The sequence below is a fragment of the Myodes glareolus genome, chromosome 4, assembly GCF_982192425.1.
Source record: "Myodes glareolus chromosome 4, mMyoGla1.1, whole genome shotgun sequence".
Lineage (NCBI taxonomy): Eukaryota > Metazoa > Chordata > Mammalia > Rodentia > Cricetidae > Myodes > Myodes glareolus.
Window position 1 is genome coordinate 116,839,736 of NC_142029.1, and position 144,179 is coordinate 116,983,914.

The following is a 144,179-nucleotide window of genomic DNA, read 5'->3' on the forward strand; positions in this document are numbered from 1 at the left end:
GCATGGTGATAGATATGGATCTATTTTCATTCTTCTACATGTTTATATCGTTATGCCAGCACTACTTGTTAAATGCGCTTTCTTTTTCCATTTGATATTTTTTTTGTTTCTTTGTCAAAAATCAGGGGTTCAAAGATGTATGGATTGATATCTGGGTCTTCTGTTCAGTTTCATTGGTCCTCCTCTCTGTTTTTATACCAGTACCAGGCTGTTTTCAGTACTGTAGCTCTGTAGTAGAGTTTGAAGTCAGTAATTGTGATGCCTCCAGAAGTTCTTTTATTGTACAGGATTGTTTTGGATATCCTGAATTTTTTGCTTTTCCATATAAAGTTGAGTATTGTTCTTTTGAGGTCTTGAAGAATTTTGCTGGGATTTTGATGGGCATTGCATTGAATGCTTTTGGTAAGATTGCCATTTTTACTATGTTAATTCTACCTACCAAAGAGCACGGGAGATCTTTCCACTTTCTGGTTTCTTCTTCAATTTCTTTCTTCAAAGATTTAAAGTTCTTGTCATACAAGTCTTCCACTTGTTTGGTTAGAGTTACTCCAAGATATTTTAAGCTTTTGTGGCTATTGTGAAGGGTGTTGATTCTCTGATCTTTTTTCCCCAGCCCTTTCATCATATGTGTACAGGAGAACTACTGATTTTTTTTGAGTTAATCTTGTGTCCTGCTACCTAACTGAAAGTGTTGAGTTGTAGAAGTTCCTTGGTAGAATTTTTTAGATCGCTTATATAAACTATCATATCATCAGCAAACAGTGAGAGTTTGACTTCCTCTTTTCCAATTTGTACCCCCCTTGATCTCCTTTTTGTGTCTTATTACTCTAGCTAGGACCTCAAGAACTACATTGAATAGATATGGAGAGAGTGGACAACCTTATCTTGTTCCTGATTTCAGTGGAATTGCTGGGAGTTTCGCTCTGTTTAGTTTGATGTTGGCTGTTGGCTTGCTATATATTGCCTTTATTATGTTTAGGAATGTTCCTTGTATCCCTGCTCTCTCCAAGACCTTTATCATGAAGGGATGTTGTATTTTGTCAAATGCTTTTTCAGCATCTAATGAGATGATCATGTGGTTTTTATTTTTCAGCTTGTTTATATGGGTGTTTACATTGACAGATTTTCGTATGTTGAACCATCCCTGCATCTCTGGGATGAAGCCGACTTGATCAGAGTGGATGAAGGTTCTGATGTGTTCTTGGATTCGATTTGCCAGTAACTTATTTAGTATTTTTGCATCAATATTCATGAGTGAGACTGATCTGTAATTCTCTTTTTTAGTAATGTCTTTCTGTGGTTTGGGGATAGGGTAATTTTGAAGCCTCATAAAAAAAAGTTTGGCAATGTTCCCTCTGTTTCTATTGTGTGGAGTAATTTGAGGAGTATTGGTATTAGTTCTTCCTTGAAAGTCTTGTAGAATTCTGAGCTGAAACCATCTGGTCCTGGGATTTTTTTTTTGGTTGGGAGACTTTTGATGACTGTTTCTATTTCTTCAGCAGCTATAGGTCTATTTAATTTGTTTATCTGGTCTTGATTTAATTTTGGTACGTAATATTTATCCAGAAAGTTGTCCATTTCCTTTAAGTTTTCCAATTTTGTGCAGTACAGGTTTTTTAAATACGACCTAATGATTTTCTGTATTTCTTTCATGTCTGTTCTTATGTCCCCCTTTTCATTTCTGATTTTGTTAATTTGGATATTCTTTCTACCTTTTGGTTAGTGTGGATAAAGGTTTGTCTATTTTGCTGATTTTCTCGAAGAACCAACTCTTTGTCTCATTGATTCTTTGTATTGTTTTCTTTGTTTCTATTTTGTTGATTTCAGTTCTCAATTTGATTATTTCCTGCTGTCTAATTCTCTTAAGTGAGTTTGCTTCTTTTTGTTCTAAAGTTTTCAAATATTCTGTTAATTCACTAGTGTGGGATTTTTCCAGCTTCTTTAAGTAGGCATTTAGTGCTATGAACTTGCCTCTTAACACTGCTTTCACTGTGTCCCTTAAATTTGGGTATGTTGTGTGGTCATTTTCATTAAATTTTAGGAAGTCTTTAATTTCTTCCTTTATTTCTTCCTTGACCCATTGATAATTCAGGTGAGCACTGTTTAATTTCCATGTGTTTGTGGGTTTTCTGGAATTAGTATTGCTATTGACTTCTAGTTTTAAACCGTGATGATCTGATAAAGTACATCGGGTTATTCCAATTTTTTTGTACTTGTTGAGGTTTGTTTTGTTACCTAATATGTGGTCAATTTTTGAGAAGGTTCCACGAGGTGCTGAGAAGAAGGTATATTCTTTTCTGTTTGGATGGAATATTCTATAGATGTCTGTTAAGTCCATTTGAGTCATAACATCTGTTAGTTCCCTTATTTCTCTGCTCATTTTTTTTTTGTCTGACTGACCTGTCCAGTGATGAGAGGGGAGTGTTGAAGTCTCCCACTATTAGTGTGTGGGGTTTAATGTATGATTTAAGCTTTAAAGTGTTTCTTTTACATATGAGGGTGCCCTTGTATTTGGAGCATAGATGTTCAGTATTGAAATTTCCTCTTGATGGATTTTTCCTGTGACTAATATGAAATGTCCTTCTTTGTCTCTTTTGATTGATTTTAGCATGAAGTCTATTTCGTTAGATATTAGGATAGCTATACCCACTTGTTTCTTAGGTCCATTTGATTGTTATATTTTTTCCCAACCCTTTAATCTGAGACAATGTCTGTCTTTGAGGTTGAGATGAGTTTCTTGTATGCAGAGAAGGGTGGATTCTGTTTTTGTATCCAATCTGTTAGCCTGTGCCTTTTTGTAGGTGAGTTGAGTCCATTTACATTAAGGGATATTAATGACCAGTGATTGCTCTCTCCTGTTAATTTAGTTTTCATTGTTGGTGATGTTAATTTGTGCATTTTTCCCTTTTTTGGGATTTGTAGCTATGAGACCATCAATTGTCTGTGTTTTTGTTGGTGTAGACAACTTCTTTGGGTTGGAGTTTTCCTTCTAGTATTTTGTGTAGGGCTGAGTTTGTGGCTAGGTATTGGTGAAATCTAGATTTGTTATATAATATCTTGTTTTGTCCTTGTATGGTGATTGATAGTTTTGCTGGATATAGTAGTCTGGGCTGGCATCCATGTGGTCTTTTAATGTCTGCATAACGCTTGACTGTGGAGGACATTTCCACCGCACCCGAGGTCTGCATCACCACCCACCTGGTATGGACCGTGACTCCATACCTTCCACAAGCTAGGTAAGGTCCTAGGGGTTAAACACAAGACGCATAACACAGATAGAGAGTTTTAGTCATTCTCAAGAGGAGAATGCCCATTTATTCAGCTTAATCCAGGGTTAAATACTTTGGCCCCAGAAGAGGAGAACCCTCTCCCAGCCAGAGGGGGATGGGGAAGCTGGGGCCAAGTGAGCTTCTCCTCAGGCAGGTGGGTGAGGGGTGCAGGACAGTGTCAGACAGGGTAGAGGGACCTTGGTGCCTGGGCTCTCCCAGGCAGGTTGAGAAATTACCATTTTAAAGTAATATAAAGCCCTAGGCTATTTTACCAGGCTAGAGCAGAACAAGCACAGAACTTAGCTGGTTGCCAAAACAGTCCTTGATTTGCATCCCAGGGAGCAAGGGAAGGCCCGGGCCTTATACTTGACCATGACCTTCTGGCTTTCATTGTCTCCACTGAGAAGTCAGGTGTAATTCTGATAGGTCTACCTTTATATGTTACTTGGCCTTTTTCCTTTGCAGCTCTTAATATTCTTCCTTTACTCTGTATGTTTACTGTTTTGATTATTATTTGGCGAGAGGACTTTTTTTGGATCTAGTCTATTTGGTGTTGTGTAAGTTTCTTGTATCTTCATAGGTATATTTTTCCTTGGGTTGGGAAAGTTTTCTTCTATGATTTTGTTAAATATGTTTTCTGTGCTTTTGCATTCAACTTCTTTTTTTCTATTCCTATTATTCTTAGATTTGGCCTTTTCATGGTGTCCTATATTTCCTGGATATTCTGGGTTAAGCTTTGGTTAGATTTAATGTTTTCTTTAACTGATGAGTCTATTTCCTCTATTGTATCTTCAGCTCCTGAGATTCTCTCTTCCATTTCTTATATTCTGCTGTTCATGCTTGCGTTTCTGGTTCCTGATCATTTTCTCATGATTTCTGTTTCTATAATTCCTTCGGCTTGTGCTTTCTTTATTGCCTCTATTTCAGTTTTCCAGTCATGAATAGTTTCTTTCATATGTTTGATTTCTTTTTCTTGGTTTTCTTTAAGGTATTTGCTGATGTCTTCCAATTTTTTGTTTCTCTTTCTCTCCATTTCTTTAACGAAATTTCTCATTTTCTCTTTTAGAGTTTCAAACATTCTCTTGAAGTTATATTTTAGATAATTTTCTTCTGCTTTATCCATATTTGGTTATTTAGATATTTCTGTTGTAGGGTCTTTAGTTTTACTGGTGTTGTGTTGCTCTTTGTGGTGTAGCATGTGATCTTACCTTTTTTACTCATCTTTTCCTCTAAGAGGTGTAGTTAGAATTGTCTGAGATTCTGTTGAATAATCTTCCAGATGACAGTGAATCCGAAGCTCAGATAGTTGTTCCTCATGGTACAGTCAGTGTCACAGTTCTAGTTACCCTATTGATTACTCCTGTTCCTGGAGATAGCTCAGTGATCCTGTGCTTTGCTCTGCTCCTTTAGAATTTGTTGTCTCAGGCCTACTTTGGCCTAGGTTGCCAGCTTTGTCCTGTTTCTGTAAATCTTGGTCTGCAATCTCTCCTGCAGAAGTCCCTGGGTTGGAGTTAGACCTGGAAAGGTTTCTAGCTCTGGTCTACTGCCTCAGAGGTTCCAGGCTTGGGTGCGCCCAGAATCACAGACCTGTTTACTCCCTCAGAGGTTCCAGACTCACACTCAGACATGCAGAGGTTCCAGGTTCCTGCCTTTTCCCTTTGATGTCCCAGACCAATGCCCAGGCCCACAGAGGTCCTGGCTCAGGCCTAGTTCCTGGGAGGTCCTAGACTCATACCCAGACCCACAGGAGTCTTGGCTTAGGTCTACTCACTTGATGGTCCCAGATTCACATCCAGACCCTCAGCGGTCTCTGGCTCTGGCTCACTCACTCAGCAGTTAATCCGCTGTACCTGTTCCGGTGGAGATAGCTAACTCTGGATCTGGTCACTGGCTCGCACCGATCCACCAGTGTCCTGGGACCTGGGTTGGCCTCTGGGACTGGATTTGCTCCTGGTTTGTGCTCCTGGTGGAGCTTGTTCGCTCTGTCCTAGGTAGCTGGTTCAGTCTCACTCTGGTTCTGGTGGAGATCGCTGAGTCTGAGTCAGGTCGCTGGCTCAATTCTGAGTCCCGGGGACTGGGTTGGCTGGATTTGCTTCTGACTTCTGCTCCCAGTGAAGCTTTTGTAGCTACATTTAACCTCCATCAGATGTGTAAATCTCTGGTGGGTCACCTTCCAAATGTCAGCTGTCATTACTGAATTTCTTTCCAGACTACAAAAAAAAATAATTTTTTTGTTTGTTTGTTTTTTGTTTTTTGTTTTTCAAGACAGGGTTTCTCTGTAGCTTTGGAGTCTCCTGGAACTAGCTCTTGTAGCCCAGGCTGGTCTAAAGCTCACAGAGATCCGCCTGCCTCTGCCTCCCAAGTGCTAGGATTAAAGGCATGGGCCACCACTGTCCGGCTTCAAAATAATTTCTAACTCTGACTCTCAACACTAAAAAACAAATCCTGTTTGTACAATTTGTTATGTGCCAACTATTTTACACATACACTCAATCAGCAAACAGTTACTCAGTACCTGCTTACACCAGATATCCATATATCCAAAGCTTTGTGAAATGTTCAAACTACTTTGCAATTACAGGTAAAGTTTCCACAATGTTCTCTGTAATCTCTGGGTATTTTAGCCACTTGACACATCTGTCTGAAGTGTCTATACACATAATAGATTGGAGATAAATTTTACTGGTTGCAATTTATGCAATGATCAACATCATGCTTATCATTTAGAGATATTGTTTGTTTTATAGAATAACTCTACAAAGTCCCTGTTTAGTGATATACTCAAGTCTGTTTTGTGAATGTTTTCAAGGACATTTCTAATTTATGGTATAAAATTATTCTGTAATGAAAACGAGTACAAACAGGAATGTAAGTATTCAAATAATATGTATTTTGAAATATTAAGTTCTGTATCACAAAAGTGAAAGACACTGGATCCTCTGGGAGGATTCCTAGGAGAGAGGCAAGGAAAGGACTCACTAGATGTTTTCTGGAAAGAAAAAGACAGAAAAAACAAACAGATTATGATACAGTTATGAAACATGAAAAACACAAAAAGGGAGAAGCGCTGTGTAGGAAAAGCTGCGGGCAGAAAGTCTCACACTGCCCGCTAGCTGTACACAAAGACTCCTGGGGAGAAACTATTGCACTGGGCTGACCTGCCATGTGTCCTACTTTGCTTCTCTGTTGCTATATAAACACTGTGACCAAAAACAACTTAAAGAGGGAAATGTTTAATTCATTTAGAGTCTATCATGAAAGAAGCCAAGGCAGGAATTCCAGGGAAATACCTGGAGGCAGGAATTGAAGCAGAGACCATGGAGAAGTACATCTTGCTGGCTTGCTACCCTTGCTTTCGTACACACCCCAGGGTCACCTTTGCAGGGGCAGCACCACCTATATTGGACTGGGCTTTTCCACTTTAGTCATTAGTCAAGAGATGCCCTACTGACATGCCCACAGGCTAATCTGATCTAGACAGTTCCTTAACTGAGCTTCCCTCTCCCTAGGTGACTCTAGTTTGTGTCAAAACACATCAGCATGCCATGAGTTATTATGATCTAGAAGGCACTACAGCTAGATACTCTCAGCTAATTAAAGTCACAAATAATTAGCAGTCGTGTATCTTAGACATCTGAACAGTAGCTCTTCGTGACTGTCACCATCTGTGCTGCAGCTCTGAATTATCACTTTTACATATATGCTCATGGAAATTAGTAAGTGTCATGGTACCGATTCTACTTGCAGCCTTTATCATTATGGGGCTTCCATTCCAGCTCAAGATGACTAACACTGAGGCTGGGTACTGCTAATGGACCAATCCTTCCAATCTACCTGTCATTTCCTTCCATGGTAAATCCTGACTTTCGGGTGAGTATTACTTATAATTCGAAATCATTCACACTCCATATTCATTCCCAGTTCTCTATGCATTCTCCCATCACAAGTCTTTAGTTCTTTTCCTTTGATAAAACTACCAGATTACCAGCCACTTTCCAAAGACGTGTACTCGTGTATCCACGAAGACTATAAAACACTTTACCTCAAAGACTAAGTTTTAACACATGTTCCAGAAGGTACAAACTAAATTCAAGGCATAGCAATTATTGTTATTACTATTATTCTATTGTAAGATTTTGGAGTTAAGTGGTCTTGAGTAGAGGTTCCAATATTCATGGATGTCTTTTGACCTCTATGAGCCTAGATTTTGTTATCTGTAAAACACAAGAAATATCCGTGTAACCTATGTACCTAACATCTGAGTGCATCAAAGGTACTCAATAAAATGATGGTAACCTATATTATATCTCTAACATATAATCTATTTGTTACTCTCATGATGTCCTCCTAACAGAAGACATCCTGTCTCTTTCCTCTGTAGCCCACTATTTCTACTGTTATCAAAGCTCCCAAAATTGAGAATAATATAAAATGAACCTCACCATTTTTCTATCAACAAAATCAATAATAGTACTTTTAAGAAAGATTCTCAAATTTTTATCAAATGCCTGTAGGACTTGACTTTTATTTCTTTCCCATCTGCTCCTGCAACATTTCAAATATTGCCAGTGGCAACCTTTGAAAATATGCAGGTACAGTGACTGTGGTCACAAGCCATAAACATCATCCAGAATCCTGGAGCGTGTGGATGCAGCCAGCACATGTCACCTCTTCCTGGAGAAGATGGAGACTTGCCCATTTATCAAGACACAAATGCTTATGCCATCAAGTACCAAATATGGGTCACCATGGAGATGAAGAGAAACATAAAAGGTAAATCTAACCAAGAGAGCTTTCCAAGTAAGAAAGAAAAACAGAAACATGATGAAAACAGTTTCTGGATTTAATCTTGACATTGGACAAGGAGAAAGGTGCGCAGGTGGACAGCAGGAGAGCCAGATGCCCATGGGAGGTGATTATCAGAGAGCCCCGACAAGTCCTTGTTTGCTCAGGGCTAGGAAGGTGGACAGGAATTCTACAACCAGAAGGAAAAGTGTCAAACCTGGCTGATCAGCTTGTGGCCAAGTGCAGTCACTACAGAGAAACAAATACCTCAATTGTAATCTTGTTAAACTGTAGAGGTTCTGGGTGCCTTAATCAGCTATGATATATACCCGATGAACAAATAACTCACTAAAGTATAGTAGGATAACTAATTATTCCAGGTAACAGATGCACAACTTATTTCAGTTGAATTTTCTTTTATATTGAAAATCGATTTTTTTCATGCAATATAACCTAAATACAGTTTCCCCTCTCTACACTCCTCCAAATGCCTTCTCACCTCGCCTCCCATTTGGATCCACCCACTTCAGCCTCTCATTAGAAAACAAAGAAGCATCTTGGGAATAATAATAGTAATAACAACACCAACAGAAGAAAAAAGTCCAAGAAAGGCACAAGAAGCAGATACAGATGCAGAGACCCACAACTTCACAAACTCAGAAATTCCATTAAAACACAAAACCAGAAGCCTATAATATAAATATAAACTTCAAGTTGAAGGGTCCTCCCAGCACCTCTAGGTTCCAAGCTGAAGGAGGCAAGGAACTGGCTGATGTGGGAGGCCTGTTTCCCATCCAGGGCCATGGCAATGTCAGGTCAAGGGTTGTTTCTGAGAGCTGTGTCTGGGCCCATGGCCCTACCACAGCCAGAGCCTATATTGGTTTCCAAGGTACCTGCTACCATCAAAGATCAGGTGGGTGCCCACCCACCTGGAGCGGTGTTGGTGGCTGGGGTGATACTGATCTGAGTGGCCTGCACTTCCACCCAGGGTCATGGTAACATCTGGACCTGGGCTGATGCTGAGGACCTACCCCAGCCAGGGTCCATGTTGATGTCTATGGACATCACAGAGATGTCCAACTTCTAGGTTGCAATCCATGACCATGATGGAATCTGAGGGACATGTAGCTGCTGGGGTCATGGCCTACACTGACACCCATCACCACGGAATCATCCATGCCTAGGCTGCTGCCAAGAGCCCATGACTAGGCCCCTAGCTCCACTACAGCCAGGGTCCATATTGACATCAGTGGGGTCTAGGCCTACACCTGAGGCCATACTGTTGTCCGAGAATCATGCTATCATCGGGATCATACAGATCAGGGTGGTCCTTGCTGCCACCTGGAACCATGGCGACATCTGGGCCCAAGCTGTTCCTCATGACCATGCCTAGATCCATGGTACTGCTGCAGTTGGGGGTCTATGCTGATGCCCATTGCCTGTGTTACCACAGGAGCCGACAAAAACCATGTGTTGAACCGTGAGTTGAAGTACAAGGGCCTCCCTTGGCTGGCCCCACCCCTCACTGGCCTGGGGAGAACCGCCCCCAGTCACCAGAGAGCCAACCCCATCCCTAACCAGTCCTGGTAATACCCATAACTCTGGCAGAAAAGTTGGCCCTCCCCTAATGGGAGAGCTGCCCACATATACACACTGATGAAATATAGTCCCACTCCTAACCTCAGGTATGGGAGAGCGGGCCCTTTCCCTCCATCTGAGGAGGATCGTCCCAGTGACCCAGATTGGCCAACTTAGCAGTCACCCAGGTACACATCCAGGGCTTTGAGCTAGCGCACCCCAACAACCACCCTATCTATGATATGCTGGAATGCAAGAACCGACTGGTCCTTAAGAGCCATGGCTGCATGGTCTGCATGACTCAGGGCAACAGTGAGATTTCCTGGGAGTTTAAATGAAGGTCCAGGATTGATGGTAGACCAGAAGCCGGAGGCCTTGAATCTGACCACGTTACACCATGCTCATTCCCAAGGGAAGCGACTTAGACAAAGAATAGACTGCATAATACACAGCAGTTCCCAGTGCCGCTAGGACCGAGGAAGAGGCCATGGAGAGGCAAGGATGCAGAAGTGAAAAAATTTCAGGGGGAGGGGTTGTTTTGTTTTGTTTTGTTGGTTTGCTTGTTTTTTGTTGGTTTGCTTGTTCTTTAATTGAAATTGGTATTCTTATTTGTAGTATTTATTTCTTTTTTATCTTTATCATTTCTTCATTATTTCCTTTTTGCTTTCTTGTTTAGGAAACACTATAAGAGTAGGGACAGATGCAAAGGGACTGGGAGATGAGTAGGGTTGGAGTGCATGATGTGAAATTCCCAAGGAAACAATTTTAAAAAGTTAAAAAATAAATAAGCAAAATACAAAAAATACTTCAAGGCATTGATGAAAAACTGAAGAAGATATCAGAAGATGGAAAGATCTTACATGCTCATAGATTGGTATGATTTGATTAGTATAGTAAAAATGGTCATCCTACCTAAAGCAATCTACAAATTTAGTGAAATCCCCATCAAAATTTCAACACAATTCTTCATAGATCTTGAAAATACAGTTTCAGTTTCATATGAAAAAAAAACCACAATAGCATAACTAAAGCAATCCTGAATAATAAAAGAACTGCAGGAGATATCACTAGCCCAGATGTCCAAGTCATACTACAGAACTGTAGTGATAAAAACCATATGGCATTGGCACAAAATCAGAGACCTTGATCAGTGAATCAAATTGAAGACTCAAACATAAATCCACACACCAATGATACCTGATTTTTAATAAAGAAGAAAGAAATACAAAATGGAAAAAAGTATCTTCCACAAATGGTGCTAGTCAAGTGGATGGCTGCATATAGAAGATTCCAAACTGATCCATACTTATCACCCTGTACAAAACTCAAATCCAAATAGATCAAAGACCTCAATATAAAACCAGAAACACAGTACTGCAAACTTATTTGCACATGAAAAGACTTTCTTAACAGAACACTGCTAGCACAGGAAATAAACAAAGAACTCAAAAACTAAATATCAAGAAAATAACCCAATTAAAAAATGTATAGATCTAAACAGAGAATTCTCAACAGAGGAATCTCAAATGGCTGAGAACCACTTAAAGAAATCTCCAAACATCCTTAGTCATCAGGGAAATTCAAATCAAAACTATTTTGAGATTTTATCTCATACCTTACAATATCAATAAAACAAATGACCATTCATGCTGGCAAGAATGTAGAATATAGGGAATACTCATCCATTGCTGGTGGGGGAGCAAACTCATATAGCCACTATGGAAAATGGTGTGGTGGTTCCTCAGGAAGATGGGAATTAATCTACCCACTAGATCCAGCTATACCATTCTTAGTCGTATATACAAAAGTGGCTTTATCCACAGAGGCACTAGCTCAACCGTGTTCATTGCTGCTCCATTAATAATAGCCAGAAATTGGAAACAATGTGGATGACCCTCAACAAATGAATGGAGAAAGAAAATGTGGTACGTTTGCATAATAGAATATTACTTAGCTGTTAGAAAAGAATGACATTCATAGGTACATGAATAGTACTAGGGAAAAAAAGAGTCATGCTGAGTGAGGTATCCCAGACCCAGAAAGACAAATATATGTATTCTCTTATATGTGGATATTAACTGTTAAATCAATGATGACCAAACTACAATCCATAGATCCACAGAGGCTAGGTTTAAAGTAAGGAATTTGGGGTGGGGAAGACAGATATCCCTAGGAAAAAGAAATAAAATAGATACCTATGGGTGGATGAGGGGACTGGAATGGGAGGGTCAAGAGAGGACAGGGAAGGGGAAGGAGGCAAAGGGGAAGGAACACAGGAAGAGACAGAAAAATTAAGGACCATTTGAGGGATAGTATAGAAATCTAATAACAGGGCTGGAGAGATAACTCAGCGGTTAAGAGCACTAGCTGCTCTTCCAGAGGTCCTGAGTTCAATTCCCAGCAACCACATGATGGCTCACAACCGTCTGTAATAGGATCTGATGCTCTCTGCTCGCATCCAGATATACAAGTAGAGCACTCATATGTAAAATACAAATAAATTTTTTAAAAATTTTAAAGAAACCTAATAATAGTAGAAGCTTCCTAAACATATACATATGTGAAGGTGACCTATCTAATAAAACTGCCAAATACTGGGGGATACAGAGCCCTAACTGGACATCTCTTGTCACCAATGGAACTCTCCAGTACTGGGATGGGGTTCCATCTCATTGAGTTGTTGGCCAGTGGGTTCCCATGGGAACCCTCAAATATCCCTGCTGCTACCAAGACAACAAGCTGCTCTCCACAAACTTACAGCAAAGCTCCGTTGTCAAAGACAACACCGGCACAATTTATTGGTCATGGAGAAGTAAAGTTGGTGCCTACATAGAGCCTTCACCCCTAAATTCTAGCATCCTTGGTTTAGGACTGTATTCTACAGGCTATCAACGGAGAAACACAAACACCAGGGCAGCCACAAACCCTTAGGAGCATGCTGGAAGCTGTGCAAACACTGGTGCTGGGAAGGAATGTCGTGGGAAGAGTTTCTGAGGTGGTCCTACTGACTCTAAGAGACAGGATGAATCGGTACCCTCTAAGAAATGTCTGGGTCCTGGTCCTTGTTCTGTAATAGAAGATAAGTTCTCCGATGGTTTGTGCTTAGACCTGTAGAGTTAACGCAAACCTGGCTGAAGAAATTTGAAAAGCATATTTGAAGAAGTTGTTTCACTAATTTTACTTTGTATTTACGCACTCACACTTTGTCTATAAGTGTAGCTTATAGGAGGAGGCAATGTAATATAAATAATTTAAAGTATTATCATAGATGGAAGCTCTTCTAGTTAGACAACTGTCCAGTTCTAAAAACAGCTACTTGCCCAAATCCCTTGGAAAGTTTTAACTGACTGAACAGGCACTGTTTTAAGATTTCACTAGTAAGTGATGCCCTGAACCAAAAATAAAGAAAAAAAAGAGTATATGAAGTATGCAAAAAAGTAATACTTATAGATTGACTACATCCAAATTGTCACAAATTTAGAATATGCGTATATAGTTTAGTTCAATTTTATTTCAAAGTTGTATTCTAGTAATACAATGTATTTTTAAGTTATAACTATAATTATAGTACTAAAAAGTCATATTTGTAAAACTGAATTTAATCTATGGAGCTAAGTATTTTCACATTGCATATTATTTCATTTCTTAATACCAGAAATATTTAAGACTATGTTGCCATCTGCTGGTAGATCTTTTAAGAATCTCATATAGTGTAATGTTTATTTTATTTTAAATTAAACTTTTTGTCACTAAGTTTAGTGATACATGTTTCACTTTTTGTTTGTTTGTTTGGTTGGTTGTTTGGTTGGTTGTTTGGTTGGTTGATTAGTTCTTTCGTTGATTGGTTGTTTGATTATTTGTTTGATTGGTTGGTTAGTTTTTTTAAAGCAGAGTCTCACACAGCAGGCCTTTGGGTCACTAAGTAGCTGAAGATGTTCTTGAATTCATGATTTTCCTGCCTCCATCTCCCCCCTGTTGAGATTAGAGGACTGCCCCACCATAGTGAGCAAAGACATACTGACAAGTTGACATATAGGTTAGTTGATTCTTCCAGGACTGGGGTGGAGTCAGGAGCCTCCCCACTTACTAGACAAGTACTCTACTACCAAGTACTGCATAGTTTGTTCTATCTCAGTTTAAAAATTCCAAACTTATAAAACAAAAGCATCTAGCCACTGTATAATTCTTCAGCACAGTGAAAGCATGTGACAAAATGGGTTTTGAAAAAATGCCTGTCCTGGAATTCTATAAGGAAGCTCGCAAAGGGAGAGAGATTAATCTTTCATGAAGGCACTGGAGACCTGGAGACTAGGGCAGGCAAACTCAGCTTTGGAGAATCTCACAATTACAGCACTCACATAAAAACAACTGGTTTAAACTAGAAAAAAGAGGCAGACACAAAAAATTATTTTAATATCTGCACATAAATAAATGTACATCTTTATAGATACATATGTACACAGAAGAAATATTAGGAAGAATGTTAGCAACTTGTATTTATAAAAACATGATACTCCACCACTCTGGGGTGGTTGGGATCCCATGCCTAAGAAACAAGCAAACAGAACTCAACACATGTCCCACTTCCAAACATGTGAAAGTTCTCCAAGATGTCTGACAAGATGCTTCTAGAACCCAGCTGTACTTAGACTAGACTGCATGACCTGCTGTGGCTCCAGTGCACCGCAGTAAACCACCTGCTAACCTCAGCCCCGAAGCGTGGTAACTCCAGTGCACCGCTGTAAACCACCTGCTAACCTCAGACCCAAAGCACGGCAACATGCTGGTGACTGTGGCCAGTTTGTAGATACGATACATGTTCAAAAAACAAATTCATAAATGTTAGTTGATACAAAATTTGCAGGTAATTAACATAAATTTAATAAAGATAAAACCTCAGTAGGCAATAAGCTAAGAAATGTTTTCATAAACTATGTTTTTCGTTTTTAATGTTTTTATTTAATATTGTTGTGGATTGTGTGTGTGATGTGTGTGTACTTGCATGTACACATGCACAGCTCACAGGATGCATGTGAAGGTCAGAGGACAACTTCCAGGGATCAATTCTCTTCTACCTTGTTTCTGAGTCAAGGACTCTCTTATTTCTTCTGGGCTGTCTGTGTACCCCAGGCTAGCTGGTCTGTCTGTGGACCCTAGGCTAACTGGGCTGTCTGTGTACCCCAGGCTAGCTGGTCTGTCTGTGGACCCTAGGCTAACTGGGCTGTCTGTGGACCCCAGGCTAGCTGGTCTGTCTGTGGACCCTAGGCTAACTGGGCTGTCTGTGGACCCCAGGCTAGCTGGTCTGTCTGTGGACCCTAGGCTAACTGGGCTGTCTGTGGACCCCAGGCTAGCTGGTCTGTCTGTGGACCCTAGGCTAACTGGGCTGTTTGTGTACCCCAGGCGAGCTGTCTTGTGACTTTGCCTCCCATCTTGTCTTAGGAGTGTGGAACAACAAAGTCAATCTAATTTCACCTTATAAAATATCTGCTTGGCTGGGTGATGTCTCGGTTAGTAACATCTTTGCTGTCCAAACAGAAGAACCTGAGCTTAGTCTCCAGAATGAATGTAAAAAGCTCAGTGTGGGGCAAACACTTGCGACCCTAGTGCTGGGAAGGCAGAAACTGGTCAGTACCAGATCCCTGGTGCTGAGAAACCCTGTCTCAAAGAAACAAGATGACAACCAACAACCTGCTCAAGACACCATCTTTCCTCCACACACACATGCATACATGTGCACACATAACTACACGTATAAACATTCAGACCACAGAAACAAATACACACAAACAAATAAAAATTTAAAAATAAGAAAGCGAAGGTACCCTGAATCTTAACGTAATTGTTTATAATGTAAAAAAAAAACACACAAAATTGAAACATGACACATTTATAGATCCACCACAGAGTGGCAGTGGAGGAAAATCTGGGCTTAGGTTAAAAGTGAAAATTTGTCCAACAAAACAACAGGAGGAAACTTAAATCGCTAGTTTAAATAAGTGGTGAGTGTGAAAAATTAGAGCAAAAAGCATCAGGCTATGAGCCCAAGCATGTAACAAATCTTGGTGCAAGCTCTTCTTGATTATAGGTATAATTACATTATGGATTCAACAGTAGAAGCCCAAACATCTAGGGTCGCTTTCATGCATTGTGAAGAACCTTGGACTCAAAGGCAGCCTGAGTTAGCTTCTGCCTTCTATATTGGAAACAAAAAATTTCCTTGTTAACCATGGATCTTACAAGATAGAAATTATTCTATTGGAAGCTTCATCCAGCCCCTGGCATCCATATACCCAAAAAGTCTGGGATGTTCTGATGGAAGTTACACCCCAAGCTCCCCCATTCTCTCCAAACCCTACCACATCTCAGAAAGTCTGCCAAGTGATTATCCCCTCCCCCAGAGATACTCAAGAAAACTCCCATGAGGTATTTAAATTGTCCCCAGGAAACAAACCTGTGGTTTTCTAGTCTTCCTTTACCATCTCCTCTCTGGGGTTGGATGATTATCCAGAAGCGTTTTTTTTCCATTAAACCTGGGCTTTTTCTAATTTAGTTTGATTTGGTCTGATTTGGATTGCTGCACCAACAGAGAGGCTTCTCCGGGTACAGACACTTTTCATCTGGAGGTCCCACCAAGGAGCTGTTTCTCTGGGCCCAGGGCCAACTGGTGGGGAAACACCCTTCTCCCCAGTACCTGCTCTCTGCCAGGCTAAGATCAGCTTCTCGCTGGGTAAGTTCTCCTTTCCACGTCATTGCCTTAGAGGCCCAGGGCCTCCGGCCAAAGACATGGCCATGCCAGGTCCCTGACCTGTCCCCAGAACAAGGACTTGCCTTGTACCTTGGGGAACTTTTCACAGAAAAAAAATGTTCTGTTCAAGGAAATATCACACACCCCCATTTTTTTTTTTTACTCAAAGTCTACCACAGTGGACGCATTGCGCTAGGCTTCAGACCCAGCATAGACTTGAGAAATGGGTACCTGCGATTCAAAGACAGATCCCCAAACACCCTTGGGTCACCTTTTACAAGATCTTTTTAAATTGGGGCTCTCTGACACCATATGTCTAATTTCTCTGTGCACTAAGGCCTGGCCTCAACATATCCTTGACAGTGGGACATGATGGTCACTGGAAGGAAATTTTTGAATTTTCCATCCTCCGTGACCTTGAAAATGTTTGCCAGCATGGGGACAAGCGATCAGAACCACATGATATCCACGTTTCTGGGCATTGTGCTCTCACCCTTCCCTCAGCAGCCAATCTCACAGCACCCATCCTACTGACAAGGGTCACAGAGCCTCTAGATTTCACTTGTTCCATTCAGTGACTGACATCCTTCACATTCCTTCCCCTCCCCATCCTCCCACCCCCTTCACTCCCCCACCTCATCCCCCAACCCCTACCCCACCCCCCCACTACCCCACCCCTTACTCTACCCCCACCACAAAGCAACTTCCTCCTCCTTACCCACCCTCCTCTCCTCCCCATCCTCCTACTGTCCCTCCCTACCCTTCCAAGCCACATCCCATGCCCTGGTTCCCCCCTCTACACATTGGCCTAACCCCTCCCAATCCTCCCTGCTCTCTTCTCATACCCTGTCTCACCAACCCCTGCCCTCCTCTGCCCTCTCCAAGAGGTAGCCGGAAACGATGGGATTGTTGGCGTCCACATTCCCTTCTCTCTTCAGGACCTCTCACAAATACAAAAGCAGTTGGGTTCCTTCTCTGCTAATTCTTCTGTTTATATCAAGAGTTTCGCTATCTGTCCCAGGTCTACAATTTGGCATGATCCCTAAATCATCCAGGCCTCCACTCTCACTCCAAAAGAGTGAAGTCAAATTCAGGCAGCAGCTAGGCGGAACACAGACCAGAGCCATCTAGTGGACAATACGGTCCCTTGGGGACACGATGGTGCCAGCTACAGAAACATACTGGGATTATCAACCAGGCCAAAACGGCTAACACAGGCGGGCCATCATGGTCTGCCTGCTGCCTCCTTCAAGGTATGGAGGTGGTCTCAGAAAAAGTTGTTAATTTTGATAAACTCTGAGAGATTACACAGTTAGCTGATGAAAACTCAGCCATTTTTCTAATTGATTACAAAAGACAATGATTCAATATACTCAACTTGACCCAGGCTCCCCAGCAGGAGCCATGGTCCTGGCCACCCATTTCATTTCTCAGTCAGCACCAGATAATAGAAAGAAATTTTTAAAAGGCTGAGGAGGTCCCCAAACTCCCATACAAAAATTGGTGAAAATGGCCTTTAAAGCTTTTAATGCCCGAGAAAAGACAAGACCTTCTGACAGACAAGGTTGCAACAGAAGGCCATGCTCCAAGCCCAAGCCTCAGCAGCTGCCCTGAGACCAGCAGAACCCAGACAAGGGAGAAAGGGAAGTGATCATGAGGCTTCAGCCCACCAGAGTTCAGGCCAAGTCAGCTCCTCCAGGAGTCTGCTACAAATGTGGTCAAGACAGTCATCTGACCTGATATTACCCTGACCCTCAGCTACCAGTGAGGCTATTCCCTGTATGCCGACAGCCTAGACACTGGAAATCAGAATGCCCCCTCTATGCCATGCCACGGAGGTCCAGCCTCACCAACACTGGCAGCTAAAACTGTGCCAGCATTTGAACTACTCAGCCTGGCAGAGGATTGGTGTGGCCCCTACTTAGTGAGGCCCATTTGCCCTCTCCAAGCCTAGGGTAAGTCTATTGCTTTTCTTTTGGACACAGGAGGTACCTACTCTGTTTTGACACCTCACTCGGGTCCTATAGTTTCCCCCCAATTCCTGTCATGGGGTGAATGGGACTCCCTCCTTCGCATTTCAGAGAAACCTGGGACTCCCTGGGTAGCTGGAAAAGCCATCTCCATCTGCTCATTCACGTATCCCTCTCAGATCTACATGATGGCATTTGATGACTAGGGTACTGGTAGCTCATTAGTTCATTAGTTAAGTTTCCTACTAAAAGTACAGACAGGTGTGCCTCTTTCACGGGCTTCATCGTCCAAGATTAACAGGCTTCAGATGTAACTTCAGAGATTCAAAAGTTTAAAATTTCCTCTAACTGTCTTCTAAAATGTTCATGCCTTTGAATCTAAAGCCATAGCCTTTTGCTATGACATCAAGGTATAAACCTGTTCCAGCTGTTTTACAGACACCTACATGCTCTTACACAGGTCCACCCTCCTTCCAGACTCGTGCCAAGGCCAACCTGCAGAGGGTTCTCCAGGTAACGCCAGCCCCTGCATCAGCTCCTGGGACTTCACCATTGGTACCACCTCTCCAGGCTCAAACGGACACCTATTCAGGATACTTGGTCAGTCCAGCAGCTGAAGCCCTCCACCCTCTGGTTTGCCAAGATGTCTCAATGAAGGCCCTACCTGCTTTTCTTCCTGGCACGTTCACCCTTATCAGTACATCTAGGACAGGTGTCAATAATCTATTTTTTCGCCTAGCAACTTGTCTTTTCTACTTCCTGCAGTCTCCAGGATGGCAGTTAGCCAGATGCTTCTCCACCGACACCTTCTGCTGAGTGAGCCTACCAACTCCCAACTCCCCCTCCCCATATGCAGTAAGCAGCCAGACATGAACCAGCATCCATATACCCAACGAGTCTGGGATATTCTGCTGGAAGTTCTGCCCCAGCCCCTGGTATCCATTCACCCAAAGACTCTGGAATGTTCTGATGGAAGTTCCACCCCAAGCCCCCTTCCCTATCTCTCTCCAAACCCTGCCCACATCTCAGAAAACCTGCCAAATGATGACCCCTCCCCCAGAGATGTTCAAGAACGCTCCTATAGGGTATTTAAACTGCCCCCCAGAAAACAGATGTGTGATCTTCCAGTCTTCCTTTCCTGTCTCCTCTCTGGGAGCTGGAAAATCCTCCAGGAGTATTTTTGTCCACTAAACCTGGGCTTTTTCTAATCATGTTTGATATAGTCTGATTCGAATTGCTGAATCAGCAGAAAGGCTTATTGGGGTTCAAAAACTTTTCAGAAATAATGGGCGTGGTTCATCCCACTAGAATCAGATTGTGATATCAGGTGACTTCTGCCTTCAGATACACACTATCAGAAGATAGAGAATGCCTGCGTTCTTTGTCCTGACAGAAGAGACACGCATCTGTGAAGCACAACAGGAGAGGTTCTCAGAAGATCAAAATGCTGTAGAAAGCACGGAAATTAAATGAACTCTCTCTCGTAAGACGTTGACTGCCTATGACTCAAACGATTCTGTACTCTGCTCTACTTTATAGGATTATGGCCCTTTGTCTCTGCTAGTTGTTATTGGAACATGAGCTATCTGGGACCACAGAATTTGAACAATCTAACAATGTATGACTTGTTCCTGTAACGAACATCCTGTATGCGGAGGATCTGACCTAAGACCCCAGGCGCTCCACAAGCCTTTCCTGACCAGGCTCCTAGGACTATTCTGCTCACGGTCCAAAGCACTCTAAAACTTTCCCAGCTCAGAGTCTTTTCACTGCCTCCATTTATTCACGTGAGCTGGAGGCACACGTGCCACAGTGTTTAGAGTCGGGGTTAATTTATGGGAGGTGCTGTTCCCTTCAGTCGTCATGTGCACAGGCAAGATCAAATTTAAGTCTTTAGGATCTTACCAGCCCAGAGGTTTGTTTATTTTTTCTAAAATAGGGCCTACCTTGTAGCTCAGGTTGACTTCAAACTCACCTTTTAGTACAAACTATCTCAAACTCATAATCCTCTCAGTGCAGCCTCCTGAGAGCTATGGTTACAGCCTCAGTGGGTGTCCCTTGCCACCATGCTGCACTTCCAACACAAAACAACAAGTGCCTGGAGGACAACTGGGGGCGGTGTTTGTTTGTTTGGTTGGTTGGTTGGTTGATTGATTGGTTGGTTGGTTTTGAGACAAGGTTTCTCTGCGTAACTTCGGTACCTGTCCTGGAACTAGCTCTTGTAGACAAGGCTGGCCTCAAACTCACAGAGATCTGCTTGCCTCTGCCTCCTACGTGCTGGAATTAAAGGCATGTGCCACCACCACCCAGTAGTTTTATAATCTGTTCTGAAGTCCACATGAGTCCATGGAGAACATAGCCTTAGTATTTCAAGTGGAATCTGTCCCCTGTTGTGAAATAGAATATTTGTTTAACTATGTAAAGATGTCTTGCTTTTGTTTATGCTGCATTTGTTTAACTACATACATAAAAAACATGTTGTTTTATCTTGTCTGCCTAAGGCACCTGATTGGTCTAATAAAAACCTGAACAGCCCATAGCTAGACAGGGAAAGGACAGGTGGGGCTGTCAGGCAGAGAGAAGAGAGGTCAGCCAGCCAGCCAAGAGGTCAACCCACCAGGGGCCAGTAGACGGACATAGAGGAAGCAGGAAAGCAGTTGACAGTACACAGATGATATAAATGAGCCTCGACAGCATATAGATTAATAAAAATGGGTTAATTTAAGTTTCAAAAAAAGCTAGCTAAAAACAAGTCAAAGCTAAGACCGAGCATTCATAGTTAAGAAGTCTCTGTGTCACGATTTGGGGGCTGGCAGTCCAAGAAAGACTGCTACAATCCTTTGGCATTCCATAGTGGAAAAATACTGAAATGTTCAAGGCCAAATGGGCTTTGGGGAAAGAGAGATGCCCAGTCCTTCAGGGACTGTTAGACAGTGAGGGGATGAGGCTCCTTAGCAGTTCCTCTGTGTTTCAGTGGAGTAGCCCTAAGCAATTGACAGAATCTGCACAGTGGGACCTACAGAGTAAGGGCTAATGTAGAAGCAAAATGAATAAATATGCTATTAGCTTTCCAACTCTGTTAAAAACAAATCTCTAAAACCTCAGAGGAATTTCATTTAAGGATTCATAGCACAGTCGAGTTACTTCTCTCATTTAGCCACAGGATGAGAAGACAAAGCCTCCTTTTTGTTTTGTATAGGAAAGCCTGACAGCAAGTCAGTCTTTGTCTGAGGGCTCCCTCTGGGTACCAGGCTCACTTGGACAAGAACAGAACCCACTACAATGAGGAGAGATTTACTACACTATGGAACAGACACCAGTCAAAATCATGTGGAAGCCTTTGCTTGGGATAACACTAGGGTGGTCACTTAACTCACATGCAGTTTCCCAGAGGAAAAGAGACACAGCTGCCCACAGAGCAGCTTAATAGTGTGCTCCTGTTGACAGAGGCATCTATCCTGCCCATTCCCACCACTGTTCAGTCCCAAAGAGACACAGAGGTCTGCATTAGCTATAAACTGATTGGCCTATTAACTCAGGCTTCTTATTAACTCTTACATCTTAAATTAACCCAAAATTCTTGTCTATGTTAGCCATGTGGCTTGGGACCTTTTATCTGTGAGGCAGTCTCATCTTGCTTCCTCTGTGTCTGGGTGACAACTGCAGACTGAGCCTTTCCTTTTCCCTGAATTCTCCTGTTCTGGTCTCCCTGCCTATACTTCCTGCCTGGCTACTGGCCAATGGATGTTTATTAAACAAATACAAGTGACAAATCTTTACAGGGTACAAGACCATTGTCCCACAGCACTTCCCCTCTTTGTTATCAAAGCAAGAACTCTGAATCTAATCTCCCTTGTTTAGCTTTTTTCCAGATCGTTATTGGTAGTAAGAAGGCCGCTTGTTTGTTCCTGGACACCCAGACTCCCAAAGTAATCACACAGAAACCACATTATTTAAATCACTGATTGGCCCATTAGCTCTAGCTTCTTATTTTCTAACTCTTACATCTTAATTTAACCCATCTCCATTAATCTGTGCATCACCACAAGGTTATGGCCTACCAGCAAAGTTTCAACGTATCTGTCTCCGGCTGGGCTACATGGCTTCTCCCTCACTTCCCCTTCCTTTTCCCAGCATTGAGTTTAGTTTTCCTCTCCTACCTCTGTTCTATCCTATCAGATTTAGCCAGTTTCTATATTAACCAATGGTATTCACAGCATATAGAGGAGAATTCCACATCAATTATCCATAACAACTTGTAACCAACACTCTAAACAAAGACAAACATCCATAATCCATTTTGTGGGAATATGGGCATGGTTTTCTAGGCTACTTCCTGCTGATTGGGGGCACTGATAATCTTATGGGGACCCAAAGAAAATTTAGGATTATGGTCAAGTCCTGACTGGAAGATTCTGTGAGGCTTGATCATCTCAGCCAGCAATCTTGAGACTGTTCTGGGTGTAGAACTCAAAGGAAACTCCAAAAGAGGTCCTCTGAAATGTTGCATCATCTTGGCCATCCACTCCTATCAGAGATTTTTGATAGGGGTCTTCCTTGATCAAACCTGATTTTTCTTAACCCAGAATGTTAAGCCTCTCATTTCCTATAGAAACAAAAGAAAAACCTCCTCTCCAAAGTAACATATCTTTTGACTTAAATTTTGAAGTCAGGGCATTTTCAAAATACATGTTGGATTAATTCAGCACTATTTATAATCAAATATCTTTTAACAGCTGTTGCTCCCTCCTCAACAGTCCTACAATTCAAGGACAACACAATAACATATTTTCCATCTTTACGTGGCTTTATTTTAAACTCTATTTCTTTTATTTTTAATTTTTGGTTTTTTTTTTTGAGATATAGTTTCTCTGTGTATCTTTGACTGTCCTGGAACTAGCTCTTAAAGACCAGGCTGTCCTTAAACTCACAGAGATCTGCCTGTCTCTGACTCCAAAGTGCTGGGATTAAAGGTGTGTGCCACCACACCCAACTACTTTTTTCTTTTTTTTAAGGACTTTATCCTTTTTCTTTTCTCTCCTAAGCCTACATATATTTTTAAACACACTATAAACTGTTTAGAGGGGTTTTTGTCCGTCTGAATCTATCTTTACTGTATATCTCTCTTTTTCTCACCATGAGGCTTTAATTTGTTAAGCAATATGGCTAGGATTAAAGCTGTGACTTTGACAGCAGGATCCTCTCCATTCCTTAGTTTTCTGAGAGTCTAGCTTCATGGCACAGTCACTGGTGAAAGCCTTGTTTATTGCCACAGCTCTATGGAGTTTCAAGGTCCCTTCTAAAATCAAGAAGCATGCTGTCGGCTGTTCATCAACACCATTTAAGTGCTTTATGGCAGAGCCTCTTAAAAGGGCTGCAAGGTTTTTGCAGCTAATGGTGAATCAGAAAGCTTCTCTTAAATGAGATGTTCTTGCCTCTAGCAAACAGAGCACACCTGAGAAAATGTTGCTACCATGAAGCTGTGTGTAACTCTGTTCTTTTGTGTCTAGAATTACTTCCCAAGCTCTCTCAGGTTTTATGTGAATGTAGTTGTTCACATTGGCACCATTTGTTGACAGAAAGAAGAGTTATGGATATCATCAAAATTAATAAAGATTTGACTTGAAGAGGAGAAACCTTTTGAGACAGAAGTGACAGCTCATCCACAGAGGTGACAATTATATAGCTGGTAAGGAAACCTCATAAGGGTTGGGGCAGGGCTCTGTTCTTGTCTTTGCAGGAAAATACTCATCTTCAGAAAGTCAAGAGACCCTGGACATTTGGATGCCTAAAGAGGAGAAGATAACTATCCAGAAAAGATCACCGAACAAAGAGGAATATGACTTATGAGGACAGGTCATCTGCAGGGTAAAATTTCATATGTACATTCTCCGTACCTATATATAAATATCTAATACTAAGTAGTAATACAAACTCACTTAAAAATCAAAGCTGGTTTTGGAGTTGGACAATCCTTCTCTAAATTCTAACATGTTGTTAAAAGAAAAATTCAGAGTTTCTCTCTCATGTAAGGAACCATCTGATATGGATGAAGAAAGAAGAAAGAATTTAGGAAAAATTTTTACTTTTCTCCATACCTATTTTGTCTATATTATATCTTTCATTGAATATATATCTATATGAATAATGTTTAAAGTTTTCCACAATGAACAATAGATTTTCCTGCAGTAATCTTTGAAGTTTACAGGAGGAAGATGGGGCCCCACAACAATGACTCTACCTGGTTGATATGACATCATGATGCTGATAGTGCTTCTTTAAGACCAGTTTTGGGTATCAGCTGCTCAAGATGGGTCCAACTTGGTTAGCTGAAATGGTGCACCTTCTTACAATGTTCTGGCAAGAACTCCAAATATGAATATGGTATGTACTCACTCATTAGTGGACTCTAGCCATAAACAAAGGACATTGAGCCTACAGTTCTCAGTCCAATAGAAGCTAAGTAATACGGTGAACCCAAAGAAAAACATATATAGATCCTCCTGGAAATTGGAAGCAGACAAGATCGCCAGGCAAAAGTTGGGAGCATGGGGGTGAGGGTAGGGTGAGGGGAAGGGGACGGGGGGGGGGAGAAAGAAGGGAGAAGGGAAGGGTTGGGGAGAGCTTGGAAGAATGGGATGGTTGAGATGGAGGAAAGATGGATATGGGAGCAGGGAAGGAAATAATTGAGGGAGCCATGTTGGGGTTGGCAAGAGGCTTGGCTCTGGAGGGGTTCCCAGGAGTCCACGGGAATGATTCCAGCTAGGACCCTGGGCAGTGGAAGATAGGGTGCCTGAACTGGTCTTGTCTCATAGTCAGACTGATGACTATCTTGAATATCACCATAGAACCTTCATCCGGCGACAGATGGAGACAGACACAGAGACCCACATCGGAACACTGGACTGAGCTCCCAAGGTCCAGTTGAAGAGCGGAAGGAGGGAGAATATGAGCAAGGAAGTAAGAACCATGAGGGATTGGTCCACCCACTGAGGCAGTGTGCCTGAGCTAATGGGAGCTCACCAAATCCAGCTGGACTGGGACTGAATGAGCATGGGATCAAACTGGACCCTGTGAATTGTCAGTCTGACAATTGGGGCAGACTGAGAAATCAATGATACTGGCACTGGGATTTGTCTCTACTGCATATACTGACTTTTTAGGATCTTATTCTATTTGGATACCTTCCTAAGCCTGGATGGAGGTGGGGGAGGAGGGGGCTTGGACTTTCCACAGGGCAGGACACCCTGACTCTAAGATGTTGTAGAGGCTACCTGTCAAGAAGAGTTGCTAATAGCGGTTGGAACCAGCCCAAGAGAGAGAAGTGTGTTGCAGTCAGCTAGGCTGAGAGGAGCTGGAGATCTGAAGAGACCTTTGGCACTAGTCACAAATACAATCCAGCTTCATCTTCACAGCCACACACAATGACCTCTCTAAACCTCCATGACGCACGCCTTCCCTCAGTGGCTTTCCTTAGTCATGGAGGAAGGTTCCACAGCCCCTGCCTTGTATCCTTGACTCTAAAGACAGAACCACATTGCCAAAGCTGCCTAGTTCTGTTACTTGCTGGGGCTGGAACTTGGCTCCCTCCTTTAATTATACTTGCATCACCTTTCTGTTGTTGATGGCTTCCCTCACTGCTTAAGCTTTCTTTTAATTCTTTTTTCTAAGTTGGAAGTTTAACTGGGTGGGGTCTTGCGCTGCCTCACAACTACCTTTATCCCATTTAGAACCAGGCTTTTCTTTAAACTCTTTATCTGGAATCTGGACTGCAGCAACTCCCAAGGGAGGGGAATTGGGATGGAACTTCCACCCAAACATTCCAGACTATTTGGATATATGGGTGCCAGGGACTGGGGTGATACTTTCAACCAAACATTCCAGACTCTTTTGGTATAGGAACACAGGGTCAAGTCTGGATACTTCCTTCAGGCATGGGGTAATGTAGGAGAGGGAAGAATCAGAATTTGGAGTTGGTGGGCTCACACTCAGCAGGAGGTGTGGCTGGAGAGGCATCCAGTTAACTGCCATCATGGAGACCTCAGGCATCTATTCCTTGAGGGAAATGGGAAGGCAGGTTGCTAGGGGAAAAAAATAGATTGTTATTATGGGCCTTATGAATGGGGCTAGCCATGGAAAGGGTCATTAACTGCCAGAAAGAATGGAACAGAGAAGTGCCCTGGTTACAGGAGAGACAAGGGTGAATGAATGAGATGAGACAGGTATGTCCTTTAAAACCAGGTTTCAGTTGCTGGGTAGGTCCCATTTGAGCCTGGAGAGGTTCAGGTGCAGGTATTATCTGGAGAGCCCTCTGCAGGTCAGTCTTGACCCAGACAGGAGTGACCTACAAGATATGCTTGAAAATAGGTGGGGTCAAATAGGCTCTGGAGACTGGTTTTACCAGACCAGATTTCTTGACAGCAGCAGAACTTTTCCCAGGAACTTGCAGAACAGATTTACATCTTGGTATCATAGCAAAAGGCTATGGCTCTGGGTTAAAATGCATGACCATTTTAGAAGACAACTAAGGGAAACTGGAAACTCTGATCCTCTGAAGAAACATCTGAAACCTGTTAATTTTGGACTATGTAAAAGGCACACCTGTCTGTATTTTTAGCAGGAAACTTAACAAATGAAGTAATGAGCTACCAGTACCCTAGTCATCAAATGCCATCAGACAGATCTGGGAGGGATAAGCAAATGAGCAGAAGTGAGACAGCTTTTTTAGCTACACAGGCAATCCCAAGTCTCTCCATGGTCTTTGGCAAACACCAGTCTTAGAAGCAGTACTTGTCTTTAGATGCTGAGCCCAGGAGACCTGACAGATTTTCTTGTATGGATAGCGCTCACTCTGCCTGTCTTGGCAGGATGAGATGATCAATCCCCCAATGTAGTGTCCAGGAAGCTGATGAGGTGGAAGGTAGTTTTTTGCTGTGTGGGTGGCTTTGCCATACCCAAAGGCAAGCCTCCAAGCAGAAGGTCTTCTATAACCATACATCTTCTTGGAGGAGCTATAGGATGCTGCAGGAACTGGCATATCTCTGTCCTAAGAAGCTCTTTTGTTAAATGCCATACTATAAGATCTGTAAAGGCACTTGAAAATTAGGGTACCATTACTTGTCAGGTGTATCTAAATTAGATATGCAAGTTAAATTTAGGCATATAGTTTACCCAATCAGTTACAGCTTACAAGTGTCAGTAGAGGCAAAATTAGAAGGAATATTTTAGTAAGCCAATGTATATTGGATGTAGAATATCTCCTTGGTAGGTCTAGCAAACATCGGTACTCTTACCAAAGATGGCACTGAGGTTTCTGTTTTGACCGCAACCAAAAATAATGGCTGTCTACATGCTTGTAGAGCTGTTGTAATCTGGAGTTATAAGTTTTACAGATCTTAAAACAAACACACATACACACAGAGACATAAAACAAGCATGCTGTGGCCATATTATTTACATATATATTAAAGGACAAACAAGCAAAAGTTTTCCAGGAATCTGTGTCAGCTGACCAACTTAAAACTCCTAGAGTTGGCTGCAGAAACCAGGTGAGCATGTAGGTGAGTCCACTGAGGGTCAGATCAGCAGGTGCTATAGGGGAGAACAGAAACATAAGCATGTAACACCTATGCAGTTTAGAGTGGGAGGATGGGGGATTGGATCCATTGCAGAGAGAATCCCAGCGTGACAAGATCACATGCCAGGATTGCAGACAAATAGCCAACAGTGAGATAACCAGGGAATGGGAGCAGGAAGAGGGAGCCAGAGTACAGCATCCAGAAACCATTGGCATATGGGAGTTTGTTTACTTGTCCCCACACTGGCAAAAAGTTTAGGCATCAAGGATATAGAGTTAGATAGTCCCCAATTTAAAAAGATTTTGTAAAAGACAACCCAAGGGCATTTGGGAATCAGGCCTCAAATTGTAGATATCCATTTTGCAAGTCTATGCTGGGACGCATAGCCTATCACAATGCATACATTGTGGTAGACTGTGGGTCAAAAAAAAAAAACAGAAGGGTACAAGAAATACCTTGAACATCTGTCTCCTGAGAAAGGAATCTCACGGGACAAGGCAGGTCCTTGTGCTGGTAACAGGTCAGGAGCCTGGCGTGGTCGTGTCTTTCATAGGACAGAATGAAAATCACATGAGGCCCTGAGCATCTAAGGCAATGACTTGGAACTCAAAACTTATCCAGACGAAGCCAATCTTAGCCTGGCAGAGAGCAGGTCCAAGGGAGGGGTTTTCTTACCATGTGGCCCTGGAGCAGTAAGAAAATCAGCCTCTTGGTGGAACCTCCAAATGAAAAATTTTTGCACCTCGATAAACCTCTCTGCCAATGCAACAATCTGAATCAGGCCAAATCAAACAAAATTAGAAAAAGCCCAGTTTCAATGAATACTAATGTTTCCAAATGGCTTTCCAGCCCCACAGAGAGGAGACTGGAAAGAAAGGTCAGAAAACCACCTGTTTGTTCCTGGGTTGCTGTTTAAATACTCTGTGGGAGTGGTCTTGAGCATCTCTTGGGAGGGGTCATCATTTGGTGGGCTTTCTCTGGAGTAGAGTCTAGACTGAGGCAACTCCCAGGGGAGGGGGCTTGGGATGGAACTTCTACCTGAACATTCCAGACCCTTTGACTATGTGGATACTAGGAACTGGGATAACACTTCCACCAATAAATACTAGGATGTCTCAAAACCTCCTCTGCCAGGACCATTAATCTAAAATGCTTCAATTTAGCCTCAGTCAGATTCTTCAGACAATGGCAGAAAACAACCACATTCTTTGCCAAAATATCACAAGAATGATCTCTATTAATATTCTTCCCCTCTGAAACCTCTTGAACCAAGCTTCAATAATCTACACTGCTTTCAGTACCACCGTCTTCCATGTCCCTACTAGTATGGCCCATTAAATACTGCTTAAAGCATTCAACTTCTTTCTTAACCCAAAGCCTCAACCAACAAGCAGCATGGTTAGGCTTGTTCCAACAGTACACTGCTGTCTGGTACCAACTCATGTCTTAATCAATGTTCTATGGCTGTGAAGAGACACCATCACCAAGACAGCTCTTATTAGAGAGAGAGAGAGAGAGAGAGAGAGAGAGAGAGAGAGAGAGAGAGAGAGAGAGATCGTTTAATTGGGAGCTTGCTTGTAGTTTCAGAAGTTCAGTCTTTAATCCCAGCACTCGGGAGGAAGAGGCAGGTGAATCTCTATGATTTTGTGGCCAGCCTGGTCTACAAGAGCTAGTTCCAGGAAAGGCTCCAAAGCTACAGAGAAACCCTGTCTCAAAAAACCAAAACAAAAAACAAAAAAACGCACATGTGTGGTTCCATCCACATATGATTCAGCTAAACCCTTGTGGACATGTGTAAATCGCCTGTCATCTGCATCATCGATGTGATGTAGTCACACCAACCCCCTGTGCTCATGTGCTAGGCAGCTTTTAAAAGCTGAACGCGCCATCTCTTGCTTTCTCTCTGCACACCAATCCCCAGGCCTGTATACACCCCCCTCTAATAAACTCCTAAGCAGGTGTGTTGGTGTTCCATGCCTCCTTCTCACTCATGCCAGGCAATTTTACATATATCCTGATCCACAGACTGAGGACAAGAGACTGGGCCTAGCTTGGGCTTTGCCACTCAAAGCCTACCCTCAGTGATACTCTTTCTCCAGCTTTGACAAAGCCGCATCTCCTAACTCTTCTAACCCTTTCAAAGAGTTCCAGTCCTGGTGACTAAGCATTCAAATAGATGAGCCTATGGGGAGCACTCTCATTCAAATCCCACATCTGGTAACTGAAGTGAAAATTTCACTATAGTAGCTCATGAGCAGATTTAGGCAGACAAAGGAAGATTCAGCAAACTAAGACTGGTTGACTAAAGCTATCCAGTATGGGTACAGAAAGAAAGAAAATGAGTAGCACCTCAGGGACCTGTAGGACATGATCAAAGCATCATCGTAACATCTTAGTTACAGTGTCTGTCGCTGTGATCAAACATCATGGCCAAAAGCCACTTAGGCAGGAAAGGATTTAGTTCACCTTACGGCTCCATATACAGTTGGAAATCATTGAGAGAAACCAGAGTAGGAAATCAAGGCATGAACATAGAGGGCATGGAGGAGTGCTGCTTACTGGCTTGTTCCCTGTGGTTTGCTCAGTTTGTTTTCTTAAACACCCCAAGAACACCTACTCAGGGGAGGTGTACACACACACATACACACAGAGGATGTACCCACTTACTTCAATCCATGATCAAGAAAATGCGCTACAGACTTGCCTACAGGCAATCAGATAGAGCAGTCTCTCAACTGAGGTTACTCATCCCGAAGACAGCAATTTGTGATAAACTGATCAAAAAGAAAAGAAAAAAATGAACCACGACATCACATATAATGGAAATCCAAAGAAGAGAAGAAAGAAGAATCATAGAAATTATTCAAAGACATAATGACCAAAAACTTTCCAAACCTGATATCAATCGTTATCTTATAAATCCAAGAAACCCAAAAAGGAAATAACTTCCCTAGAATTAATTATAGTGGTATTATATTATTTTACAACCATACCAAAGAGCCACTGACTTGTCATGGCTACATGAGCATATTGTATGGTAAGTAAATTACATCTCAATAAGGTTAGTTTTAATTCATTTTACAGGGGAAATAAAGTACTGATTTATACTGCAGTGCTACAACATGAATGTTGCTTCAAAACATTCTGCTAGGCAAGGACAACAATTGTAACACCAGACAGGGAAGCAAGTAGGCTCACTGCAAATCTTCACCTCTCCATACTCTTTTAAAAATCCAAAGCCCCAGTTTGGCCCACCTCTGTAGTAGACCACATGCTGAGACCTCCATTCCTTCCTTATCCCATTTCCAGTAGACCACAGAAATCATAAACCTTTATTCCCCACACTCTTCGCTGCCCTGGTCCCAACTCCAGCAGGCATTCGCTGGGAACTCGCAGGACACTGTGGCCAGGAAAGATCTTCAGAGCCTCTTCAAAATCTCTTCAAAATTCAAGCCCCATTTTCCTGGTCATCTCTGTAGCAAAACAGCTATTATAGCCACTCCTCACAATCTGTCCTTGTACCCAGGAGACTAGGCAGATATTGTGAAACACCCTGCTTCCCCACCTCCAGCACACCCCCTGAGACACTGACTCTTCTAGCCCAGCCCCACTCTTAGGTGTCAGCTCCCAGAACTCCCAGTGGACACACCTAGCAGCATCCCAGAAGAATTCCCTCCCAGGCAACACAAAGCTGCCACACTCTCCTAAGCACCAGAGAGGGCAAGTGAAACCAAGGAATAAAACTCATACCCAACAAAGACAAGATCAGATATCAACACCTAGAACGGGACTCTTTCTGAACCCAGAAGTCTAGCCACCACTGTAAAAACACAGTCAATTACAGCCAGGACAGTATGTCTCCACTAGAGGCCAGCAACCCACCACAGTAGAATCTGAGTACATAACTGAAATACAAGACAAAGACCTTAAAACAGCCTTTATGAATATGTCAGATGTCCTTTAAAAGGCTATGATTGAATCCTATAAAGAAATCCATGAAAACAGAATCAAACAGGGGAAGGAAATGAATAAAAACCTGAAAGTAGAAAAAGAATCCATAAAGAAAGTTCAAACTGAGGGAAATCTGGAGATGAAAATTTAGAAGCTAAAACAAAAATCTCAGAGTCAAGCCTCACCAACAAAATACAAGAGATGGGAGAAATATAGAAGATACAAAAGAAGGAATGGATGTCTTGGTCAAAGAAAATGTTAACTCTAAAACATTCCTGACATAAAACATGCAGGAGATCTGGAACAGATCCCCTCACATACCTCATACACTCAAAACATTAAATGTACAGAACAACAACAACAAAGAATGTTAAAAGCTGAAAGAGAAAAAGACAAAGTAAATATAAAGGTAGACCTATTAGAATTATACCCTACTTCTCAGTGGAGACTTTAAAGGCCAGAAAGCCCTGGACAGATGTGCTACAGATTGTAAGAGACCACAGATGCCAACCCAGACTACTAGACCCAGCAAAACTTTCAATAACAATAGATGGGGAAAATAAGATTTTCTATAATTAAACTAAATTTAAGCAGTATCTACCAATCCAGCTGTATAGAAGGTACAGACGGAAAATGCCAACCTAAATAGGAAAACACAGGGGAAAAAATTCCAGACCAACAAATCAAGAGGCAAAACATACACACATTTCAATAGCAACAACAGCAAAGTAACAGGAATCAACAAACACAGTTCACTGCTACCTCTCTAAATCAACTGTCTCAATCCCCCAATAAAAAGACATAAACTAACAGAATGGATAGGAAAACAGGATCCATCCTTCTGCTGCATCAAAGAAAAACAACTTAACATTGAGAACAGACATCACCTCAAGGTAAAATGATGGAAAACGATATCCCAAGCAAATGGACCTACAAAGTCAAACTATGTATACATTTTAATATCCAACAAAATAAGACTTCAAACCAAAAATAATAAGGAACTACATACACATCAAAGAAAATAGCTACCAAAATGATGGTGCAATTCTTAACATCTATGCCCCATACACAAAGGCACCCAAGTTAGTAAAAAAAAAAAAAAAAAAAACCACTACAGCTTAAAGCACATATTGAACTGCAAACATTTATAGTAGTAGACTTTTAAAACCCTACTCACACCAATAGACAGGTCATCCAGACTAAAAACTGAACAGAAAATAATGTGGGAGCTAGCCGTGATAAGCTAAGTAAGGAAGTTCTTTATTTCCAACCATTATCACCTGCCAGAGTAGAACTCGGCCATCAATAAATTTAATAAGAGGCCTGAGTCTGAGTAGTTTACCCTGAAGTGATACCTGGTAGCAGGAAAAACCATAAACTGAGATTACCTGAGCACCACCCAAGAACAGACCATCCAAAGGAAATGCCTAACATTCCAACCACTGTAGATAGGATCACCTGCCAGAACACACTCACCAGCACACCCTGAAGCAAATGTCAGCAAATCATGGGTCCTAAACTTCAGAAACCCCTCACCTCCACCTTTGCTACTATAAGAACCCAATTCTAACTGAGATCGGGGCTCTCTGTTTATTCAAATACGTTGGACATGGGGAGAGACCAAGTTTGCAAACTTGATTAAAATAAAGGCTCTTGGCTTTTACATTCGAGTCTCAGTTTCCTTGTTGGCTTTTGAGGGGACTTCACGGATTTGGGCATAACAGAGCTAACATGTTATAAACAAAAGATACTTGCAGAACATTTCATTCAAACACGAAAGAATATACCTTTTTCTCAGCACCTCATGAAACTTTCTCCAAAACAGACCACATGTTTGGACAGAACGCAAGTCTCAACAGATACAAAAAAATTTAAATAACACCCTGTGCCCTATTTGATCACCAAGGATTAAGATATTAATAACAGATATTAAGAACAGAAACAACAGAAAACTTACAAACTCATGGGAACTGAACAACTTACTACTGAATGAAAAATAGGTCATGACAGAAATTAAAGACTGGCTAGAACTGAATAAAAAATACATAACATACACAAATTTACAGAACACAATAAAGTTGGCCCAAAGAGGCAAGTTCATAGCACTAAGTGCTTATTTTAAAAACTGGAAAGATTTTTTTTACTAGTAACTTAAAAGCACAACTAAGAGCATTAGAACAAAAGAAATCAGACCCAAAAGTAGTAGACTGTAAAAAATAACCAGACTTGGTGCTGAAATCAATAAAATAGAAACAAACAAATAGAAATACAAAGAATCATTGAAGTAAAGGGTTGGTTCTTTGAGAAAATCAATAAGATTGACGAATCCTTATCCAAATTAATTAAAAGGCAAAGAGATAAGATCCAAATTTTAAAAATTAAAATGAAAAGGGGGACATAACAAAAGACACTGAGAAAATCAAATGAATCACAAGGACATACTTTAAAAACCTGTACTCCACCAAACTGGAAAATCAAAAAAGTAATATTTTTTTCAATATACACAATTTATCAAAGTTAAATCAAGATCAGATGAACAGCTTAAACTGACCTATAACCCCTAGTGAAATGGAAACAATAATTAAAAGTCTCCTAACCAAATAAGGCCAGGGCCAGATGGTTTGAGTGCAGCTCTCCACTAGACTTTCAAAAAAGAGTTAATCCAGTACTCTTCAAATTATTCAACAAAATAGAAAGAGAAGGAACATTCCAAAATTCATTTCATGAGGTCACCATTACCCTGATACGCAAACCACATAAAAGCCCAACCGAGGAGGAAAGTTACAGACCAATTATTAACATAGGTGCAAAAATTCTTAATCAAATACTCTCAAACTGAACCCAAGAAGACATCAAAAAGATCATCTACTATGATCAAGTGAACTTCATCCCAGATACATTCAGTATAAGAAAATCAGTAAATGTATTCCAACATATGATTAAAGAAAGACAAAATAAACACATGTTCATCTCATTTGATGCAGAAAAGGCCTTTGACAAAAATCCAACATTCCTTCATGATAAAAATCCTAAAGAGATTAGGGATGCAAGGGACATACCTTAAAACAATAATGACAACTTCCAGCTAGCCCATAATCAACATTAACTAAAATGGAGAGAAAATCAAAGCAAATGCACTAAAATTAGGAATAAAACAAGGTTGTTCACTGTCTCAATACTTATTCAACATAGTACTTGAAGTTTTAGTTAGAGTAATATGACAACTGAAGATGAGGGGCTATAAATAAGAAGGGAAGAAAAGTATCATGATTTGCAGATATGTTAACATATAAAAGTGACCCTAAAAATTCCTCCAGTTAATTCCAACAGCTGATAAATACTTCAATGAAGTGCTGGATACAAAATACTAAAAAAAAAAAAAATCAGTAGCCTTCCTATATAAAAGTGACAGACAGACAGAAACAAATAGGGAGAACATCTCTCACAATAACCTGAAATGACATCAAGTATCTGGAGTATCTCTAACCAAGCGCCTGTACCAGAAGACAGAAAGCTCTTATGTGCTCATAGAAAGGTAGGATTAATATAGTAAAAATGGCCAGCCTATCAAAAGCAATCTATAGGTTCACTGCAATTCCCACCAAAACTTCAATACAATTGTTCACAGACTGAAAACACAATTTTCAGCTTCATGAGGAAAAACCCCAGGATAGCTAAAGCAACCATGAATAATAAAGGAACCACAGGAGGCATCACCAACCCAGATATCAAGGTGAAGTGCAGAGCTGAATAAAACCACAGGGCACCGGCACAAAGACAGACTCATTGACCAGTGGAATCAAACTGAAGGCCCAGACTTAGATCCTCACACCTGTGATAGATGGTTTAATAAACAAGAAAGAAATATACACTAGAAGTAGAAAAAAAGATTCTTCAACAAATGGTCCTGGTCAAGCTAGAAGTCTGCATGTGGACTAAATATATTCTTATTTATCACCCTGAACGAAACTTCACTCCAGATGAATCAAAGACCTCAATATAAAAACAGATGCACTATACCTCATAGAAGAGAAAAATGGAGAATAGCCTCAAACTCATTGTCACAGAAAAGACTTTCTGAACAGACACACCTAGCACAGGAACGAAGATCAACAATTAATAAGTGGAACCTCATGAAACTGAAAAGCTTCTGCATGACAAAGGACACCATCATTAGGACAAAGTGTCAGCCTACAGAATGGGGAAAGATTTTTACCAACGTCTGATAAAAGGCTAATATTCAAAATATATTTTAAAAAAACTCAGAAACTGGATATCAAGAAAATAACCCAATTAAAAAATTTAAGATCTAAACAGAATTCTCAACAGAGGAATCTCAAATGGCTAAGAAACACTTAAGGAAATGTCCAAATATCCTTAGTCATCAGGGAAATGCAAACCAAAACTACTCTGAGATTTTATCTTATACCTTATAATATCAATAAAACAAATGACCGTTCATGCTGGCAAGAATGTAGAATATGGGGAACACTCATCCATTGCTGTTGGGGGAGCAAACTCATATAGCCACTATGGAAAATGGGAATTAATCTACCACTAGATCCAGCTATACCATTCTTGGTCATATACCCAAAAGCCGCTTCATCCACAGAGGCACTTGCTCAATTGTTCATTGCTGCTCTATTAATAATAGCCATAAACTGGAAACAATCTAGATGACCCTCAACATTTGAACATGGAAAAGTCAAGCTGGTGCCTACATAGAGCCTTCACCCATAAATTCTAGCTTCTTTGGTACCAGAAGTTACTCTGCACACTACCAAAAGAGTGAACACCAACGCAGCCACAAACCCTTTGATCTACAACGCTGTTCTGACTGCAGCATATGCCAGTGCAATGGTGGCACAAACCTTGTGGAAGTAACCAACCACATCTGGTTTCACTTAAGGCCCACCCCACAATGTGGAACCCACACGTGTCAATGCTTTGGTGACCAAGAACCTGGGACTAGATATCCCAGAGAACTAGGGCAAAATCAAATACTAATATTGTTCTTAAAGAACATAGCAATACAATGGCTACTAATGTCATTCTGCTATACTTAAAGATCAGTATCTTGCTCAGCCATCATTAGGGAAGCTTCCTCCTGAAGTAGATGGGAAGAAATGCAGAGACTCAAGTCAGATGATATTCAGGGAGAGAGAAAGATCTTGGAACACTTAGTCCTAAATAGAATGTCTCCATCAAACCCCTCCCCTCAGGGCTGAGGCAACCCTGTGGGAAAAGAGGAAAGAGTATAAGAGCCAGAGGGAATGGAAGACACCAAGTAAACAAGACTTTCTAAACACTACAGGACTAATGCACATATGAACTCACAGATGTGGAAGCCACAGGCACAAGGTTTGCACAGGTCTTCGCCAGATAGGGTCATAGAAGTAAAAGCAGAAGTGGACTAAGCCACAGCCTTCGTGGTAACTATTCTTAGCTGTCAACTTGACTATATATGGAATGAACTACAATCCAAAAACAGAGGGCACACCTGTCAGAGATTTTTCTGCCTGTATTTTAGTGGGTGAATTCCCATCTAGTCCAGATCTTTGAAGACAGAAGACACAGGCTTTTATCTGGATCTTTTTGTAGGGAGGACATTGAGTTTGAAAAAGTTTCCTAGTGTCAGCTTCACTGTCTTGGAACTCCCTCTGTAGATCAGGCTGGCCTCAAACTCACAGATATCCACCTGCCTCTGCCTCCTGAATACTGGGATTAAGAGCATGCACCACTACCCAAATTGATCTGGTTCTTAGGGCATGAAAACATGCCTTTAATCTGGACCACACCATCTGCTGGAAGCCCTATATAAAGAAATGGAAGAAGGAAGCTCTTGCTCTTCACCTGCCTGCCCTTGCCCTTTAGCACATCTATTCCTTCATTGTCATCAGTGCCTACTTCTTCAGGATTCCATCAAATACAGAAGACCAGCTGAGATACCCAGACTTGTGGGACCGAGAAACTACTAGATTCTTAGACTTTCCATTCTCAGGTAGCCATTGTTGGGTTAGATGGACTGCCGCCCTAAGTCATTCAAAAAAAAAGTCCCTTTTTATGTAGATTCATTCCATAAGTTCTGTGACTCTAGAGTCTCCAAGTGATAATTACTTGTGAATGGAAATTGAGTTTTCTCCAAGGGAGTCTCACTGGGGAAACAAACTGCTCTTGAGGGTAGTAGGCTACAAGCCCAGCAGTCAATGAACAATAGAAATCAAACCCAATGGCATCTTTGGAGGTACCTTGTCTCATAATGTCGAACCTTGCTGTTTGTTGCTTGTTGTTTTTACTCTCATCTAATGTTTTTACACAAATCAATGGAAGTAGGGTATATGCCTGGAAGTTTCTAGGGCCTCTGGTCCTCCTGCTCTATCGTATCATTTGCTTTTAGTGAACTCACTCTGTGAGGCTTTAAAGGTTTTTAAGTATCCAACCTAATACACTTGTTTATTAAGTAAAGTATTTCACACTGCAAACCTTTTACACAACACATAAATGAGCAGCAGGTTCAGAAATCCTACTCTAGTGAGACTCTCAAACCTCTGTGCATAAACACAAGCACAGTGGATTTCCATCCCTGGGTTGTGCCAACATTCCCAGAAATTTTTCATGAAAAGAAATGCCAACACAGTAGCTGAAAAACAGAACCAGCCCAGATTCCATCAACAGATGAATGGATAAAGAAAATGTAGTACACATGCATGATGGAATTGTGCATCCATAAAGAAAAATGAAGGCACAACATTTACAGAACAGTGAATAGAACTGGACATCATCACATTAAGCAAAATAGGACAGACTTAGAAAGACATATTTTTCTCCGTGTGTGTGTGTGTGTGTGTGTGTGTGTCAAAGTGCTATAATAAGGATCATTACTCTATACACTAACTTAAAAGTAATTTTCTAAATACAAAAAGAAAAGTTCCCGTGGGAACAAAGTTGCCCATAGTCAAACCAAAACCACTTGGGGGTCCAATCCAGAGAAGCAAGTTGAGTGTTTTCCTCAGACGTGATCCAGAGTTGTGGAGAAAAAGCTTATGCTGAAGGAGAAGTTCTTCACAAGTAGCTAATGTAACACGATGGGGCCGGCTTGTTGGGGTTTCTATCCCACCCGGTACCCCACAACCGGCAAGTTCCAAAGAAAATCACACGGAGTCTGTCCCACACTTATCTGTGAAACCTCACTCTCTGGTACAGGGCGCACTTCCCATACAGGACCGCGAGTCTGGATCAATATCCTAGGAGTTGAAAACAGACATACGACACACAGAGAGACCGGATCATTTGCCCAAAGGGTAAATGTCAACTTTATTCAGCGCACGTAGGCTTATATACTTGGAGGCAAGAGGACGAGAGCCCCCTCCCACCTGGGAGTGAGAAGAGGGGTGTTGACCGCATGATACCAGCGACCGGAGCCTCCATGTAGGGGGTATCGAGCTGGGAACCCTGACAGACAGATGGGAGGAGATTTAGGGCGCCTGTGAGGACCTTCCTTAGCAGGTGAAATTATCATAGCAAAGACAGAAACAAGGCTTTGAACTAATTCCCTCCAGCTGGCAGAATGAGCAGGGGAAGCTAAGCTGATTAGCGTAAACAATTTTTGCATCCTGTGCTTCGGCCTCGAGGAACAGGGAAGACAGGGCCCTACAGGAGTCTACATTAGGTTATAAACTGATTGGCCCTTAGCTCTGACTACTTATTAGCTCTTACAACTTATGTTACACCATTATCCTTATCTATGTTAGCACATGGCTCAGTACCTTTTCCAGCAGGGCAGCTTACATCTTTCCTCTCCGGTCCTCTGGGCAGAACTGGCAGAAGGAGCTTCCTAGAATACTCCCAGTCTCTTTACTCCACCTCTACTTCCTGTCTGGCTTTCCTGCCTATACTGCCTGCCTGGCCAATCAGCGTTTTATTAAAATATGATTGACAGAATACAGATAATTCTCCCGCACCATTTCCCTCTTTTTTTTTTAAAAAAAGGAAAATACCCATAGTCCATTTGTTGGGAATGTGGGTGTAGTATTTCAGGCTACTTCAGTGCTGGTTGGGGGCACTGATGATCTTATGGGGACCTAAAGAAAATTTAGAGTTATAATCAAGTCCTGACTGGAGTATCCTGTGAGCCTTGATCATCTCAGGCAGCAGTCTTGAATCTGTTCTGGATGTAGAACTCTGTCATCTGGGACATCTGTTCCTATCGGAGATTTCTCAGGTAGTCTTCCTTTTTCAAACCTGATTTTTCTTAACTCAGAATGAATCCACAGTCTCTCATTCTCTGTGGAAACAAAAGCAAAATCTCTTCTCCAAAGTAAGATACCTTTTGACTTCAATTTTGAAGTCAAGGTATTTTCAAAATACCTATCTTGGGTTAGTTCAGCAGCATTTATAAACAAAAGTCTTTTAGCAGCTGTTGCTCCTTCCTCAGCATTCAAACAATTCAAAGAGAGCATAATAGCATACAGTATCAAGATTCTCTGTTTATTTTCCATCTTTATGTGGCTTTACTTTAACCTCTATTTCTTATATTTTTACTTTTACTTTTAGAGACAGGTTCTCTGTATATCTTTGTCAAGGAATAACTCTGTAGACCAGGCTGTCCTTGAACTCACAGATTCCTCTGTCTCTACCTCCCCAGTGCTGGGCTCAAAGGTGCATGCTACCACACCTTGAACTCACAGAGATCTGTCTGTCTCTGTCTCCCAGGCATTGGGATTAAAGGTGTGTACCACCTTGAAGTCACAGAGATCAATCTCTACCTCTGTCCCTTGAAGTCACAGAGGTTAATATGCCTCTGCCTCCAAGGCATTGGGATTAAAGGTGTATACCACCACACCCTATATCTCCCTTTCTTTCTTTTTTATTTTTAATGACTTTAACCTTTTAGCCTGCATATATTTTTAATACACTATAAACCATTTAGAGGTTTTCTTCGTCTTTGAATCTCTCTTTACTGTACATCTCTCTTTTTCTGACCACATGAGTCTTTAAGGAAAGGACTAAAACTGTGTCTTTTATGGCTGGAATTAGCCCATTCCTTAGTTTTCCAGCCTCATGGCTGAGGTACTGACTGCAGCCATTTTTATTGTCACAACTCTATGGCGTTTCAAGGTCCTTGCCAGCAAGTTGCAGCATTCTGCTCACAGACCACACTCAGTTGGACTGCCTGCCTGAAAGAGTCAGAGTTTGCCCTGGCAGGACAGCCCAGAAAGCCGGCATTTTAAAACAGCGCAGCTTTTATCCTGCTACGGCTGAAAACTGAAAAGCATGCGTTCAGTTTTTCATCAACTCCAGTTAAGTGTTTTGTGGCAGGACCTCTTAAAAGAGCTGCAGGTTTTGCAGCTAAAGCTGAGTCAGGAAGCCTCTCTTAGATGAGAGCGCTTGCTTACCTCTAGCAAGCAGAGCAGACTCGAGAAATTGCTGCTACCAAGAAGCCATGCTTTACCCTATTCTTTCCCAAGCTTTCTCAAGCTTTCTGTGGATTCAGTTATCACATGGGCACCATATGTAACTTGTCAGGGCCGGCTTGTTGGGGTTTCTGCTCCCGCCCAGTACTCCACAGCCGGCAAGTCCCAAAGAAAATCAATCACATGGAGATCTCTATAAGTTATAAAGCTGATTGGCCCATTAGGTCAGGCTACTTATTAGCTCTTATAACTTATGTTACTCCAACCTGAAACTTTCCCATCCAAAACATTCCCAATTTACTCTACTGTCCTGTCCCACCCTGCATCATTTGGACCCTACCTTCTCAAACTGTGTCACCACCAATGTAGAGGCCACATGAAGGAATTAAAGGTAGCAAAACAAATGTGGCAATAGGATGTTTCTGCATGTGTAACAAAAATTATTTTAAACTCAAATCTGTAATGTATTTGGGGTGTTTCCAGCTAACACTGACCTGTGCTGTGTTTGCAGCCTTGGTTCTGAACACATGACCTGAGCACATTACAGTGCATGTGGAGTAACAGCACACAGCACACACCAACACTCAGACCAGTTCACTATAAACTACAGCTTTCACCGCCTACGCCATGTTTCTGCACTTGCAGACACGCAACAGTTCAATTAAAAAATGAAGAATTTTTATATTTTCCTATCATCATTCCTCAGCATGAAAGGATCTAGTCAACATTTGTTTGATTTTATTGTATTAGAATGCTTGATTTTTAAAATTGCTATCAGAGATGCTGGCTTGAGTTTCATACAAGGTCATTGATTGAATTTTGGAATGGGATTGGACAGAATTTCCAACAGTTTCAGGAATGCCTCCAAACAAACTGCTGCCATTTTGTACTATGTATTTATACCTAGCAGCATTCTTGAGTTCCATGATTGTGAAACCAAGATACTAATCAGCTCTGAGGATGGTTGAAGATACTCTACAAATATTCGGTCAAGATTTAATTCTCTGTGTAAGTATAAAGAGCACATCATCTCATTGGTATTCAAAGTTGCCTTTCTTTAATAAATTACAAAGTGGTGAGTATGCTGAATAAGTGTTTCAAAATAAAATTCTCTAGGATTTATTATCAGTACATATTTAATTTTAATACAGATTATGTAAAAAGATTTCCAACTAAATTGGGTCATGATTACAATAAATTTAAGAATTGCCAGTCTAGACCAGGAGTCTACACCCTGGGCAACTGTATATCATGATCCGTACTTACATAGCCCTAAAGTACTTTTCCTACTTTTTCTCAGAGAACCAACTATGCTATAATTTTATCTATTTGTTTCCATTTTGTTTTTGGAGGGGGTTTTTGGTTTGTATTGGTTTGGTTTGGGTTTTTTGTTTTGTTTTTATTTGTCTTGTCTTGTTTTAAGCCAGGGTCTCACTCTCTAACCTAGGCTGGCCTAGAACTCAGTATATAATGATTCTATGGAATAGTCCTTTTTATACTGTAAAGATTTGTCACTTGAATTGGTTTAATAAAATGCTGACTGGCTGATAGCTAGGCAGGAAGTATAGGTGGCACAACCAAACTAAGGATGCTGAGATGAAGAAGGGTGGAGTCAGAGGAAATGTTAGCAGACACGGGGGAAGCAGGACATGTAAAAACTGAAGTCATGTGGCAGAGGGTAGATAAGGAATATGGGCTAATTTAAAATGTAAGAGTCATCTAGTTACAAGTCTGAGCTATCAGCCAAGCATTTACAATTAACATTAAGTTTCTTCATGGGTAGTAGCTGCCAGCACAGGAAAACTCCACCTGCATAATGATTCAAACAAAAGCTAAAATATAAAAATACTAATATTTCATAAATCTAACCAGTTAAAGAAAAAATCCACATTGCTTTTATCAGTCTCAAAGGTGCTCAGGAAGAGATGCCTGAACTTGAACCCAAAAAAAAGCACAGAATAAAGCTTGGGTGTGGCAGAATATCTTGCCAGCCTGGCACCAGAGGGATAGCAAACAACAACAACACCTCCCACTCCATTCCCCTCACCTGCAACTAGCCATAAACCCGCAATGGGCCATACCTAGCCTAGCTCCAGAGTTAGAACCCAACCCTAATCCATCCGTTATGTTACAGACACCTTTTGTTGCCCTATGCAAATCTTGTCCCATGGATATAAGGCATATGTAAAACTTGGTTAGGGAAAACCCAGAAAACCGTGATACTTCATGAATCAGGTATTTGCACTTGACAGAGTATCTCTGAAAGCTTCATTCAGGTTGTTTTGAGCATAGGAAAATCTACTGGCTGAAGTGTAAATATAGGGAAATGTAAGAATGCTGAAGAGCTAAGAGAAAGTGCTTCAGTCCACCAAGGCTGAGGACCCTTGTGACTGCTAAGGTTATGTTCATTCTCAACGTGTCTCTGAGTGTTCATTTCACAGACCTGTGTGAACGCACCCAGGCCATGATACCCGTGACACTTGGGGTTTGTAGGGCTGGAGTAAAAATGATTGCAACGGGAGTATCTGAATTATCACTAGGCAGAGGAGTAGGTCTGAGTGGTGGCTTTAGGAGCAAGGGGGAAAAAAGACTACGATGTTGTACACTTGGGCAAACCATGTGTAGTCTGTGTCCTGAAAACAAGACTTCAGAAGAGAAGTCTGAGTTCTGAGGAGCTGTGCTGTCTTCGTTAGCCCAGAACCTTTGAGGTCGGCAGTTACACTTTCCATCAACTTTCCACCAACCCCTCTTCAGCTCAGCAAACAGATCTCAGGCTTTTCCCTGGAGAAGATGGGTGAAAAGATGCTATAAACAAACCATACCTTAGCGACACAGGGACTTGAAGAGAACATATCTAATGAATGTATCATGAATCTAGATGCTGTAAGCTGTGAGGCTAACTCCAGAGTCTATAATAAGGATATAAAAGGAGCAGCGGGCTGCTTCCCACAGCCCGGCTTGCGGCTAGCTTTACCCAAAATAATTACATGGAAACTGTATTCTTTTAAACACTGCCTGGTCCATTATATCTAGCCTCTTCTTGGTTAACTCTCACATCTTAATTAGCCCATTTCTAATAATTTGTATTGCCACTTGACTGTGGCTTACCAGTATGAGTTTAATCAGTGTCCATCTCCAGCTGGAGCTCCATGGCATCTGCCTGACTCTAAGTCTTTCTCCCAGCATTCTGTTCTGTCTACTCTACCAACCTATGTTCTGACCTATTAGGCCAAGCAGTTTCTTTATTAATTAACCAATGAAAGCAACACATAGAAAGAAGACCCTCCTACATCATAAGGACAGATCTAGATGCTGTCATCTGTGAGGCTAATTCAGGAGTCTGTGATAAGGACAGATCTAGATGTTGTAAGCTGTGAAGCTAACTCAAGAATTTATAATAAGGACAGATCTAGATGCTGTCATCTGTGAGGCTAACTCAGGAGGCTATAAAAGGATGAATTATGAGAACCCATCTGTGAAGTAGTACATTCTTTAAATGTGCTAAGAAATAGTGGACCCCTTAATATGAACCTCCCCATGCACTACCCCAAACATTGTAAGCGAAGAAAACAGGTCCTACAAACCTGTAAAACATTGTAAGCAAAGAAAACAGTGAAAGGTCATAGTACTTATAATCTGACAGGAAGTCTTCAAGACTCCAGATGTACAAGGTCAAGAACTTCGAGTTAAAACACATACATGATACTCACAGAAATATTGATTGCTTTCACCCTCTTCCACTCTTCTCTCCAGCCTTGCTCTGCATGAGTCCAAGCCTTGTGTCATGGTTCTTTAATCTGTGAAGAACAAGGATGGATGAGCTACCCTCAAACACAAAGGCCACTGTTTACAAATTCAAATAACAATTGATAGACATGGACAGTTTTTCCATTTACATCACATCTGTTTTATTACTAAAGCAGGTGATCTCCCTGTGAAAGACTGAAGTGAAAATCCATGAAAGGAACTGTCAAGGAGGACCATCAGCCAAGAGTCACTTACAGGGAAAATCTAGTACCTAGGAGCTGCAAACCTTTTAGTTGAACACAGAGGAGTCCCAAGACTTCACATGTGAAACTTCTCAAGAATTAATAAGAATAGACCCATAGAAAAATTTCTCTGTCAGGGGTGACATTAACAAGGTGGGGAAGGGAGAGGCCAAGGTTGAGGAGATACCAATATAAACAGTTCTGTGACTCTTCAGAACCAGTTCTGTACAGTAGCAATACAATTCCAAAGATTCCTATCTGTACTCACCAGCATGTGTAACATGGAGGGCCAGCTTGTTGGGGTTTCTGTCCCGCCAGATACCCCACAGCTGACAAGCCCCAAAGAAAATCACACAGAGTCTACATTAGGTTATAAACTGATTGGCCCATTAGCTCAGTCTTCTTATTAGCTCTTGTAGCTTATATTAACCCATTGTTCTTATCTATGCTAGCCACACAGCTCGGTACCTTTCACAGCTGGGCAGGTTACATCTTGCTTCTTGGTGGTCTGGGCAAGAATGGGAGGAATGGGCCTTCCGAGCCTTCTCCTGTTCTCATTGCCCCGCCTCTACTTCCTGTCTGGTTGACCTGCCTATACTTCCTCCCTGGTCAATCAGCATTTTATTAAAATACATGATTGACAGAATACAGATAATTATCCCGCACCAAGCATGAGCGCCTTAAATAAGATTAGAACAGACCTAGGTCATAGAGTCTACTGACATTCAGAGAAGCTTATCTTTAAAATTATATAGACTGCCTACTGACTGCTTTTTAATGGCCAATAACTTGAAGCCAATTCTATTGGCCCTTATGGGAATCTGAAATACAAAACCTTCTGATAAAAGCATTTGCCACTATCAAGGAATATTCTCTAGAAAGTCACAGGCAGCTCTCTAAAATAGCCTACTGGATGTTTGTTGCAGGCATGTCTTTCCAAAGATACCACAAAGTCATAGCAACTAACCTTGAAAAGAGTCTGGATGTCTGTTATTTGCCTCCGGAGTTAAGTATATGATGTGCCACTCTCAGGGAACAGATGGGACCCCTTGTCTCTCTTGAAAAAAAAGAAGAAATTGGGCAAGAGGAACTTTGCTATGGAATAAGCCTTGAAATTTGGCCTAAGATGGACAAATTCTGACTTACTCTGGGATTCTCTGTCAAGATCCAATATATAAACATAGATAGAGGTATAGAGATCTTCCTTGTCCCATGAGCTTAATCTCTGATGGATTCTCTCAATTCCTCATCTTAAATCTAATCCAAGATTTGCCTAGATTTTCATTGTTATAAAATGATTATGATAATATCCTCTTTATAATGCATATGGATGATAGTGCCCCCTTTATAATGCATATGGACGACAGCATCCCCTTCATAATGCATAGTTTTGATAAAGGTTCATTAACTCTGTTCCTGTAACATGAAAGAAGATATAGACAGAAGTGAGAGGCCATGCTTGCATTCCAGTGAATGTTTATTGACCAAAACGGTGGAGCAGGATTGACTTACAGGCTCTGCTTTGCAAACCACTGATTTTATCTGTCCTTACTTCTAAACTTAGACCTGTCTGGACAACAATAGGTCTAGTGTTTTCATGCATATGTGTATGGAAGAAGACTGATAAAGTTCTTAACTCCCAGGCTATCAGCTACTCTGACACACCCTGGTGTTATTAAATCTATGGTGGTTATTACTTTGAGCTGTTTGTGGATTGCCTATACTTTTTGTAATAGCATATACATGCAACTATGAAATTACAATATCATTAAAGATAAATGTTTTCAGTAATGTGGCGGAATACAAGATTAACTCAAAAAAAAAATCAGAGTCCTCCTGTATATAAATGATAAATAGACCAAGAAAGAAATCAGAGAAACAGCATCCTTTACATTAGGCACAAATAAAAAATATTTTAGGGTAACTCTAACCAAACAAGTAAGTAAAAGACCTGTATGACAGGAGCTTTAAGTCTCTAAAGAAAGATATTGAAGAAGATAGCAGAAAATGGAAAGATCTTCCATGCTCTTGGATAGTTAGGAGCAACATAATAAAAATGGCAATCTTACCAAAAGCAATCTACAGATTCAATGTAATCCCCATCAAAATCCCAACACAATTCTTCACAGACCTTGAAAGAATAGTACTCAACTTCAGATAGAAAAATAAAAAAACTCAGGATAGCTAAAACAATTCTGTACAATAAAGGAACTTCTGGAGGCATCACCATCCCTGACTTCAAACTCTACTATAGAGCTACAGTAATAAAAACATCTTGGTATTGGCATAAAAACAGACAGGAATCAAATCAAGACACTGATATTAATCCACACACCTATGAACACCTGATCTTTTACTAAGAAGCCAAAATAGTACAATGGAAAAAAGAAAGCATCTTTAACAAATGGTGCTGGGATAGCTGGATGCCAACATGTAGAAGAACCAGAATAGATCCATATCTATTGCCATGCACAAAGCTCAAGTCCAAGTGGTCAAGGACCCCAACATAAATCGAGTTACACTGAAGATAACAGAAGAGAAAGTAGGAAGTGGCCTTGAATACATTGGCACAGCAAAAACAATTTGAAGAGAGGGGGGAGATAATATGTACGCAAAGGAGGTCAAGATCGTGATGGAGAATCTAGAGAGACAGCTGAACCGAGTTCGTGGAAACTCATGAACTCTAGATCAACAGCTGTGGAGCCTCCATGGGACCAAAGTAGGTCCTCCACATGTGGGAGACAGTGGTGAAACTTAGACTGTCTCAGGGACCCCTGGCAGTAGGACCAGGATCTATTCCTGGTGCATGAGTTAACTTGTTGAAGCCCATTCCCTATAGTGGGATGCCATGCTCAGCCTTAATGCAGGGGAGAGGGGCTTGGTCCTGCCCCAACTTAATGTGCCAGACTTTGTTGGCTCCCCATGGGAGCCCTTATCTGTTGGGAGGAGTGGATGGGGGTGGGCTAGGGGCAAGGTGAAGGAGGGTAGGAGGAGGGTTGGGATGGAGAACTGGTTGGAATGTAAAATGAAATTTTAAAAAATTGTTTTCCGAAGTTTTCTTTAAACATTATATAACCTTAACTAAAGTTTTTATTATGCCATTTATTGCCATTTCAGAAGCCTAGCCTCACTGAATAAAAATGCTTTAGTATTTCTGGAAAATTAAATGCCTGAAGTCCCTCCACAGCTGTTCAATGCATTACATTCCTTGGTGCCACATAGCAAATATTTGATTTCTTAAACCCAGCATTTACTGAAAACAACATCGCTACACTAAAATAGAAGTAGCCTTTTGCATTTTCGACATTATCAGTTTTTCTCATTTCTGCATCTGCAAACTTTCTGAGGTTTATTATTTTAATCTGAAGCACAGGTTCCATGACTCTGTCATGTCATTCCTCAGGTAGTGAGCCACTGTGAACACCAACGGCAAGCTTGGTTCAAGCTGATTCCAATCAACTGTTACATCACTGCATGCCTTTCTAAATCCTTCCTTTAGAACATCTTTTAAAAGTTGTTTCAGAAGTGACATAAGGATCAATTTGTTCTTTACACAGAAAATTTGATACAAGATAACATGGTGTGATGGGACACAGATTAGGACAGAACCAGACAGCATATGTGAGCAGCATTGCCCTCCTCACCAGCATTTCAGTGAAAAGGCCAAAAAGACAAGGCCTATCCTCGAGTTCCACATCACTAGCATGTAAGGGATATCATTGTGCGTCTACACAGTTTAACCACCTTTATCAGACTAACATCATAGAACTGAGATCCATGCATGATATGTCACAGTGTCAGATACCTAGCCCACATTAAATATCATCTCTGATCAGATATTCATAACCGTGTGTCTGGGATGTGATATTTGAAGAGATAGACAAACTGTTTCCCCAACTGCTCCTTCAGCAAGGTAGTCTACAAAGGTGTGGATTATCTCGTTTCCCAGCTTATGTGCGAATACTGGGTAAATACCAACAAAATAGATGTTGTGATAATTAATGACAAGTTAATTAACTGAGCAGTTATATTATGTCAAATGCTATTCTTGGCATGTGTGTGTTTTACAAGGAAGCTCTTAGCCTGTGACATCACATGAAAAGAACAGTTTGCCCTTTGCTGTCTTTCCTACTCTTCATCACCAACTGATTTCTGGCCTAGAATGTTTCCTGAATTGACTTTGTGGTATCATTACCTTCCGTTTCCTTAGAAACCACGGAGGAAACAGGATTTCTCCCAAGCACATCTAGACCAATGACTCATCATGCTCACCATGCACTTCACAGTGTATATCACTTGACTTAAAAAGAGCTAAGATCCAGATGTGGCTGCTATTGTTCTTTAAAAAGACATTATGATGCTGGGATGCCCCGGGCGGCCTGTGAGCCAGGCAGAGGCTGCCACCAGAGTAGTGCAGGGTGTCCGGGCAAGCGGCAGAGTCAGGCGGCTGGATGCGGTGGACAGGAGAGTAAATGGACATAAGGCTATACATAAAGCTAAACATTTATTATTTAGAGGAGGGGGAGATATTTATTACTTAAAAAGAGGAAATCAGAGAGACGTAAAGAGAAACATAGGGAGAGACAGAGACACATGTGTACACACCAAGAGACGGGGGGGGGACACACGAGACAACAGAGAGAGAGTGTTAAGATGGTGGCGAGAGGAGGTCAGAAGTCGCTGGGAGAGGGCGTGGTTAGTTCTTAAAGTTACCCCAAAGGAATAACAGCTGCTCATACCTATAACCTAGCACTCAAGAGGTTGAAGCAGGATTGCCCAAGTTCCGGGCCAGCCTGAGCTATATGGTGACTTCCAAGATAGTATGGGCCATATAATGAGTTCTAGAATGGCTGAGTTATCAAGTAAAGCTTTAAAATACATTAAAAATTGTAATTAGGGCTGGGTGGTAGTGGCAGATGTTTTTAATCCCAACACTTGAGAGGCAGAGGCACATTCATCCCTGTAAGTTCAAGGCCAGCCTGGTCTAGAGATCTATTTCCAGGACAGCTAGGGCTTGTTACATAGAGTAACCCTGTTTCAAAACAACTAATTAAAAAGATTTAAAAGAGTTTTAGAGTACAACTGATCAGGATATATGTACAGTAAATATACTGCAAATAAAAACAAAATTATTATTCATGATAAAATCAAAAACACTGATGACAATTTATGCTGGAGAGGTTGTGAGAAAAAGGGAACACTTCTGCATTGCTGGTGGGAATGTAAGCTGGTACAAACCCTTTGAATGTCAGTGTGGTGGCGATTTCTCAGAAAATTAGGAAACAACCTTCCTCAAGTCCCAGCAATACCACTTTTGGGTATATATCCAAAGGATGCTCAATCATACCACAAGGACATATGCTCAGTTATGTTCATAGAAGATTTGTTTGTCCTAGCCAGAACCTGAAAACAACCTAAATGCCCCTTGACTAGAGAATGAATAAGGAAAATGTGGTGCATTTACACAATGGAGTACTACACAGCAGAAAAAAATAATGACATCTTGAATTTTGCAGAAAAAATGGATGGAGCTAGAAAACATTTTGAGTGAGGTAACACAGACACAGAAAGACAATTATCACATGTACTCACTCATAGGTAGTTTTTAAACATAAATCAAAGAAAGCCAGTCTACAAACCACAATCCCAGAGAACTTAAGCAACAATAAAAACACTAAGAGAAACTTACATAGATCTAATCTACATGGGAAGTAGAAAGTAGAAAAAGACAAGGTCTCCTGAGTAAACTGGGAGCATGGGGACCTTGGGGGAGGGTTGAAGAGGGGAGGGAAGAGGCAAGGAGGGGAGCAGAGAAAAATGTAGAGCTCAATAAATATCAATAAGAAAAAAAAGAACAGATGGCAGACTGTCTGCTAGCATCCACAAAACCCTAGGTCGCATCTCTGCCGCTGCATAGAGCACACGTGGCGGCACGTGCCAGCAATCTCAGCACTCCGGAGTTACAGACAGAAGGACCCAAAGTTCAGAGTCATTCTCAGATACAAAGTAGGCCGACTTTGTTCCTCAAAGATCTGAGAAAACACTGGGTAACTCAGAAATGATTTATTTAATAAAAAATCTTCTAATACTGAAAGATCCCCGGTGTGGGGAGACTCTTACTCAAGTCTTGGGATAACACGACCCTCCCAGTAACTCACGAGAGACCGTCCTTGCTGCAATCACACGAGGTTTATTTGACAAGACAGGAACCAGTGCACTGGGGTCAAGACTCATAACCCACGCAGGGAAGGACTTCGACCCCAAGCATCTGGGAGAAGAAGTTTTTAAGGGAAGAAACCACAGCCCAGTAATCAGGAGGGCGTCATAGAAAATTCTGAAAATACCAGTGATGATCACAAGGGGGCAAATCCCTGTTTCAAGATCAGTTAGTTCCTGAAACAGAGTATTCCAAAAATACCAATGATAATCACAAGGGGTCAACTTCCTGTTTCTCGAGATTTTTCTCAAGATTACAATCTAACTTTATCTTCAGCTAGCTCCTGAAACAGAGTCACTGAACCTGCTAATCCTAGATTTCTGATTCTTTCCTCCCTGCTTAGATTTTTGGCTCTATTTATTCCTGCTAGGGGGATCTGGATTTATTCAGGTCTTTCAATACATGTTTATAAAAAAACACTATGAATCTTGCAAACAATCACAAAATGCTAATTAGCCAATTAAAAAACATACCTTGATGAGCCGTGATTGCTTTTATAAGTGCTGCAAAGCTGAAGTTTACTAACTAAACCCATAACACTAAGATGGCATCTCTATTCAATTCAATTTTGGCTAATATGTTAAACTCAAAGTAAAAAACTATGTAAAAAAAAAAGTTAACACGTTTTCAAAATTAACTATGGAAATTGTGCTACAGTTTAAAATAAGACTACTAAAATAGGGTTGTAAGTCCTTCTAGTCTTCACTGAAGCGGATCTAATATTGACAGCAGAACTGGTTTTGGTCCATGTACCCTACTGAGTCCCAGCTGCACGCTGGATGCCATTTGGGTTCGTGAGACCGCACTGGTTGAACCGCCAGCCAGTGTTGTTATGGAGGTGACTGACTGACAAGCAGGGCGGCACCCATCATTAGCCACATCTGAGGTGCTGGAAGGCATTGTATTCTGGTTATCATCTTCCCTGAAGCCCCGGAATGCAGCACCTGCATAAAACGGATTATTTAAAAACAAAATGAATTCAGAAAATTTTTATTTCAATTATTATCATCTAGTTATACAGAAATACTGAATCTAGAAACAGAATCAATTGGGTTTTTTTTTTTTTGCACTATTTGTCCTGTGAAAATCTCTCTCACACAATGTGTCAAACCTTACAAAGCATTAACAGTGTCTTTAAATACACAGACTAACCAGCATGGAAGCTTGGCTATATAAAATCAGATTATGGTACATGTACCTGTAATACTTGAAAGTGATCTGAACGGTGACTGATAATTTAAAAAAAAAAAAACAAATAAAACAACTTACACACTATGTTTTTTTTTTTTTACATAATGGGTTTTTAGCATTCTTTTTACTTTTTTATGTGTATAACTGTTTGGCCTGCATATACGTGCACCACATGCATGGAGTGCTCACAGGGGCTAGAGAGTATGTTGGATCCCCTGGAACTGGAATACCAGACAGTTGTGAGCCCCATGTGAGTGCTGGGCTTTGAACCTGTTCCTTTGGAAGGATGGCAAATATTCTTAACCAGTGAGTCATCTTTTCATCCCCTTCATGGTAGATTTTCATTTTAGAAAAACAATTATGGATGAAGGTGAAGCATTTACCCTTGAGAATATTAGATTTGTAACTGCAACATAATTTGCTTTCATTTGGAGATATAATGTTCCTGTAGCATGCCCAGGGTGCTCATGAAAATTCTTATGTGCTATTGAGTTGTGCTATCCCCCATGGCTCTTCACATCTGTGTAGACTGATCATTTTTAAGGAGCTTACACGGAACACTGTGTGACTATCATGCCTGATATTCACCAGATCCTTCAAGGATAAAGCTTCTTGGCTGAGACATTCCAGCTAGTAATTAAATTGCAGGCTCAGGAACTATATTATGCTTTATACAGTTACATGAAGTTAAAAGATTCTTATCAAACGCATACCTACATTTAACCTCCATGAAATTTTTGATTAATATGTTCAGCAAAAAGAGAAGCTATGTGAAGTATCTAGAAAGCCAAGACCTACAGTTGTTCATTTTGCTTTGAATGTTTGGAATCTCTTGAGGTAAATATTTTGTGGAGCCTGAAGCACTTCAATAGTAAGATATATCTCAAACCCAACTCTACTGGCCAGTGAAGTCCCTGACTCCGCATATTATGGCACACAAAGACACTGACTGAAGTATTGCATCTGCAAATGCAATATAATTTTCAGCACCTATGCTGTGCAGGTCCTTTCAAAAGTTCACCCAATGGGGTCGGAAAAATGACTCAATAGGCAAAAGCATTACTGTCAAGTCTGATGACCAGATTCAATCTCCAGAACTAACATACTGGCAAAAGAGAACTGTCTGTCTAAGGTTCCTCTGACCTAAACACATACCTTTACCTTTTGACTCATTAGTTAGGCTAGGCTAGCTAACCAATGGGCTTCAAGGATCTGCCTGTCCATAATGCTCCAAGTTTGTACTGTAATACACAGTTTTTTCCATGGGTTCTGGGAACCTGAACTCAGGTCCTTGTGCCTCTGTAGTGGATACTTAACTGACTGAGCCATCTCCCTAGCCCTTTTCTACTTCTAATGAAACAATGGTCTTGCTCAAATGCTCAAGTTCATATTTATATTTTCTCCAAGCTCAATGTCAAATTTGTGTCTGATAATATTTTATCTGCATATCTGTCTACACTGTACCTTTTCTTTTCCTTAACTTAAATATATAATTTGATCAACAATTGAAAGCTACTTAATAACCATGGGAAATTTAAGAGCTCTATAATGAAAATAAAATATCCTCTAACAGAAGCATAACCACCTTTTGGAGACCTCCACATAAGCTTCCTGACATGGGATACTCCATGCTGAAGCAATTCTTTGCACTTTTGGAAGTAAAGCACTGAAACTTTGTGTGTGTGTGTGTGTGTGTGTGTGTGTGTGTGTGTGTACGTATACATATACATACACACACACACACACATATATATATATATGGATACACACACACATGCACACACACACACATTCACATCCCTTTAAACTTTCCATATCAATCAAGACTTGAATTTCAGCTTTCACCTAATATGCCATGAATTCCAGGCACACCAAGCAGCCCCCTGCTGGCCATCTCCTCTTCTATGCTGTGACACAAGCTGCCCCATTTGCGAACGTTCGCTTGCCAAAAGCCCATCCTTCCTTTCACTGAGTCTGTAGTTCTCAGGATGCCAGCACATCCATCTGGTCTGAAGCAGTCACACTTGATTATACAGGATATATATTTTCAAGAGGCTTTAACATTCGCCTAATTTTGAAACCTACCCATTCTCCCATAAAAAAAAAAAAATCTCTTGGTAGCAATCATTCTCACGTTCTCTTTAAACCTAAAGGCCTATCCGTCTTTTGTGCTTTCAGGGTCATTGTATTGCAACTGTACCGAGACTAGTTGGCAGCCAAGGGATATATAGCTATTACGAATTTCTAGCATTAATATATAGAACTAACAAGTACACCACCAGAAAGAAACAGGTGAGTGGAGTTTAGTATTTCTTCACTCAACTGTCTTTAAAAACTCAGCTCCAAAATACAAACTTATGATCAAGTACTCTGAAGTTCTAGTGAGTTAAATTTTTGGAAATCCATTGAAGGGAAAATGAAAAGAACATGTTTTGGTATCTTTGTGGACTAGGATTGGGTGGAAGAGGTGTGATCCACAGGAGGTCTTGGGCCGGACACTTCCCATTTCAGGTTTCTTTACTGACAGGATTGGAAGCTTTTACTTCCTAGGCATGAAAATAGGATGCTGCTTACCCAGCCTGTCCCAGGGTCTCCATCCATGAGAACACTAGGGTTACAGCATTTGCTTTAAGGGATGTGAAATCTGACCTAAGGTCGTTAAGCAAAGTGTTCACAATGGAGTTTCTGACTTACACGTTGATCTCTAATCTACAGTCATCGCTGTATGTCATCATCATATGTCCTGCGTGATGGCTCTCTTTATGTAAAACTGGGCAAGGGATAGATAGCTCGTTTTTTGTGTCATTTTAGTAATTAAAAACTTACCAGTATTTCCTGAATGTCGTACTAAACGTATTTTAAAAAATTGTGCTCATCTTCTAACCAAAAATTGTCATATGAAGCATAAGCCACATGAAACACAAAACTGGAATCTTTCTGGTTTACTATGTAAAAACTCTTCTTCAGTCCTAGCCAAAATTCTCCTATAAAAGAAATGCTTTGTTTTAAGACATTTAGTTCAAATGAGAACATTTGTGACTGTTGATGTCATTCAGCATTTTTATAACTGAGGAGACTCATCCATCACCAGGACTCTGGACTGGTGTGGCTCAGCTCATCCATCAGCTATTATTTAACTTTGCTATGGGACAATGGTTTGTACCCTGTCACTTGTATTTTAAATAAACGCTGATTGGCCAGTACTCATGCAGGAAGTACAGGCAGGGTAACCAGGCAGGAATTAGAGTTGGGGCGATGAGAATTCTGTGAAGAGGAAAGATTCAATTTGAAGCTGTCACCCAGACACAAAGGAAACCAGACACAGAGCAAGCAACATGTAACTGTCGCGCCGAAAGAGGTACCAAGCCACGTGGCTAACACAGACAAGATTATAAGAGTTAGTAAGAAGGCTGAGCTAATAGGCCAATCAGATGATAATTAATGTCGGCCTCTGTGTGTTTCTTTGGGACTGAATGACTGCAAAGAAACCTCTGTCAACAGAAATCGCGGTCCACATAACTTACTTATTTTGTTAATTCATTAACCTGAACAGAACCAAATTGTTTCATTTCTATCTCCCCAAATTCAACTTAAAAGTGTATTTAAAGACTAAATAAAAAGTCAAGATTTACCTTTACGGCATGTCAACAGAAAACTTGTTGAAGTCTTACGTCAACTAACAAATGATGTGACCCAGTGAAAGTAGGAGTTTTAATCGCAAATCAGCTGCTCCTTAAGAAACATTTCCTGAAAGCACTCAGCTGAAATTGCTTTTTCTGCCTTGGAAAATCCTTATAAATAAGCATTTCTTTGTTTAAAAGCAGCTTGCCATTAATCTATGAATGGAAACAAAATGTAGCCGTACTGAAGCTTCCCCAGATTTAGAGTCGATATTTCAAAGACAACCATAGATCCAAGGTGGATGATATTAACAGACTCTCTAACTTGTTCAATGTTACTGCAAGCACTCTTAGCCCCTGACTTTCTATCTTTCCATATCCACAATGTGGACTGAATGTGGACATTCTTAGCTACAACCTACTTAAATTATGAAATTACAGGGTATAAAATTTCAGAGGGTTAGAAGATAACGAGACAGACAGTATTGAAACTCAGAAAGCTATGGCTAGTATATAAAGTTCTTTTCCATGGATATTTTAGCTACCACCCTGTTGGAACTGAAAAGAATAAGTAGAAGAAAAAGTGGACACATTGCAGGATGGGTTTCTCCAGGAACTTTTAGTTTCATGGTCTTTGTATATCTTAAGCTTCTTTCAGTTTTACTCCAATCTCATATTTAAGCATTACCAGCACATTTTATTAGATATCCAACATATTTTAATTCTATTAAATATAAAACAGTCTCAGTTTGCACAAACAGTATATGGTATAGAACTTCTTAGTCAAAACTCTCTTCCAATTTAGAGAATAGTAATGTACATCATAGTTTTGCAAAATTACATTCAATTTAAAGACTTTGACTTTAATGGTCATATACCTTGATTCTATCTGTATTTCATTGTATTTTAAGTCTATGACAACCCTGCCTCTTTTTTTTTTCTTTCCTCATCCCACAAGCAATTGGGAAGCACCTATCAACTACTGCTAGGTACAGATAACAAACATCCAGAGGAGAATTTTCACTCAAATTATATTTCAATTCATCTTTAAAAAATTCTAGCTCATTTTTAAAATGTGTGTTTACAGGTGTTTTTGCATGCATGTGGACACCTTGTGTGTATTTGGGCTCATGATAACCAGAAGAAGATTTTCGATTCCATGGAACAGGAGTTACAGACAGTGTTATCTGCCATGTGGTACCCGGAAACTGAACCCAGGTCCACTGGAGAAGGAGCCAGTATTCTTAATTGCTAAGACATGTCTCCAGTCCAGATTTCTAGGTCTTAACTGAAAACAGTTTTTAAAAATAATTTGGCATAAGAAAGTAGAATTTAACTCATATTTTTACATTCACATAGACTTACCCACTCTTGATTTGACTAATGCTGGTGCAGTTCAGACTTATCACACCAGAAAGAAAGAGAAAAGAAAGCACAGATACATAAAATTTGACCTAAAAGGTCTCCAAGTCCATCCAGGTAATCACACCATGGCCTCTGGAAGCCAACTGCCCCATCGAGCCTTTTCTGAACTGCTGTCCATCCTCCTCCTCTGAAATCCATGCCATACATTACCTAAAATGGGCCCAGAAAATGCCAAAATAATATACCATTGTCTTCATTATTTGCCATTATAGAACTCCTCCCTAATCCTATAGAAAAATAAATACAAGAAAGTTTTCATTCTCATAAATGCATTCAAGTTTTTTATTGAGCTATATATTTTTCTTTGATCCCCTCCCTTCCTTTCCCCTCCCCTTCTACCCTCTCCCATGGTCCCCATGCTCCCAGTTTACTCAGGAGAGATTGTCTTTTTCTACTTCCCATATAGATTAGATCCTCTCTGGCAATACTTCCACTTACACAAACCCATGATTGACCTAACTGGAGCCTGTATAAGATTTTTAAGACACAACTGTCTGCAATATTTTAAGGTTATCATGTAATTCCTCAACTCAACATTTTCCCCCAGTTCAGGGGTAACAGCGCTGACACGCAATAGCAGAAATTGATGGCTTAATCAATGACTTTGTTCTTTGGATTATAATGCTGGTTTTTTAGTGTTAGAAATGTCTGCCTGCCTCTGGTTTCTCTTTTCCCCCACAAACTGGAGTTCAGATTGCTATTTCAATACTGAGCCATGAGCTGTGGCCACTCAGCAGGTGTTCACAGGGGCCTCTGTTGAAACTGTGACATGGACCTGTCTGGGGCCCACAGAAACAACAGGGGAAGAAATCAAAGTGATCCACTCTACGAGAGACTTCCCACACAGAGTCAGGAAAAAAAAGAAATAAAAAACCAATGTGAAGGAAGTTCAGGCACCACACTTTTCACAGAAGAGGTAATTATGCAACCCACTCCTCGCAAAGTTAGAATTCTTTTTCCTTCTACCGCTGTTCAGATCCAGTTTGGGATGTGTAGGCAAAGAGACTTAGATAGTTTTTAAATTATTTCCCACGTAAGTCCTAACTTCTTGACATCTTGTCAATAAATTTCAAGAGAAATCATGGTACTAATTCTAAGAACAGAAACTCTTTGCATCTACTTAGAAAGAAAGGTGGTTGTTGTGTAATATAAACTATTGATAAACTTTAAAGATCATAAATTTTTTTATACACTGAGAAAGTACCCAGAAAAAAATACGTATACACACACATATCCTTTCTGTCCATAAGCACTGTGTGCAGTAGGTACCTACTAGAAATACAAGCAGACAAGTACTAAGGATAGACAAAGCATAATTCTTATTATTCAAATTAAGCATTGATCAGTTTATCAGTCTTCCTTATATCCAAGTAAAAGACTTTTTCTATTAATTTCTTTTTAAATTTTTGAAGCAAAGTCTCGCACTGTTAAATAATGTATCATCAAAAGAAAGTATAGGCACATGTAGGAATCAGAGTAAGAGTACTTCAGTAAGACTCATATCATCACACATCATTATCACACATTATTGTCTAGTCTCCATTAAATTAAATTAAAGCAAGAATTTATATTGCACAGCTCTGCCCATAAGGATAATATAAAACTTTGCAGCAAATGGATTTACTTTAAATGGTATAACTATGGACACTCAGGAAACTGAAATTCATGGTCTGAGTAGAAGATGTAAAGGAAACCGACCTTGTCGAGTTGTAAATTTTGCTAATTTATTTAAAATTTTCAAGACAAAATTATGCTTAAAGTAAAATAAAAATAATGGTAATTTCAATATTTATTAAGTTAGCTTGATGTTTACTTTATTCTGTATAATAAGGGAAAACTTTATCTCAAATGGGTAGCTAGATCCTTCTAGAAAGATTATATATAAACCACTAGGGGTTTTGGTGACAGAGCTAATTGAATCTTTAATATCAGTGCAGCCCAAACCTAGGGAAAAAATTACTCATTTAGTGCATGTTCAAGCACACCTAAAACAATGAGATAACGACAGAGAATTGATGATGCTGTCTGAAACTGTTCCTACAGCTACTATCAGTGATGCCATACCTTTCCTATATAAGAAACAAAACATTGCCACAGTTTTAGAACTCAGGAGAAAACCTATGAAAGAACAGAAATGAAAGAATTTGAGTTGCAGTTAAGCCCTCACAAATACCATTCCTTTTGGTCATTAGTGTTTAAAGTCTCATATTGTGGGTCAGAGTGATGGCTTAACAATTAAGTGATTGTTGCTTAAATTTTAGTCTCATTTTGTGGGGTCAGAAAGAAAACTTAAAAATTAAGAGCCCAAGTACTCTTGCAGAGAGCTCAGGTTATGTTCTCAGCACCCACATAGTGGCTCACAACTGTCTGCAACTTTAGTTCCAGGGGATCTCTGCATACATATGTGCACATAAACTCACACGGGTTCACACACATACACATGAGTAAAAGTAAAACAAATCTTTAAAGTCTCATTTGGGATCAACCCTTACTCATTGTATAATTATGCATTTTCTTTTCCAAGGAATCTATGATAACCCAAGTTTATCTTTAATATATAAAAGATGGGTAGAAAGGAGAAAACTTAAGGAAATAAGTAGGCTAACTGTGATTAACACATCCTTGACTACTTTATTCCAAACTTCAGACTGTAGTATGTTGAAGACATCAATGCCAATAAGCAGGAGGGAAGTAGAAATTGCTTTCTTCACTAACAAGAAACAAAGCAAGGCTAGTGTGTACCCTTTCTACAAAGGTTAAAGCTGCAGCCCTTGCCACCCACAAAGGCCTCAGCTCCACAGAGAACTGTAAATCACATATGTGATACCAATGTGCCGAGGAGTACTACATTCTATTTGGAGATATTCTAGTGTACATTTTTAAGTGTAATTACATAACTCCAACCCTGTGATTCCAGTTACTCAGGAAACTGAGGCAGGAAATTTTGCCCTGACTACATAGTTCAAAGCAGCCTGAGCAACTTAATAAGACCCTGTATCAGAACAAGAAGTTGGGGGTAACATTCTCATAGATCACTTGCCCACCACGCATGTAGCTTAAGTTCAGTCACAAATAGCACCTCCCAAAGCAAGTTTCAGGGCATCACGCACTCAGGTGACTGTTATTACTTCCTAGCTAAGAACTACTGACTAACTGGAAGCCTTAGAATGCTTGCCTAATGTAGGAAAAATAGCACGACTCACCGTGTCATAGTGGTGGGTTTTTTTGTTTGTTTGTTTTTGGAGGTTTGAAAGGCAAGCATGTAGCACAGAGCTTACCACACATTAATCTGTAGAAAACAACTCAACAAAAAGGCTAAGTATAAAAACTTGTTCAGCTTCCCTTTGTTTCTGGGGTAGTTTTGGGGTTTGCATTGTGAAATGAGAGGAAACATTCTTCGAAGGGAGCTCCGCTCAGAGTGTGGCGGAAGTAGTCCACAGTGAAGGGCTGGCCTACAGCAGAGCATCGCCTCGTTCGTCATCATCGGTCGGCAAGCGTGAGCCAGCTTCCTGGGCTTCTCGGGTTGTGTCTGCACCTGAGGCTGGGAGCGTCAGAGGAGCTCTATGCTGCTCTTGCTGTGTATCGCAGGATAATTCAGAAGGTTTTGTGATTTACTCGCCAGCCCTGCACAGCAATTCTGTAAGACTTGCAGAGTTTAACATTCACAGCCAACTTGGCTGGCTTTAGAGTCACCTGAGACAAACACCTAGGGCTGTGTCCATGAGATGCTCTCCAGAAAAGTTTAGCTGAGAACGGAAGATGCAACTTGATTGTGGGAGGCACAGAGTCCATGGACTGAGGTGCAAGACTGAATTAAAGGGAGAACGTGAGCTGAGCCCCAGTACTCATCTCTCTCTGATTCCTGACTGCAGATAGAGTGAGCAGCTGCCTCCCTCTCCTGCCGCCACGCCTTCCCCACAGTGCTGGGGTGTATGCTCCTTCTTCTGTCGCCATGCCTCCCCCACAGTGCTGGGGTTTAAGCTCCCTCAGGCCTCCCCCACAGTGCTGGGGTGTATGTTGAAACTGTGAGCCCCATGAAACTCCCGCTTTGAGATGCTGTTTATCTGGTACTGGAGACCCACAAGAAAAGACAGATAAGGGTTTCAACTTCCTGAGGAGGAAACTAGCAGCTTGAAGGTTAAGGACCAGCCTGCCACTGGATTCCATGCCTTGCTACACCTCGCCCTTTCACTCAGAAGAGGATGAGACAATAAGTCTTTTTAAAGTAACACATGACAGTGCCTGTCTTCATAAAGGAACCAGGAGATGCCCAATTCCTGTCTGTTCCCTCCCACTTCAGAGAAAAAACTTAGGATCACATCTTTGAGCCTCAGTAATATTTATTTGCTTGGAATTTTTATGTGAATTCATATTTGTAAGATTTACACAGCACTTTCTTAGAAGCACATAGGAATAAATGTTATATTTTAGTGCAAAAAAGTTAATTTGGTATTTATCTATATATTAAATTTCTTCTTTCTTTAAAATGTTATATCTCACTTTGAAACATCAAAAAAAAAACACTTTTCACAGATTAGGTAGGGACTCTGGAAGCCTCTTCTTTGTGAAGAGTAATTAGCAATAAAATGCCAGGGCAGGATGCTCAGAACATGGCACCTAAGGTTACTTGATGGTCAACAGATTCTTGATATCATTTTACACCATGGCTTCCAGACAGTGGAAAAGTCCTCCAGCTTCTGAAGGAACACGTGCTGTAACTGTCTGGATAGCAGGGAACAGTCCTCCAGACTGCTAGGAAACGGGGAGCACTGCAGTCGAAACCTCCTGCTGCACCACGCTGCCCAGAAAATCCTGAGTAGTAAAACAGGAGTGTGCAGATACTGAAATGCCAGCATTCTCACCATGTGACTGCATGGGCTGGCAGTAAAAAACAGTCCAGCTGTTGGCTAAAATCCTCTGTGGTCAAAAGGGGAATTTGATTCATGAGCTCATTAACCTAAACGCAGACACACGAGACAAGGTTATATTAGCTAAATTATATGGATGCTGTCTCTAGGCCTCTCTAGGCCAGAAGGATGCCTTCTCCACTAGATTGGATTCTTACTGTTCTAACACAATAAAAGCATAAACAGCATTCATTCCACCCAGCAGCATCTCCTAAGAGCTAGTTCTGTCTGTCATGACTTCTGTGTTGTCTGTCCCTGCAGCTCTGCTCTCACTGTTCTGAAGGCACTGGTGCCTTCCTCACTGCCTCCCTTGGCTCTTCCCTAATCATCTTCCACACCAGCTGCTAAGGGAATGATGACATTTCCTCACTCGCACACTTCAGTGGCTCATGCTGTAGCAAGATTTAGTTCCTAAAGAGTCAATGCAATACCCATAAAAATGCCAGCAAAATTCTTCAAAGACCTTGAAAGACTGGTACTCAACTTCATATGGAAAAGCAAAAAACTTAGAATAGCCAAAACAATCCTGTACAATAAAAGAACTTCTGGAGGCATCACAATACCTAACTTAAAACTATACTACAGAGCTACAGCACTGAAAACAGCCTGGTACTGGCATAAGAACAAACAGGAGGATCAATGGAACAGAATAGAAGATCCGGCTATCAACACACACATCTTCAAACACCTGATTTTTGACAAAGAAGCAAAAAATATCAAATGGAAAAAAGAAAGCATATTTAACAAGTGATGCTGGCATAACTGGATATCAACATGTAGAAGAATGAAAATAGACCCATATCTATCACCATGCACAAAACTCAAGTCCAAATGGATCACAGACCTCAACATAAAGCCAGCCACACGGAATCTTACAGAAGAGAAAGTGGGAAGTACACTTCAACGCATTGGCACAGGGAACCACTTCCTAAATATAACCTCAGCAGCACAGACATTGAGAGAAACAATTAATAAATGGGACCTCCTAAAACTGAAAAGCTTCTATAAAGCAAAGGCCACGGTCAACAAGACAAAACGACAGCCTACAGAATGGGAAAAGATCTTCATTACCCCCACATCAGACAGAGGTCTGTTCTCCAGAATATACAAAGAACTCAAGAAATTGGCCATCAAAAGAACAAATAATCCAATAAAAAAAAAATGGAGTACAGACCTAAACAGCGAACTCTCAACAGAGGAATCTAAAATGACTGAAAGACACTTAAGGAAATGCTCAACATCCTTAGTCATCAGAGAAATGCAAATCAAAATAACTCTGAGATTCCATCTTATACCTGTAAGAATGGCCAAAATCAAAAACACTGATGACAATTTATGCTGAAGAGGCCGTGGGGAAAAGGGAACACTTCTGCATTGCTGGTGGGAATACAAGCTGGTACAAACCCCTTGGATGTCAGTGTGGTGATTTCTCAGAAAATTAGGAAACAATCTTCCTCAAGACCCACTAATACCACTTTTGGGTATATATCCAAAGGATGTTCAATCATGCCACAAGGACACGTGTTCAGCTATGTTCATAGCAGCTTTGTCTGTCATTGCCAGAACCTGGAAACAACCTAAATGTCCCCCGACTGGAGAATGGATAAGGAAAATGTGGTGCATTTACACAATGGAGTACTACACAGCAGAAAAAAATAACATCTTGGATTTTGCAGGAAAATGGGTGGAGCTAGAAAAGATTATTTTGAGCAAGGTAACCCAGGCACAGAAAGACAATTATCATATATACTCACTCATAGGCGGTTTTTAAACATAAAGCAAAGAAAACCAGCCTACAAACCACAATCCCTGTGGATTGCCACCTGAGGAGGTGGCAGGTGGTAGGGAGGTAGCAGTGGGTTAACCAAAATTAAGGATATATGAGAAGGCTTTTGGAAACCCACTACTTTGTAAGCCAATTTAGAAAAACATTTAAAAGGGAGAGTTTAGTCAAATCTACCTTCAATGTGTAAATAAATGGGTTAGTAAATGAAAATCTCAAAGCTAGCTATGGGCTACTTCCTATCAGTTACTGGTGTGGTAGCCTGAGAAGCCACCAAAACAATGTAGGTTAGTGTCATTGCTCTTTGTTTCTCACTAAAACTAGACAATAAAACCCTATTGTGAACAACACAAGGCACAGTCAAGTTGGAATTGACCTGGAAATGTCGTCCTTACTGGCTAGACATCAGTACTGGAAGATGCTGCTGTGCACTCCACTAGGACAGAAAAGTCTTCACTTACCCAGGGGTGTAACATGAGGGCCAGCTTGTTGGGGTTTCTGTCCCGCCCAGTACCCCAACAAGCCAGCAAGTCCCAAGGAAAATCACACGGAGTCTATATCAGGTTATAAACTGATTGGTCCATTAGGTCAGGCTTCTTGTTAACTCTTATAACTTATATTAACCCATTATTCTCATCTATGTTAGCCATAATGGCTCAGTACCTTTTCCAGCGGGGGCAGCTTACATGTTGCTTCTTCAGTGATCTGCGCAGGAGTGACAAGGGAGGTTCTGCTTCCAGAATACTCCCAGTCTCTTTGCTCCACCCCTACTTCCTGTCTGGCTTTCCTGCCTATACTGCCTGCCTGGCCAATCAGCGTTTTATTAAAATATGATTGACAGAATACAGATAATTCTCCCACACCATTTCCCTCTTTTTTTTTTTTAAAACAAAGGCAAATACCCATAGTCCATTTGTTGGGAATGTGGGCGTAGTATTTCAGGCTACTTCCTGCTGGTTGGGGACGCTGACAGTCTTATGGGGACCTAAAGAAAACTTAGAGTTATAATCAAGTCATGACTGGAGTATCCTGTGAGTCTCAATCATCTCAGGCGGCAGTCTTGAATCTGTTCTGGATGTAGAATTCAGACATCTGGTCCATCTGTTCCTGTCGGAGATTTCTCAGGTGGCCTTCCTTGTTCATACTGGATTTTTCTTAACTCAGAATGAATCCACAACCTCTCATTTTCTGTGGAAACAAAAGCAAAATCTCTTCTCCAAAGTAACATACTTTTTGACTTCAGTTTTGAAACCAAGGTATTTTCAAAATACCTATCTTGGGTTAGTTCAGCAGTATTTCTAAACAAAAGTCTTTTAGCAGCTGTTGCTCCTTCCTCAGCATTCAAACAATTCAAAGAGAGAATAATAGCATACAGTATCAAGATTCTCTGTTTATTTTCCATCTTTATGCGGCTTTATTTTAACCTCTATTTCTTATATTTTTACTCTAACTTTTTGAGACTGGTTCTCTGTATATCTTTGTCCTGGAATAACTCTGTAGACCAGGCTGTCCTTGAACTCACAGAGATCCACTTGTCTCTGCCTCCCAAGTGCTGGGATTAAAGGCAAGTGCTGCCATACCTTAAACTCACAGAGATCTGTCTCTGCCTCCCAGGCATTGGGATTAAAGGCGTGTACTACCACACCTAGAGGTCACAGAGGTCAATCTACCTCTGCCTCCCTTGTGTTGGGATTAAAGGTGTGTACCACCACACCCAACTACTTTCTTTCTTCTTCTTTTACCCTAAGAACTTTAACCTTTAGCCTGCATATATTTTTAACACTTAGTAAACCATTTAGAGGTTTTCTTCGTCTTTGAACCTCTCTTTACTGTATCTCTCTCTCTTTTTTCTGACCACATGAGTCTAAAACCATGGCTTTGACGGTTAGACCCAGCCCGTTATTTAGCTTTCCAGCATCATGGCTGAGGTACCAGCCAGAGCTGTGTTCACTGCCACAACTCTGTCGTGTTTCAAGGTCCTTGCTAGCAAGCAAGCTGCATCATTCTGCTCACGGACCACACTCAGTCGGACTGCCTGCCTGCAAGAGTCAGAGTTTGTCCTGGCAGGACAGCCCAGAAAGCCGGCATTTTAAAACAGCACAGCTTTTTTCCTGCTACGACTGAAAACTGAAAAGCATGCGTTCAGCTTTTCACCAACAGCATTTAAGTGTTTCGTGGCAGGACCTCTTAATGAGCTGCAAGGTTTTGCAGCTAAGGCTGAGTCAGGAAGCATCTAAGAGCATTTGCTTGCCTCTAGCAAGCAGAGCAGACCCCAGAAATTGCTGCTACCAAGAAAACATGCTTTATTCTTTCCCAAGCTTTCTCAAGCTTTCTGTGGATTCAGTTAGCCACGTCTGGGCGCCATATGTAACATGAGGGCCAGCTTGTTGGGGTTTCTGTCCCGCCCAGTACCCCAACAAGCCAGCAAGTCCCAAGGAAAATCACACGGAGTCTATATCAGGTTATAAACTGATTGGTCCATTAGGTCAGGCTTCTTGTTAACTCTTATAACTTATATTAACCCATTATTCTCATCTATGTTAGCCATAATGGCTCAGTACCTTTTCCAGCGGGGGCAGCTTACATGTTGCTTCTTCAGTGATCTGCGCAGGAGTGACAAGGGAGGTTCTGCTTCCAGAATACTCCCAGTCTCTTTGCTCCACCCCTACTTCCTGTCTGGCTTTCCTGCCTATACTGCCTGCCTGGCCAATCAGCGTTTTATTAAAATATGATTGACAGAATACAGATAATTCTCCCACACCACAGGGGTGCACTCTGCATGCTACAGCATTGACCCTCCAGACAAGATGTGTCCATAGGTACAACAGCAACAAGACTGGTAGAGTTCACCAACTGCTTTGGATCTGAGACCTGCTCCACAGAAAATCCATGCTTAGTGCTGTAAACCTGGTTGAAAACCCAATGTCTGTGGAGGTCTCTGAGGCCGGGGGAATTCCTACTTTTGTTTTGCTAAGTGGGAATGTCAAAATGCCTTCAAAATATTTGTGTTTAGCCATAGACTGGTGTTGGTCACAGATGTTTCTCTTTGCAGTGCGCAGTCGTCGTTGGAGAGGCTCTAGAATACGTGACTGCTAAGTGCTCAGCTCTAAACAGAACATCCACAGCAACCTCCCAAGGCTCCGAGAACGTCCCAGAACGGGGAGCACAAACTATAACAAGAGTCAGAGGGTGGGGGAGTGCTGTGAAGTGCTGTCTCCTGGACAAAACATGGTCATTGCACTCACAGGTCCACAGCAGCCACGGTGACCCACACAGGATCAAGCCAGTCAGAACAGCATGGATAAGAGAGGGGACCATTAGACTCCACCGACAGCTAAGAAGTCAGCTACTGGCAATTAGTAATTTCTGGGGAAGAGGAGTCCTTTTTCTTCAGATATATAGCTGCAAGTAGGTTATCCATGCTCATGGAGACAGCAATAATTGAACTTGGGTTATTTTTTAAAGGATGTGAAAGTACATGTTGGGAGAGAGAACACCAAGAGAATGGGATTGTTAAATTGGGAGTTAATCTGACAGAAATATATACATATGTGAAACTGTCAAAGAATGAATTTAAAATACTTTTAAATTTAAAAAGATCATTTTCTAAACGATCCATATCTAATGTGAGTCTTAACTTTTTCCCCTTACAATGGCTTTTCATTCTAGAAACACACTTAATTTCAAAATTAAAAAACAGTAAAGTTCCCTTGGGCCTGGCTTCGCATTCAAGATATCATCTTCTACATCTTCCTTCAGGGCCAAAGCAGAACCATTGTTTGAAGGTGATGGTGCAGTGGCTGGTGCACAATAGATGCACAAATATTTACTTAATAAATATCTTAAACTAATTACCTCTTTTTGCCTTTACTTCCTCACTACCAACTGTGTAAACCCAAACACTCTTATCTATTATTTATTGAAATGACTTTCTGAGGGGTTCTGCAGCGAAGCAACAGAGGTGGCTGGAAGTGTGGGCTGCCTGGTTTGTATCCTGAGTTCATCACCCCTTACTTACCTTGGAGAAATTTCCCCAGTGTTACCATAGCTCAATTTCCCCTCTTGCAGAATTAGAATCATTGTGTGGATTAAATTAGGTAAAATATATCCATACTTAACATACCATGTTAGAAGCAGCAGGCAATCGAATATGACATGTGTCACTTTTGTATTATTTCTCATCATCTATATGCAGTTCCAACACTACTGACAATATGCGTAGCCTCGATAACAATATTAGTTGATGTATGTACTTTAATTTTGTTTCTAGTTAAATTATTATGAAGTTGAATGAAGAAGACATTATCTTCAGCATTCTAAATCAGATAGAATTTAAATACTTCATTCTTTCACAGCTTTCCCAGGAAAACTTAGGAAACTCTCACTTATGCAGGAAAATATTTCTGCAGAAAACGGGGAAAAAGAACATTTTCAGACAAGATCAAAGCAAGAGTACAGAAGCTTGCCCGTCCCAGGCTGCCACAGCCTTGCAAGTTTGGAGCAGCTGTTTGATTAAAGGAGCAGGAGTCGTTGGTAAGGCTGACTCATACTTGGAGAATTCCTCTATTAAATATACCATATCCTACTGTAAGAGTGTATTTTTGGTAGTGAATAGCTACATTTCAGCTCACACCAACAGCTGAGTAGATATCCAACAGATTAAACCCTGACCCATGTAGCAATGCCTAGCTAGGGTTAGGGAGATGGCTCAGCAATCAAAAGCACGCTTGTTGTTGTTGTTTTGGTTTTTCAAGACAGGGTTTTTTTGTGTTAACAGTCGTGGCTATCCTGGAACTCACTTTGTAGACCAGGCAGGCGTCAAACTCACAGAGATCTGCCTGTCTCTGTCTCCTGAGTGCTGGAATTAAAGGTGTGCACCACCACCACCACTTGGCTTAAAAAGCACGTGTTCTTACAGAGGCCCTAATTTTAGTTCCCAGAACCTATGTGGTAGCTCACAACCATCCATAGCTTCAATGTAGGTGACCCAATGCTCTCTTCTGGTCTCCACAAGATCTACCTTCAATTCTAGGTGACCCAATGCTATCTTCTGGTCTCCGTAGGAACTACCACACACATGGTGTGTACATGCAAGCACAACATTTCTACACATAAAATATTTAGCTTCTAAACTTGTTTTTAAAATGCCTAGTTGCACCCAGACAGACTTCTCTATTTTGCTTCTGTGTGGAGCGTATGAAAGTCTGTGACTACATTGCTAGCTGGAGCTCTCTGAATTCTGCAGTTTGCCTGATTCGATAATTACTCTTTCCTCAAGAAACCCGATTAAACTTAATTTGTCTCAAATTTTCCTACTAATTGGTCCAGTATTCCATTGAGATCATTTCTATAACAATAAAACAGCTTTTAGTCTCTTCTGTAAGTAGAACACTATTATGAGATAATGTTAATGAAGTTGAAGCCTCTTATGCCTCTCTCTCTCTCTCTCTCTCTCTCTCGCTCTTTTTTTTCTTTTTCTTTTTTCTTTTCTTTTTTTTTTTTTGATTTTTTGAGACAGGGTTCCTCTGTGTAGCTTTGGAGTCTGTCCTGGAACTCACTCTGTAGAGCAGTCTGGCCTCAAACTCACAGAGCTCCTCCTGCCTCTGCCTCCCAAGTGCTGGAATTAAAGGCGTGCGCCACCACCACTCAGCTTCTTATTCTTTTCTTTAATTGCTTATTATTTCCCTCCACAGAAGCTGGGACTGCTCACACAGGATCCAGCAGCTCAGCACTCCAGCATGGATGGTGCTGTCAAGGCCTCGCCACTCCTACTGTTCTTCCCCGTTTAAGTAAACCACAATGCTCATTATTCTGAATTGGAAGGTTCTATTTTAATTCTGTCAGATCAGGGTCAGTGTGTACCCATGTAAGCCCTTACATGATTAGGGAGGCCAAAAGACAACTTTCAGAACTTGGTTCTCACCTACCCAAAGTGCATTCCATTCAGGTCAACAGATGTAGCAGCATCTTTACCTGTTAAACCATCACCCATGTCCTGAAAGTCAATAATGACGTTTTCCTCACACTTGCTATAGCCATCTATCAACACAGCTTACTGACTAAAGGTTCAAATTTTAATCACTTGTCATTTCTATCACTGCAGTCATAATGCAGTCTCTCGTCAACTTCCCCAACACCCTGTGACAACCTTCAGGCTACTCTTCCTTGTTTCTAGTCCTAGCCTCACATTACAGTTTCTTCACAGTAACTACAATGGCATTTCACTTGTATTTTAACAAATAAAGCTTGCCTGAAGACCAGAAAAGTAAAACAGCCACACTGGTCAGCTTTTAATCCCAGTAGCCACACTAGCTTGCCAGAGAAACCAGGCGGTAGTGGTGCATGCCTTTAATCCCAGAACTGGAGAGGATTATAAAACAGGAGACAGCTCTCAGTCTCAGTCTCATTCTGAGGTTTCCTGGAGGCAGGATCACTATTTTTCAGACTGAGGTGGAGGTAAGCGCCAGTGGCTGGATGCTTTGCTTTTCTGGTCTCCAAGTTGAACCCCAATATCTGTCTCTGAGTCTTTATTAATCGTGCAACACTCCAGTGATCCTTTCTAAACGTTAGAACGTGATGTTAACTCCCAAATGCCCTTCTATCAACTAAAGGTTGGCTTCACATTAGGACCTTATAAGACCCTACCAGAAACAGACTATGTATTCTTTATATTCATCATGCAGACAACTGAGTCAGGCTCCCCTTCCTGTATTCTGACCTAGTTTCCCTTCCTTAGAGAACATTCTTGAGCACTCTATCTACAACAGTCTCCCTGCTCGCTCTCTCTCTCTCTCTCTCTCTCTCTCTCTCTTCCCACCCAAGTACATTTTTCTAAAGTAGTTTTTTGAAACCTAATATATTATACTGGCAAGAAAATTTAATATAAACTTTAAAACCATAACATTTTGAAGTTTTTTTAATTTTTACTTTTTTAATGATGTGGATGTCTGTGCAAGTGCCTGCAGAGGTCCAACACTTCAGCTCTCCCTTGAACTGGACGACAGGCAGATACAAACCACCAGGTGTGCATGCTGGGAATCAAACTCTGGTTGTCTACAAGAGTAGTATGAAGTTTATTCATCACTAAATTCCCAGTAACTAGAAAGTACTTGCATATAGTAGATGTGCTGTGAGAGACAGATATGTAGGTAGAGAGAGAAAAAAAAATCCTTAATAAATGAGTTGTATTGTTAGAAAATAAAAATGAATTAAGCATTATATTTAACTAAGATGTCTTTATAAAAAATATTGGTGCTTTAGTTTTATTCTTTATGTAGTGTGTGTATGTGTGTGTGTGTGTGCGCGCATGTGCGCATACGTGCTCGCACATGCATGCACACACCCGCAGGTGGACACAGATGTTTGTGGAAGTCAGATTTGATGTCGGCTATCTTTCAGTACTCTCCACCTTAGTTTATGAGACAAGGGTCCATGATTGAACCTGAAGCTTCCAGTTCAGCTAGACTGGCTGGTGAGCAAGGATCTGCCTGTCTCCACTTCTTCCCCAGTGCCAGGACTACAGCACACCACCCCGGCCTCTTCTGTGGATCTGAGGATCTGAACACAGCCCCTTGTGCTTACAAGCATTGTACTGTCCTAGACCTCACAAAAGATAAACTTCATAAAAATCTTCAAATTATCTATTATCCAAGTATTTCACCTTTAATTTTATTGCCTCTCAACTTTCTGTTTTCTAGAGTCTAGGATTGAATCCCTTAAATAGGCTGTAGGAAAACTGGCTTAATATTTTGAAGTTTTAAGAAAAGAATTAGAAATCAACAAACCTGTAGCTTTTAAAATGGATAACAACCTTAAGTTAAATCACCCTTTAATTTTTTATTACCTTTACAAAGCAACACTTAGACAAAGAGTAACTACTGAGCAGGCATTTGTAGACATTGAGAAAACAAACCATGCCTTTCTTCTTTGTGGTTTTTAGACAGGTGAAGTAGCACATGCTAGCGTCAAAGTCACTCTGCAGCAAAGGATAATCTTCCTGGCCCCATCTCTGAAGGGCAGGGATTACGAGGCTGACACCGTGCTGATGTGAAATCATGCTTCTTAATGTTAATCGATATACCATATAAAACAATAATAATGTGGCTACCATTTCCCACTTACTAAATAATACAGTCTAAACGAAATTTTCAGGAAAGCTAAAATGCAAATATTGTAAATAGCAACCATAAATTTCTCACTTTCCTTTGCCTTTTACAGTGCCCTACTTTGCTAGTCTTGGAGAGACAGAGGTCTAATGACAGCATTGGAGACAGAACCAGGGCCAACGTTTATGGTTAGAGCATTCAAACGTGGCCAGCGCACCCAACTGTCCCAGCATACATAGTTTCCCTTTCTTGTTAGGGTTATATGTTTTGTTTTGTCATCTTGCCATGACATTGAATGAAACTTAAGCCCTTTGCAGTTAAAATCAAATGTAGACTTGCGACACGTCAAAAAGCTCAGTCCCCTGAACACAATCCAATTGAATCAGAATATCTCTGTTTGAAAGGGGGAAAAAAAGGCTGTTTTAAAATAGTTTCAGTTGAAAAAGTTTGTTTTTTGAATTGTTAGGAATTTAGAAAGGCGAAGATATTTTAATGCTCCAGAGTGATCTCTGAACATTCTGCTTAGCAATCTGGGAGTATTTATACATATAAAATGTAAATAAAAAATTTAAAACTAACTAATATCCAGTCAAAATTGATGTTTCTACATTGGGCTCCAACAAAAAGGCCCAGCCTTGTTCCAAATTTTCACTTACATAGATATTAACCTAGTGACTCAAAACTCTGTTTAATTTCCCTTACAAAAGTCATTTCAGTACGATGATCCCTTCTGGAACATCTTCCCAGGAGATTATTAAGCTAAATCTGGACTTCTTTTTAGGCTACTTTTGCTGTGATGGTCCATTTGCAGACTCTGGCAGCGAGCGAGGACCAGAAGGATTCGCTGAAGTTAAGTCATTCTAAGTAGGGCAGTGGAGAGAGGGTGGCAGAAGTCTCAGGAGGAAAGTAAGTAGGGGAAGAAATTTTCCACTTAGCAAGCTTTTTTTTTTTCTTTTTTCTTTTTTCTTAAAGAGATAGTGTGTCCCGCGCTTATCTGCGAAACCCACTCTCCGATACAGGGCGTGCTTCCCATACCGGACCGCGAGTCTGGATCCTGACAGACAGATGGGAGGAGATTTAGGGCGCCGGTGAGGACCTTCCTTAGCAGGTGAAATTATCATAGCAATGACAGAAACAAGGCTTTGAACTAATTCCCTCGGGCTGGCAGAATGAGTAGGGGAAGCTAAGCTGGTTAGAGTAAACAATTCTTGCATCCTGTGCTTCAGCCTCGAGGAACAGGCCCTACAATAGTGATTTTCAAGAGAGTGATAACCAGGGAAGATTTATGATCTAAAACCACAGAATTCCATATCTAACAAATTATGCCCCAAATACTTATTTCTAAACTGCCAAGTAATATTTGTCCATATCTAGGGATTTTTCCATTTGCTGTCTTTCATCTGTTAGTATTCTCCAGGGAAAATACTAGCTAAAGGGAGGACTGAATCAAGCTCTAAAGCATAGTTCAGCTGTACTCACTCACAACTGTGAGCCCCAGAAATAAAGGGGCTGCCATCCGCTCAACTCTGTTGTGGGAAATCTGTACACGGGGTGAAGATACATTGCTGTGGCTGGCTCGACAAAGAGCTGAAGGGCCAACTGTGCCACGAATAATAAAAATCCAGAGACAGATATTGGGGTTCAAGCTGAAGGTCAAAAAAGCAAAGCAGCCAGCCACTGGCTCTTACTTCTACCTCAGACAGAAATGGGCGAGATCCTGTCTTCATGAATCCTGAAGACGGCACACACCACCGAGGTCCTGTCTATTCCCCTTATATTCCTCTTTCCACCTCCCTAGTGCTGGGATGAAAGGCATGTCATCCCAAGTGCTGGGAGCACCTTTGTGTGAGCTGTTTCTCTTTTAGACAGATTCAATCTCATGTAGCCCAGGATTGGCTCTGAACTCACAGAGATCTGTCTGCCTCTGTCTCCTGCGTCCTGGAATTAAAGATGTGTGCCACCACTCCCTAGCCTGTATGACTGACTAATATGGCTGCTTTGTCCTCTGATCTTTAGGCAAACTTTATTAAAACACAAATAATACTATAGCCAATAGCTAGGCAGGAGATATAGATGGACTTCTGGGCAGACTGAGGAAGTAGGAGGAGATTATCTAGGTCCTGGAAAGACACCAGGAGAAACAGGAGATGCAAGATGGAAGAGAGATAACACCACATGATAGAACATAGATTAATATAAATGGGTTAATTTAAGTTCTAAGAGCTAGTTAGGAACAAGCCTAAGCTATAGGCCAAGCTTTCATAAGTAATAAAAAGTCTCAATCTTATTATCTGCGGACTGGCAGTCCAATGAGAAAGTACTATTGCACAACTCAGCTTGCTTCAGTGTACCTCAGTTTACCTCTGCTTAGCTCAGATTGCTTCAGCTCATCTCAATTTAACCTCAGCTCCCCTCAGTTTACCTGAGATTACTCAGTTATCTCATTTTATCCTGGTTTATCTTCAGCTTGCCTCAGTTTGCCTCTGCTTAATGCGCTTTAATATCAACTTGCCTCAGTATGCTTCTGCATACTGAGGTTTAAAAAAAATAGGTTTAAAAAAAATCTCAACTTGCCTCAGTTTACCTGATCTCACCTCAGTAAACCTGTTTAGCTCCACTTGCCTCCGTTTATCACAGCTCCCCTCAGTTTACCTCAATTTACCGAGGCTTACCTTCTCTCACCTCAGTGTACTTCAGTGTACCTCAGCTTCTCTTACCTCGGTTTAACCCCGTTTGCCACAATTTACCTCAGACGACCCCAGCCCGCTTTGAGCGATCAGGGTTCCTATTGGCTGCTCGGGCCCCTCCCCCGCAGCCCCGCAGCCCCGCCCCCTGCCCGCAGCCCCGCCCCCTGCCCGCAGCCTCGCCCAGCGTTCCCCCTGGTTTCCGTCGCGAAGGACGCGGCGTCGGTTGGTTGTCAAGATGGCTGCGGCGGGGTCGCAGCCGCCACCTCTGCTGTCGCCCCGCGAGGTCGCCGCCCTCCCCGCTGTCGTCGCCACAGTCGCCGCGGCCGCGAAGCCAGGACCGCCGCGGCCGAGTCTGCGACGCCGGTGACGCGGGCGGGAGACGCGCGCGCGCGGGCCCGGAGCGCCGGGGAGGAGGTTCCGAGCGGCCATGCGGGCGGCGCTGGGGTGAAGGATGCTAGCGGGCAGGCCCGGAGCTCAGAGCGCAGGCGCGGGCCTGGGCGCCGGCCCCTCGGACTCGCTGGGCTCCCGGGACGGCAGCGGGCGGCCGCGACCCGGCGCCTACCTGTATCCTTCCCGCCGCATCCCGGCGGCGCCTGAGACTCCCGGGAGCACGCACGTAGGGGCATGGAAACTGGCAAGTCATTTTCAGTGCGGGTGTTCGCTTTAGCGGCCGCCACCCCACCCCACCCCGCCCCCAACATAAAGTTACACTTTTTTCTCCTACTTCGCGACCCCTTCCCCTGCCACCCTGGCTCCCCGCGTCCACAGTTGGACTTGGCTGTCATATTTTTGTGAATTTTAAATTGCATCGGCCCTGTATTGGATGGGCGAAGATTCGCCTTTTCGAATTACAGTGTAATACTCTTTACTTTCATAGACACTCCGCACTTAGTCGAGGCTCTTAGAGAAATGCACAGAGAGTAAAATCTTGTGTTATTCCCTTTTAGTAGTTGACACCCGCACCCGCACCCGCACCCGTCCCAGAGCTGCTGAACCCAAGCACGTTCTGATTATTCTGATTCCTTCTTTGCCCGTTTTGTTGTCGGACATAAGAAAGACAGAGCAGGGGACCCAAAATTTGACAGCCTGGATTATTTCTGATTTTTCCCTGAGAAATAGTCGAGCTCCCATTTGATGTTACTGTTGGTAACATAGTGGGAATGTCAGTAAGCTTTGCTTTTAAAGTATATAAAACATCTTAATTCTTCCGGAGAACGTTATGATCATTAGAATCGCATTCTCAAGGGATCTTTTGGCTGACGGTGATGGCATTGTATGGTCATCTCTGTTTTTCTCAGAGAATGGGGAGTCTTCACTTGGATTCCTACCACTACCACCATCCTCTCTCTATTTCCTTACCTCCTTAGAGCCCAACTTCTTCTGGAATTTTTTTTTCACTCTTTTACAATTTTAGTAGCAAATCATCAATTTTCGCTAAGGGTCTCCTCTTCTGCAGACCTTGCTTTAGGTCCTAAGGATGCAGGTCTCCTGGGGAAGACAGATATGTTAGGGCTCCATTAATGCCAAACACCCTCACAGCTGGTGTGTATATATGTATTATGTATATAACATTTGCTATCATATACCAACACTAATATGTACACATATTAGTTGTCCCACAAAAGCATTATCGTGTCATTACCATGAGACTCTAATTATATCAGACACTTACTCACTAAAGATACACTGTTGTTCTTAACTAAATGGCATCACTAGAGATATGAAAATCCATCTTGAGAAAAACTTAGAAGAAGAACGCCAGATACTACTACAGCAACAAAAAATATGTCGGAATCGAGCACGTAAATATTTCATGGAGTCAAACCGGAGAAGAAAGTAAGTAATTGTATTTTATTCAGAAGTGTGGAAATTCAAAGTTATTCTAAGTTAATTGTTTCTCTACTTTGGGGTGCTTCCTAGACTTGAGTCATGACTGTGGTTTATTTACAAATGATCAAGATGCTCATGATTTTGTAAGTTTTCTTCTTCTACCTGGAAGACCAAGTCTATTTTCTAGCTCCCGGTTGTGACTGTCATGGTTTTTTCTTGTTACAGAACAGTTATACTGACAGAGATGACTATGAAATGTACTATGGTCTTTTTGATGTTGTATCATATCATAGTTAACTAAAAGATCAACAAGTATTTAACTGCAATAGACTATAATTTGATTTAGATTTACCATTTATTTAATTTCAGTGTGGTACCCTCCTCATTCAATTACAAAAAGGGGAGAAAAAATAAATAATGATAGAAGGCCTTAAATTGCAATTTCTAGGTCATTACCAAAAAAGGTATCTGTGGAGAAAATTCAAAAGTATCCAACCACTTCTTAGCATTTTTAGGATTTTAAGTTACTAAATTTGTTTTGTTTTGCTTTGTTTCTTAAAGATAGGGTTTCTCTGTGTCACCCTGGCTGCTCTGAAACTCATTCTGTAGACCAGGCTGTTGTTGAACTCACAGTTTGATATCTTCCTACCTCTGTCTCCAGAGTACTGGGATTAAAGGCATGTGCCACCACCACCTGGTTTAAATTTTTAAAGATATTACTATTTTTATTTTAACTGTGTATGAGTATTTGCCTGAATGTATGTAAGTGCACACATGTATACCTGATACTCACTTAAAGACCAGAAGAAGCTGTCAGATTCCCTGAACCTGAAGTTACAGATGGTTGTGAACCACCATGTGGGTGCTGAGAACTGAACCCAAGTCCTCAGCAAGTGCTTAACCACTGAGCCATCTTTCGATTCAGAGTGGTTATCCAACATTTATTTTTTTTTTTTGTTAGAGCCGTCCCCATATTACTGTAATTCATGGTAGTAGAGACCCCTGGAGCACATTAGCCACGTCATTGGGCACATGCTGCGATCCCACGTGGACTACAAAATTGTTTACCTGGAAGTTCTTTCTGCCGTTGTATTTCTCTTGCACTTAATCCTTCCATTGTTCAGCGATGTTGAATTATTGAATGAATAACTCAATAATTTTTTGGTTTTGTTTGTAAGCTCTTGCTCTTCTGGTACTTTTTGGCTTCAGAGGATCGTATAAGGCACATGACCGCTGTCAGTGGAGATGACTACAGACTTTTGTTTTATGCTGTCTAGTCAAGTTGGAGTCAGAATTGTAAACTTTTAAGTATTTAGTATTTTCCCTTCAGACAGAAAAATCACGTGCCAGTTTTTTCATTATCTTTGGAAGTTATCTTTAACTGTTTAAAATGTCATAGACTAAGAATCTCTAAGATTTCATATTCTAGAAGGTAAAAAGTAAAAGACATATTCTTACAATCAGATTGTTAATAATGTAGCAATGAGAGATGACACTCAGTAAGTACTGTGGTTAAATCTCCTGTGAAGCAGAACAGAAGTACATCTCATAGACGATAGGACAGGAAGAGTCCCTGGAAGAATAGTTAGCCACTGTTAGCCAAGGGACATGTACCACGGATGTGTTGAGCTCAAGTGTTTGAGACTTTGTTGTTGTTGGTGGTGGTGGTGGTTGACTTTTTTAGTAGTAATTTTGCTTGTCATACTTCTACCACCGAGCTACAGCTACAGCCCTGCAGCAACAGCATTTAAATTTTCAAACTGCTTACCCACGGATGATTGTGAGCGTGGTGCTCTTGTGGATAGAAGCTGTAAACATTCGTGTATAGTTTTCATATGAACATAAGGTTTAAGTTTCTCTGGAATGAATGACTAGGAGTACATTACTGACTTATAAACATGATCTCTACCTGTTTAGTCCTTTCAGAAACATCTAGCCTTTTGCAGAATAGCCCACTGTACCCGCAGCAGTACAACATCCAGATTTCCTACGTAGCTCATGCTTTGCTTCTCTCAGTACTTCTACATTAGCCATTCTGCTGGGTGTATAGAAAGCTCCTACTGTGCTTTATGTTTACAGCTCCCTAATGACTAATGGGATAGAATATTCGTCATGTGCTTGTTTACCATCTGTCTGTCCTTTTCATGTCTTCTCTCTCACTCTTTTAACCTGGACTGTTTGCACACTGATTTATTCACTGTGGTTTTTCATACACACATGCAGCTCGCCGTGGTCACGTCCCTTCCACCCCTGTACTTCCCTGCCAGTCACATGTTTACTCTCCCCACTATACTCTGTCTTATACCCCACTCACTTGTATCCCAGTCCTTTATATTTACTCTGACACTTGAGGCCCTTTGTTTTGTTTTGTTTTGTTTTAACTTTCCACATACAAGAAAAAGAAAAGACATTACTTGGCATTCTGTGTCTCAGTATTTGTGTGCTATAGTATCCTCTACTTCCATCTGCTTTTTCTGCAAATGGCAGGGTCTTATTCTCCCTTCTGTGTGAGTGACACTTCTTTGTGTCTGTATATGTCCATTCATATGTTGACGAACACCTAAGTTGATGCCATAACTTGGTTTAGAAGAACAGTGCTACAATAAACACAATAACGCAGATGGTTTGTGCTAACTTCATTTCTTCTGGATATTTTGCAAGGTGTGGAATAGCTGAATCAGAGGATATTTCTGTGTCTAGTTATTTGAAAGACATCCACACTGTTTTCATGGTGATTTGTTAACTGACATTCCCATTTTAAAAAATGTTTTAAAGCTGTCCCCACATTAATTATTCTACAAGACTGATGGATTTTTATTATAATTTCAGTGAATGTAGAGAGTTAGACGACTGCAGGTCCAGAATGAAATTACCCTAGACCATCTTAGTTCTCTAAAGAACAACTTATTGCCCTCCTCTATGTTTGACCTAATATTCTGTGACTATTTGGTAAGTCCTGTCAAAATATATAGGCAGACCTTTAGCTTCTACCAACTCAAAAACTAAGAAGTCATTAGATAGAATCTAAGCATATATGCATCAATTTCCCTGCTTCGCTAAAACCTAACCACCTGATGTTTCTACCAGTATGTTTTAAAAATATCTTGATTTATTACTTTATTTTTTTTTCTGGAAACTTCATGAAACTGCTACCATATATGGAACATTATATTTGGAGTAATTCAAATCTACATTGCCAGGCAATGGGTCACTTATATTTGGCTCCAGCATTAATTATCTCTTAGTCCCTTTGAGGTAAGAGTTGTATTTTTTTGTGTGTCAATAAACTATACTTATTTTGATTCCTGCAAGCAACATAAAAGAATCTCATTTCTCTACGTCATTGACAGTAGTTATTATAATTTATTTTTCTAATGGGACAAGATGGTGCCTAATTACTAACCTGCATTTCCTTATTATCCTAAACAGCTGGTAATAATAACTTGCAAAGACTAGAAATTTGCATTACATTGTTAAATAAACTGTATAGGTACAATACCTTGAACAAGATTAGAAATGTATATACACTTTGTTCTAACCAAATTAATCTCAAATTTGAATCAGTATGCAAAATTTGTATACAATATACAAAAATCAAGTCCAATGTAAAACATTTAAAACTAGTAGTTGCTTTTGAAAAGTAGATTCCATAATCTACCCTTTTTATCGTACCCTATCTATGTCCTTCTTTTTTTCCTTTCAAAATACATTCAGTAATCTTCCATTTCATCTATCATATCTGTGTCCCCTTTTTTTCTTTTCAAAACAAGAACCTTGAATCTCATTTCCTTTGTTTAGATTTTTTTTCCTGACCATTATCCATAGCAACTCATAACCAACAATCTAAACAAAGACAGACATCCATAATCCAATTTTTGGGAATGTGGGCATAGTTTTCTAGGCTACTTCTTGCTGGTTGGGGATGCTGATAATCTTATGGGGACCCAAAGAAAATTTAGGATTATGGAGTATTCTGTGAGACTGTATCTTCTCAGGCAGCAGTCTTGAAGCTGTTCTGACTGTGGAACTCAGAGGAAACTGCAGCAGAGGTGCTCTGAGACATTGGATCATTTGGGCCCTCTGCTCCTATAGGAGATTTTTCAAGGGGTCTGGCTTGATTAAACCTCATTTTTCTTAACCCAGAATGAATCCACAGCCCCTCATTTTCTGTATTAACAAAAGCAAAACCTCTTCTTTAAAGCAACATATCTTTTTACTTAAATTTTGAAGTCAAGGCATTTTCAAAATATATAGGTTGGTTTCATCCAGCAGCATTTATAATTGAATGTCTTTTTGCAGCTGTTGCTCCTTCCTCAACAGTCAAACAATTCAAAGACAACACAATAACATACAGTATCCAGATTCTTTGTGAATTTTCTGTCTTTATGTAACTCTTTTTTTTAACTCTGTTTCTTTTTATTTTTAATTTTTGTTTCTCTCTCTCTCTCTCTCTCTCTCTCTCTCTCTCTCTCTCTCTCTCTCTTTCTTTTTGAGACAGAGTTTCTCTGTGCGTCTTTGGCTGTCCTGGAACTAGCTCTTGTAGACCAGGTCGGCCTCCAACTCAAAAGAGATCCACCTACCTCTGCCTGCTGAGTGCTGGGGTTAAAGGTGTGCACCACTTTAACTGCCCAGCTGATATCACAGTCTTTGAAGTACTGGCCAGATGGTGGTAGCACATGCCTTTACTCCCAGCACTTGGGAGGCAGAGATGGGCAGAGCTTTGTGAGTTCGAGACCAGCCTGGTCTACAGAGCTAGTTCCAGGACAGCCAGAGTTGTTACTCCGAGAAACTGTCTCAAACAAAGAGAGAGGAAAGGGGGGGGGCAGTACTTTGTATTATATACATTGTTAATTCTGTCTGTTAATCAGAATGTGGGTGTTCTGTATTTGGGTGTTTTCTTCTCCAGTTTGTTTGTTTTTCTTTCCAATCAAGTGAAAAGTAACCCATTGAAAAATTGGGAATTTCAGTATAGATTTTGGAAATTGTAATTAATTTTGACCTTTACGAGGACAGGGCTAATAATATAAAGCATGTGCCTCTTTGTCATGTAGAAAACTCCTGGTGTTTTCTTGATTTTGTCTCTTGCAGACCGTTAGCACCATCATTTGTTATATCTTATTCTTGAAAAAGATTTCTTCCAATTGCATTTTTAATTTGAAAGGGTACTCTGTGCCTAGTTTTTAATTTCTAATACCTCAAAATGTGGTTGAGTTTTAAAGTTAAGTGTCATGTTTGAAGGCTGTAACTACCTACATCTGAAATAGAGTTTTGTCCAGAAGAAAGGAAGGCACCACAAAAGGCAGCCTTTCCGATCCCACCACCACCTCCTGGGGCTCAGGTGCTCTCAATGCTACTGCTTATTATGTTGCTACAGAAACTGTCGCCATGGCACATTATTTGTTCCTCAGAACCCTTCCAGCAAATGATACTACACAATTGTAGACTCCTGGGAAAGCAAAACAAACTGTTTGGCATATGGTTGTCATTTAATGAGGTCGCTCACCTTGAGCCAAGGTGTTGTACGTATGTCATGAAGCAGAACTGCGCACATTGAGCAGACCCTTCAAAAGTTACCAAGGCCAACTGTGTCTTCTGTGAAAAATGCTAAGCTTAGAGACAATAGGAATGACAACATGGTTTTCTGAGTCTAAACTCTGTAGAGGTGCAGAAACTTTCCTTCCTCACTTCCATCACCTGCCTCTTCATTCCCACTGCTTCCCTGAGTGCCTGACACATCACCAAATAAAAGAAATCCTGCAACTCCTGACTGAGTAAGGAAAGAACTATAATGTAAATATTGCTATACTTAATTTTTCGGACTCTATGTTAGGGCATGTCACAGAGCTCAAGAGGAAAAACACAGGCTTGCTGGCCACATTCTGTCAGTGCTGTAATTTGACACAAGTTAGTACAGTTGTGGAAAGTGAAGTGTGAAATTCTTTTCTGGGCACATTTTAATATAGAGCACAGGACCACTATGGAGGAATATAAAGTAATGGAGATGATATTTTCTATTAAAATAACTTTATAATGCTAGCAAGGAGGATACCACCTCTTATCTTCAGAAGCTCTCATTCCTCAGTACTAAACTGGTTGTGTTTTCTCAGTTTAAATATTCAGGAGGAGGTCTGCCTTGTCTCTTTCTCTAGCTCTGAACATATGTTTGCCGTTACTTCTGCTAGAGTACTTTCTTTCTCCTTAATTTTCATAACTGTCCAGCTTAAATGTCATGTCTCCAGAGAGAAATGAAATGTGACTTTCTAAACACGGTTTGTTTTAATCCAAATACCGCATAGACTTAATGGGTGTGAGTTGTCATATTTAGATATACAAAGAAGTAAAGAACACAAGCCTGGTGGCACCTGCCTGTAATTCTGGCATTCATTAGACAAAGGCAGGTAGATCACTATGAGTTCTAAACCAGCCTGGTCACACAGCAAGTTCCAGACCAACCAGGGTACATAGTGAGAACCTGTCTTCAACAGCAAAAACAAATGAAATAAAAGTAGTATATAATTTATTTGTATTAAATATTTATTCCCCAATTCCAATAAGTAACAGATACATGGTAAAAAAAATCAGTTTGTACTTATTATATGAATCATTTACTGGTATATAACAATCCCCCACAAACTTGGTAACCTAAAGCAGTATATTCTGGTTGTCTGTGTTGACTGATGTAGCTGCTTGATTTTCCTTTGGAAGTCTCATGCTGTTGCACTCAGATTTCATCTATGATTCTCCTGAAGTTTTATCTGTGGTGATCTTGACATTGATTATGCTTCTTTAGTCACATGCTTTGTGCTTGCTTGATTCACCACTATTGCTGAAAGCAAACCAGACAGTTCTCTGCCTGTAGCTGTTTCTCCCTATAGCCAGCTAAGTTGGGCTGCGTCTCCACGAGATGATCTCAAGGTCATCAGTAATAATCTTTGCATCCTGGCATTTCCTAAAGTGAGCACTCTCAAACAGAAAGTTAAGTGTTGCAAACATCCAGTGTGGCCCGGGCAGTCACATAGCATCACTGTCATGTGTCATAGGAGAGTGACAGGACCAGACTCATTAAAGAGAAGCTACATAATCAGAGTGGAGAATGGATAGAACCTGTAAGCTTTGAGCCCTACTGACTAATAATCCGTAAATATAGACAAGCCTTCCTTTGGAGTTCTTTCATTTGCATTTTGTAGTTTTTGGTATATGTCATTTTTGCCTCTTTGGTTGAATTTTATCCCTAAAATATGTATGTATTTGTGGGGGGGGTGTACATGCATGCTTAAATGCACATTCATACTCGTGCATGCTATTGTAAATGAAAATGCAATATGTTTTTTCTGGATTTTTCATTATATAAGATGTACATAGAAATGCATTTTATTTGTGTGTTGGTTTTGTATATCTTCTGAATTTATGTATTAGTATCAGCTTTATGTAGAATTTTTAGAGTTTTATGTACATCAAATCATGTTACCTGCATGTGGATGCCTTGTATTTTTCTTATTTTCCTAAGCTCTCTGGCTAGTAATCCAATACTGTACTTAATGAAACTGTGAAACTAGGTACTTGAAATCGTTTAGGGAGATCAGACTCTCTTCCCTTCCTGTGGTGCTGCTCCCCACATACTACCTCCTGAAAGCACAAAGCTCTGTCCCCGGTGCTGCAACTCTCTAGACAACCAGTTCTGTAGACAAGGTGGGCCTTTTAATAGTGGTCCACAATGGCCTAGAACAGGAAGAATCTTAAAAGAGTTCACCTAGCTGTCCCCAAGTTCATACACGACAAAGCAGTGCCTTTGGTGCTTTCCTGCAGTGTCAGGTTTGCACTGTAGTCTTACTTTTTGTCAGACATTTCTTGAGTGATACAAACATATTTTGCAAGAACAAAATTAACTGTTTAAGGCAGTACAGCTAAAACAGAGAAAATAGAAAGTGCCTAGGGGCAATTATAAATAAAGAGGAAAGTTAAGAACACTGGGGATGTGGGACGGACAGGATGACTCAGTAGGCAGAGATGCTGGTCTGGCAAGCCTGACACCTGAGTGTGACCCCAGGACTTCTTATAGAGGAAGAAGAAAAACCAGCGTTGCAGAGTTGGCCTCTGCCCTCCACAAGTTGCTAGAGCACATGTACCACACCACAATAATAATAATAATAATAATAATAATAATAATAATAATAATAATAATAATAATAAATACCTTTTCAAACTGAACACTACAGGGCACATGTTTGTAACTTTGTCTACTGAAGAGTTATTGGTTAATATTTACAAACCAACATTTTTATAAAAACTGTATTTTTAGCCAAGTTAAGATTTATATGACTTCCAATTTTAAGCTTTTGCTGTAAAAGGTAGAAAAGTCATTTCCTTGACTTTCCCATAATTTGCAATGCTGCTTCTTTTTCACCAGTAAATACCAGAAACAGCATGCTGTTAGGAAAGGCTTTTTGCCCCAGCAAGGTATGGGATCTTGGCAAATCTGCCAGAAATCAGAAAAGGGCCTTACTGAAGAATTTTCTCTTCATTCGAAAGATCTGAATGGTGGTCTGAAATGACCATTTTCCAAGGATATTTTAATTCTTAGCCAATGGCCTGCTAAAATCAGAAATGTGTTGTCTCTAAGTAAAATGAAAACTGTTATTTCATAAGTAGTGGTGTTTTCACATCATTCTTTCTGTTTTGTTCAAAACTATGTGTCTATCCTGTTTCCGTCATATCTTAAATCTAGAGCTTTTGAAGAGAAGCGCAAAGAACAAGAAGAAAGAGAATATCAAATTAGAGAGCGCATCCTTCAACAGAGGAAACAGAAGTTTGAAGAAGTTACTGAAAAATTCCAGCGTGCCCATGTTCCTCTCTCTCAGAAAAGGAGAGCAGGTACCTATCATTTCTGAAACAATTCTGAAACAAAAATGAAAGTTTTAATTAAATTTAAATCAAGTAAACAATAAAATTACAGATTTAAAAAAATTCAAGTAGAAACCAAAACCACAACAGCCTTGTGTGCTGTTTGAGTAGCAGGCACTTTAAGCAAATGAAAAACAGGAATGTGACTTAAATTGAATTTGATGAATACTATGTTGGCTGCATTGGTAAACCCTCTATTCACTCACGAGTTTCTTTCAACGTCATGCTAGTTCACAGTGTTTTGTCTTTTTAAAATCAATTTTTTCTTTCAAGTAACTTAACAGAAAATTTAGCTGTTAGGTTCAGGAAATTAGTATCACATTCATTCTGGTATTTTACTTGTAGTTCACTTCAAATTCTTATTTGAACGATTGGCAAAGAACAACATCTCCAAAGTAATAAACCCAATAATATAAGACCCGTGACCAATTAAGAATTGAAGGATATATAACTGGATGAGGAGATGGCTGCATGTGTAAAGCACTTGTGAAGCATGAGGCCTGGAGTCTGCGTCCCCAGAACCACGTCAAGTGAAACAGCCGTAACCACAGCCTGCACTCCAGCACTAAGGAAGCACAGACAGGGGATCCCTGGAGCAAGCTGCTAGCTAGTCTTGACAAGCTTTTGGTTCATTTGAGAGACCCTGTCTGAATAAACCAAGTGGAGAGTAATTGAAACACTCAGTACCAACCTGCAGCCTTCACACACATCTACACATACATGCATTCCACACATGTGAGCATGTGTATACACAGCACATACATTTCAAAAAGGAATTTAAGTATGACTGTGATTGATGCTTTCATATCAGATCCACACTTTTGGACCTTAAACAGCAAGACAGAACTAACAATATGTCAAGGCTTACAGAAAGAGAGCTGGCAGTACCATCATCTACCCAGCCATCGTGTACTGTACTGTGTTATACTCTGTCCCCAGCTATACTGAGCTACAGAAATAAAAAACTGTACTCTAATGCTAAAAATCACAACTTATTTTGGATAAGAATTTAAATAGTATCATTGGTACTATAATTGATGTGATAGCAGAATGTGTAACTACTGTGAAAACAAGGAAAGAGCATTAGCCTATGTCAGGACACTAAGTCATTGTTTATGACTCTTGAATTAGTATCTTGCCAGGCAAAGAGAAATATAAAGGGTAGCCAGACAGAAGGAACAGTTCATACAAGTGAATTGTGTCTTTTGTATATCAGAAGCATAAGTTAGGGGATAAGAAGAGAAGAATATTAACTTGAAACTAGAAATAAGTTGGAACCAACTCCTGAAGAACTTCGTATGTCATACTAGAAAGTTCATCGTTATACAAAATGCCATTTTTGAACTGGAAAGCAAGCCGTTTCTCTATTGGTAAGGGATCTTAGTGTAAAGAGGTGCTACAAGGAACACTGACACCGTCAAAAGACACCAAAGCAAAGCATGGTAGAGTTTTCTTTTTCTCTCATAGGCTAGGTCCTGAGGTCAGGGTCAAGAGCTGGTTCCATGGTTGTACAGACTTCTGCTGTCTTTCAGCTAACTACTTTCTACAGATGGCTTCTATCTTTACTCTTGTGGATATGGTAGCTGCTAGATCACCAGCAATAAGATTGGATAGATATGGGGCTGGAGAGATGACTCAGTGGTTAAGAGCACTGACTGCTTATCCAGAGGACCCGGGTTCAATTCCCAGCACCCACATGGCAGCTCACAACTGTCTGAAGATCCAGTTGCAGGGGATCTAACACCTTCACACCAATGTACATAAAATAAAGTTAAATAAACCATAAAAAGTAAAAAAAAAAAAAAGATTGGATAGACAGAAAAAAGAAGACATAAAGGTTATGCCTCTGAACGCCCTTTAAATCATTTCCTTAGAGGCCTCCATTTATATAATTTAACCTATCTTGCTCCATTTGTAAGGGAAACTGAAACTTTTTCAATATTGGATATGTTTCTACTCGTAACAGTATGAGCTCCTTTACTAAGAAAAGGAAATAAATATTAGAGAGTTCTCCCATAGTAAGGTCTCTTTGTTAGGTAACTCTAGTGACAACATGGAATATGGATGGAAGTAGCAACATACTGAAATTAAGGGCTAGGAGGAGACTAGCTCTGGGAATATGTGTTATATTCCTCACTCAAGCAGTAACTGTATAGACAGAAGAGGTAATCTACTCGGATACCACGGTCAATAGGATCACTAAGTGTAGGAGTAGACAAGCTACAAAGAGAACTTGACAGAGAACATCACACATAAGACTCTTTAATAAATGACAGTATTTTACTAGCATGTATTCATTCTATGTGATAAATTTTACCTTGATATTTTTATACATGTATGTAATATTATTATCATATTCACACCCGTTACCCTCTCTTATGTCTAGAGCGCAAGTCTGAACTAACCCCTAAGTAACTGTCAGTGACTTTGCTTAAACACCTTAGAGAAAACTACAGACAATAGAATAGTAAAGTGTTAGGTTTGTACAAAGAGTTGAACCTAGAAAATCATCTCTCCTATCCCAAGGCTTTGAATTATATACAGAATTTGATGACTGGGACATAATATTCCCATAATTAAGGGCTGCAAGAGGTAACATTCTTAAGGAACAGCTGTGCTTCTACCCGAATGACAGTGAGGGGAGCATTAGAAGGAAAGGAAGGAAATATGTTGCGTGCCTAAGTGCACATTGGAAGGCTTTCAAAGTGGATGTGTACAGAAAACAAGAATGGATAAGAGGTCTAAAGAGCTGTGTGGGGTTAGTGTCCATGTAGCATATGGTCGTAAAAGTTTGAGACCATGAGATCAAATATAGAAGAGTTTATATATCAGAAAAGCCTACACACCTACACATTTTTCGAATTAACTTTTTTCCAAATAAATATCATCATAAAATTAATGATGAAGACCTCAAGGTAACAATTTATTTTTTAGGACTAAATATCAAAGTTTAAATTTTAATTCTATTATAAATATATTATACAAGAACTTTGAAATACTTTATCAGCCAGTTATCTATCAATAAACCACTGGTAATAAAAAATGATTCCTTATTATGTTTTTTTCTATTTGCTTAATTTTTCACAATCCAGTCCCTCCATTGGATGAGGCACTTAAACAAATTCAAGAATCCAACTTAAAATCAGAAGTAAACATTCCTCTTTCCCACAGACCAGCAACAAGTTGGCGGTAAGTAATTTATTACTGTTTTGAAGTTATTAGACTTATCACTTTATGTGTAATAACCATATGGCTTTCTGCTTGCTGAGTTTGTGGTCTTTTTCATTGGTTACTTCTCTCCTTGGGGAGAGTGGAGCGGTTTGAGACAGGGTTTCTCTGTGTAGCCCTGGCTGTCCTGGAACTCACAGAGATCCACCTGCCTCTGCTTCCCAAGCACTGGGATTAAAGGCATGTACCACCACACACAGTGTTCAGCCTCCATGTATGCCTGCAGGCCAGAAGAGGGTACCAGATCTCATTACAGATGGTTGTGAGCCACCATGTGGTTGCTGGGAATTGAACTCAGGACCACTGGAAGAGCAGTAAGTACTCTTAACCTCTGAGCCATCTCTCCAGCCCCATTGGTTACTTCTTATCTCTGTTTTAGAATTTGTTCTTTTTACAAGTTAAGAATTAACTGTCTTATAGTCATAATAATACAAATACTGTCAACAGTGAATAGTTTTATATCAAAACTATTTTAATATATTGATGTTTATGGTTGTCTTTACTGAATAGATAACATTTTTTAAATTGTATTGATACAAATTTAGTTTTAAAAGGTAATTTTGTGGTTGCAGTGATTTTTTTCTTACTCATAATTTTTGTTGTCATTATCTCAGTAAAAACTACAATGTTTGTAGTTTCTTTCCAGAGTTGCATAAGTAAATTGTATAAAAGCAATAGCATAGACTAGCCAGTCATTATGCTTCCTCCATTAAATGTCTTTTCCATTTTTCCCAATATTTTTGATGTTACTATTTGCAGAGAACTAGATGAAGCATTGGAAATCAATGTGGAGTAGACTGTTAAAATATAATCCCTAGGGGCTAGAGAGCTAGAGAGGTGGCTCAGTGGTTAAGAGCACTGACTGCCCTTCCAAAGGATTTTCTAAGTATATATTCGTATATAGATATCTTGCCTCACATATGATCCCTAGAACTCCCAAAAATGCATAGAATTACATCAAATAAACAGTAATAATCAGACATTTAATAATTTAGGCTATAAATTGTTTTAATATTCTACCTATACAGAACATTATTCTGTTCTTAGAATTCTTCTGGTCAATAATTCTCTTTATTAGAGCTAAAAACAAATAATTTCATCCTTTCAGTATTCATTAGAGTCTGGGAAAGTACTAGACTCTCGGCTTAAAGAATCACAGTAAAAAAAAAGAATGCTTCAGCCAAACTCTGAAAAAAAAAAAAAAAAAAAACATGAGTTAACCAGGACAGGTGGTGAATGGCACTGCAGACAGAATTCTGAGCAGATGCCAAGTTCACAAGTGACACAGTGGTGATCGTGTCAAATCAGCTGGTGCTATAGCTCAGCAATAGCTTGCTTACTGGGCATGCACCAGACCCTGGGCTTGACCCTCGCCCTACAGAGAGAAGATGAGAAAGGAGAAAGAGGCAGAGATAGGCAAGAGACAAAGAGAGAACTCATATTTTGAGGTTATAATGGAGGTGCATGCCTCTAATCCCAGAGCTCATAATGTGGAATAAAGAATATCAAGACTTGAGAGCCTACTTCAGCTACAAGAGACCCTATCCAAAACAGCAATAATAATAGGTGAATCAGAGAACACAAATATTAAGAGCTTAACTAGATATGAGATTAGAAAGTGAGATGCATCTGTAGGTTAAGAAATATAAGCTTTGAGGCAGTCGAGATGGCTTAGAAGGTGAATGCACTCGCCACCAAGCTTGACAACGTGCATGTGATCCCCAGGATCCACGTGGTCAAAGGAGAGAAACAACTATGCCCTCTGACTTCTGCATGCGGTCTGTGGCATATGTGTAAGATAGTAGGAAAACTAAAGCCTTTAAAGACAGTGGTCAAATCCCTACCTTTGCAGTTATTGGTTAAGTGGTTAACCATAAGCAAAGCAACATGTTGAAGTGAAACAATCTACAAATGCATGTTAAGAAACCGAAGTTGAAGACATGAAGATGGTATGATTTTAGGATACTCCTAGGCTTGTCTGGATGACAGATGGCACCTGATGGCCAAGGCAGGCAAGGTTCAGAGGGAGCTTTGAATTTAAAACTTCAAAACTACTTAACATTTTTGTACAGAGACCCTTCATTTTCCAGTTTCTTTTTCTGTATATCAACTATTATTTTGTGCTGATCAGGCATTTTCCATTTTAAAAACACTTCTTTTGCACAATAAATGAAAACATGGTGGTTTTTCATAAACTCAGCAATGAGTTTAAGATTTTCTTTAAACTGTCAGAATAACTTCAATTCTTCGGAAGCAAACAAATATGCTATCATTTTAGCAGATGTGTACTAAAATAATAAATATTATGTATTGTCATTGTGAGGAATAACCTACATTCTGTATCAGAATACCTGGTTTTCATAATATACTTTTGGCTGTAACATTGTGATATTCATGTGTGTGTGTATGTATGTATGTATGTATGTATGTATATAAACATAAGATTTATTTGAAAAGCCAATATGTATAATCTATGAGAGAAGATACCATGATTAACTAGCAAAAAGTTGAACTTCTCTCCCCAAATAACTAAATGTTAAATATTGTATATTAAGTATACAATGTGATAAATGCCATATAATATGAAATTTTAGACTATTAATGATCACTTATTGGTTTTATGGAAATAAGTTTCTTTCAAATGTTTTTACAAAGATTAATAAGCTATTGTCATGCTACAAATACATTTCAGTGGAATATAAACCTAAAGTAGTTAAGAAATAAAATATCACGAAACAGTTCCAAAGAAGCAGAGTACTTGTACTTGTAGCAGTACTTGTGCTAGGGACTGAGAAGGTCTTTGCACAAGCCCAACCATTAGCCACAGCCTCAGCCCAAGAGGTGGTTCTAACATAGAATGCTAATTGTAAATAAAAATAAAAAATTATAATCTAAAAGGAAAATTTGTTTAGAAAAGTGAGGGCTAATTCTTAAACCTCAATTTAAAAAATTGGTGAATAGGATTTTAGGAATATAGAAACTCCTTTAGGAAGTAATGAGGTATAAAAATATTAATAAGGTATTAACTTTTAAACTATAAGAAATAACCAGCCTTCCATCACAATTGAGTTCTTACCACAAAGCTAATCTTCTTGACATATCTGGTGGATGGAGAGAAGAGGGCATAGCTCTCCTGCATTAAACTCTCTGGAACAGATTGATTTTGTTAGACAGCTATCTCCAATATCCATGTATTTGTCATGAGGTAGTCCATTCTGAACCACCCACTACCCAGAGATGTCTGCATATTATCTTCACACTAATGGTTTAAACTAGATTTTCCAACCAATACCCATGCTGCAGACTTTTGAAAGGAGAGAACACGTGAGCTCGAGTCAGCTGGGTACCTGTTTCACTCAGTCAATGTGACCAATGGAAGATCAAGCACGGACCCTAAAGGATAAAATCAAAATTAATCAAAGGCCTACAGGCAGCCCAGTAATAGAGTGTTTTAAATCTTAATGAGGTTCTTTCTACTTGCCTGTCCAAATACTTTCCCACCTATGCAGATCCATTCCTGCCTGTCCAGCTCTCTCCAGTCCTGATCCCTACTTACCTGGTCAGCTGTCGGCTTCACGGGCCCCATTGCTACCCCATCCTCCCCAAATTCTTCCTGACTACCCTGGTGTTTGCCCCACCCCCCAGACCTGTGTCCATCTATCTGTCCCCTCCACTCTTCCAAAGACCTTCTTACCGGCCCCATTACTATCTTATCCTATCAGATATCTCCCTCACCCTCCAGCCCCAGTTACTTCTAGTTCTTCTAGCAGTTTCCCTAGTCTGCCAGCTCCTATTCCTTCTAGGCTACCTGTCCTTCAGCCTCACCAATCCCAGAGTTCTCCCATCATTCCTGATCCTGACTCACAGAACAGATTGTTTTATAAAACTTTCAGACCCAAACATTTGCTTGCGGCGCAGCATTCTACCCCCGCAACTCTAAGGCCTGCCCTGATCCGCCGTTCCCTTCCAGCTCGGCTAGTTCTTTCCCCAACCCCCTTGGAAGCTCTGCCTATTTTGAATCCTTCCAGTTTATCTAGTCATCCAATGCAACCAGCCCCACCCCTCCCTTGTATCACTCCTTTGCCTGAACGTTCTGCTAGGTTTGATGCTTGTCAGTCAGTTCAGAAATCTGTTCCACAAGCCATAACACTGTCAAATCAGCCTCAGGCCTCTGTAGACCATCTGCCTGCCTTGACTCTCTCCCACCCACCTCCATGTCCTTCTCCATCCTCTACTTTGCCTTCATCGCCTTCTGCTTCCACATCCTCATCACTTTTGGTAGATGTTTCTTCCTCTTCATCCAGACTTTCTTCTCCTTCCCCTTCTCCTTCTCCCTCCCCTCCCTTACCTAGTCCATCCAACCCTCTTTTGCCCTCTCCTTTGCGTTCACCATCTTCTCCGTGTTTGCCTCCAACTTATCTAGCTTTTCCTTCTCCAGCGTCTCCTTCTCCCTCTTCTTTTATGATTTCTTCTTCCTTTCCTCCCATGCTCCACTCTATCTCCATTTCTGCCTCCCCATCTCTTTTTACTCCTATTCATCCCTTCAATCCTCCTCACTGGAGGAAGAAAGTAGAGAAGAGGAGAGAAGAAGGTGGAGTAGAGAAGAAAGGAATAGAGAAGAAAAAGTTGAGAGACGACAACTTTAAAGGTAAATAAATTGAGTTTATTAGACATTTTGTAGAGTTAGTTCTATTTTGTTTGGGAAGGGCAACTAAAGGGGAACAATTATGTAAGAGTAGAAAAGTATGGAAACAGCTGGGCAATGGTGGTGCACGCCTTTAATTCCAACATTCGGGAGGCAGAGGGAAGGGAATCTCTGTGAGTTCAAGGCCAGCCTGGTCTATGGAGTGAGTTCCAGGAAAGGCTCCAAAGCTACACAGAGAAACCCTGTATGAGAAAGAAAGAGAGAGAGAGAGAGAGAGAGAGAGAGAGAGAGAGAGAGAGAGAGAGAGAGAGAGAAGAAAGGAAGAGAAAGAAGAGAGGAAGAAAGAAGAAGTATAAAAACCAAAATAAATAGAAACACGCCCTCACTGTTTAGGAATATGTACTAAATAAATACCTTCTCACTAGCCATGGTCTCCAGGTCATGACACAGGAATAATTAGGAATGTAGTCATCACTGATCTTGTTGATTCTGGTCTGTCTAAATAAAGACATATATGGGTATTGGAGATAGTAATGTCACATGTGGCAATATGCCACCTCCTAAAACGATTGTTTATCCTGATTTAATTGGAACTAGTTTAACTGAGTTGGTAATAAATGCCCCTCAGTCAGCTGTATCCTTCCTCACCCACTTGTCCTTGAAGGAACTGAGTTTTCTCTGTGTATATACACTGAAATGTAGCAAGCTCTCAGTTTCCAGACAGCACAGAGATCTAATAGACTGAGTTTCCAGGCAGTACAACATTGTTAAAACATATATGTATATATAAATATAGTCCTGATTGAACACACTAAAAGTAGACTACATTGAAGACACTCTTTTTTGTAGGATTAAAAAATACGTTTATATGGGGCTAGAGAGAGGGCTTAGGGATTAAGAGCACTGGCTGCTCTTCCAAAGGACCCAGGTTCAATTCCCATCACTCACATGACAGTTAACAGCTGTCTATGATTCCAGTTCCATGGGATCTGATGGCCTCATACCTCTGTATATATACATTCAGGCAAAACCCCAATGTTCATTAAATAAGTAAATAAAGTTTTTAAAAATATGCTTATATTTCTGATTATATTCCTGAAACAAACTGAAAAGAAAGGTTTATATTCTTGGTTGCGTAAGAGCCACACCCCCTTGACTAGTGCTGCAGGGAGGACATTCATACTTTGCCTGACAACGCAGCATTCATATTTCCACCTGCTTGAGTCTTGGCCCACTCTTCTAGGGATGTAGGAATTCTTACTGGTCATGACATAACTAAGGACTAAAGCTAATAAATATTATTTATATAAAAACATACCTAGAGAAATGAGAAGTGACAATACATGCACAGTATGTCTGCCCCTGCCCAAGTGATAAAGAATGGGCTATAGTAACGGAAGTCCTGGTGAATAGGCATCCCTATGTGAAGGTCCTCTGTGTCTGCACTCCGCCCTCACATTCATTTTATTCGAATTCTCATTGTCTCAAATTCCCATTCTAATATGTCTGTAGATTTCTCCAATATCCTTGTATGTAATTATCTAGACATGTGTACATAGTATACAGTTGTGTCATTTATATACTTATAGAAATAAGTTCATTTCAGCTAAATGTACTAAATCTTCTCATATCTGGTTCACAGAGCTATAGATTCTGCCTTGCCTTCAGCGTTGTCTAAAAATGATTACAAACATCAAAAATACCTCGTACGCAGAATTAACCATGATAAAGAAGTGGCGGAAAACAACATAGCAAGCCTAGCTACTAACAAAAATGTGTTGCAGCTTAAACTGGAGGAGACTCAGAAACTCCTAGAGAACCAACATTTAAGCAGTTTGCAAGTAAGAATGATAACTATGTTACTGGTGTTACAATTTTAGTTATAATTCTGACCTGCCTCATAGTGTTCTCCACACAGCTAACAGAGGCTGTAAGAATGCTGCCTGCGGTGAGTCAACACAGCCTCATCATAGATGCTGAAGAAGCACCTGGGGTTTCCCTGGCCTGGTCCCAGTGCTCTTTCTGCTCTTCTTCTTTTTCCATCTATTTAAAAAACGTAGGATATATGAGTGTTATTTTCTAACAAATATAAAAGCTGTTTGAAAGTAGTATAGTGTAGTAGAAGTATTATTGTTAGAGATTATATTTAAGAAAGCAGCCTAAACTTATGATGTACACGCTACTGAGCCATCTCTCCAGTCCCTAAAACCAATAGTTCTTGAACCTAAATTCACATGCTTCTATAGAAATTGTAAAGTAGGTATAAGACTACTACATGAATCTCATGTGGGAAATGAACCAGTGGAGCCCAGACATAGATTTTTGTTGGTATTTTATTTGGATACAGGATCTAATTTAGACCAGTCTTGCCTCATAGTTACTATGTAACCAATGCTGTCCTTGAACTCGATCCTCACTGCCATATTTATTTTTATGAAATGCTTTGTCTCTTACATACAACCAGAGTTGAAAACCTTACTCCAGACCTTTATAAAAAAAAAAAGATATAATTCCTACCAACAGAAAGTTCATGTTAGAGTCACATAACATTATTTTCTTTTTTAAAATTCTCTTTATTTTTGAGACTTTCATAGTGCATATAATGTATTTGGATCTAATCCTACTATTTTCCCCCTACTCATAACCACCAGCACATTTCCCTCCCAACTTGTGCTTTGTTTTTCAAGCCCACTGAGTCTACTTAGTGCTGCCTGTACAGACATGTGTGTAGAATTACCTGCTGGATCATAAGTAGCCTCCCCAGGATCACACACAATCTTAACATGGAAGGGAAAGGTCTCTTTGAAGGCCAATGCAGGTTTCAGGAAGAGAATCTACAACTAGATTGAAAAACTATAAACAAGTGTTTTTCAGAATTAATTTAGTATTAAGAAACTTGAAGAAACTCCCTACCCTAAATGGAATAGCAATTATTTCTAAGCTATCATGGTGGCCAGAATAATTGAGCATTTCCTCTGGGAGTTGAAATGAGAGGAAGCACACTTTTTATGGCTTTGTTACTTTCTTTTTACCCTCAGGTCTGCTTCGGGGTGTAGCTTATGCCTATACTGTTTATAGTCATATTATTTTCTGTGTCTAGGAGAACCGAACCTAGTAACAATAGGGTGAGTCTACAACATAAAACAGTCTTCTTTTTCCCCCCTCAGAAATTCTGTGATGAAGTTAATCAGATAACCAATTCTGAAACTCTCTCGAGTATAGACAGCCTTGAGGCTGTAGAGCAGGAAGAGATCTACATAACACTCAGCATGGCTCCTTCCACATCAAGCCAGCAGAACTCCGTTCCCCTCAAGTCGGCGAATCTGCAGTCAGCTCATCTAAACTGCTTTGATGAAGGCAATCTGTCATTCTCTAAAACTCAGCATATAAACAATTGGCTTACAAACTTAGATGCTCAGAATACTCAGCCTGTTGCATCCTTTTCAGATATATTAAGTAAATCTAGTGTTCTGCCCTCATGGGAATGTTTGGCTACTAAAGAACAGAATCCACCTACTTTGAGCAGAACTGTGGAGAGAACCACAGGAACTGCTAATGACTCAGTGCTCTTGGTGTGCAGTCCTTCCGTAGTTGCTCTAGATAAAAAAGGAGGAAACCCCTCTGAAAGTCACACTGTGAGGACCAGTGATCCTGCTGATGGAGCTCTCCAAAGGGAGAGGCCGTCAGGTGCCGAGAGCCCAACATTTAAAGTCAGTAGAGCCTGGACTACTCCGGAATCTCTGACCCAGGAAGCAGCTTCATTTTCCATCCAAGAGAGACTGTCTGAGTTAACTCAAGAAAATAGAGCTGCTTCACTTCCTACTTCATTTGTCCCTGTTTTGTCGCCTAATTCGCAGTCAGGTGGCCCTTTATCGGAGAACAACACACGTGTGAAAGAAATTGATCCCGTGCAGTGTTCTGATAAGTTATGTGAAATGAAAGATGTGAAATGTGAAAAGATAAACTATTTTAACTGTAATAAAGAAAAGTTGTCTTTATTTTCAGAAAATTTTCAGGCCACCTACGCACCTCAAAATTGTAATTCAAAAGATAGGAAACAAAAAGCAAGTGGGCCGTCAGCACCACTGTGCAGCGCAACCCCTGACTGTGACTTGCCTGACCAGCACAGCCTGAAGCATAGAGGCCACGAACAAAATGGCGTGAGGCTGCCTAAGAGCATATTAAAGAAAGAATCCAGATACGAGCATGATTATCTCAAGGCACTAGTTATAAATCAGGGTTTTAAGTTTAGACACCAAAAGGCAGAAGCTATTAGAGATAGTATTGAATTAACAAGACAGAAAGGGAAAGGTGCAGGAACCCCAAAGACTGTAAAAAAGCTGCGGTGGCTTGACGAGAGCGGCAGCACAGAAAACTGTGCAGATGATAGCCACCCAGTGAGGAACAGGGCAGGGACGGCTCCACAGTGGTTACAGTCCTGTCACGCCAGCAGTGGCACCTGCAGCCTAACCGCTGCTCCTGATTGTCCTGCACATTCTGCTGGTGGAAAGAAGGCCACGGATGATGGTGTCTCTGAAAAGGTCACTGATCTAGGAGGACGTGACATGAACAGTGTGCCCTTGAACTCTTGTAAACCTTCAGGCTATAGCTTTGCTAAACAAGCCTGGTCAGCCTGCAGAAGAGAAGAGAACAAAGCCCCTGTACATGCTGGTCCTATGCCTGCTGGTGACGCTAAGGCTCCAAGGGGAGCAAAGGGGACTAGAAGAATAGGATCTGCAAAGGCCCAGACAGGCCTTGTCCATGTGAACAGAAAAGCCACTGTCAGCCAGCCACCATCTTCAAACAAAGCCAACACACTGGCCCAAACTCAGGGGAAACTAATTATACCTCATCCTCCACCAAAACCACCAACAAATATTAAAAGTAGTAAAACTGTGCAAGTGTCCCCATGTCACTTAGCCACACCTGAACACTCCCAAAGCGCCATGACACAGAACTGCTTAAGTTCATGTGTGCTTCCAACAGAGTGCCGTTTGAACCAGTGGACTCAGGAAAGTCGCCTCCCGTTCTCAGAGGCCTGCTCTGACCTACTCGCTGTGACCCCAGCTCTGTCATCTCCTTACTCTCCAGAGTGCCAAACCTCAGCAAAAGGAAACCATTCAAATGACTCTCACACAGGTTTCCAGCAAGACGGGACAGTATATTGTACCCAAAAAAGTCCTGTTTGTGAAGAGAGCTACCAGTCGTTGACTCCTAGAAACACCGAAGAAGAATCAGTTTTCTCTTGGAGAAGAAGGAACCATGGGTGCCAAAATGAGAGGGCCACTGGTAAGGATAAGATGTATACCTTCTTCAGAGTCATGTGAAATTTTCCATATTGGTTATGGCAGTGTATAATGTATAGTGAGTTATAGTATGAAGATAACTTAGCTGTCCATACTATAACTTGTTCTAGTAGCTGGAGTTCTTCAGAGAATTACCTAACCTGTACTCAATTAAAATCAGAAACTTTTGCTAGCTCTATTTTTCTATAACTTCCCTTGATGTTTTGAAAAGAGTAGATAATGAATAGCATCTGATCCTTATTCCAGGTGGTTCTGTCATTGCTGTTGTAATAGATTTCTGTCACATAAGCACCATGGGAAAACAGCATTGTTTATTTAAATAGATTATGTCACAACTTACTTGTCGAAGACCAGCTTCGACAAAAATACCACTTACCAGGGTAGGAGAATGGGGATTAGAAAAATAATAGAGAACAAAGATGCAAATGCCTTTAATTTCTCATACACTTTTATAACCCAATACAACAGAGGGAAGAAGACAAAAAGACTGCTTTAACATGATACAAAGGACAACATCAAGTCATTAGCATTTTATTGTTTAGGCAGTGAACCCACCCTTACACCAAGTAACCTGAAGGTGGCCACTCTCAAGGTCAAACCCCCTATCTCAAAAGAAGAAGCAGAAATATGCTTGAATGTCCTGACCATTAGTCAGGACCGGAGTAGGTCTACCTTATGGGCCATCTTAATGTCAAAAGGACCAGGTAACCGCACCTAGGTCAGGATGTGTAGCCCTGGTTGTTGTCAACAATTTTGAGCAACCTCAAACTCTCTGACCTTCAGACAAAGTGGAAATAGGCTCATTTGGGGGGCCTCCACACTTGTTTGTTCTTTTTTGTTTGACATAGAGTATAGCTCTGTCTGGCCTGGGAACTCACTATGTAGACCAACTGGACTCAAGTTTACAGACTTCCTCCTGCATCTGCCTCCCAATGCTGGGATCAAAGGCATGTGCCACCATACTCGGCTTATTTTAAAATTTTTATATGAATTCCTTATATGCTAATAGTAGATGTTAACAAGCTGTCAAGGTGGCAGGTGAAGATAGATGCTTTCAACCAAACATGACAGCCTGAATTCAATCCCTGAAACCTGCATGGTGGATGGAGAGAGCTGTCTACTCCTAGGTGACCTCCAAATGCCACCTAGGTGCCATAACGCACTACTGCAGTTTAGAGAAAGGCGTGTTTTGATCAGTATACAGCCCTCCCATCCCTTCCAGAGCACTGCAGCTCTGCCTCTGTTGTCACTTTTTCTCTGTTTTCAAGTAGGGAAAGAACAGACACCATTGTTTGAAACAGTTTTGAGATTTACTTCTCTAGTGAATGCCATTGGCCCTGTCACTCACGGCTTGTGAAGCCACTCCCCTCCTTGAAGGGAATGGACTAGAAGTCCATAAAACTTCCTGCCAATGGGAATCAGTTCCCTACTGAGAAAGAGCAACGGCTGTTCTTAGAGGGCGTGGGCACTACAGTAATAACAAGTAATAATGTGCGCAGAGTTTAAACATTCATAATCAGTGTTCTCTTTAAAGACCAGGGATTTTCTGTGTACTATACATTGTACTCCAGATCCCAACAGGGCCTGACACTTAGTAGACACCCTGCCTTTTCTTTCATTTGTTCATTTGTTTGTTGTTTTTGAGACTTGAGAGATTTGTTTAGTTTTGTTTTGCTTTTGAGACAGGATCTCACTGTATAGCACTGACTGCCCTGGAGCTCAGTAAGTACACCATACTGTCCTTGAACTCGCACAGATCTGCCTGCTTCAGCCTCACACGTGCCAGGATTTAAAGGTGTGTAAAACCACACCTTACTTAATTTTTTGATTTTTTTATTTGTCACTTGGTCTTTGTATATGTTATTCCTTTGCTATGGTCCCTTTAAGAGCTAGCCATGCCTACTCCCAGCCACTTCTGATGTCCCTCGCCGCCATCTTAATTCTCTCTCTTTGGTCTTTCTCTCTCAGCGTGTGCACACGTGTTTCTCTCTGTCTCTATGTTTTTATGTCTTTATGTTTGTCTATCTCTGTCTCTCTGTCTCTCTGTTTCTTTTTAAGTAATAAATGTTTACCCTTATGTTTATTTACTATGTCCTGTGAGCTGTTTATCCACCGTATCCACCCGCCTGACTCATCCGGCCGTGTGGCGGGATCAGCCTGCCACCCTGGAGATCTTACAGGGATGATAATATTTTTAAAGAACAATAGTATATCTATGCCACATGTGTGAGGATGCCTATGGAGGTCAAAAGAAGGTGTCAGGATCCCCATGACACTTGAGTATAGATTCTTGTTGGTACCTACCATAAGTACCAACAAACTCAGGTCCTCTGTGATGGCAACTAGGGCTCTTTTTTATTATTTTTGTTGAGCTATATATTTTTCTCCACTCCCCTCCTACTCCTTCCCTCCCCTTCAACCTTCTCCCAAGGTCCCCATGCTCCCAATTTACTCAGGAGATCTTGTCTTTTTCTACCTCCCATGTAGATTAGATCCATGTATATCTCATTATTGTCTACATTCTCGGGGATTGTGACTTGTAAGCTAGTTTTTCTTTGTTTTATATCTAAAAGCCACTTATGAATGAGTATATATATTTGTCTTTCTGGGTCTGGGTTATCTCACTCAATATGATGTTTTCTAGCTCCTTCCGTTTGCCCACAAATTTCAAGATGTCATTATTTTTTTTGGCTCTGTAGTACTCCATTGTGTAAATGCACTACATTTTTCTTATCCATTCTTCGGTCAAGGGACATTTAGATTGTTTTCAGGTTCTGGCTATGTCAAACAATGCTGCTATGAACATAGTTGAGCACATGTCTGTTGACAGTGGTAAAGGTTTCTGTCCCACCCAGTCCTGCAGCCCTTCAGTCCCAAAGAAAATACACAGAGGTCTACATTAATCATAAACTAGTTGGCCTATTAGCTCAGGCTTCTTATTAACTCTTACATTCTGTATTAAGCCATAATTTTTGCCTGTGTCAGCCACATAGCTTGGTACGTTTCATCAGCAAGGCATTCTCATCTTGCTTCCTCTTTGTCTGGGTAATGCCTGCAGACTGAGCTTTCTTCTTCCCAGAATTCTCCTGTTCTGGTCACCCCACCTATACATCATGCCTGGTTACCCTGCCTATATACTTCCTGCCTGGCTACTGGCCAATCAGCATTTTATTAAATCAATACAAATCTTTACAGAGTTCAAGATCATTGTCCCACAGAACATGTCCTTGTAGTATGATTGAGCCTCCTTTGGCTATTACTAGGTCTTGAAGTAGGTTGTTTCCTAAATTTCTGAAAAATCCCCATACTAATATCCAAAGAGGCTGTACCAGTTTGCACTCCCACCAGCAATGGAGGACTGTTCCCTTTACCCCACATCCTCTCCAGCTTAAGTTGTCTTCAGTCTTTTTGATCTTGGCCATTCTGACAGGCATTAGATGGAATCTCAGAGTTGTTTTGATTTGCATTTCTCTAATAGCTCCCTCAGTGGTCACTTCCTAGTACCTACTCCTGTGAGCATTGCTGCCTCAGGCCTGCTCTGGTAGAGATTGCATACAACTAGGGCTCTTAATGAATGACCCATCTCTCCAGCCATGAGACTTCTCATAAACTGGATGGATACAAACTATATTAGCAGGTAGAAAATTGAATGCAGAGAAAGTAACCTAAATCTCTTCACTATTCTCTACAAAAAATTCTAAGCAAGGATAGAGACTGAGTTTTTTAAAGAATGAAGAGAAACTAAGGGAAGAAAAATATTGAGAAAATAAGTAAAATTATTGCAGAAGTTATAAAACCTTGAAACACATGTTATATGAGATCATATCCTAAAGCACAGACTAATTCCTTATAGTGAAATTTCTTTCAGGATAATGAACTCACTATACAGTGTATGATCCCTCTGACAAATGTAACAGGTGTCATGTATAAAGTTTCATTTCTAATTTTTCGATAATGTTAAATTAGAATCTTTCAGTGCTCTTCCTGCAAACAGTATAAAAAGTCTCGTGTATCTTCTGGGTATTCCCCATATTCTTTTCCATAGCAGGAACTGTATTGAGTGAATCCTTGCAGATGGGCCATGTATAGAACTTAGAGGAAAATTAATAGAAGTCTGCTGGCCAAATGGATGAAATATATAGAACTTTCTGCACTGCCTGACAGTAATTTGAAAATTAGAGGGTTACATAATTACCTTCTCAATTTTCATAATTTTTTACATTGACATTTGTTAAGATTCTGCTGTTACAAGAAGAAAACAAGTTGTTGAAAATAAGTGGAGAAAGCTGTTAGAGCAGAAGAGAAAAGTCTCTGGATCTGTAAGAATGAAGAGCACCGAGCAGATGATTGTAAGTATGGTCTTACATACGAGAGCAAGACTCTCGTAGTGTAGAAACGGCTTTAAGACAGGTGCTTTTGGTGTACGCTGTACCTCAGAATCAGTGGGAATACAGCCAAAGCCATTCATTATACAATCTTGGAATCTCAATGCTAGTAGCTTATTGTACTTATTTGCTATATTTGAATGAATCCATATGATCAGTTGCCAGTGAAGACTTTTAACTATCTTTAAGCAATTATTTCTGGGGCTGGAGAGATGTTAAGAGTGCTGACTACTCTCTGAGAGGACCCAGGTTCAGTTCCTAGTGCCCACATGGTAGCTCCCAACCATCTCTAACTCCAGTCTGAAAAAATCCAAAGCCACCCTCTGGCCTATAAATGCACCAGGCACAAAACTGGTACACACACAAACAAACATTTATATATATATATATATATAACTTTTTCTTATTTATTATTAACTTGTTACTTATAGATAATTCTGTAAAAAGATCATTTGCAACAAAATTCCCCAAAGTTATTTAAATATTCAATAAATTGGCAGGATGAGAGAAGGGAAGAAGGGATAGATGTTGGTAATATTGTATGTTATACAGTACTTTTTAAAAGACATTTTCCATCTAGGAACCTTTTATAAGAACTTTGAATTACATGATGGTTTTGTCTTTAGGAACAGCCCAACAAACCTACTATGGCTTTTGGGACAGAGATCTTGAGTAAAATCCAAAGTGTAGTAACAACTTTAAATGATACAGAAATTATATGAGGACTGAATAAGTATAGTCTAATATGACATTTTAGAGGTCTATTTGGGGATTGATTTTATTTTTTTTATAGAATTGGATTAGGGTGCCCTGTAAAAACTGTACGTTTTGAAGAAGTTGAGGGTCTTGCCATTCACATAGGGAGCATTTTACACACTTCTTCCTGGTTCTGGGGCTCAAACTCCAAGCTTCTTAATTGCAAGGCAAACACTGAGCCACACCTATAGCCCAAGAGGTATTAATTTTCATGTGCATAAGGTTATTAATAGAGATAACAATCATGATTAATCTTACCAGCAAAGTGAGCCATTTAGTTTATGTTTGTATAAGTTATGGTCTCACTATAACTTATATGATTATAGCTCAATAATAAATTCAGGGAATATGTTATCTTTCATTAAACTTGCTTTAAGCTGTATCAGATTTGCTGGGTGTATCATACACCTTTAATCCCAGCACTTGGGAGACAGAATTAAGTGAATCTCTGAGTTGCAGACTAACCAGAGCTACATAGTAAGACCTTACCCCAAAAAAAAAAAAAAGAAAGAAAGAAGCAAAGACGGAAGAAAGAGGTATCTCAAATCTTAGAAGTCACATGTACAAGTTACAAACAGTGCCCTCTCCGTTGTTTCTACTCTCTGGACGCTGTTGTATTGCTCCCTGCCTTTTGCCCCTTACCCTGCTGTTGTCTTCACTGTCTTCCCAGTTTCCTTTTCCTCCATTATGTACAGCTTTCCTTCCCCTTTCGCATGTCTGTCACTTACACATCTGCTTGGCCACCTCACACCTCACAAGGTCTTGCCACTCTTAGACTACATGAGTGTTCTGGATCAAAATCAAATTTTAGAGTTGAGAATTGTTATCATTATTTTGTTTGGTTTTGTTCTTTATTCTAGAGGCTGGTGAAGCATTCTGTTGCTACAGTAGTGGTCCTTATCACCATGTCTTAGGAAATGTGTTTTGAAATGCCATCTTTTGCCTAGCTCTTTGTGCAAGGAATGTAAGACAGATAAAAGTGAAACGTCACCCTTCCATTTTACAGCAGATTTTCAGTTCCAGGTGTGTCAAGAGGAAAATACAGCTCAGGCAGCCTTGGGGTGGGAGCTGTTGCAGTGGCCTGTGTCGGTTACTCGTCAGATTAGGTCGGCAGAGCCAAGAATAGGTCCCTGCCAGGTGCTCTCACAGGCTGTACTTGGGAGAGCGAGTGGGTGTCAGTCAGGTAATGCGGACCGGCACACTTTTTGAAGATGTGTTCAGATCTCTGCTGCTTCTGCGTGCAGTCTTGTAGATCCTTCCTGTCTTCAACATCAGCTGCACTCAGAACAGTCTAGCAGTGACTCACACGTACAAAGCCATCCATGTAAAATGGGATGGGACTTTTGACAGTTCTTCATTCCAGCTGATTAACACCCAGCATACTTTGCCCTTCTTGTTATCCAAGAGAACACCGCAACCTGAAACTTTGTATTAGACATAAGACAGTTTAAATATTTATTCACCATGAAAGGCTTTAATCCAGTAGTTCTTGATTTCTGCCCCAAAACAAAGGAGATAGGCAGGTTATACAAAGAGTGACAACTAAAATGCAGGTAACAATTTATAGATTCTTTAAAGCCTTGACCATATCATGAATTTTAAATGTGGAATTCTATTCTTATTTAACCTATTTTTATAGCATTTTGGACAAACTGTCCAAAGTACAAATGAGCCAATACAAGCTACAAGAGGTCCCGAGACTGAAGAAGGTACGTTTGCTATATGTATTTTCTTTTCTTTTCTTTTATTGTGGATATCCCGATTGTACTTCCTCTCCCTCTACTCTGCCCAGTTCCACTCCATCTCCTCTCCCATCTGAATTCATTCCTTTTCTGTCCCATATTAGAAAATGAACAAATTCTAAGGGATAATAGTAAAATAAAATGTAACAGAATCAATATAAGATAAAACAAAAGCTAACACATTGGAATAGGACAAAACAAACAGAAGGAAAAAACCCATGTGAAGGCATAGCAAACAATTTACTCAGGAGATCTTGTTTTTTTCTGCTTTCTACTTCCCATGTAGATGAGATCTATGTAAGTCTCTCTTAGTATCCTCATTGTTGTCTACATTCTCTGGGATTGTGGTTTGTAAGCTGACTTTCTTTGCTTTATGTTTAAAAACCACCTATGAGTGAGTATATGTGATAATTGTCTTTCTGTGTCTGGGTTACCTCACTCAAAATAATGTTTTCTAGCTCCGTCCATTTTTCTGCAAAATTCAAGATGTTGTCATTTTTTTCTGCTGTGTAGTACTCCATTGTGTAAATGTACCACAGTTTCCTTATCCATTCTTCACTCAAGGAGCATTTAGGTTGTTTCTGGGTTCTGGCTATGACAAACAAAGCTGCTATGAACATAGTTGAGCACATGTCCTTGTGGCACGATTGAGCATCCTTTGGATATATACCCAAAAGTAGTATTACTGGGACTTGAGAAAGGTTGTTTCCTAATTTTCTGAGAAATCACCACACTGACATCCAAAGGGTTTGTACCAGCTTTCATTCCCACCAGCAATGCAGAAGTGTTCCCTTTTCCCCACAACCTCTCCAGCATAAGTTGTCATCAGTGTTTTTAATCTTAGCCATTCTTACAGGTGTAAGATGGAATCTCAGAGTTGTTTTGATTTGCATTTCTCTGATGACTAAGGATGTTGAACATTTCCTTAAGTGTCTTTTAGCCATTTTAGATTCCTCTATTGAGAGTTCTTTGTTTAGGTCTGTACTCCATTTTTTTTATTGGATTATGTGTTCTTTTGGTGTCCAATTTCTTGAGTTCTTTGTACATTTTGGAGATCAGCCCTCTGTCTGATTTGGGGTTAGTGAAGATCTTTTCCATTCTGTAGGCTGTCGTTTTGTCTTGTTGACCGTGTCCTTTGCTTTACAGAAGCTTTTCAGTTTTAGGAGGTCCCATTTATTAATTGTTTCTCTCAGTGTTTATGCTACTGGGGTTATATTTAGAAAGTGGTTCCCTGTGCTAATGCGTTGAAGTGTACTTCCCACTTTCTCTTCTATAAGGTTCAGTGTGTGTGGCTTTATGTTGAGGTCTTTGATCCATTTGGACTTGAATTTTGTGCGTGGTGATAGATACAGGTCTATTTTTATTCTTCTATATGTTGATATTCAGTTATGCCAGCACCACTTGTTAAATATGCTTTCTTTTTTCATTTGATATTTTTTGCTTCTTTGTCAAAAATCAGGTGTTCAAAGATGTGTGGATTGATATCGGTGTCTTCTATTCTGTTCCATTGATCCTCCTGTCTGTTCTTATGCCAATACCACGCTGTTTTCAGTGCTGTAACTCTGTAGTAGAGTTTGAAGTCCCATTGTGATGCCTCCAAACGTTCTTTTACTGTACAGGATTGCTTTGGGTATCCTGGGTTTTTTGCTTTTCCATATGAAGTTCAGTGCCATTCTTTCAAGGTCTTTGAAAAATTTTACTGGGATTTTGATGGGCGTTGTGTTGAATCTGTCCCCTTTTCATTTCTAATTTTGTTAATTTCTATATTCTCTCTTCACCTCTTAGCTAATTTGGATAAGGATTTGTCAATCTTATTGATTTTTCTCAAAGAACCAACTCTTTGTTTCATTGATACTTTGCATTAGTTTTGTTTTTGGTTTTCTACTTTATTGATTTCAGCCCTGAATATTATTATTCCTTGCCATCTACTCTTTTTGGGTGTAATGTCTTCTATTTGTTCTAGGGATTTCAAGTATGCCCTTAAGTCACTCGTATTAGATTTCTCCACGTTTTTATGTCGGTATTTAGTGCTATGAGCTTTCCATCATGTCCAGTAAGTTTGGGTATATTGTGTATTCATGTTCATTCGATTATAAAAAGTTTTTTATTTTTTTCTTGATTTCTGTTGACTTATTTTTTTTATTTAGTAGTGAGTTGTTGAGTTTCCATGAGTTGTAAGCTTGTTGTTTATGTTCTTGACATTCAATTTTAATCCATGGTAGTCATATAGGACATGGAATGTTATTTTAGTTTTCTTGTATCTGTTGAGACTTACTTTGTGTCCCAGTGTGTGGTCCATTTTGGAAAAAGTTCCTTAAGTACTGAAAAAGTGTATTTGTTTTTTGTTTAGGTGAAATGCTCTGTAGATGTCTGTGAGTCCGATTTGGTTTATAACATCTTTTAGCTCTATCATTTTTGTTTAGTTTTTGTCTGGAAACCCTGTCTATTGGCAAGAATGGTGTATTAAAGTCTCTCACTATCTGTGTGAGCGTCCATATGTGTTTTAAGCTGTAGAAGTATTTGGTTTATGACCTTTGGTGCCCTTGTGTTTGGTGCATAAATGTTAAAAATTACAAAATGTCCTGTTGGTGGAGTTTTTCTTTGAGTATGTAGTATCCTTCCATATCTGATTAGCTTTGGTTTGAAGCCTATTTTGTCAGATGTTGAAATGACTGCACAGCTTGTTTCTTAGGTCCGTTTGCGGAATATTTTATTCTAAACCTTTACCCTAAGTTGATGTTTGTCATTGATGTTAACATGTGTTTCTTGTATGCAACAGAAAGGTGGAGATCCTGTTTTCGCATCCATTGTGTTAACCTTGTGTCTTTTTATTGGGGAATTGAGACCATTAATATTGAGAGATATCAATGATCAATGATTGCCAATTCTTGTTATTTTGTTGGTGTTGGTGGTATGCATTTTTTGAGTGTGTGTGTGTGTGTGTGTGTGTGTGTGTGTGTGTGTGTGTGTTTACCTTCTTTAGACTTTTCTGGTTTTCTGGCCTGGGATTATTTATTCCCTCTGTTTTATTTTCTTGGATGTAGTTAACCTCTTTAGGTTGGAGTTTACCTTATGCACCTTCTGTGGGGCTGGATTTGTAGATAGATATTGATTAAAGTTGGTTTTGTTTCTCCATCTATAGTGATTGAAAGTTTTGCTGGGTATAGTAGTCTGGGCTGGTATCTTTGATCTCTAAGAATCTGTAGCACATCTGTTCACACCCTTCTGGCTTTTATAGTCTCTGCTGAGAAGTCAGGTATGATTCTAATAGGTCTGCCTATATATGTTGGTCTTTCTTTCTTGACGTTTTTAATATTCTTTCTTTGCTTTCTAAGTTTAGTGTTTTGATTACCTTGTGCCGAAGGGACTTTCTTTTCTGGTCCATTCTATTCAGTGTTCTGTATGCTTCCTGTGTAATGATCGTTCTGTCTCTTTAAGAGGCAAGCCATGCCCACCCCCTTCCCCATCCGCTGAGGCAAGCTGATCTTCAACTTTCAGCCTGAGTTCTCTCTTTTTTCTTTTCCAGCTCTTCCTCGGAGAGGCAGCTTCGATCTCTCCTCTCTCTCTCTCTCTCTCTCTCTCTCTCTCTCTCTCTCTCTCTCTCCCTCTGTTCTTTTCCCTTTCTCCCTTCCCTTCCATAACTACTAAATAAATATCCAACCTCATTTTGCATGGCGTGCCTCTGTCTGTCTCTCGCCTGCCGCCGCCACATGGCTTGCTGCAGGGGACACCACCAGGGACCAGCCACATTCGGAGACCTGTGGCATGGTCTCTTACACAGTCCCTGTCCCGCAGCAAGCTACTCGGGGATCCACAGCAATTTTTAATAAGCCATTACATCTTGTAATGTTAAAGACCAGTCTCGATGAAATTTATATGTTCCAGAGTGGAAGCATGAATTACAATTATTAAGCAAAAGGAACGGAGATATGAGAGAAATAAAAGACAGAAACACAGAACAGCATTGGGAGGGAAATTCAGTGAATACTGAATGTGCCTCATTTATTTTCCACATGCTTATTATACACTTCACTCCAGAAGGGGAGAGGGAATGCAGCAGACTTCATTAACATGATTTAAGGAATACACTTGACTTCTCTGACCTAAGGAAATTTTCTTGTATGGTTTTGTTTAAAAAAAAAAAACAGAAACAAAAATCTTTTCTGTGCTTTTCACATGAATTTCTTTTTCTTCATCTATTTCTATTATTCTTAGATTTGATCTTCCCATAGTGTCCCAGATTTTTTGGATGTTTTGTGCCAGAACTGTTTTATATTTAACATTTTCTTTGACAAAGCTATCCGTTTCTTCTGTTGTGTCTTCAGTATCTGAGATCTGTTGATGAGGCATGCCTCCTGAGATTTTTCTGTTTGAATTCCTAAACTTCCATCTCCAGATCCCCCTCAGTGTAGGTTCTCTTATTGATTCCACTTGAACTTTCAGGTCTTAAATGGTTTTCTTCATTCCTTCCACTGTTTGTGTTTTCATAGAGTTCTTTGAGGGATTTATTCATTTCCTTCTTAAGGACCTCTATTATATTCATGAAGGCTATTTTAAGGTCTTTGTCTTGTATTTCAGTTATGTACTCAGGTTCTACTGTGGTGGGTTGCTGGCCTCTAGTGGAGACATACTGTCCTGGCTGTAATTGACTGTGTTTTTACAGTGGCGGCTAGGCTTCTGGATTCAGAGAGATTCTCATTCTAGGTGTTGATATCTGATCTTGTCTTTGTTAGGTATGAGTTTTATTCCTTGGTTTCACTTGCCCTCTCTGGAGCTTAGGAGAGTGTGGCAGCTTTGTGTTGCCTGGGACGGAATTCTTCTGGGATACTGCTAGGTGTGCCTAGTTCTGGGAGCTGACACTTAAGAGTGGGGTTGGGCTAGAAGAGTCAGTGTCTCAGGGGGTGTGCTGGAGGTGGGAAAGCAGGGTGTTCCTCCAAGATCTGATTAGCCCCTGGGATGGGGGGAGAGGAAAGGCCGCAGCAGTAGTCTGCTGCAGAGTTGAGAATGAACCTGGGGCCAACCAGGTTCATATGGAGGAGAGGAGGGCGAGTGAAGACCTGAAGTGCACCTACCTACTTAGCCAGACTCCTTGCTGCTCTGTCAGGCTTGACTGGCATGTTCCCAGAGAATGCTTGCTGGAGCTGGGGGCTGGGATAACAAGTTGAGTGGGAAGGAAGCTTGGAGGAGAAGGCTCAGGACCCACTGAAGATGAGCTAGACAGCGCTTGTGAGGCTGCAGCAGGGGCTCTGCTACAGAGAAGGAGGTGGAGCTAGGGAGTGGGTTCAGAGGAGCAGAGGGAGAGGTGAGGTCTGCAGTCAGTCACCAGAAGTGCTATACTGGAAGCGTTTCTTGGAGTTTTGTTCCCAATGTGTTGTTGTTGTTGTTATTTTTGGCTTTTGGGTTTTGGTTTTGTTTAGTTTCGTTTTGTTTGAGACAGGGTTTCTTTGTGTAGCATTGGCTGTTCTAGAACTAGCTGATCTCAAACTCTCAGAGATGTGCCTGCCTCTGCCTCCTGGGTGCTGTATTTTCTCAGGTACTTGTGAATTGTGCAGTTACATAGACTTGAACTCTCCTCACAAAGGTGTATTCAGTTCCTTCCCAGTTTGTTGTTGTTTTGAATAATAATGTACTAAACTCTCTCCTGACTTGTTCAGTTTTTCTGTAGCATAGATTCTCAGAATTAAATGTGAAGTAGATAGGGTCTAGCATCTTGGAACTCACAATGTAGACCAGGCTGCCTTCAAACTCAGAGATCCACCCTCCTCTACCTCCCAAGTGCTGGGATTAAAAGTATGTGCCAATATTTTCTTAACTGGGGGTGGGAAAATACCAGATAAAGAAAATCCTTAAAATGTAAATGTACACTGAGCTGGAGAGATAGCTCAGGGATTAGGAATCCTGGCTGCTCTTTCCGAGGACCCAGGTTCAATTACCAGCACTCATGTGGAGGCTCACCATCAGCTGTAACTTCAGTCCCCGGGGATTCACCACCCTCTCCTGGCCTCCTCGGGCACGAAATGCCCATGGTATACAGATATGCCTATAGGTAAAACACTCATACAAATTAATAAATAAATATTACCCCAACAATTTGACTGCCTAAGACTTGAACAAGACAGACATACTAATGTGGAAGGGGAAAAATATCTCGGGGTCCCACCCCTAAACAAAGAACATGTAACTAAGAAGTACTGAAGGGGTGGATTAATCTTCCCCAGGTATGAGCCCCCAGTTGACTATCCAAAACCAAATGATCAGCCCTGAAATATGTATACAAGCAACACTAAATTAATTCACCAGGTTTATATATATAGTGTGTGTGTATGTGTGTGTGTGTAAAACAATAGCAAAACAAACTCAGGAACTAGAGGCAGTTCTAAACTCTCTGAATCTCTGTGTTCGAGATCAGCCTGGTCTACAGAGCAAGTTCTGGAACAGCCAGGGCAGCACAGAGAAACCTTGTCTTGAAAACCCACCCAAAAAGAAGACAAAAACAAAAAGAGGCCATGAATGGGGGGGGGGGTTATGGGAGAAGAAAGGAAAGGGGAGAAATTTGATTATATTTTAATTTAAAAATAATTTTTAATCCTAGAAAAAAACTTAAGAAAATTTTAAAAAGCCAGGAGGTGGTGGTGCAGGTCTTTAAATCTCAGCAATCAGGATGCAGAGGCAGGAGGATCTCTTTGAATTTGAGGCCAGCTTGCTCTACAGAGTGAGTTCCAGGACAGCCAGGGCTACACAGAAAAGCCCTGACTCAAAAAAAAAAAAAAAGTAAAAAGAAAATGAATAAATGAAATAAACAGTAACAGAATATTTGCTGCTGCCCTGTCTGTGACTTGAGCATAGACAGACATATCTGAGTAAGTCAATGTTAGGGTTGGTCCCAAACACAAAAGTGACAGAAGAGTGAAAGGCGGTTTCTGTAGTTTCAGGTAGTGCTTCTGAGTGTTCGGTACCAGAAAACCTCGTGAATTCTTCCATGCCTGAGGATGACATTCTGACTGCCGTAAACAGCAAGCAGCTACAGAAGCCAAGTCTGTCCTCCAGCAAGCCCCAGCCGTCCAGCATCTGCGCAGTGTCGGCTGAGGAAGAGAAGGTCTTGCAGTCCCTCCGCCACCTCAATGAAAGGCTGTACTGTAAGTGTGGAGGCACAAGTCTGTAAGAAAGGAACACCCTGTTCTTAAGCTTATGTTAAATCTTTATTTAATTTAAAACTCTGAAGTAAAAATACAAGATAGAGCTAATAAATCATCTAAAATTGAGAATATTGTTACTATTTCAGATTATTGCACCATATCATTTATAAAGATACCAGTTTCTAAGCCAGGCGGTGGTGGCACACACCTTTAATCCCAGCACTTGGGAGGCAGAGGGAGGCGGATCTCTGTGAGTTCAAGGCCAGCCTGGTCTACAATAGCTAGTCCCAGGACAGGCTCCAAAGCTATAGAGAAACCCTATTTCAAAAAAACAAAAACAAAAAACAAAAACAAAAACAAAAAAAACCAGTTTCTATACTATTCTGTTTTAGAAGTATATGGTCTCCAGAGCAAGTTTCAGGATAGCCAGAGCTACACAGAGAAACCCTGTCTCAAACCCCTTCCCCAATAAAGGCTTAAAAAAAATATGTGAACATAATACTTATGTTTTAAAAATAAACATATAAGTGTCTATACTGACTGTCATGAAAATAACTTTATCAAGTGTATTTTTAATATTTATTTATTATGTATACAATATTCTGTCTGCATGTATGCCTGAAGGCCAAAGAGGGCACCAGACCCCATTGCAGATGGTTGTGAGCCACCATGTGTTTCCTGGGAATTGAACTCAGGAACTTTGGAAGAGCAGGCAATGCTGTTTCCCGCTGAGCCATCTCTTCAGCCCCTATCAAGTGTTTTAAATTCTCAACTTTGGATACACATATACAGAATTCTTAAAGCTAAGTGCGTGCGGGCATGAAGCAAAACCCTGTAATAACAGCCCCTGAGTGGCTCCCGCGGGAGCAGCAGTGTGAGCTGAGGGCCAGCCTGACTGCTGCTAGGGGCCTTGATAAGATCCTGTCTTTAAGGGAAAAAAAGTGAAAATAATTTTTAACTAGGAAAATAAGAGTAGAGCACAACAAACCTTCAAGCTGAAGATATTTGATTAGTGGAGTAATTAAAAGGGAACAATACACAGTGTCACAAAAGGTGCTTCACCATGAAGTCAGACCATCGAGAGGACTATGCCTTCCGCCACAAAAAGTTTCCATCTCTTCAATGTCACTGTGGATCAGCTGAGGGAAGGGAGGAAAACCCCTCTGGTGCTTTAGAAATGTAGCCTAGCGGGCACCTCACAGTAATCCCAGCCATGTTCATACACCTGCTGGTCTATGAAGCCTGAAGTAAAGAACATAATTAAAAATTATCTCAAATTGCTAACACCCCCAAAATCATTGAGAAAAAGTATATTGATGTCCCTTTTGGAGATGTGGTCTATATTCTAATCTTTGAAGAATTAGATCTTTGAGATCTAAGGGAAATGAATAATCAGTAGTCATAAAAACTAATCCATAAAGAAAAAAATCCATTAAAAATCAAAAGAAATCACAATACATACTAAGTAGAACACAAGAAGATATTATATAATAAAATTACCAGACACAAAATACTCTGAAATAACTATGTTTATATATTTTTAAATAATTAGACATATCTTTCAAAACCTAGTAAGGAAATATGCAATATAAAATGACTTAGCCTATTTGGAAAATTACAAAGCCTATGAATGGAAGATATGAATAGATTTAAATTTTAACTGATTATTTTTAGACATCTGGAAGATTAACAAACTAGAATATAAGTCAGCAGTGCCTATCCAGGATAGTACAAAGAGGTGAGAGAGAGAGCAGAATAGAGTTAAATGGCAAAGCTGTAAGACAATGCAGGAATCACAGCTGCCAAGCTTTCCAATTTAACAAATATTACCAACATATGAGCAAAAAGCCCATTTCAAAATAAATAAAAAAGAAATTCTCAAAGGCTGAAGAGATGGCTCAGCAGTTAAGAACACTGGCTGTTCTTCTGGAGGACACAGGTTCAAGTCCCAGCACCCACATGGCAGCTCACAACTATCTTATCTGTAACCCCAGTTCCAGGGAATCCGACACCCTCACACAGACATTCATGCAGGCAAAACAGAAGTGCATGTAAAATTTAAAGAAAAAGGAAGGGGAGGAGAAAAAGAGAAATTCTCTTGTGTGAGCGGGGTCCTGAGTTCAAGCCCAGCACAGGAAGCGGGGGAAGTTCATTGCATAAGACTGGCTGGCTGGCCTGGAACTCGCTGTGTAGACCAAGCTGGTCTCAAACTCGGAGACCCACCTGCCTCTGCCTTCTGACTGTTGTCGTTAAAGGCTTGCGCCATCACAAGCAGCAAGAATTTTTTTTTTACTTAAAAACAAAAGGAAAATGTGACATTTTAATGAAGATTGTTTCATAAAATCAAAATACTCGGAATTCCCTCTTACCAGTCAGCTTTATTTAGTTGTTCCTAATCAAATTGCTTTCATTTAGGGGCCTATTTACACAGAAGGACTATTTCTGGGGTCAGTAGGAAAAGTTATTCAATTTTGAATACTTTGACACATGAGAATTTTGTTACTAATCCTTTAGTGAGTCTCTTTATATACATAACTAATTATTTTTGTGTCATGGAATGATTTTTCAGATGTACAAGAAGCCATTTGCAAAAACCCATCCATCAAAAATACTTTACAGTTAATACCACTTCTGGTAAGTATGTGCTAAGTTTCTCCTGTGCTGTTTTATGTATGCATTGCAGAGTGGGGCTGGAGAGAGGCAGTTAGGAGCACTTGCTTTTGCCTAGGACCAGACTGGCGATTCAGTCTTCAGTGACCCTGGGTCCTGGGGATCCGCTGTCCTCTTCTGGCCTGGCGGGAACCAGTCACACACGGTGCTCATGTGCAGGCAAACTCTCAGTCACACAGAATGAAATACAGAAATCTTTTTTAATGTGAGAACCTTTGGCGGTTTTGAGGGGAGACAATAAAGACTGGGTGCCCTGAGTTCTAAAATCTTGACAGGAAAGAATAAGGCTATCGAAGCTTCCACATCCCTCAATACTGTTTCTTCTGTGAAGCCGTATTTGCGCCATGCTGGCCTGACCCAGGTCTGACAGGCGTGGCAGTGAAGAGAGCAGGAAGCTACACTGCCCTCTCCACCTCACTGTGCACCCCTAGGCACACAGGTTGGCAGCATCCTTGTTGGCTAGCACTATTTCATTCTAGCTTGGGAGTTCCCTACATTTTTTATAATTACCTAATTTGTTAAATTTTCCAGTGATACTTTTTCTTCCTTGAAAAAGTTTAAAATCTTTACTTTGATTCATGCATTATTAGACATTGTTTAATTCCAATTTTAAGAACATTTTTGTCTTAAAGGATATCAGAATCTATGGAGAAAGGTCAATTAATGGCATAGAAGATCAAATCTGGGACACAGATACTTAGGCCTGTACTATTTATATTTCCAGTGAGTTATAAAAAACAGTTTTATGGGTAACCATTTGAATCTAATAGGTTCAAATGCTGGCTTAGTAGACAGGGTTACTCTGTCTCTGACTGTCCTAGAACTCAGTCTGTAGACCAAGCTGACTCTGATTCTTTCTGTGTATCAGGCACTCTGCTAAGGCTGCAGCTGGGTCTCCACAGGACTGCCAAGGCCCTACAATTGCTTAGGTGCACATTATCGAAGGAAAAAATCCCTGCAAATCTTAGAATTTTCATTTTAGAGTATCTTACTTAGTTTTTAAATTGTTTTCCCCTTTGGTTTTTCAAGGCAGGATTTCTGTGTGTAGCCCTGGCTGTCCTGGAATTCACTTTGTAGACCAGGCTGACTTTGAACTCACAGAGATATACCTGCCTCTGCCTCTCCTAAATCCTGGGATTAAAGGCATGCACCACCACTACCTGGCTTAAAATAAAATAAATTTAATGAATTTTTTTAAGAAGCAACTTTATCTTTGGCCTAAAATATATGTTAAACATTCCTAAAGCCTTACATGCTTCCCAGTGCTTTTGTTTAAAGGAAGGAAGGAAGAGAGGGATTCAGGGAGGGAGGGAGGGAGGGAAGGAAGGAAGGAAGGAAGGAAGGAAGGAAGGAAGGAAGGAAGGAAGGAAGGAAGGAAGGAAGGAAGGAAGGAAGGAAGAAATTATTATATTTGACCATTTACACAACAGATGACAAAAGTTTCTCTGCATTGTGTTGTGCTTTTTGAGACAGGGCTCCTGTAGTTAGCCTTGAACTCTTGATCCTCTGACTCTCACCTCCCAAGTGCTGAGATAATGGGAGTAGCCAGCACACCTGAATTTAGAAAGCTGTTCTTAAGGACCTGGAGAGGTGGCTCAGCAGTCAAGTCCTTGCTCCACAGCCTGAGGGCCTGAGTTCAGATCCCCAGCCCACCTACCAACAGGATATAGTCTGTGACCCAGCCCTTGGCCATGGAAACAGGCAAATCTCAGGGCTCCACTGGCCAGCCAGTCAGCCAAAATGGTGATCTTCAAGTTCAGTGAAGAGACCCTGTCTCAAAAAAGTAATAATAAAGTAAGTTGGGGTAGAGAAAAGGATGCCTAAAATCACATAGAGACAGGACCCCTGTCCACGCACGGCCACAGCCGTACCCCTGCTCTCGGGGAGTTTCTTTGAAGCACATTACCGTTAGTAATATAAAGACTAGGAATTATTACGGCCATACTGTGCTCTGCATAGAGCAGGACTCGGCATTGTTGATATGTACCATTTAAGAATTTTGATTTGAGTTTAGTCTTCTTAAAAGCCATAATCTGAAAGGAGAATGAGCTGCCAACGTCTGTGGACCTGATGCTCAGAGAACACTCTGAACTCTCTTACAGAACAGCCAGCCGCGGACCAGGCTCTCTCCTGATGTTGGATCCAGAGTGCAGAGGAAATACTGATCAACTGTGACAGTCGCTATTTAGTGAAGTTGTTATTTTTGAGAATTCTGTAAATAAATTCTGTATTTCTGCATTTGTTAATGATTTTAAATACTAAACTTTTATGTTTATAAAAGTAAATCATAATGTAGGTGATGGAAATGAATTTCCTGGCTTATATTTATGCTACAAATTATACTTTATTATGGATTTTCTTGATACATTTTTAATGAATGAAATACTTCATTGTTTTCAATAAGCATGCTAATGGATATAAGTTTTCTCTATGTAAAAATAAAAGAGGCTATTTTATTACTCAAATTATGTGTTAAGTATGATAGTGAAGCTTTGTTTTCTGAAATTCTTAATTCTAATACATTTTTGTACAAGTATCCAAGAAGCTTATAATAAATAACATCCCACCAAAATAATAAAGCTATTTGTTTAAGACTTTGCAGGAGCTCTGCCTTTTTATGTTACCAAGAGGGTGGGTTTTTAGCTTGTATGCTCAGTAATTAATATTATCATTTTATTCAAGGGTCATCTGTCTCCAAAAAACCTCTGACATTTTAAAAATTCAGCATAAGGACTAGAGTAATGGCTTAGTAGTTAAGAGTGCTTATTGTTCTTTGAGAGGCCTGGAGTATGTTCCCAGGACTCACTTTGGTGACTCACTACAATCTGTAACCAACTCGAGTTCCAAGGGATCTCACACCTTCTTGTGGCTACCATAGGTGTATTCACACACATGAACAAATGCACAAACACATACATGTAAACAATATAGTTTTAAAATCCAAAGGGGTCAGATGGCAAACATGAAAACTGAAGTATGCTCGATAACTTTTCTCTAATCAGTATTTTTTATTCACTGTTAGGAATATCTATTTGTACAACTAGACTTATATTAGAGGTTTGAATACTGAAGCAATGCCGAAAGTTACATGATCTTTCTAAAGGGTTTATAATGAGAAAACCAGTGGTGGCGGTGCACGCCTTTAACCCAGCACTTGGGAGACAGAGGTAGATGGATCTCTGTAAGCTTGAGGCCAACCTGGTCTACATAGCAAGTTCCAGGACAGCCAGGGCTGTTACACAGAGAAACCCTGTCTCAAAAAACAAAGCAACCAAAGAAATTATGATCATCTCTCACTGTTTTACTTCCCTCCAGTACTTTCTGCTTCACACCCTCATATAGATTATTTCAGCTCAATTTCAGCTTGATTTCTTGCTTCTGGTGGGATCTCTGAAGTGAGAATCACATGCTGCTATAAAAAGACACATCTCTCATTGCTGAAGGAACTTCCTCTCCTCAGGCCTTAGCCGTGTTTATCTGGCGTCTAGTGTTCTGTCATCTTCTTTGCTGTCATCTTCGTTGCCACTTTTCCTCTTGTGACAGTTACATCAAACTATTTATTCTTTCCCTCAGTAAAGCCTGTTGTTTCATACCTCCATGCCTGTTCATTCAGTGTTGGAAAGGTCTCCCCACACCCTCTTAATATTCCAGGAATCGTTCATTCACTGTTTTAAATCCTGTGAGGTGGAACTTTGTTCAGTTTTTCTCATAATGATCATCTCTGCTTCTTACTCCAAACAAATGATATATTTGTACAATAAACTGAACTTACTTGTAGACATATATGTCTCTTCTAGGTCAATAATTCCTGGAAAATCCATATTGTCATTTGTGTAGTCTATAAACAACTGAAATGATGGTAGACCTAAATAAGGAATACAGGAGAGAACAGTCAAGCACTCTTCTGTACTAAATCCTGAAAAGAAGCTAAAACAGGTGTAGTTTATATGAAAAATGCAATTTTAAATATTTAAGATAAGCTGTGAGATGGTTATCAATGTACTGAATGAAATCTAGACAACAATCAGAAGATAGCTTTGGCGTTGGGAGGATGGCGCTCGCACAGAGGACAGGAATACAAAGGCCAGACACCGGACTGAGTTGGGGCCTGTTGGAGTCCTCTGTATGTTATAGTGGAGAGAAAACAACACGGGCTGAGGGAGGGCCCAGAACAAGCTCGACCAGGAACCAGGGAGCCCATGGTTTGGGTCTCCTTAATAACAGCAATGGTAATAAGCAGACAGTAATGAAGATATTTTGGATTCTTATTTTCTGATAAATTTTGATGAAATAGAGAGTGGATAGGAGAAGTCCAGGATGGTTGCACTGGTGACTGTGGCCAGACTGGCTGTGAGAACGGTGGAAATCCTGGGGTGGAGTCCACGAGAGCCAATGGTAGCTATTTTAAAAAACACGTCTTACATTTTGATTTTTCTATCAGCTGTCCCCATGGTGACTTGGCTAATTATTCCCTTAGATACTTCTGTCTGGAATGCAGGGACAGATGGACATGTAACTGGGGAGTTGTCGGTGTACCCTGATGTAAATAGCCGTAAGACTGGATGAGATGACCTTAAGGGAGGAGTCGTGAGAGCCTGGCTGGGATTGCAGAGGAGCCCTGCCACATCTAGCTTCTAGCGGTGTTTTCTTATGTGTAGAAGCCCAAGCAACACCAAAAAACTAAAGAACTAATAGTACGCTCTACAAAACTGTGAGATACAGAATCAACATAAAAAATTAGTGATGTTAGTAACTTATCTGAAACAGAAATGAAGCAACATCCCTTTATAATAGCCGTCAAAAAGTAAATCAAATAGCTAGGACTACATTTACCAAAGAGGTGGAAGATTATAATGACAATGAAAAGGTGTTAATCAAAGAAATTAAAGGGAACACAAAAATCTTGAAAGGTAATCTTGCCTTATGTTCATGAGTTAGAATAATAAATATTATTGATCAGACTACACAAAGCAGTTTAGATATTTAATGTACCCCTATCAAAATACCAATGACATTCTACATAGAACTAGAAAATAAACCCAAAAATTTGAAACTCTTCTAAAAATAAAAATAGCAAAAACTATTTTTAGCAAAAGTTCTAAAGTATGACTTTAAAATATACTACAAAGCTTTAGTAATCAAAAGCTCAATATAAGCATGAAAACAGGCCTGCACAGCACAGGGTCAGAACCCAGGGCGTGGACTAGGACCGCAGCCACCAGACTCTTACAATGCTACTGTGAACGTTCCCTGAGACTGGACAATCTTCTCAACGACAGTTTTATAGGAGTTACAGTCCTCCTGAATATTTGTCCTAACTCACTTTTGTAAACAAGTAAAAATTAACAGATCTCTGAGAATTCTAAATCTGAATAAAGATTCAGTACAAACTTGACGCATGATAGGTTAAAAGGGGTCGACTAGATAGCTTAGTAGCACTTGCCACCAAACCTGGCAACTCTAGGGCCCACAGGGTGGAAGAAAAAGACAACTACACCAAAACAAAACAGCTCTGCCTTGTAGGGGCAGAGCTGTCCTCTTACCAAGTAATAGAGCAACCTTCTTACATAGCAATCCCAGTTTCCATTACCTCCTCTCCTATGCTTCCTCCGCACCCCCATTCCACCCCCAACCACTCCTCAGAGAGGGTGAGGCTTCCCATGGGGAATCAACAAAGCAGCACATTTGCTTTGAGGCAGGACCAAGGTCCTCACCACTATATCTAGGCTGAACAAGGTGTCCCTCCAAAGAGAGTGAGTTTCAAAGAGTCAGTACAAGCAAAGAAAAATCCTGGTCCCACTGCCAGTGGCCCCACAGACTGTCCCAGCCATTCAACCATCACCCACATTCAGAGGGCCTAGTTTGGTCCTATGCAGGATCCCGTACCATGTCCGTGTCCTCTCCCCACCCCAGCACCCCACCACCCCCATCAGTGCATAGTCAGTGAGCTCCCACTAGCTCAGGTAGGCTGTTTCAGTGGTATCCCATCAGGTCTTGACCCATTTGCTCATTATTGCTCCTCCCTCTCTTCGACTGGACTTTGGGAGCTCAGCCCAGCATGCAAATGAAGTTTTTAAAGTCCGGTAAATTGGTGTTAAGCTGTTGTCTGAGTACTAATGCAGTGTACTGCCCTCTAGGGGTGACAGAAAAATAAACATTCCTGTCAGACAACACTGGTAGATTTGGTTCAGTTGGGTTTAACTTTGGTTTTATCATTGAAAACACAAGGTTTTTATCTTTTTTTCCCTTGTGTGCATTCATTGCACTCTGGTATATAGGACATTTTCACATGAGCTTATACATTGAGCATATTTGCCCCCACACTTCCCCTGCCTTCCCTCCCCACCTCTCCTCCTCCAGACAGCCCTTTCTGTCCACCTACTGTTTTCCTTCTAGTTTTGCACTCTTCATAAATTTCCCAATCCAAGTGTTCTGAGGAGAGCTTCCAGACACTGGGAGCAATTAAACTACATTCTGGAACTGGGGAAACACTTGATCTAACAAAACACCAAAATGTAAATACAGACTCATTCTGTATTCATAAGAATGAAGAAAGTAGATACCTTGTTTCTCATTTAATGTAAGGTTTAAAGCCTCTAGTAAAGCCTGTTTCAAAAACAAACAAAAAAACAGAAAGAAAAACTCTAATTGGAACTTAGAAGCAATTGGAAGTTTGTTTGTTTGTTTGTTTTAATAGGGCTGAAACAAAGCAGAGTGTGGTGGTGCACACCTTTAACCCCAGCACGAGGAGGCAGAGTTCGAGGCCAGCCTGGGTGTGATTCCCACAGGTTGTCCTCTGATCTCCACACATACGCACACAAAATCAATGTAAACAAAATTTAATCTGGTTTATGCACACATTGGAATGTAAAAATAAAAAATGACATGCCACAAAGTGGATAAGTCATTAAATGATTGTGGTAAGTGAAAGGAGGCCAGCCTGAAAGGCCGTTTATTGCGTGAAGACGTTCTTCTGAAAATGGATGGCTGGTCCCGGGCTATGAGTATGAACTGGGAAATGTGTGCAAATAGATATGCTCTTTCCAGTTGCTAATGCAAACATTCTCCAGTAAATGCTAGCGTTTCGAGGCTGCGGATGCTTTAAAAGCCATTGAATTATGTAACATATGGACATTGTGGTATTTGAATTACATTTCTTTCGTTCCTTTTTTGTTTGTTTGTGTTTCTGTTTTCCCAAGTCAGGGTTTTTCTGTGTAACTGCCCTAACTGTCCTGGAACTCCTTCTGTAGAGCAGGCTGACCTCAAACCCAGAGATCCACCTGCCTCTGCCTCTGGAGTGCGGGGATTAAAGGCGTGTACCACCACCACCTGGCTGAATTACATTTCTATATTTCTGTTATTTAAAATAATAGAACCAAAAGAAAAAAGTAAAAAAAACACAAAAAGAGAAGAGAAAAAAATAAAATAATAGAACCACAGAAGATGTAATTAAAAAGAAGAAGAAGAAGGTGAAGAAGAAAGAAGAAGCAGCAGCAATGAGATCTGTAGGGTCAAAGAAAAAAGTAAAACTAGAAAGGAAAGAAGTGGAAGAAAAACAAAATAGTTCAAGAACAAGTATTTTCCATTATAAATAAATGAGTGAGCAGGGCAAGCCAGCTCATCCCTATAGTCCCAGCACTCAGTAGCAGAGGCAGAAGAATCAGAAGCCTAAACTCCATTCTAATTTACATACCAATTGCTAATAAAAATGGGTTGGTTTTTCTTTGAAACAAATATACAATTTTAAAGGCTGGCTATTAAAGCAGGTATGGTGGCACATGACTGAATTCCAGTACTTGAGAAGGGAGGGATGGGTATCCAAGGACATCCTGAGCTACACAGTGCATTAGAGGCCAGCCTAGACTGGACTGTGAGACGGTCTCAAAACACCCATGCAAACACCATAAACAATAGCTTTTTTTAAGATACGGGTTAAATTTTAAAGCTATCAAAAAGTCTATTGTAACCAACAGTGAAGTAAGGATATTTCTCCTTGACTTGAGAGAAAAAAAAAAAACAGATCATAAAAGGAATTTCTTTTTTAAAAAAGTAACCGTTGAACTCTCTGGCTAACAAGCAAATAATACTAGGAAAATCTAGTTGATCTTCTCTGGAACTAGCTCTTGTAGGCCAGGCTGGCCTCGAACTCACAGAGATCCACCTGCCTCTGCCTCCCGAGTCCTGGGATTAAAGGCGTGCACCGCCACCACCACCTGGCCTAGTTGAGCTCCCCTAATGCATACATCTGTTACCTGTTCAGATTGCTTTCCAATCGTGCCTACTGTCTGAAGCAAGGCTTCAAAACAGCCTCTCATCAAATGGAGGGAAGATGTGCCCAGCCAGGAAGCCGAGACAGGCCTAGGCCCACCAAAGCGCCAGCCCAAAGTCTCCTTTCTGAGCGCGAGAGTGTGTCTACTTCATCCATGGAGTTGATTCATGGAGTTGCCTTATTGCCTTCCAGTCATTTCCATGGGGAATCAGTGAGAAATTACAGATTTTATTGAAGATGCTACATTAAAAAAAGATTTATGTATTTATTTTGTATACAGTGTTCTGCCTACATATATATCTGCACGTCAGAAGGGGGCACCAGATCTCATTACGGGTAGTTGTGAGTCACCATGTGGCTACTAGGAATTGAACTCAGGACCTCTGGAAGAGCAGCCAGTGCTCTAAGCCTCTGAGTCTTCTCTCCAGAGCCCCTGAAGATGCTACTTCTAAAATCGTTTTTGAATTAACTTTATAAGTCAAATGAAGCAAGAAGTTAAGTGTCTGGAAAGAGCTCCCAAGTCAGTCCTTCACAGAGCTCTCCCGGGCACAATCAGTCAGTGATTTTTTTTAAAATATTTTTATGGTTTATTTAGCTTTATTTTATGTGCACTGGTGTGAAGGTGTCAGATCCTCAGCAACTGGATCTTCAGACAGTTGTGAGCTGCCATGTGGGTGCTGGGAATTGAACCTGTGTCCTCTGGAAGAGCAGTCAGTGCTCTTAACCACTGAGCCATCTCTCCAGCCCCTCAGTCAGTGATTTTTAAATCGTCTTGGAAGTTTACCTTTTATAAAGTTGGCTTCCTTTTTTGATTATGTGAATGACTGTGTGTCTGTGAGTGCGGGTGTCCCCAAAGGTAGAAGAGTGTCAGAATCTCCGGTGCTGTGACAGGTGGATGTAAGCCACCTGAAGTGGCCATGTGGGGACTATAGGATCAGGACATATTCTTAACCCTGAGCCATCTCTTCAACCTCTTGTGACTTTTTCTTACAGCATAAGGACCAAAACTATCACATGAAACGTTTTCATTTTTTTCTTCCTAAATATTCATTAAATATCTACTAGCATCTTAAGTATTCTGCAAATTTTAAGAGAAATACCTAGTTAATTTCTCAATCCAAAATGTGTAACTAACTCGTTCAATCCATTTTCCCTTAACAAATGTTATTTTACCAAGCTAAGGAAAATATGTGAGAGTAGTTTGCATTCTATCTTGACATTCTTACTTTATAGTATTGTAATAATTTCCAAGAAAATAAAAATCATGTAGTTGTAGTAGTAGGCTTCACTGGAGGCCGAGGCAGGAGCATTGAGAGGCCAGCTCAGGCTACATGAGACCCTGTCTCAAAATCTGATGAGGTGGGGGCAGGTGGGATTGGGGAGTAGGTGGGATTGGGGGACAGGTGGGACTGGGGGGCAGGGTTGAGGAAATGGCTCAGCGGGTAAGGGCATTTGTTATGTGTGACGATGAGTTCTAATTCCCAAATCTCGTGTGAAAATGACTGTGTGCTGTGTCTGTAAGGCCAGCATGGGCAGGCAGGGACTGGACAGTCAAGTCAGCCAGCCTAGCCGGAACAGGGAGCTCAGGGTCAGTGAAAGAGCTGTCCTGAAGCAATCAAATGAATAGAGATAGAGAAAGACACCGACACACTGCCCTGCTCCATCATCTGCATGCACAGGAGCACGTATGTGTGTGTGTGTGTGCCACGCGCGCACACACACACACACACACACACACACACGCGCGTTTAATAAATATTCATAAGTTATTAAAAAGAGGGAGAGAAGAAAAGTGATGAATGGAGGGAGGGAAGGAAGGAAGCAGGGAGGGAGGAAGGGAGGAAGGACGTTGAATGTATTTCTCTGACTAGAATTTGCTATTGATTAGAAACCTGTACCCTACACTTCTTTTACTAAGGAATTCTTTTTTCCCAGTAAATTTAAAACATTTTTATTATTACTCTGTGTGAGACAGACAGACAGACAGACAGAGGAGTGGGAGAGAATGCCCGTGTCCTTTAGTGGTGTAGGAGGGTCTTCTGCCTATGTGTTACTTTCATTGGTAACAGACAATAAAACTGCCTTGGCCTTTTGATTCTGGGAGGAGAAAGGCAGTGTGGCAGACACCATGGCTCTCCTCTCCAAAACAGATGCTGGTTAGATTCATGCCAGTAAACCACAGTCAAGTGGTGATACACATTAATGGGTTAAACGAATATGTAAGAACTAGCCAAGAAGAGGCTAGATATAATGGGCTAGGCAGTGTTTAAATGAATACAGTTTCTGTGTAATTATTTCGGGTGTAAGCTAGCCGGGCAGCCGGGCACCAGGAATACAGCCCGCCGCCCTCTTTACTACACTTGAGCCCAAACCTTCAGGTAACATGACTGCTCTTTTTTTGTGTGTGTCTAGAGAAAAAAAAAACATAAGATGATACAAGAGGCAGTGTGAAATGATTTTTTATTATGTATAGTCTCTTACTTGTGTGGGGGAGGAGAGGAAGGGAGTGGGGTGGGAGACAGAGAGCTCACCTCAGCACCCGTTGTCAGAGGACAGCTTGCGGAGTCTGTTCTCCCTTTCCATTGTGCATGTAGCAGGGCTAGAGCTCAGGTCAGTTTCTAGCTAGTTCTCAACCCCCAAGTAGGGTGGCTCGGAACTGCCTGTACCTCCAGCTCCTAGGGATCAGTGACATCTTCTGTCCTCCGCAGGACACATGCAAACATTATATACACTCACAGACACACACACACACACACATACACATATATATATATACGTGTATATACGTGTATGTATATATATATATACATAAATAAAGTAAAAATATTTGATCTAGCTTTGCCTTTGTCCTGGAACAGGCCTGAGGCGCTCCCATATCAAAGCAGTGTGCTGTCTCCATACCTCCGCCCAGGTGCTGGCCTAGGCCTCCCACAAGGAATGACAGGTACCAGGCGCAGTGCCGACAGTGGTGATGGTAGTGTGATCATACTTACTATTTTAAGCATATACATACTATTTCACCATTTCAAACATTTCTGGGGGTTTTTCATTCAAGTCCCTAAAGAAAACGTTTGTAGGCACAAAACCCAAAGATTCCATTTCTGGAGTCACCATCTTTGCATCCAACAAAAAAATACAGACAACAGATGTCATTAGTAGACATTGAGCTTTTCTTCTCCCGCTCTCTTTCTCTCTCTCTCTCTCTGTGTGTGTGTGTGTGTGTGTTGGCCTACATTCGCCTTAACACCATTGTGGAGGTCAGAGGACAATTTCTAGAGCTCATTCTCTATTTCTTTGTGTGAGCCCCACAGAATGAACATCCTTGTGGGAATCCCTGACCCTAGGATGTTCCCACTCTGACTGCTCTATTGCTTCCACCCTGATCTCACTCTTCTTCATTTGGGCAGCTCCACATTCCGGAACATCGAGCTTTACCTCTCTGAGATGGGTCATGGAGTGCCATGCAGATAAACACTGCGTTCTCTGGGAGGAGGTAGGTAACGGAATGCCAAGCAGAGAAGCCCTGGCTCCTCTGGGATGCCGGCATGGGTGCAGATCCTAAAGAACCTGAAGGGTGCCTGGAGCTGGCAGCAGTGCTGTGTATCAGCTGTCTCTTCAAGACTCGCCTGATCAACTAGGAAAAGGCTGGTTTTCCTCGTCTTGGAAGGAATTACGTCTGGTCAACTCTGGATTTTCACCTTAGCACTTTATTCAAGCAAAATAAATAAGCATAGACTTACACCACTACTTCTGATGGGGGTCACATCCTTTTCTCTCTAGTTTTTGTTTTTATGTGTTTGTTTGGAAGTTCGTCACATTTATTACCTAGCCGAGGTCCCTTCGCAGCCTACCAGGGAGTCTGTTGAACTCCTAGTCTTTCTTCCAGCCTCTCAGAGGCCTTGACTGCTTTGAACTGGTGGAGAGTTAGCAGCCCCCGTGCCTCAGGGGCTCCTCTCTGAGGAGCCACAATAAAACTTAAGCAACAGTGGAGACAAGAATATCAGATAGCCATTTGGTGATGGTGTCTATCTCTGCAGTTTATCATATGAGCCAAGTAGCATCTCAATGACTCAGTGGTCTTCAAAAGAAATCCCAGGACAAGATCCCAAACTGATACCATCTTCAGAAGAAACCCAAGAAGAGCCCTCAAAATAATACAGTCCAGGGATCTTGCTTGAGATTGTTTTCTCTGCCAGTTAAAGACTTAAAAGGCTGGAAAAGTCTGGAGTACAAGAGGCGGCAGCAGAGAAATCTCAGACAGCAACTGACAGAATCAGCCCTTGAGAAAGATGTTTGTTGGGTGAGGAAATACATGCACACAGCAGGCACGCAGAGGAAAAGACCCTGCCAGCCGGCAAGGCAGGCTGCCTGGGTTCTGCATTATTCGTTGGCTTCCTAGTGATGCTGGTAATTTCTATTCTGAACCCTTTAATTTGGAGTTGGCAGTGGCTTTCACAAGTTGAGTTCCTGTTGTTTTGATGTTGGTGCTCCTGTGGTCTGGTGAGCACACATCCTGCACTGTGAGACTGTGATGGTGCTGGTGGGCAGGAGGTTCATTCCTAAGAAGCAAACTGTTAGTTTGGGAGTTGTGAAATTCTTTTATTAATTCTTGTTAACATATAAGTCTTAAATGTGTTGACCCCTTCAAGAGTCTGCTTCTGCACTCTAGGTCTCACAAAGATTAATTGCTGTGGAAAACCATCAACATTTTAAAAAAAAAATTATTTGTTTTTTTGTTTTGTTTTGTTTTGTTTTTCAAGACAGGATTTCTTGGAGTAGCTTTGGCTGTTCTGGAACTCACTCTGTAGATCAGGCTGCCTCTGTCTCCCAAATGCTGGGATTAAAGGCATGCACCACAACCACCTGGCAACATTTAAACTCTTTTTATTTTATTTTTATGTATATGAGTATTTTGTCTGCATGGCATGGATGCCTACTACCCAAAAAGGCCAGAAATGGCTGTTAGATTGACTGGAACTGGAGTAACAGGTCGTTGTGAGCCATCATGTGGGTGCTGGGAAATGAATAAATCTGGGTCCTCTGCGAGACTGTCTCTTCAGCCCCAACCTTCAGCATTTAAAGGTGCCTATTCCTGGCCTGGGGCTTGGTCAGTAGTGTTTGCCTAGTAAACACTGAAAGATTTCTGACCAATGTTAAGTCTCTCCACCATCGCAATAATCCAAATCAAGCCAAGTTAAAAATGAAAGACCAAGTTTATTGGGCAAAAAACCTTGCCGGGTGATCTTCTAGACCCGGACCCCTAGAGATGAGACGGGAGTCGGTGCCAGAAAAAACCACACAGCTAGTTTCCAGGAGGCATTGTAAAAGCCCTGTAGGCCGGTTCTTGAGTAGCTCCATAGAAGGAGCCACTGCTTGGGTTTTCTGAAGACAGGATCTGGAGAGAGATGGGAGCCCTCCCCCATTCCCCCCCACACACCCCTGCCCCAGCAGAGTTCCCAGCTAAACAAATGCAAGACCTTATGCTCCTTCCCCAGCACCAAACAAAATTGGATTTGATGATACAAGCCAGTAACCCCAACACTAAGGGGCGGGAAAGCGGGGAGGTTGGGGGGAGGGATAGGAGGATCGATTGAAAGAAGGTTGGTGACTTTTTCTTTCTTTCTTTCTTTTTTTTTTGGGGGGGGTCAAGATAGGGTTTCTCTGTAGCTTTGGAGCCTGTCCTGGAACTAAACTCTTGTAGACCAGGCTAGCCTCGAACTCACAAAGATCTACCAGCCTCTGCCTCCCGAGTGCTGGGGTTAAAGGCATGCACCACCATCGCCCGGCATTGGAGTGGCAACTTTTTCTAATCACAGACTAAGTTGATGGTGGAAAACCGAAGTTGAAGCTCCTATGGTTTTGATTTTCTACTTTACCATCCCAGTGTGCTGAACCCGTACTTGTGACTCCCCCATTAAAATCCCATTGAGTTCAGAAAAAGTTTTAGAGAAAAAGGTTTATTTAAAGTTAGCAACACCAACACCATGGAGACCATCAGAAACAAAAACCAGTACAGCTAGGGTCTGGAGGCACAAGACTTCCTCATGGAGTTCTTCGGACACAAATCAGATAGGTGGACACCAAGTTAGTTAAAAACTCTTTTGGGGGTTTAAATTCAAGGTCATCCTCGGCTACATAATAAATTCCAGGCTGGCTTGTGCTACATGAGATTCTGTCCATAAATAAATAATTTTTCAAAATGTTTATTCCTGAACTGATTGTGGTTCATTGTTTCCTTGTGTTTGATAATGTTAAGTTGTGTGTTAACTTGAGTTTATTGTGGCTCACAGTTTGGAGGGCTCAGGCCATTACTGCAGACACCATTGCAGGAGGTCTCTGGTGGTACGTGAGCAGCTAGGCATGGCAGGAGCCTCACACACCAGAGCTGTGTAGCCGGGGTGTGAAGGGAGGAAGAGGGGTGCTGGGCCCCATTGTTTCCTTTGGAAGCCAGCTCCCAGGGATTGGAAGACCTTTGTAGCACCTTTCCGTAGCACCAAGTTAGTTACTAAACCTCTAGCATATGGACCCTTGGGGAACATTCTATAGTCAAACAACAGCAAACTGCTTTTTTGTTTTGTTCCATAGGTATACCTATACTTCATACAAACAAGTTCATTGATGAAATGTTGAGTGGGGTAGAACATAAATAGAAAGTCCCTGGGAGAGCTAGGGAGAGAGTGCAGTGTCTTATTTGGGTTTCTATTGCTATGATGAAACACCAGGATCAAAGCAAACTTGGGTTTCAAACCTGGGACAACAGCTGAGGTGCCTATTTAACATTTCAAAGCGGACACCCGCCACCAGGTTCTCCCTGCACCCCTCAGTCCCTATCTGTTGACAGGGCACTCCTGGCTAGCACACCCCACCCACTACTCTGACCTCTCCAGCCCAGGGGCAGGGCTGCTCTTCTCCCAACTGCCCTTCCCTATATAATCCAGTCACTTCAGCTACCTGTCTGCTCTCTTTGGAGCTCCTGGCCACTGTGTCTAGTCCCATTGCCCCACACCCCCCAACCCCCATACCCCAGAGTCATGTTTACCCGGACACCCCCAGATGTCCTGTCTCTGGCTATGCCCTTCTAATATCTATAGTAATTTTCTCCTCCACCACACCTAGGAGCAATCCTGTCCTTTCCTTTTTATTTCTTTTTTTCATTCAAGGGGGAAAGGATTTATTTGGCTTACACTTCCACATCACTGTTCAGCATCAGAGGAAGTCAGGACAGGAACCCAAACAGAGCAGGAACCTGGAGGCAGGTGTTTAGATGGAAGCCCTATCCCCATCCACAAACACCCAAAAAGGTTGGAATGTTTGTAATCTCCAGCTGGGCGGGGGTGGGGGCATTCTAGAAGCCCCTCCAATGGTGACCCCCCTCCAGATGCATATGGACCTCCTGGTCCATAGGTCTGCCATGTGCTCTCCTGGCTCCTGCCGTGAGGGCCACCCAGGAGTGCTCTGCTCTGCATTGCTCTGTTTATTAAATCTGGATTTATTAATTCGGCTTGATTTGGGGGAACTCAGCAATTGGGGATTTGATCCCTAACAGCAGGAACGGAGGCAGAGGCCCTGGAGGGAGCTTGCCCACCAATGGCTTGCTCAGCCTGACCACCAGCCCAGGATGGCTCCACCCACCTTGGGCTGGGCCCTCCCCCATGAATCACTAATAAAATGCTCCGCACCCCAGTCTTATGGAGGCATTTACTCAACAGAGGCTCCCTCCCCTCTGATGACTCTAGTTTGTGTCAAGTTGACATAAAACTAGCCAGCACCTATGAACAGCACTCAGTTCATAGGGTGTTGGCCTCACAAGCAGAAAAGCTGAGTTTGAATCCCAAGCACCCACATGGAAAACTGTACATGGTGGGCTGTGCCTGTAACCCCAGTACCGGGAAGGCAGAGACAGGAAGTCCTGGGTTTACCGGGTTTACCGGAAGCCAACCTAGCCAAAAGTGACCCTGGGGAAAGACTTAGGACATGTTTCAGTGGGCAAAGAGTTTCGGCACAAGCGTGAGAACCGGAGTTGAGATTCACACAAATGCCACCTCTAATCCAAGCACTGAAGGCAGAAATGGGATCTCCAGAACAAGCTGGATGCCTAGACTCACCTAGGTCAGATGAGAGATCCTGCCTCAATACTCACACACATGCGCGCGCGCGCGCGCGCACACACACACACACACACACACACACACACACACACACACGGAAGAGCACAGTTGAGGATACCCAACAGCAACCTATGGCCTCCACACTAACACTCACACGTGTCCACGTGCACGCAAACACACACATTGATACTGCTTCCAGTTTGGAGCAGCCGGAAAGGAAACTGGCGACCAAGATCACTCAGTATAAGTCACTGGACAGGGTCTTCTGAAGAAACACTGTTAGCTTTCACTGAGTTCATCTGAGCAGCTTTCCTCTTCATATGGTTCATGTTCAGGGCTTCACCTAAGAAACTTGGCTGACTCGATAGATTTTTCTCCCATTTGTTTTTCACAGGGGTTTCACAATCTTAGACTTTGCTTCTTCTAAGTTTAGTACATTTTGAGTTTGTTTTGTATATGACACAATATGATTCAAAATTGTATATTATTTATAATAATTTATATTACATAAATTTTACGTATTATATTATTTATATAATTTATATAATCATTCCATTTGTTTGAAAAGGAATCTTTTCTCCATTTTCCCACTGTCTAGCACCTACATTAAGTCTATGATCCATGGTTCAGCGAGACACCAGAGTTGCAACAAGGTCCTTCAAACAAGGCCATGCTCCTGTGGTAAGAACTTGGTGCGGGAGAATTGTCTGTATTCTGTCAATCATATTTTAATAAAACGCTGATTGGCCAGGCAGGCAGTATAGGTGGGAAAACCAGACAGGAAGTAGAGGTGATGCAATGAAAACAGGAGTATCCTGGAAAGCAGGAAGCCATTCCTTCACTCCTGCGCAGACCACCGAAGAGGCAACATGTAAGCTGTCACACTGAGAAAGGTACTGAGCCCATGTGGCTAACATAGATAAGGATAATGAGGTAATATATGTTATAAGAGTTAACTAGAAGCCTGACCTAATGGGCCAATCAGTTTATAATCTTATGGAGTCCCGTATGTGATTTTCTTTGGGGTTTGCCAGCTGGGGGGTACCGGGCAGGACGGAAACCCCAACAAGCCGGCCCTCATGCTACAAGAACTGATTATAATCAAAACAAAATGGGAGAGAAATCCCAGCACTCGAGAGGCTGAGACCAATTCCCACAGCTGTCCTCTGACCTGCACACACACACACACACACACACACACACACAGGTCCAGGTGAGAAGTGACAGAAGGTTTGCTGAGCAGAGTAATGATGCAATTTTGTTTTAATTGGCATTTCCCTAAGGACCAAAGGTGTCAGCTTCCTCTTATGCTGTTTTCCTTCCATTTATCCTCTAGGGTGAGTGTCTTTTCAAACCACTAAGTCATTCTTCTTGACTTTCTTTCTGACGCTAGAATCTATACTCCCTGGGCAATGTAAAACAAGGGAGCGACAGGATCTCGTGTGGCTTTGTGGTTTAAGGTCTGATGATGGAGACCATTGTACAAGTCCGGTGATCGATCTATTCTGACCATGTGTCCTTTTTCAGATAGCTTATTTCTATGATCCCATGGGGACTTTAACCAGAATGACAAGATCTGTTAACAGGTATGTGCACTGCTCTGAGCTGAGCCATGGCCATGAAACAAACGCAGAATGAGAGCTCAGTTAGGAGCTCATTGTCCAAATGGGAAGGGAACCGACATGGAATATTCTAGGAACAGTTTATAGAAACTCTACAAGGAAAAGATAAGAATCTAATGTATTTTTTATGTACCTATTATTAATTTCTTTAGGTTACATTTTTGTTGTCTGCCTGAGTATGGAAATGTATGGGCGCTTGTTCCATGGCATATGTATCATAGAGTCAGGAGCCCTTACCTGCTAAGTCACCTCACCAGCCCTGTACACACATATATGGAGACAGCTTCATGGTGTGTAGCTCTGGTTGGCCTACAACTCCCTATACATGTAAAATGAGCCTAGCCTTAATTTGTGGTAATCCTCCTGCCTCTGCCTCCCAAATGCCATAATCCCAGGTTTAGGACACCACACCCATGTTTTTGTTGTTTTATTATTGTATTTGAGGCCAGTCTCCTCCTGTAGGCCAGGCTGAATACACAACAGTCTTGCGCCTTTGTCTCCTGGGTACTAGGTTATAAGTGTGATCACTATGCTAGTTTTTGGGTGTTTTGGTTTGGTGTTGAGACATGGTTCTGCTACACAGCCCAGGCTCCCCTGATTCCTATATTTTGGACTCCAACTGTAAAACCTATGGATAACGGGGAAAATGGCAGAGGAGCAGGAGGGGAGGTGCCTGATGTTGGCCATGTGGAAGTGAGTCTGGCCGGACACCAATGTCGCATATTAAGAAGACCTTGGTAGACAAGCTAGAAGTCCCAGATTTTAAAACTTAGCCTATGGATGGTGTCTTAGTTACTTATCTATTGCTGTGAAAAGACACCATGATCAAGGCAACTTACAAAAAAAGAAGAGTTTGAGGGACTCACAGCTTCAGAGGGTGAGTCCATAAGCATCTTGGTGGGGAGCACGGCAGCAAGCGTGTGGGCATGGCCCTGAAGCAGTAGCTGAGAGCCCACATCCAAATCCACAGACACAGGGAGCAGACTGGGAGTGGTGTTGGGCTTTTCAAACCCCAGGGTCTAGTTTACTGGTTCTTGGTAGCAGAGGGGCATGTGAGGGACAGTTCGTTCAAAGGAGGGTATCAGGGATCAGTTCTCCACAGAATGATATACTCAGGCCAGAGGGAGAAACAGACGTCACCACAGTGGAAACAGGGCACGTGGTGGCGAGTCAGAGAGCAAGTGCTAATCCTGAATTCACGCCACAAGTGCATGTGTCATCCCATCCTCCAGGCCAGACATCTGAAGTGCTGCGGCTCCATCAGGGAGCCAAAACAGATGAAAAGTGTCTGCCCCAGAGCGTTTGCTCGGGGAAGTGAAAGGAGCCAGTGTTATCCGAGCTGGAGAACAAGGGAAGTAGTGTGAGTCTAGAAGGGGTGAAGAGGTAGGCAGAGGCCAGAGCGCTAACATCCTGGCATAGTTTCAGGCCAGCTGGGTGTTCATTCCTATTATCCCATCACTCGGGATACTGAGGCAGAGAAATTGCCATGAGTTCAAAGTCAGTCTGGGCTACTTCGCAAGATCCTATCTCAAAAACCAAACCATGAAATAAACAGAAACACAACAGTGTGTGATCAGGTGGTTAGGGTTGCTGTTTGTTTGTTTTGAGAGCAGGAGAAAGTTCTGGGGACTTAAATCGATCAGGGTCTCACCTCTGCTAAACACAAACTGTGCTCAGTGAGCGCAGCCAAGCCCCCAAATTATCGTGTATATGCCAACTCCTTTCTGTCTCCGCAGCTCTCAGAAGACCCCCTGCAGCTAATCACAGTCCGGCACATGAGGTTTCTTTATGCACTCAATAAGCAGTGACGGTGAGCATCCCAGTGCCTACTGTGTGCTGAGACTGGTCTAAGTATGTTCCGTGTATCAACCAACTCACGAATCCTCAAAATGCGCCATCTCAGTTAGCTGGCTGAATCAGAAGCTGTAACATGGAAGGGGCCTGCTTGTTGGGGGGTTCTGTCCCACCCAGTACCCCACAACCAGCAAGCCCCAATGAAAATCACACAAAGATCTCTCTCTATAATTTGTAAAGCTGATTGGCCCATTAGATCAGGCAACTTATTAGATAACTCTCCCATCTTGATTAACCCATTTTTCTGATCTATGTTAGTCATGTGGCTCAGTACCTTTTTCAGTGGGGCAGATCACATCCTGCTGCTTCGGTGATCTGGGCAGGAGTGGGAGTAATCAGCTTCCTCCTTCCCAGAATTCTCCTGTTTTCCTTGCATCATTTCTACATCCTGTCTGGTTTTCCCGCCTATACTTCCTGCCTGGCCAATCAGCATTTATTTAAAACATGATTGACAGAATACAGACAATTCTTCCGCACCAAGAAGCAATGGATTTATTTAGGTCATTGGAGCCTGGATACACCCAAGAATCTTGAGAAATCTGTGTGAACCAAAGCAGACAGGGAGGAAGCGATGGACAAGGAAACAAGTGATGAAACTCCAAGTGCAGTTTCATGTGCCTCAGCACCTCTGCCACAACAAGGATTTAAAGTAACATTGACAGTGGGCGACAGGCTAAGAAACACATAGACTTGAAAATTCTATTGATTCTATAGCCAAAAAGATGAGCAAACACATGTGACCATCTCTAGGACCCTACATGGGCTTGTTTGATAAAACTTTGCATTTCTGAAGAGCTTTTGATTTCAAAGCATAACAATCTCTCAAACACATCAGCAAAGGCCCTTCCCTTTCTGGAAATAGATATATAGAACTATTTAAAAATCTCAAGAATTTGTTATCTAGGATCTGCAAAGAGACTTGTCTGGTTGGCTTCTCCCAACCTGCCCCACAGTGACATGACGTGGTAGCACACGAATAGGCACACACCTGTGGCCTAAAAGCAGCTGCGCCTCCTTGACTGGGAAGCCAGATAAATACTGCACAAACAAGAGGCCCTGGGGGGCAGTCGCCACCTGAGCGTTAGTGATATGGCCAGAGTTCCAACTGAGAAAACAACACCTGGGGTACAGGGTGAGGAGAGACTGCCGGGGATGTGACAAAGCCTTGGCCCTGCTAGTGTGGCGGAGCTCTAACCAAATTTAACTTTAACACACAACAGTGTGGCCCAGGGCTGGGGCTATGCTTACTTGGTGGAATGCTTGTCTGGCCAGCCCAGCAGACACAGGCTTGGCAGTGGGACTTTGTGATCCCAGCACTCAGGAGATGGAAGCAGGAGAATCAGGAATGTAAGGTCGCCCTTAGTTAGACAAGGAATTCAGAATTCAAGGCTAGTCTGCACTACCTGAGACCTTATCAAAGAAACAAACAACAAAAGCCCCACTAAAGCAGACTTCATAAACCAGCTGCTGGGTACTGATCTGGCTTTTGGCTTTGATGACTGTCCTCTACGTGTTTAAAGGCTCTCGGTCCCCAGGGTTGGCACTGTTGGGTAGCTGAGAACCTTTGGGAAGCAGGGCTCAATAGAAAGTACATAGGCCCTGGGAGGCTTGCCCTCAGGGAGGGTGAGGAATCGGGGTCCCCTGCTTTTTGCTTCGTGGAGGAGGTGGTAAATAGCCCCACCATAGGCCTCAGCAGCAGTTCAAAGCCATGGGCCTGGCTCTGAAATCCAACCAACAAACTCCTGAGCCCAAATCACCCTGCTCTCTGTCAGTTGGCTGAGGCAGTTTTTTCTTTTTCTTTTTATTCCTCTTATTGAAAATAGATTTTTTTCTTCACATAACATATTCTGATTATGATTTCCCCCATTCTGCTCCTCCTATTTCCTCTGCACTTCCTGTCCCAATCAGATCTGCCCCCTTTCTGTCTCTCAGTAGAAAACAACAGATGTCTATCGGATAATAACCTAATGTAATATAATATAATAAGATAAAACAAAAGCTCATACATCGGAATTGGACAAAACAAACAAACGGAAGGAAAAGACTCAAGAGTAGGCACAGAAACAGAGACCCACTTGTTTGTACACTCAGGAATTCCATAAAACCACTAAACTGGAAGCCATAATATATATGCAAAGGACCTATAGGGAAAAAGATGATATATTTAAAAATTTAAAATTTATAAATAAAAATATATATTCTTAATATATTTTTTAATCTTTAAAAATTATCATATATATATATAATTCATTTTTTTTTCTAATTTTAAAAAAGAAAGAGCCCTGACAGGCCCTTATGAGACAAGGAACCGCCAAAGATGCCAGTGTGTTCACTTTTCAGTGGCCGTCCACTGCTGGGGATGCAGCCTTCCCTTAAAGGAGTTCCTTTCTCCAGTAAGCCTACCTGGGAGGAAACTAAATTTTTATTTGCATGTGGTTATCGGCTGGAGACAGCTTCTGGGTTAGGGATGAGGGCTTGTGTCCACTTCTCCTTTCAGCGCTAGCACCCCATCTGGTGCATGCGCGGTGCAGGCCCAGTGAATGCGCGGTGCAGGCCCGGTGCAGGCCCGGTGCAGGCCCAGTGCAGGCCCGGTGCAGGCCTAGTGCATGCTGCCCCAGTGTATCTTTCCCATTGGTTTACAGGGCCTTGTTCTGGTAGCCTCCATCCCTTACGGCTCTTATATTCTTTCCACCTCCCCTTCTGCAGGGTTCCCTGAGCCCTGAGGGGAGGGATTTGATAGAGGCGTTTAGGCCTGAGTGTTCCAAGGTCTCTTCCTCTACAGGTCGTCTGGCTGTGGGTCTCTGTATTTGTTCCATCGGCTGAAGAAAAATATTTCCTGGTGAAGGCTGAGCGAGGAACTGATCTTTGAGTATATTGAGAGCAGGACAAAGCTAGCTGATATCCTCTCCTCTGGATACTACCTAAGAGTTCCTGGGTTACCTACAGATGTATAGGTTTGTCCGCAATGAGGAGCAGAACAGTCAAGAGAGAAACCTTCTCAGTGGACACGCTGGTCCACATCTGTAACCCCAACACTTGAGAGCAGGGAGATCAGCTGAATGACTGTGAGTTAAAGACCAACCTGAGAGACATGATACCCTGTCTCAAAAAGGAGTCTAAATAAATTATGGCCTAGGGATGGGATGCCTACTACTTAGTAGGCAGCTTACCTGGCATGTACAAGAGATTCATCTCTAGGACCATACTTAGCAAGCAGGCTTGTTCCTATGACCTCGAGACTCAGGGTGTAGATGGAGGATCAGAAACTCAGACATCCTTAGCTATACAACTAATCCGAGGCTAGCCTGGGAGTCAACAGACCCTGCCTCCGAGGAGAAAAGGAGGTCACCTGGGCTGGCAAGACAGAGCTCTGCAGGCAAAGGCACTTGCTGCTGAGCCCGATGCCTGCACGGTCAAAGGAGAGAACCGATTCCCTAAAGTTGTCCTCTGAGTCTCCCTCATGTGCGCTCCATAGCTCTCCCTTCCTTCTCTCTTCCCTCTCAAAATAAATAAAATGCATAAAAGAGGTCGCTCTCTCCCACTAAAGCCTTAATTCTTCCCACCAGTTTCTCTAAGACTGGATCCCCTGACTTGGGTCATTAGCCCTTTCTGCCCCCAGGCCACGTGCATCGTCCCTTCCCTGCCTTAGCCACAGACCCCTGGCCCAGCTCCTCCAAAGTGCTGAAAATTTATACCAGGAGGAAATTGGGTACCTTGATTTATATCATTTTGTAAGTTGGGGTTCTACAATTAAATCTGATTTTTCTGGGAACCAAACAAAGGCCGCCATATGCTGTTATACCCAGCCTGACGGAAACTGAAGTAGTAGTTTTGCTTGATGGCCCCACAGAACTTAAAACTAATGTAAACCCCAGCCAGCATTCCTGCCACAGAAGAGACAGGTTCCAGTCCCTGCTTGTTTACCTCTTCCAGAGGCCCTAACTCCTCCCAGGAAATCTGTCTTTCAGAAACCGAAAGCATTGCGTGAGGTTTAAGCCCAGCCTGTACCTGAAGACACATTCCATCGTGAACAGGCTGCCGCCGCTCCACACAAAATCGGATGTCAGTGCTCGGCTGTGCTTGGCGGACACCAAGCTCTGTCAGAGAGCACCCGCATCAGCACGCACGCATGCACGTACGCAGACACGCATGCACGCACATGAGCATGCACACACACAACAGCTATCAGAGGAAACAAACTTAAAACCTTTAGGGTCCCATCAGTCAGGTAGGGAGGCAGACAGATTTGAGGCTAAACCCTAAAATCACTGATTTGACTGTGAGGCCTATAAAGGAATTTATTCTTAATGCATCGCCTACAGAGCTAATATGAAAACTTTAGCAGATGGCCCAGAGGGTAACGGCCTGAGCAAGCCTGGACACAGCCTATAAAGGTGGAAGGAGAGAACTGGCCCCGCAGAGCTGGCCTCTGACCTCCACATGCAGGCTGTGGCACACACAAACACTATGATGAACATTTTTTATTTTTAGCTATAAAAATATACAATTGAGCAGGCATGGCAGTGCATGTTTTTTTGCCCCCAGAACTTTGGAGGCAAAGGTAAAGTAGATCTCTGTGAGTTTGAGGCCAGCCTGATCTACACAGCAAGCTTCAGGCTAACCAAGGCTATACAGTGAGTCTAAAAAGAAAAAAAAAATCGCTGGGCGGTGGTAACACACACCTTTAATCCCAGCACTTGGGAGGCAGAGGCAGGCAGATCTCTGTGAGTTCGAGGCCAGCCTGGTTTACAAGAACTAGTTTCAGGACAGGCTCCAAAGCTACAGAGAAACCCTGTCTCAAAAAACCAAAAAAAAAAAAAAAAAAAAGAAAGAAAGAAAGAAAAAAAAAGAAAAAACTCTCTATGGTCATACCACCCTGAACGTGCGTGATCTCTTCTGATCTCAGAAGCTAAGCAGGGTCAGGCCTGGTTAATACTTGGACGGGAGACCGCCTGGGAATACCGGGTGCTGTAGGCTTTTTAAAAAAAATCAAAACTACAATGTATTAAAAATCAAATGTATTTTGTATTTTGTAAGTTAAACATATAGACTGACATTTTACTTTACTTTAGCTTTCTTTTTTTAAATCAAGGTGTCATGTGACCTGGAGCTTGCCCCTAATTCTCTGAGTACCCAAAAATAACCTTGAACTTCTGATTCTCCTACGTTTACCTCCTGACTGCTGGTGCCACAGGCACAGGACACCACTCCCAGCTTTTACTGTTTGGAAAGGGACCTCACTTCCTGCATATGTCAGATTACCCTAGGTGTCTTCCTGCATATGTCAGATTACCCTAGGTATCTCTTCCTGCATATGTCAGATTACCCTAAGTGCCTTCCTGCATATGTCAGATTACCCTAGGTGTCTCTGTGATTCTCTTGCCTTCACTTTTCAAGTACTAGGATTTCAGGACTGCACCACCAAAATGCCACCTGACACCATGCCACACCTGAAAACCCATAGAAGGGCAGAAAAGGAGCCTGACATTATGTATGGTTCGTGCCTATAATTCCAGCAAGAGGATTGTACTAAGTCTGATGCTAGCCTGAGCTACTTTGTGAGTTCAAGGCCAGTCAGGGCTACGTAGTAAAACCCTGTTTCAAAACACCCTCTCCCTTCCCAAACCAGCAAGACAGAGAAGGGGAAGATACCATTTTTTTTTTCATAAAATTCCTCACCTTTCTTTCCCCAAGTCATGACTAGCTCTCATGCATTAGAGTCTGCTCTTTAAAATGGCTATTTTTCTGTTACCTTCTGCTGAGTAGCTCCCACTCCCCCTTCAGTCTGTAGGCTGGCTAGTTTAATGTCAGCTTGACACAAGTTTAGAATCATCGGAGAGGAGGGAACCACAACTGAGAAAATGTCTCCCAAAGACTGAGCTGTAAACAATCCTGTTGGGCAATTTCTTAATTAGTGATTGATGGGGGAGGACTCATCCCATTGTGGGTAGTGTCATCCCTGAGCTGGTGGTCCTAGGTTCTATAAGAAAACAGGATGAAGCCAGGTGGTTGCAGTGGTGGTACACATGCCTTTAATCCCAGCACCCGAAGGCAGATACAGGTGGATTTCTGTGAAGCTAGCATTGTCTGTAGATTGAGTTCCAGGGCACACTCCAAAGCTACAGAGAATTCCTATCTCTGTAGGGGAAAAAAAAAGCAAGCTGAGCAATCCAGTAAACTGCACTCCTCTATGGCCTTCACGGCAGCTCCTGCCTCCAGGATCCAGCCCCTTGTGAGTTCCTTCCTATCCTGATCCTTCGATAATGAACAGTGATAAGGAAGCATAAGCCTTTTCTCCCCCAACTTGCCTTTTGATCATGGTGTTTCTTTCATTGCAGCAACAGAAATTCTTCCTAAGACAAGTCAGTCCCAGGATTGGGGTGCTGCTGTGACAGACCTGACCGTGGAAGGACTTTGTGCAAGAAAAGTCATTGAACTTTTAGAACTTCGTGAGCTGTTCTGTAGGCGTTTGGAAGATAAGAATGTTGAGGGCAAGACAGACCATGGAGGCCTGGCTTGTGAAGTTTCAGAGAGAAGTTTAAATACTCTCAGGGCCATTTATTATTCTGAATTAAGATTCTTTGGTTCTTGTTATCTGGGACTGAAAAGAATCAGCTCTGATTAACAAGAGACCAGAATTATTAATGAACCTTTGCTTTGCCGGGACACTCAGCGCTGGTTGGCTGGAGCTGCAAGTTTAATGATGACTAAGGAGAGACCAGCATCGTGGAGGTGAAATCTTCTGGGAACTGTTTGCTCAGGGTCAGCACACACGAGCTGTGTTCCAGAAGTGGTCAACGTTTTACCTTGTGCTGGCCGCTGAACGTGGTCGTGTAAGAGTCGCCCAGGTGGTGCTGGTTTTGAAGGCATGAAGGGGTCATAGAGAGCAGCTGAGGCTTGGCACTGTGAAAGACCAGGAGAGGCCATTGTAGAAGGTGAAGACCCAGGACTGAAGGGGTCATGCCGAGAAGCTGAGGCTTGGCACCGTGAAGAGAGTGCACAAAAGACCCCAGCATTTTAGAGCCGAGCAAAAAGAACTGCAGCACCCACGAGTGGAGCTAGAACACAAGGTGTTTGTGATGAAGAGGACGGAGTCAGAGAAGTGACCCAAGCTCCCTGGAGGAGCCGGAAAAATGCCGATGCATCCCAGACATTAGATGCTGAGTTATTTACAACTGGGGAGTAAGGCTTGGCTTTGATTGTCACTCTTCCCTGGTTCTTCCCTCTTGACGTGAGAAAGTCATTTTTTAATATTATTATTTTAAGGAGCCCACCGTTGAGAGACTTAGAATTTTAAAAGACTATGTATTTTAAGAGCTTGGCTATTTTAAAAAGACTGATCTTTTAATGCATTTGAATTTGTAAGGACTGTAGGATTTTTGAAGTTATATTTTTAATGTGAGATTTTGGGGATGAATGAGAAAGGAAAGGTTTAGCAACGATATATTTGTGTGTCAACCTGACAAGGGGTTAATTTGCTGGACAATTTTATGTCAAATTGACAGAAGTTAAAGTCATCTGAGAATAGGGAACCTCAATTAAGAAAATGCCTGCATAAGATCTGAAGATCTGATTGTAGACATACCTTTAAAGCATTTTCTCAACTAGTGACTGATGGAGAAGAGCCTAGCCCAGTGTGAGTGGTGTCACCCCTGGGCTCCATGAGGAGCAAGTCAGTTCTCCCTCCAGGTTCCTGCCCTGGTTGAGCTCCTGTCTTGAGTTCTTTGATGATATGGAAGTATAAGTCAAATAAACCCTTTCTTCCCCAACTTGCCTTTTGCTCATGGTATTTCATAGCAGCAATAGAAACCTTAATTAAGACAGTTTGTACTTATACCTTATAATAAAACGTTCTGGCCTTTCGCCGCCTCACGGCACGCGGGAGGCGGTCTGCAGCGGCCGACGTGCATTACGTCGCCTCTTATTTGTTTGCTGCCTTTGGGGACAACTTCTCTCCTAGCGCCAAAGACATTAAGAAGATACTAGACGGCGTGAGCATCAAGGCGGACGACGACCGGCTCAACAAGGTCATCCGTGAGCTGAATGGAAAAAAACATTGAGGATGTCATCGCCCAGGGTGTTGGGAAACGTGCCAGTGTGCCTGCTGGTGGAGCTGAGGCTGTTTCTGCTGCCCCTGGCTCTGCAGCTCCTGCTGCTGGTTCTGCCCCCTCCCCCTCCCGCAAAGGAGAAGAAGGAGTCCGAGGAGTCTGATGATGACATGGGATTTGGCTTGGTTGATGAAATCTCTGCTCCCCTGCAAATAAAAACCTTTCTATATATCTTGAAAATAAAAATAAAATAAAACGTTCTGTTTCCTTTATTAACGTACTTACGAGGGACTAGGGAGATGGCTCAGCAGTTAAGAGCACTTTCTGTTCTTGCAAGGGACAGGGATTCCCAGAACCCACGTGACAGCTCACAATGGTCTGTAACTCCAGTCCCAGGGGACCTGATGCCCTTTCCTGACCTCTGAGGGCTCCAGGCTCCCACACAGTGCACGGCTGCAGGGGCTGG

The 144,179-nt window shown here is 41.3% G+C and overlaps 2 protein-coding genes, 2 long non-coding RNA genes and 1 pseudogene across 8 annotated transcripts; 2 read left to right on the forward strand and 3 right to left on the reverse strand.

Annotated features, from left to right (window-relative positions):
• Window positions 1–3,294: 3,294 nt before the first annotated feature.
• Window positions 3,295–75,278, reverse strand: LOC125399742 (uncharacterized). Of its 3 annotated transcripts, none has more exons than XR_015737763.1 (3): window positions 75,199–75,278; window positions 45,000–45,086; window positions 3,295–5,479 (listed from the first exon to the last, which is right to left on the reverse strand). It is a non-coding gene; the product is annotated as an uncharacterized LOC125399742 (long non-coding RNA). The 3 variants fall into 3 exon arrangements; XR_015737764.1 differs by lacking the exon at window positions 3,295–5,479 and adding an exon at window positions 38,354–39,120; XR_015737762.1 differs by lacking the exons at window positions 3,295–5,479; window positions 75,199–75,278 and adding exons at window positions 38,354–39,120; window positions 46,246–46,373.
• Window positions 51,468–64,897, reverse strand: Angptl5 (angiopoietin like 5). Its single transcript, XM_087905107.1, is given in 9 exon segments — window positions 51,468–52,344; window positions 52,347–52,439; window positions 55,513–55,557; window positions 55,560–55,670; window positions 57,761–57,883; window positions 59,577–59,675; window positions 62,594–62,624; window positions 62,626–62,688; window positions 64,883–64,897. Coding segments are annotated over 9 exon segments (771 nt in total). The 3' UTR covers window positions 51,468–52,153.
• On the reverse strand, window positions 64,983–67,185 carry LOC148122440 (uncharacterized). Its single transcript, XR_015737761.1, has 2 exons — window positions 66,002–67,185; window positions 64,983–65,932 (listed from the first exon to the last, which is right to left on the reverse strand). It is a non-coding gene; the product is annotated as an uncharacterized LOC148122440 (long non-coding RNA).
• A 371-nt stretch (window positions 75,279–75,649) lies between the features above and the next one.
• Window positions 75,650–118,406, forward strand: Cep126 (centrosomal protein 126). 3 transcript variants are annotated; one of them, XM_048433320.3, is made up of 11 exons: window positions 75,650–75,777; window positions 76,930–77,049; window positions 85,769–85,914; window positions 89,037–89,133; window positions 95,460–95,658; window positions 96,985–99,106; window positions 103,360–103,472; window positions 105,904–105,973; window positions 112,933–113,142; window positions 115,712–115,776; window positions 117,915–118,406. In XM_048433320.3, the coding sequence occupies exons 1-11, from the start codon at window positions 75,665–75,667 to the stop codon at window positions 117,975–117,977; spliced, it is 3,318 nt and encodes a 1,105-aa protein (XP_048289277.3). In that variant the 5' UTR covers window positions 75,650–75,664; the 3' UTR covers window positions 117,978–118,406. The 3 variants fall into 3 exon arrangements, with proteins under 3 accessions (XP_048289277.3, XP_085546054.2, XP_085546055.2); XM_085689928.2 differs by lacking the exons at window positions 103,360–103,472; window positions 105,904–105,973; XM_085689929.2 differs by lacking the exons at window positions 105,904–105,973; window positions 115,712–115,776; window positions 117,915–118,406 and having other exon boundaries at window positions 112,933–113,127.
• A 22,117-nt stretch (window positions 118,407–140,523) lies between these two features.
• On the forward strand, window positions 140,524–140,642 carry LOC125400870 (5S ribosomal RNA; annotated as a pseudogene).
• Window positions 140,643–144,179: the final 3,537 nt, after the last annotated feature.

Excerpts from the sequence above, each read along its gene's own strand:
- Cep126 (XM_048433320.3), top strand. The coding sequence starts at position 75,665 with ATGCTAGCGGGCAGGCCCGGAGCTCAGAGCGCAGGCGCGGGCCTGGGC. Across the intron at positions 85,915-89,036 it reads CTCTCAGAAAAGGAGAGCAG|TCCCTCCATTGGATGAGGCA; the intron begins GTACCTATCATT and ends TTCACAATCCAG. Across the intron at positions 105,974-112,932 it reads AGGTCCCGAGACTGAAGAAG|TTTCAGGTAGTGCTTCTGAG; the intron begins GTACGTTTGCTA and ends CGGTTTCTGTAG.